Source organism: Paramormyrops kingsleyae, chromosome 13 (genome assembly GCF_048594095.1).
Source record: "Paramormyrops kingsleyae isolate MSU_618 chromosome 13, PKINGS_0.4, whole genome shotgun sequence".
Classification (NCBI taxonomy): domain Eukaryota; kingdom Metazoa; phylum Chordata; class Actinopteri; order Osteoglossiformes; family Mormyridae; genus Paramormyrops; species Paramormyrops kingsleyae.
Genome location: NC_132809.1, coordinates 9169406 through 9313584, shown reverse-complemented (window position 1 = coordinate 9313584; position 144179 = coordinate 9169406). Strand labels below are relative to the sequence as shown.

The 144179-nt window shown below is 44.8% G+C and overlaps 2 protein-coding genes across 12 annotated transcripts in view; both read left to right on the top strand.

Moving 5' to 3' along the window:
* Positions 1-19991, top strand: part of LOC111848212 (protein mono-ADP-ribosyltransferase PARP6) — a 24415-nt gene extending 4424 nt beyond the window's left edge. For 2 of the 7 annotated variants that reach the window (XM_072698133.1, XM_023820038.2), the window contains 20 exons: positions 1164-1258; positions 1580-1640; positions 2008-2098; positions 2288-2354; positions 2577-2726; positions 2941-3091; positions 3425-3556; positions 3938-4033; positions 4834-4926; positions 5636-5761; positions 5871-5936; positions 6448-6515; positions 6724-6772; positions 7627-7739; positions 8565-8637; positions 10866-10935; positions 11469-11548; positions 12112-12175; positions 13398-13482; positions 13726-15932. In XM_072698133.1, coding sequence (XP_072554234.1) covers positions 1164-1258; positions 1580-1640; positions 2008-2098; positions 2288-2354; positions 2577-2726; positions 2941-3091; positions 3425-3556; positions 3938-4033; positions 4834-4926; positions 5636-5761; positions 5871-5936; positions 6448-6515; positions 6724-6772; positions 7627-7739; positions 8565-8637; positions 10866-10935; positions 11469-11548; positions 12112-12175; positions 13398-13482; positions 13726-13828 — 1833 coding nt within the window. In that variant the 3' untranslated portion in view covers positions 13829-15932. Of the gene's footprint in view, positions 1-1163; positions 1259-1579; positions 1641-2007; positions 2099-2287; positions 2355-2576; positions 2727-2940; positions 3092-3424; positions 3557-3937; positions 4034-4833; positions 4927-5635; positions 5762-5870; positions 5937-6447; positions 6516-6723; positions 6773-7626; positions 7740-8564; positions 8638-10865; positions 10936-11468; positions 12176-13397; positions 13483-13725; positions 15933-19964 lie in introns of those variants that run through there. The other 5 variants (XM_023820041.2, XR_002839247.2, XM_023820042.2 and 2 more) reach the window with 5 other exon arrangements.
* An 11721-nt stretch (positions 19992-31712) lies between these two features.
* Positions 31713-121674, top strand: LOC111848218 (CUGBP Elav-like family member 4). Of its 5 annotated transcripts, none has more exons than XR_002839249.2 (14): positions 31713-32240; positions 38601-38683; positions 84343-84391; positions 90491-90619; positions 94389-94468; positions 99860-100003; positions 100638-100785; positions 101905-102054; positions 102254-102316; positions 102834-102914; positions 103250-103393; positions 108478-108626; positions 110596-110665; positions 113185-121674. XR_002839249.2 is itself a non-coding variant. In XM_023820049.2 (14 exons), exons 1-14 carry the CDS (start codon positions 31991-31993, stop codon positions 113187-113189), a joined length of 1596 nt encoding a protein of 531 aa, XP_023675817.1. In that variant the 5' UTR covers positions 31713-31990; the 3' UTR covers positions 113190-121674. The 5 variants fall into 5 exon arrangements, 4 of the variants coding, with proteins under 4 accessions (XP_023675817.1, XP_023675821.1, XP_023675818.1 ...); XM_023820049.2 differs by lacking the exon at positions 110596-110665 and adding an exon at positions 108048-108168; XM_023820053.2 differs by lacking the exon at positions 110596-110665 and having other exon boundaries at positions 90494-90619.
* The last annotated feature ends 22505 nt before the right edge of the window (positions 121675-144179 follow it).

The window sequence follows — 144179 nt, the reverse complement described above, 5'->3', positions numbered from 1 at the left end:
CAACATATTACATCATTACATCAGACTCTCATCTTCTCTCCTCCTGATTCCAATTAGGAATGCTTTCACTGTGAATGACATTCAGGGCAATATTTTTTAAAAATTCAGCCAGGGTCCCATCCTCAGTGTCCACTGCCTCAAGCTTTAAGCTTGCCAGAATTGACTTCACAATCACCGTGACCCTGATCTGGATGAGCGGTCGAGGGTCATGAATGACAAATGAGTACAGAGTGAAGCAGCCCTACCACGAGGGAAAAACACCATTGACTGTGGCTATGCCTTGCTTCCCGACTAGGTGCTACCTCATTTTATGGTTCTCCTTTCACATTTGATGAGACTGTGCTCTGCTTCAGCCACACACAGTAGCTGCTCTAACCATTTCTCAGCTACAACATAAATGGCTGAGCATAAAAAGCCCTATCCTGAATCATCAATCCTAACATGAATACTACTGCTAACATTAATGCTATCGCTAACATCCACATTGCTGCTAACATTAATACTATTGCTAACATCAATGCTGCTGCTAACATTAATGCTATCGCTAAACATCCATGCTGCTGCTAACATTAATGCTATCGCTAACATCCATGTTGCTGCTAACATTAATGCTATCGCTAACATCAGTGCTGCTGCTAACATTAATTCTATCGCTAACATCAATGCTGCTGCTAAAGTCAATGATACCGCTAATGGTAATGCTACCACTAATACTGTATAAATGCTGCCTCTAACACTACTACTACTGCCAGGGGTGTAGCTAGAAATTCTGTACCCCCTGACAAAATGCCACCTCGGGCCCCCTTCGTTGATTTTGCCATGTGGGGGTGGGTTGCAATGGTAGATTTTGGGGGCCAGATACACTGATGGTCCCCATGAATCTGCCGGGGTATCCATGCCACTCTGATGACCCTCGCTAACGCTAACATTAAATGCTGCTGCTAACGTTAATGCTACTGCTGACATTAATGACACTGCTAACATGAGGCACCAGTGATATCATCCTGAATATCAGCACAGCATGTCAATTATGGTTTAGTGGCCCAAGGTAGGATTTAAGGATTTATCGTCGTAAACACAGTAACCCCTGGCTGTTCTGACTGTGCTCCCTTGGCTGCCACAGTGGGGGAGTGGACTTACTTTGTGCCTGATGGTGTCCGCAGGGAAGTTGTGCTGCTGACCTGTATCGGCACCCGCAGCTGGATGCCGACATTGAGGCAGTGAAAGACATCTACACCGACGGCGCTGTTTCTGTCAGGTGTGGCCCCTTCCTATCAGATACATGCCTTCAAGAGCCCACTGCATGCATAATGTCTGTGCAAACAAGCGCAAAGGGAACGATACAAAAGGCAAAAACTGATTCCCAATCTGGTTCTCGGGGACCCACAGACTACATTTTGCTCTACCAGGCGCTAGGAGCAAAAATGTGGACTGTGTAGTTGGGAGCTGGGAGGGAGCAAAAACATGAACTGACCGTGGGTCCCCGAGGACCGGATTGGGAAACACTGCTTTAGGCAGTAAGCAAATAATCCCCAATGGACCATTATGGATGATCATCTTTCCTTTCTTGCCCTGACAGGGAATATGGCACTATTGACGATGTGGACATCGACTTGCAGATTAACATCAGTTTCTTGGATGTAAGTTCTGCTAACTCACTAATTAGCCTCTAGAACAACGCTAAATAAATTCGGATCTTGGCTTCATGGGACATCTCTGCTGCCTTTTTGATGTGATGGGGGCAGCGTGTGGCTCAGTGGGCTAACCCTGTGTGTCAGAGGTTCAAACCCAGCCTCAGCATATCTGTGGGTCCTTGAGCAAGGCCCTTAACCCCAACAGGTAGCTGCCCTTCACAGACAGCTTGCTCTACAAAGAGCAAGTTGAGGGAGGCATAAATGGAATTTCCCCATGGGGACAATAAAGGATCAATTGTTTTTATTATGTTTGATCAGCCTCCCCAGTGTCTCTGGGTGCCTTACCAATGTTTTTGCGGCTGCGGTCTTTCAGGAGGAGGTGGCGACAGCTTGGAAAGTCATCCGGACAGAGCCCATCATTCTCCGGCTGCGTTTCTCCCTCTCACAGTACCTGGATGGTCCTGGTGAGAGCCAGCACCCGTCTGCATGTGTGTGCAGACAGAATGTGTGTTCATTGACATAGACAGATGTATGTCTGCATATAGCTGTACTTGGCATATTTTGTAGAATAACTTCTGCTCCATGGAATGGCACACTGCACTTCTGGGGTTCAGAGGTCATCTACTTTAGTGCTTTATTACCTTTATCCACAGAGCCATCAGTGGATGTGTTCCAACCATCCAACAAGGACAGCTTCAGTTTGGGCTTGCAGCTGAAGAAGTGAGCATTCTTTGTTTTCTTGATTGTGGCCCAGCTTTACAAAGTTATATGGAATTCCCTGAGCTGGATAAAAATAAATATTTCTTCTTAACACAGTTTTCATGAGGTTTAGTACCAGAACGGTTGAGGTATACATCGATAACAAATAGCCAACAATCAGTCATATAATACACGCGCATAAATACGCACAACCACCTCCTACTCTCTGCCTTACTCTTCCAGGATCCTCGGCCTGTTCACGTCACAGCAGTGGAAACACCTGAGCAATGAGTTCCTGAAGGCCCAGCAGGAGAAGAGGCACAGCTGGTTCAAGGCTGGAGGCACCATTAAGAAGTTCCGAGCTGGTCTCAGCATCTTCTCCCCCATACCCAAGTATGACAGACCTCTCCTCTTACTAATTCGCCACTGTAAAAGTCCAGTTGGTTATAATTCTTTTTCATTTCCATTAAAGCATCTATATTCGTCTATTTAACACATGTGCCTGCTAGTAATGTATTTAAATATAGAACTGCTAATGCTCCGAGATTCTCCATACTGTACATAAGTGTGTAAATGAAGGCTAACTGCACCCGTGCCTCTCACCCAGATCTCCCAGCTTCCCCCTTATCCAGGACACGGTTCTGAAGGGGAAGCTAGCCGTCCCCGAGCTGCGTGTGACCCGCCTCATGAACCGGTCCATCTCCTGCACCATGAAGAATCCTAAGGGCGAGCTCTTCAGCTACCCCCCCAACAGTCAGGTCAGAGCCATTCCCTACTGCTCCCGGCCTCGCCCCCAGAAACACACCGTGGGTCAAACATTTCAACATCATACCCCCGATTAGCTAACTCCCAGTTTGCCGCTGCATGTAAGCCTGAAATTCAACACCTGGTTGAAGTAAAAAAACTTCAACACGCACAGTGCCTATTAATCAGTAGAGCTTCTTTAGATACCGAAGTGTTTATGCGTTTAATGAGAATGGAAGCGGCAGTTGTTTTTCCTGATCATTCTACTAAACCAATCACTTTCCCCCACTTTTCCATATGACTAGCACCCTTTTCCCATAATGCTTTGTCTCCACTTGACCCATCAGAGTGTGGCTGTCCCCACGTCCAGGCCACCAGCGCAGATTACCACGAAGCAGCTGATTGAATTATTTTTCTCATCCCAGGCGGGTGGCCACTGCAAGAATATCCCCACTTTGGAATATGGCTTCTTAGTTCAGGTAGGGCCCGTACTAGCTAATATCGGTCTTATTCATCACATATTCATGTGGCACAATCTTAAACATATTTTTATGTGTAACTACATTATTAATTGTAGTGCATGTTTACACCTATTTGTGAGTAATAGGAACTTCCGGGACAACGTGTGGTTTTAACACTGAACTTAAATAACACTTAATATAATTCATATAAAACATTATAATTGATGTGCTAGAACTTCCGCAGGGGAGGTTCATCATAGAGGCCTCTGAGGCCTTACCATGTCTCTTACAGCCCATGTCCGTGAATCTAAATGGCTGTGAATTTGCCCCTAATGTGTTCTTGTCCAAACCGGCGGAGCTCGAGATTGCAAGGGAAACCGTGTCCTGTTTCCCTGACAGATCATGAAGTACTCTGAGCAGCGCATTCCCACGCTGAATGAGTACTGCGTGGTGTGCGACGAGCAGCATGTCTTTCAGAATGGCTCCATGCTCAAGGTACCTGGGGAAGGGGTGGGGGTGGGGGGCGGGAGAGGATTTACAGCCTGGAGGCTAAGAAAAATGGGTCTCTGTTAAGTGAACATTTTTCCCTTTCTGCCACAGTTAGAGTTAGAATTCTATTTGTCCATGTCAATCCTTTTTTATGTATAGTACATGGCCAAAAGTATATGGGCACTCATATTAATTAGAGGGATTGGTTAATTAAGCCATACCAATTGCTGATGCAGGTGTACTGTATAACTAAGCACACAGTCACTTACAGTAATCTCCTGCAACAATCAGCAGCAGAATGGGTGGTTGTACAGGAGAGGTTAGTGACTTTCCACTTGGCACCATCATAGGAGTCCATCTTTCCAACAAGTCAATCTGCCACATTCCTGCTCTGGTAGAGCTGTCCCAGTCAGCCGCAACTGAATGATTGCATTAAAGGTCTGGGAGCAAGTTGGGTGTGAAGTGGTCGGCCACACAAGCCCACAGAAAGGGACCTTATAGCCTAACATCGATATCCAACTTGAATGGTAGTAACTCCCACCAGCAATGCTGCAACACCTTATGGGAAGCCTTCCCTGAAGGGCAGAGGCTGTAATAGCAGCAACGAGCCGACCCTCTTCATATTAATACCCTGCTAAATTTCAGAATGAGATGTTAGACAAGCTGGTGTCCGTGTGCTTTTGGCCATATAGTGTATGTGTATTCTCCCTTTTGTCCACCGTTGCGCATGAGACCGTCTGTTTGTGGGTGAGTACCTGCACACTGTAAGCGCCTGAGCCTGAGTGTGTGTCCTCCTGCCTACACAGCCGGCGGTGTGTACTAGGGAGCTGTGCGTGTTCTCCTTCTACACCCTGGGGGTGATGTCCGGAGCTGCAGAGGAGGTGGCCACGGGGGCAGAGGTGATCACATTCTCTCGCGTGTCCCGTCTAAAGAGCTACCAGCACAGATCTGCATTGATGGTAGACTTTGAGTTCCTTTATGAAGATGTGGGTCCACCTTGAAAGAAAATTACATGCTTTTCAGATCTATTTTTCTGCTTTATTTCATCTCAGAAAAATCTAATTCGGTCTGACAACTAAGTTATGTCTAAAGCAAGTTAGCAAGTGAATAAATATTCATACATAGAAAATTCTGTGTATAAAATTACTGCATACAGGAAGGCATTTTTCAGCTGCCCTGCTGAGTCAACAAAAGGGTGCTTCATTTAAAATTCAAAATTAGGTTTTATTCAGGGTTTACAGGAAGCATAAAACTTGGGTATATGATTCAGCATTATGTTTCTCATAATGTTAGTTTTGTAGGAAGACAAGTCAGTAGACATTTTCTTGACTTGATCTTAAGAACTAAAAAAGAAACAAAATAGCCACATTTATGTATTTACCAAATAAAAATAAAAATACGATGAGAAAATGAGAAAATATTCAGCGTACCATTATTTGGAGCTAAAGCTGCTATGAAGGACAGACTGGTTGCCGGACCTAATAAAAAAGTAGCATTAGCATTAACATTGTGAGCTAAGATCGCAGCTGGGAGGAGCTGAGAGCTGGATGAAGATTGTCAAGTGGACTTATCACATGGGGATCACTGACTTTCACTGATGTTCTGTAGGTTGTGGACCTGCTGGTGGCCATGTGCAGAGCAGCCTTGGAGTCTCCTCGCAAGAGCATCATCTTCGAGCCTTACCCTTCGGTAGTCGACCCAAATGACCCCAAAACTTTAGCCTTCAACCCCAAGGTGGCCATTTCTGCTAATTTCGTCTTGACCTACAGAGTAAATGCATGTCATGTGATGGCTCCATATCTGTCTAACTTGTGCTTTTCTTAACCTCCTCGTCAAACCACAGAAGAAGAATTATGAACGCTTGCAGAAAGCGCTGGATAGTGTGATGTCCATCAGGGAGATGACACAGGTACAAATGCTGGGTAGCAGGTGTAGTATCTCACTAGATATTTGCTACCCAGTATTAAATTTGCTATCTTAGAGATTGGTATGACATGGAAGTTTTCCAGCTCTCACCAAGCCGATAAGAGGCTCTGTATGTAGAGAGAAAAGCTGTTGTTATATCAAGAACTTTAACCAACGGTGACTTTTAGAAGTTATTAGTCACTCTGCTGGCCGCAGGATTTGAATCGGCAACCTTGCCAACCCTCAGAGCTGCCCTCGCTCACCCAAATATTTTTTTAAATACTTTTCCGGTTAGTGCATAATTCCATATATGTTATTTTATAGTTCTGATGTCTTTATAATTAATCTAAAGTAGTACCAATCAACCTTTCTATGGGTGGGTGTGTCCAAACGTTTGACTTGTAGTGTATGTAGTAATAATAATACTATGTAGGCTATGTGTGTTTGTATGCAGATGCTTTGACACCAGAGGATACAACCAGTCCTGGATTGACTTTAGGTTATTTCATTTTCAGGGATCATATTTGGAGATTAAGAAGCAGATGGACAGGTTAGACCCGCTGGCCCATCCTTTGCTGCAGTGGTGAGTAGTGGCCTGTCTGCACGCCACAGAAAGCCTGCTCTTCAAGCTTCTGCCTTAGGGAGGCTCCTTGCCTTCTTACCTCATCTGAGGACTTTTGCTTCTGGAAGATGCCATGTTTTGTGGTGTAGCAACATTGATACGGATATTGACTTTGGCCATGCTTCTTCCGTCTTCCGTGGATGCATAGAATACGTTTCCTGTCTTCTAGGATCATTTCAAGCAACAGGTCGCACATTGTCAAGCTGCCACTGAGTAGGGTAGGTAATCAGATCCTATACTTTTCTTATCGTATTGCTGCCATCTTAGTAGAGCCATGCTTAGTAGAGCCATGCTTAGTAGAGCCATGCTTAGTGGACCATATCTTGGACCCTTTTTCCACCTAAGGGTAACTGACCACCCATTCTCTCAGCTCCGGCACCATTCACTTCATTCAGACTAGCTTAATTAGCATAACAAAGAGGCAGCAGCTGGAAAAAGCCATCAAACAGACTGTGAGTTTAATGAAGGATCAAGGATTCTGTTGTCAGTGTGGAAGTGTGGTGACACTCGTACAATGAAACTGAGCAGCAGCTTCCCTTAATGCACACATAAAACATGTGTGGTAACGGAATTTAACACGGTACCTGAATACGAATGCAATAGTTACATTTGAGATTCTAGGAAGGCTGGAGGGAGGATATTACAGTAGATGCGCTATACAGATGGACGGCACTCAGCATGAGTAGTGTATTGCAATTGAGATGATGCAAAATGAGTAGTACTGGGCAACAAAGTACTGACTGAGGACAAAGTACTAGACAGACTACCGTGCAAGACAGAACAGACTGCTGAACAAGACAAAGTGCATGACACAAAGTACCAGACAAGATGAAAAACAGTTAGATATCGTATATAACAGCAGTGTAGAATTGCAGTGCACTGTAGTGCGACTGTGGAAATTGGTTGGGCTGTCAGTGGCTGAGGGAGGTAAGTCTCCTGGAGAACAAGCAGTTCCCGAGTCTGCTTGAGTGGGTAGGAATGGTCCTACACACATGGCTCCTTTAATTCATCTGAAGCGCAGTCGCACTGCATAACAGGGTGTAACCAGCCGTTGTTCCTCTCTTCTCCACAGCAACTGAAGTTCATGCACACATCTCACCAGTTCCTCCTGCTCAGCAGCCCTCCGGCCAAGGAGGCCCGATTCCGCACAGCCAAAAAGCTCTATGGCAGCACCTTTGCCTTCCAGTGAGTCAGACCCCCACCCCACCCCAAGAGCTGCACCACCTCCCCTGAAACGCTCTCCACCCCACCTTTCTCCCCAAAGTGCCCTGTTTACAGATCGAGTCCACCGGCAGCAGGAAGAAGGGATCATATGCCGTGCCGTCTCCCCTAAAGAGTGGTACAGATTGTCCTTAATAGCGCTTGGGGGCTCACCTACACACAGCTTTGGCATGGCATGAACAGCACGTCGTTCCTCAAAGTAATATGAAACCAGCTCATTCCTCAGAGGCTTGACTTAGAGGCGCTTAATGAATGTTACCAAGAATATTGTTCTCGCTAAGAATAATCATTCTAAAAATGGAATGCTGTAAAGGCAGCATCAATCTTACTATGACTCAAGTGATTTATATTAAGAAAATGTAAAGAGAAAATTTGTTACGCTTTGACTATTTTAAGTAGAGGGTGCATTGGCTAGACTGTTATGTGCTGGTTTTGTTTGAAGGACCTTGGATGGTCTGTTTTGTAGTGCTTCAGCTCTTCGGTGGTTTAGAATTTGACTTCAGAGAATTTCTTTGTTTAAAAGCTGCTTTCTTACGTCTGTCATCCACAAACAGGCTGGATTGTTACACTTACCCTGATATCCCAAAGAAAGTAGCAGCTTCGCCGTGGCCCGGCGGACTGGAAAAACTGGAAATGTTGACCCATCTACTGGATGTATACTGTTCTGTTTGTGCTTCATAGCTGCTGTAGAACCCTGGACAGCTCTGGTCACACATGCTACAACGTGTTGGAGGACTGGTCTGTATTCACAGCTCTCGTTGTCTCTCTCTCTCTCCGCACCTGCTCTAGTGGTTCCCATATAGAGAACTGGCACTCCATTCTGAGAAATGGACTAGTCAATGCTTCTTATACCAAACTACAGGTATGTAGCTCTCGCATTTAGCCAAGCTAAGATGCATCCTCCCTTGGACAGCGCCTGTCTTCTTGACTTAAGTCCGCTGTCCAGCTGATCCATTTTGACAGTAACGGATGCCATGTTTCTCATCATCTCAACGGGACGTTTTCTTTTCGTTGTCGTCTTTGCCTTTGTTGTTGTTTTTTTTCCGTGCTATTTTACTGGCAAGGCCCACCGGTGACAGCTGTGGCACATGCCAGGCGTCGGTCCCTTCCCGGGCTGGCAGCGGTGTACACTGCATCCCTCCCCGTCCGCCAAGGACGAAGGGAGTGGCGTCCACCGGTAGCCGGGTTACCGGTCGGCCTTGTCGACCACTAGGGTGGGACCACTGGGAGCTTCGAGCGTGTCACACTCGCCTTACACTCTCTGCTGTTACCCTCACTGGTCTCGTCACAGCCGGATTCCCACAGAGAGTGGGGCTCCGGCTGCAGCTAAACGCTAGGCTTGTCTGTCTGAGTTGCTAGGTTGCTAAAGTGTTGTTAAGAAAGCACTGTGAGTACCGGAATGCTAAGGGAAAGGTCAATAACTCTCATCACACATGCTTTTCAGTGTTTCCTTCCGTTTGTTTATTTTATTACCATGCATTTGTCATACATCATATCTGCTTGGTCACTAGCTAATGTGGGCATACAGTACATTATTTTACATTATTATCCACAAGAAAACCTGATCTTAGTAACCATTACAAAGCTAGTAGAGAGATTCCCCAACTAGGCTCCATTTTGACAGACAGGTTGTACATGGAAAGGGACGTATGTCAGAGCAAGATAATTGCACCGATTGTTAGGTGTGAGAATGAGACTGGTAGATGTGTGTGAGGCTGAGATGGACGCACTGCTGTACAGTGCCGCATTCTTCTGCGTGCTGCACAGTGCACACTAGATAGAGTAGCGCTTCAGGGCGTACGGCTGCCATAAATTTATTTTTGCATAGAATTATTTGTTTATTTATTTTTAACTTTGGTCATAGCTGTGAGTCGTCATAAGTGGCTTAGTTTGTAAGTGTGTACTGCAAATATTCAGAGGTGTAAGTCAGTGAGTCAGCTCTAGTTCAAATTTCGCCTCTTATTTCTGGCCTAAAAATAAACTGCACATTCTAAGTTGAAATATATATCTAAAATATCATGGACTCTAACCAGTATTCGCCATTATGGGTGGGCAGGCAGAATAGTCGGCTGGCTCAGAGAGCTGCGCGAGACTCATCTTTCTCCCACTCATGCCACAGCTGTCCTTCGGTCCTGGCCTCCCCTCCAGGAAAACGGGGCCCAGCTGTGACTCATTAGGCGAGTCCTCGCAGAGAATCATGCGGGGGTGACTTAGCCGTGTTTGCTAGTCAACTCCAAACGCGGCGCAACCAAATGATCCTTCATGCAGCTCATGCTGCTCGTATCGGAAGCGACTCTGACCTTTCGAGCACATTTTCAGGCAGGTGTGTCTCTCCTCAGGATACCCAGGCAGACATAATTTTGTTCAAATTCCTCACATCTTGTCCCTGGATGCCGGTTTCCCTTTATCGGCTCTTTCTGAGCCCGTTACGCGTATCAGAGGAATTTCCCTTCGCTGTTCTGTACCAGCCTTTGCAGACTGCATTTCACCCCTACACATTCGTCATTTGAGCTTGCACCTCAGCTCAGTTGTTTTGAAGCTCCTCATGCATACTCCATTGAGTTGCCTCTGTCTTTGCGGCAGGGTCATACCTCCCTGGTTCAGCCAATCATCAGGGTCATACCTCCCTGGTTCAGCCAATCATCAGGGTCATACCTCCTTGGTTCAGCCAGTCATCAGGGTCATACCTCCCTGGTTCAGCCAATCATCAGGTCCTCCCTGCCATGCTGCTTTTCTCACCTTCACCCATACCTCTGTGCTGTAAGCATTCGCTGCCTTTCACATATACCAGTTGTCTTTTTTACCCTCAGTCACCCACTTATCATTTCCTCACACTCATTCTCTGGCTGCTTTTCTAGAGAACCTTATGTCTGAGCCTTTGGTGTTGGATGCTAACAGCTTTATGGCTTGAGCAGAACAATCTTCATGCAGAGATTGGTCACAAAGCTAAGGTCTTCCTTCTGAGGAGCACTTCTTGGAGGTGTCTTGGTTACCCCCCCACCCCATCTCTGCCCCTCCCACCCCCCCACCCCCCACGCCTTTAAACCGTGTCACTCTTGGTGATTCTCAACCTACTTTTTTCAACGCAAGCTGCATGGGGCTGCGTACGGAAAGGGCATCTATCTCAGCCCCATCTCCAGCATTTCCTTTGGATACTCAGGTAGGAAGATGCTCTTTGTTCCCGGGGCAATTCTAGGTTTTTTTTTTAAGGTGGGGGACATGACAGGGGCCATCCGTATCATTAGCTAAATGATGTGTTTTGTAACAGTGAGTGACAGGGGATGGAGCCAATCAGCTTTCAGCTGGAGCCAGTGTTCCTATGGGCCCGCCCCTGTATGCACGCCTGATTTGTTCTTTCCGTACGGGGTCGGTGTGCTCTAGTCCATTGCCGTCCTGCCAATCCACTTGCAAGGAAGCCCCCAAACACTAGGCAGTCCCTATGTCTGAAGTGCTGAAGTACTAGAAGAACCACCACCCCCTCCCCCCACCCCCCCGCACTGGCTGTTTGCTCTGTTTTGAGAGGACGGTCCCATTACACCCGAATGTCTCACCCTCTGGCGGGCAGCCTGTTTCCAGTGTGAAACAGGGGGGTCTGACCCTACCTCCGCCGCTGACTCTGCCCGTCGTGCGGCTCAGTGCCGGTGCACGTCAGGCTTACGCTGTGTGTCTGTGTCGGTTGCCGCGGTGACCCAGGGATGGGGAAAGGACAGCATCGCATGCCCTCTAAAGACGAGCTGGTGCAGCGCTACAATCGCATGAACACCATACCCCAGGTACACCCTCCCTCCCTCCTGCTCCAGCCACTCCCATGCAGAAAAGTCTGCAAATGATTCCTTTTCATGGATAGATATTTATCAAATAAGCTATTGCTATTGGGACCTGCAAACACATTACCCACTGTATGGAACTTGTAACCAGTAGGTTGTACCATGGGCATAATTATGGGGGGTGGTTGTAACCCCCCCCCCCCCCAATAAACAAAGCCAGCCAATATAACCCCCTGGACCCCCTTAAATGGGTGAAGGCCTAACCCTCCCCCCAATGCTGAACCCAAAATTATGCCCTTGGGTTGTACATTTAAATCCCAACAGGTCCAGACCCTTAATGATGGTCTTTATTTCATTTTAGTAAATATTAAGCTGTATTAAGGCAATATTTTTTCTGTAGAATGTGTATTCCACCTGTTAAGCAAAAGAAAATTTTAATGTTAAAATGTTTTCACAAGTAAGCATACATATCATTACAAGTATCCATATTAAGATATGATGTCTATATATTATACCTGTACATTGTTTGCAGAAAACAAATGTTTATGTTCGACTTCCCGTTTCCCTAGAGTCGACCAATACAGTCCAGGTTTCTACAGAGTCGAAATTTAAACTGCATTGCTCTCTGTGAAGGTAAAATGTTGAAATATCATATTAAAATCAACCATGTCTAGAAGAATGAAAGACAAGAATAGTGCCATATATTTTGTATCTTAGACACATAATGTATATGATTAACGTGTCATCTAGCATCATAGACTCATGCTTTACATGTGTACAATGTCATCTGGTAATATAGACACATACAGTATATGTTTACAATGTCATACGGTATCATAGACACATCTAGTAGATGTTTATATTGTCATTTGGTATCATAGACAAATGCAGTATACACTTACAATGCCATTCGCATCAAAGAAACTTGTAATATATACTTACATTGTCTCATAGGCACATATAGTATATACTTACAATGTCATTCATATTATAGACACATACAGTATATACTTAAAATGTCATTTGGATCATAAACACATACAGTATATACTTACAATATCATTCGCATCATAGGCACATATACTATATACTTACGTCATTCGCATCATAGACACTTATGTCATCAAGCAACATAGCCACATAATTTATATTTACATACTATATGTGCATAGTATAGTATAGTATATAGTATGTGTATACAGTCGTCCCTCGTTTATTGCGGTTAATCCGTTCCAGACTCTACCTCGTTAAATGAATTTCCGCGAAGTAGGATTTTTTATTTCTTTATTATTCGGCTGCACCTGCCGTTGAAGGATTTGCGGGGGTGCTCGAATACATAGGCCTACAGTCCATACGTACAGTAATTTTAATTTGAATTGTAATACAGAGGTGTATAATTGACTCAGACAACCAAGCGCGCGCTGTATCATTTTCACTGTCTATCAACTTTTTAATGAATAAATGTATTTGAAAAAACCGCGATAGAGTGAAGCCACGAAAGTCGAAGAGCGAAATGGCAAGGGACGACTGTATGTGTTCAAATGGTATTGTTTACTTACAATGTCATTCACATTACAGAAATATAGTATATACTTGAAATGCCATTTGCATCATCGACACATATAGTATATACTTACAATGCCAATCGCATTATAGACACATATACACATTACAATGACAGTGGTATCATAGACACATATAGAATATACTTAGAATGATACTGACATCATACACTCATATGTCATTTGTTTAAAATGCAGTGTGTCATCATAGGTGCTTGCAGTATATGTTTAAGATGATCAGATACTGTAGTACCACATGAGGTAAATAGAAGGTCCTTTTGCCTGTGTTCTAGTGATAACATCCAAGGACCTTCAGAAGCATGGAAACATCTGGGTGTGCCCTGTGTCGGACCACGTCTGCACTCGCTTCTTCTTTGTGTGAGTGTGTCTGTTCTAGGCCAAAGGTTAAATGTGTTTCACGTTTTCAGCACGTACCAGTTTAAAAATACGCAACCCATGTCCAAAGGCGACACAGCAACTTTATCCTTAGCTGCACCCGCTCTTGGGACTGACTTCGTAATGAAGACCGAAGCAGCAAATTCCCAGCTGGAACCATTTTATCACCCAAGTCACTCTCTTCCGTTTTTTTCTTCCCTTTCATCCTCCCACATATTCCTTTAGGTACGAGGATGGCCAGGTGGGAGATGCCAACATCAACACCCAAGAGCCCAAGATTCAAAAAGAGATCATGCGTGTGATCGGGACTCAGATTTACTCCGGCTGAGCCGAAGACCTTGCGTGGCCTCGAGTTGGGCACTGACGGAAAACCCGGCACTACATGGGGTCATTAAACTGTGCTGCATTAACAGCTGGTTGTTAGATGCTTTCACAAAGGCTCAAGGGCCAAATGGTGGCCCGCTTTGCTCTTGTTTTTCAATTCTTATTCATTATCGGTTTGCTCTATCCATCAGTCCATCTCTCTCTGAAGCTGTTGGGAAAGGGGCGGATGGATGAGGGCCCCAGGGACATTGAGAAAGAGGATTTCCACCAGAAAGCCTTTCCATGACTCTCTGAAATGCTGCACTTGGCTCTGGCTTAGAGGGGCTCCTGGAAACCGCTCATCCTTCACGCTGCCCTGAATAAGCACTGGAGAACAACCTTGAACATGTCTATCCCCAACCTGACACAATGCCCCCCGCACACAAAGGCACCACCCCCTCCCTGAAAATACACCCCCAGCAAGCATGTACCTAGCCCCCCCAACCCTAACCCTAACCCTAACCCTAACTCACCCATCACTCTCGATTCCCTGCTTTTGAACATTGTGTCCAAATCACACCAGAAGTCTTCTTCAGCCATCTTATTTAACACTTCCTGCGGCCTGGAAATCAACTTCTGGATTATTTTTCATGATGAAATTAATGTGTGTTACATCTGTTCCTTTCTTGATATTCCTGAGTTGGTATTTTAATGTACCAGATTCAGGTGTGTGCCGCTGGCTGTTTTCAATTCACTATAGTTCCTGTTATTCATTTGAGTTCACTTAATTTCTGGAGTTAAATAAAAAGAGTACATGGTGCAATATATTTAAAATATAACCTCGAGGTTTTTGCCGGCATGGTGGCCCTCGGTAGCACTGTTGGGTTCTACATCCATGGTTGAGGGTTTGACTCTCACTCTGCGTGAGTTTTCATGTTCTGTCCGTATCGTACGAATTTCCTCCCACAGTTTAAAAACATGCAGTGAGACTAATTGGTATTTCAGAATTTCTTGTAGTTTGTGTATGTGCCCTGTGATGCACTGGCATCCCATCCAGCATATACACCTACCCTCTACTACCTGGGACAGGTTCCAAGCCCCCCCAACCTGGAAAAGTGGTTGGAAGACTAATGGACATTTTGCATTAAAAATACCTTTTAAACATGACTCATTACAGTGAACCGAATACAAAGACGATTGTGAGTGTTCAAAACCTTACTGACACTTGTGATGGAAACAAAGTCATTACCAGTTTGCAAGTATGAAAGAGAATTAAATTTTCTCAGTGCTTTTATTTCCATCTCAGCTCTCCTTCGCACTCTTGTGATCGGATTACATAGAACCCAAACCCCATTGAACATGTAACTCTCTGTGATCAGCTCTTTATGGACCTGTTTATGCGAAATGTCACAAGGTTTCTTCTTATGCACTGAATTGTGGCCTGTTGAGTCTGGAAATGAAACCTCATTCCACAGCTGCATACCAGATATTACGTGACCAGCTTCTGATGTCATTCGCACCATCGACCCTGAGGACTGAACACAACATCACTGGCTTTGAAAGTCAATTCTTTCACAGTCACTTACGCATTTGTGTGATCAACAGTTTTTATTTTTTTCCCACATCCGCCTTCCTTCTATTTGACCTGGCATTTGTTTGACGTCTGCCTGGCCATCCAAGGGGCGGAGTCACTCTCTGACATTTGCCACACTGGCCTCTGTGCTGAAACATGAGTATAATGGAGATACATAGCGGCAGTGTTAGGTACTGTGATCTTTCTCGTTCAGCTTCTGGAATGCTGCACCGCTTCCTGTCTGTGATGTCGTCACAGACGTCATGAGGTGTGTGACTTTTGGGCATGAGAGGTGAGGGGGATGCCTTGTATGGACTTCAGAGGGATTATTTCCGCAGACAATATGGACACCAGATTCTAGAACTTTCCTTCTTCCCATCCTGTCAGTTAGAAATGCCCTAGAGTCTCAGTGAAACTGTATGGTTACTTATGTATCTACAAACACCAGTTTGTCGTCCCTTTTGTTTCTGTTTAGTGCTGTCTGTGAATGAAGGATTACAACAATGAAATCCTGATAGGCAAGGTGAAAAATAAAGACTGATTTTGCACAATTTTACACAGTCTCTATGTCATTCATTGGCTTCTGCAGGGACAGAAAGAGTTCATACAAATGGCCTTTTAGATGGATAATTGTGTCTAGATTGCAAGGAGAGAACCCATGTACAATATCTATGCCTATCTGGCAGACTGGAGTACAACTCAGGCTTTTGTAACTCCTCAGAAAGCTTTTATTCTATGTAGGTTTGGTGTCACCAATATCAGGATTAGGACTATAGGGGAAAGAAAGAAGTCTGTGAATAACAGAAGCGTTACTGGAAACATTTATATAAGCCATGTCATTGTCAGTCCCTCAATAAGGAGCATGCTTGATGCTCCAGTTCATGGTCACCCAATCCAGTGCTCGGGGACCCAGAGCCGGTCCACGTTTTTGCTCCCTCTGAGCTCCCTACCAGACAGTGCATATTTTTGCTCCCTGTGAGCTGGGAGGGAGCAAAAATGCATACTGTCTGTGGGTTCTCAAAGACCAGATTGGGAACCACTGCTCTAGTTTATTAAGACAGTGTATGGTGGCCTCTCCCTGCAGCTTCCTGTAGGTGGCGCTGTTATTTGGGTATTTAAGTGTTTGCGTCAAGGCAAGAGAATAGTGTGATTCTGCACGTCTTCCCTACCTGCTGTAACATCATAAGCCAGCCTTCTTTTAAGGAGTAGTCACCACTACACCGTGCTCTTGCGTCTGTCCTTTTGTGTTCCCCGCGTGCCATTGTGCCCCCAGCCTCATCGGACCTCCCTCACCCCGTCTCCTGTCCCAGTTAAACATTCCCCTTGGGTGTCTTCCTTGTACCCGAGTGAGAGAGAGAGACAGACATACAGGTACAGAGGAATGCAGGCCGTGGCGACCATGCAGTGCTGCTGTCTGCAAGCCAGTGCTCGCCGTCTGGCAGTAGTGCCGGGCTGCTAGCGCGTGTTGCCGCTCCGTGATGAAAGTCCACTGTGGGGAGCTCTTGCACCATCGAGGCCTCACTCACTTTTAAAAACCCATAACTCTGCTTGTTTGCCTGAGCGTTCGTGAACACGGAGGCGAAGCAGTAGTCACCATTGCTGCTTCAATCCCCCCCCCCCCCCCCCCCCCCACAACACACAGGGTAAATCACTGTGACTGAATTAAACTCTGTTGTTTAATCATCCACACTTTATTTAGTTCCAATCTCTTTGCTTTCAGCCCTGGGGTGATGTGTCTGCAAGCCTGGATAATGGTGCTGACAGTGGAGGTTGCCAGTTTAACTGGGATTTTAGGGTCCTACCAAATGAGATTGGGTTCTCCTGCATCCTGTTACGCACTCCTGGGTGTCTCTGAATGCCCACAGGCTGTAATGAAATAAGGATCATTTTGGACAGGTGATCCTTCTGCAGGTTTTACTTAAAGAACATCAAGTCCCTCTCACAGCTTGGAATTATGCTAATTTGAATTTTCATCCATCCATCCATCCATCTCCTAACTGCTTATCCTGGTCCAGGTGATGGGGGCAGGAGGCAGGAACCTGTCCCAGGCAGCACAGTGTGTCAGGCTGGGGTTCACCTAGGATGGGATGCCAGCATGTAGAATTTCATATTAATTAAACAAGGCTTTTTGGGTATCAAAAAAGGCAGGTGTAACCTAAAAAGGCTTTTCAGTGGAGCCGTGTCGGGAGGCACTGCTGGGAGCCAGCTGGATGATGCGCGTCTGTCCCTGGCCACGCTCACATGCATGCACCTCCCCGGCGGTCAGCCTGCACAGTGCCGGCCGTACGCCATGGGCGGAAAGCACACGGTGCAGTGCGGCATGCTGGGAAAAGCAAAGCCTGCAGGGCGACTCCATGCTGTTTTTCAACAGCTGGGCGGGGGACGTTACTGCCGTGGAGGGTGGCGTGCGGCTCAGCGGGTTAGGCTCCGTGCCCGTGAACGGAAGGTCACCGGTTCAACTCCTGTGTTCAGCACGACAGTCAGGTTGCTGTTGGCCTTCTGAGCAAGACCCCCTCCTCCCCCACAAAATAAAAAACGCTACAGGGTGGGATTACCCATATAGCTCTGTGTATCTCTCAACAGAGAGCATGATGGGAAATGCAAAGATAAACATTCCAATGCACTTGTACAAATGGCAAATAAAGCATTATTCCATATTTTCATCTCAGTCCTGAAGCTGCCACTCTGTCGTATTACTTAAGTGATCCGCTGAATGCCATATCCCATCAGCACAAATGACTCAGCCATTTACCCCCCAAGTCTTAATTGTTGCTCACATTTCTGCTGCTGTGGCTGTTATTGTTGTCATTGCTATCTTTCCCACAGTCACATTCACTTCAAGGCACGACTCCATCCACAAGCTAAATGGTTACATTTTCGCTAATTGGTGTTTACGGCGATGATCACAATGATGCAGTTTTTTTTTTTTTTAATGATCGCTCTCTCCTTCGCTTGCTCTCTCTCTCTCGCTGTTTTTTTAGTTTATAATACATTTCAATAGAAAGTGTTTACTCGGCATAAATTTCACTCCGTGCATACTATCAAAGACAAATCTCCCTTTCTGCCAGGCCTTCTCTTCCAAGCTTGCAATCCTTTACCTTCTTTGTCCCCGGGGTTGGCGAAGTTGCCGGTATCTTGCAGGCGGCAGTGAGAGCGTCAGGCTTTATCTGTTTATTGTTTGAAGTTCTCTGAGTGTCTGAAACAACAGCGATCACACCTGGCAGCACTGATGGCATCGCCACTACTTCACTCTCCAGCCGCCGTCGGCCCTTCTTGCGTTCGTGGAGAACGATAACGTCAGCGTCGCCCCAGGCGCCCTAGCCGTCTTGCAGTGGCACCCGGGCACCGTGTCACGTGCTGCTTTCATGGACACCCACCCTAGCAACAGTATTCATTTTTCTTTGTCTGTTACACGAGGACAGCGACAAATCTCCTTTGTCTACCACAGAAATAAACTGGCTGTTCTGGAAGCCCAGACTGATGTTCTCATGAATTCCCTGAGCGCTCACGCTCGGTCACATGCTCTGGGTCCCCCCCTGAGTTGACAGCCCCCTGTACCTCCTCCCGTCTCAAAATTATTAGCCATCATTACTGGCCTCAGCTACTAATATTTCCCACTAAATTTCACCTACTGGTCACCCCTGGCATCAGTGGTCCATGAGGAGATGTAGTCATCATTAAAGCATAGGGCCATGCTGTTCTTTAAACCCAGAGACCTTCCCAATAATGACATAGTTTCCATCCCTGAAGACATTCATGTCGCATGTCAGCCTGCGCTTCCCTGGATGTCCATGTAGGTCTCGGCCTGGATAATATCTTGATTTTTTAGCTTCCTTCGGTTGCTGGGGCCACTTGGCCACTTAAAATGTAATGGGAAGGATTCTCCTTAAATACTAAGAATAAAATATAACATAACAAAATTTACATTAAAATATTCAGACACCCGTAGAATGAAAAAAGCTAAACTTCATCTTTTTGGCAACATAACACTGGTCAGAAAAAAACATGAAAACTATGCATATTTTGTTTTCCACAGAGAATATCTTCAGTTATGCTACTTAATTAGAATACTTAAAAATGTCCATTTCCTGTCTCATCTTTTGAAAGATAACTGACCAGCATGTCTTATTCTGTGTGAGTGTGCGTATGTGTGCACGTGTGTGTGTGTGTGTGCGTGTGTGGATTAGGTTTATATTACATTGTGGGGGACCAAATATTCCCCACAATGTAATATACACATGTTTTTTATGTTGTGGGGGCCATTTTTCTGATCCCCACAAAGATCTGTGAATGCAGTCAAAAAAGAAAAAATGCCAAAAGTCTCAAATTCTGTTTGGTTACTTATGGTTGAGGTTAGGGCTGGGTAGGGGTTAAGGTTGTCACGATGGGATTAGAGTTTTCCCCATAGAAATCACTGGCGAGTCCCCACAAAGATATCATTACAAACCTGTGTATGTCTGTGCAATACATACAGATTATATTTGAGGTGTAACTAATTCAGAATGCAAATGAAAATGATTATGTCTGTTTACCATTTGAAGAGGTTGTTTGGAGGGAGTTGGACACACTGTGTGTTATTTCTTGACAGAAATTCGGTTAAGGTTATCAGAGCTTTGGGTCGGGTCCATTACGGAGCAGCTTCTCGTGGTGTCTCCTCTCCATCCTTTGGACTGTGGGAGGAAACTGGAATCCTGGAGACCTGGAAGTGAGGCAGCGATGCAAACCTCTGAGCTATGCTGACACCCACATCTCTAATTTGTTTTTAAAATTTTAGGCTGTTTTATTATATAAGCCGTTTTTTAAATCAAAATTTTATAAGTGAAATCTAGCTGGGAAACCCTGAAATAAATCTGCCCTGATAGTTTATGACTCAAATGATATTAAGTTTTATATAAGCACCCCTAAAACAGGTTGTTCAGACAGGGAAGTTCGGAAGCTTCTAGAAGGGTTAAATTAATACTCCGGCTTGTTATGCGCCTACTGGAAGGTTCCGAATGGCGAGCAGGCCAGTGTAGGCAACCAAGAAACAGGCTGTCAGAGGGAATCACCATTTATGAGCCGTCACTGCTCCTGCTTCACTACTTTTGCATCCATCTTTCACCCCTCCGCCCACTGCTACAGCCCCCGACCCCCAGAGTGACCTAAGATGTGGTGACATTCAGGGGCTGGTCCCCTGCCTGCCACGCTGACATTTGTGCTTGCCTTTGATGGCACCTTTGAGCAGAGTCCTACTGGTGGCCTCGTTTAGAGTGAGATGTCTTTGTCGTGGCTCCGCCTCCACGCTTCAGAGACATCAAAGACCGCAACTCTGACCCACTGATGGCTGTGCATGGCCCCCGCCCCACCCTCACTCCCACCCTTGCTCCCAGATAGACCTTTCCTTGCTACGCTGCGCTTCTTCACACAAAGTATGTGGCAATGGGTCAAAAACAACGCCTGGTGACATAATTAATTCATTTATTCATTCATGGTCATTAACTTATTTGCAACTGGCACAGCTGTACATTTAACACATTAATTTTAATTAAACTAAGTATTTATCAACATAATTTAGGTCTAGCCCCCCACCCCTCTAAGGCACAAAAGCTACACCCTCCCTGGGATTTTACATTAGAAGTCTAGTGTTATGGCCAGAGGACCATCTTATTTTGGCTTTACAGCACCGCATGTTCCTTCGTCTGGTGCACAAATAACACTGGTGCCATAATCACCACTCTAATTGAATGCCCAGTGTTTTCTAGTAAGTAATTTAAACTGAAATAACTGAATAAATCACACTGAGTTATTTAGATTACAGCAGACCAGCAGGAGGTAATGTAAGGTTCGTATTGGATTGCGAGGAAGGGAACAAGAAACATTCCGCGTGGTACGTCCTGCGCTTGCAGCGACGGCCCGTCCGTCACCCCCGAAAAGCACAGCTTTCTGGTCATGCAGTATTCATCAGACTCAGGGAAGAGGCTCACCTGCTCGTTCAAAGGTTTTCCGAGGCCCTGGAATTGGGCTGGGTACTAGCGGCAGCGATAAACTGGTAGGTCTCCAGTGAGGCGGCCCTGGATGTCCCCAGCCCAGTCACTAAATGGCCCTCACTCTTGTGAAATATGTATTGCTGCAGGGATGGCTGGGTGGTGTGCGATCTGGGGGGGCAGGGTAGTGGCAGCCAGGGTTAATAGCCTGACACTGCAGGATGGCGCCAGCAGGTCACTGCAGCACTGCCCTCATGCCCTTTCCCTGAGCCCTGACCTCCGTGACCCCCGCAGTGGCCCGGTACCTCCGGGTCAATCCAGTGGTCCTTTCTTTCACTTCCCCTTCCTCTCTGTCGCCGAGTCGAGGCCGAGGCCTCGGGCACCAGCCGCCGTAACCCCCCGCACAAACGCAGCGTGAGAGAGGTTAATTGGATTGTGATTAGGAGCCAGGCGATTAGCTGATGGCTAACTTTCAATTTTCCTATTGTGAGCAGGACAAAGAGGATGCGGAGCCAAAGGGCCGAGGATGCGAGCAGGGAGGCTGTGGCGCTCTGCCTCCTTTGTGGGGGAGATGTATTGAGTCGCGCTGCTGTGCTGGCCTGTCCTTTTATGGGTCCTGTGCTGCTCATAATTTTGACATGGGGATCTCAGAAGACAAACAGCCCTCGCTGTCTTTAATTTTCCGGCGGGGATTGAGCGGCACATGGGCGGCGAGAGCAGAGGACTGTTGTGAAATTGCTTTTGAGGCAGTGGTGAGGTACAGTACTCACGGTACAGCCCTTCCACAACACCCATCATCCTCTCTGTCAGACTACACACGCACACACACAAACACACACGCATACACAAAATGGACATGTCTATCTCGATAATGGCATTGATATTCTGTTCATTTTTATTAAATATTATTCTAAGGCAAGAGGAAAAACAACATGAGGGCCAGAAGCTGCTAGATTAGGGCTTATATGTCTTATTGCACCTTTGAAATTATCACTCGGAGAGATGACGAGGTCAGAAATGACCAAGAATATCACAGCAATAACAGTATCCAAATCATTCACTTTTGTTTTGATTCCCTTGTTAGGATTTGGAACAGAAAAAATATTTAAAAAAAAAATAAAACTTTTGAGCCAGCAAAAATGTTTCTGCTAGCAGCGAGCTTGATCCCAATCTGTCTGGAAACCTTCACATCCTTCAGGTATTTTAATTGTACGCTTGCAGGAGCATAAAGTCTAATTGTGGCTCAGGACCCAGAGTCTGGGGCTGTCGGTGTTATTAGCAACCGGATCCGCTTGTCGATAGATTCAGCATCGCCCCAAACAAGCACTTGCAGCGAGTGAAAGGAGTTCACTTTCCCTGGGAATATACACCACTCTGCCTCCATCCCACATATCCCCGATAAGCAGCTGTTTCCTCATTCATGGCGAAAATGAGGTTTTGGAGACCGCGGCCACGCCGCCAGGGATCAAAGTGAATTTGCCTTGGCCTCAGCGCGGCCGCCGGCAGAGACGGTAGCGGGAGGAATATCCGCCGTCGAGGAGGGAGCAGCATGCCGGCCACTGGAAGGGCTGGCAGGCGTGATTCTGCGACTGCCGAAAGCCTCCCGGTGGAGTGTGTGTGTGTGTGTGTGTGTGTGGGAGAGAGAACACGTGCATATGTGTGTGTCTATGTGTGAGTATGTGTGTGTGTGTCTGCGTTTTTGCATGGGGGTGGCAAAATCCATCTGCCAGGCTTAGATAAAGACACCTGAAATATAGGATTCTGGAAAAAAACACATTGGGCTCCAAAAAGGGGAACCAATAAACTGGTGTTATTTTTCTACTCCCCCTCAATCCACCCCCCCCCCCTCCCCCGCCCATGCCCCACCTACCCCCCCTGCACTGCTCAGACCTTTGGTACATCATCTCCTTCTGCCTCTAAGGGTCAGACAGTGTTACTGGCCTCCCCTGACTGGTCCAGTGGTTCCAAAAGAGAATACGATGGGCAGGTCGCGCGGTGGATGAAGCGTCACTGTGCTGGCAGGGTGCATTTCTCGACTCTCCATCTTCAGAATCCGTACCCCGAGGCGTCACTTTGTGAAATGGCCACCAGGTGGCGACTATAGCTGTTCTTTTTCAGTGTCAAGACGACAGTTGTAGCAGGAGAGCGGAGAAGAACCAGATGGTGAGATGGGCTTTGTTCTGGCTGTCCCACACCGTGACTCCAAGCCCAGCGAATATACATGCTCCGTGTGTAACTCCTCCGTGACACCAAGTCTCAGGGTTCATGAACTACGACTGTGATGGTTCTTCGGAGGTGGAGATGGGTGAGGCGTTTTACGCGGAACCCAGATTGGATGCATAAATTGAGCAGATGTGTGCATGCAAATAGAATTGTAAAATATGCTTAGGAGCTAATTAATCGCATCTATAAGAGCAGAGGGTGGCTGTAAGCAGAGGAGGCGGGACAAAGTCAGGTGACGAGCACATTCACTTCACCCTGATGCCTGAGTCCACATATTCTAGGCCCTGTGTGGCTCAGTGGGTTAGGATCCTGTTAGCGATTTAGATCACAGGGTCGGCAGTGATTTCACCTCTTACCATTGGATGCCATTCTGAACCTAAAAAAAGCATCTACTGAATGTAACTCCAGTGTGTGTCTCACCTTCTGTTGACACCAGAATGGCTCCCTTTTGCTTCTCATTCCTCACCGCCATCTTTGTTAAACCCGTCTCCACATTTTTCCTCTTTCAACATTCAGGTACATGATCGATGAGTGAGCCTGTCAGGAAAGCCGAGCCACATCCCAGGCATCACATCCTGTACCTCACCATTATGAGCACCGGTCAGGTCTGATTCACACAAGATGCCCTGAACTGAAACTAGCTCTGTTCTTTCATTTATGATCTTTTTTCAAACTTCCACTGATAGCTACCCCCTTCACTTATGAAACATTTCATTTTCAAGCAGGTAAATGCTGTAATGATCCATATCTCACTCCCTAGATATCCCCCATTAAATACTAAGTGCCCATGTTTAATGTGTTGTTAGCAAGAGATGCTCGCGCCAGTTTGCTAGGCATTATTCAACTGGCAGAGTTCCCACAATAATAATAATAATAATAATAATACAGTACATCCATTCATTATACCCCCTTGTCTTTTGCAGGGTGGTCATTTGGAGTCTATCCCAGAAGCTATAATAATAATAATACTAATAATAATAATAATTACCTGTAATAAAAGTGCCTTGAGAGATACACCATAGGCTTGGTTACTTGAGTTCCCTCCGGATCCAATTCTAGGGAGCGGTTGTCCCGATGGGCGGAGACTGACTGGACCTCGGGAATGACATAGACGAGATGTGGGCAGGGCCTGCACTGATTTGTCAGTCTATTTAAATGCTGGACAAGAGGCAAACCCAAAGGTGCCCGCATGCCGCATGACTGCACAAAAATGCTGCTCTCTCACAAAATCTCCCCCCCCCCACATGCAGCACCCCAGAGCCCCAGAGAGAGAGAGCCATTCTCAGTGTCATTACATTAATAAGCAGCCCTGACAGGCAATTTGACCTTCTTTCTTTCTCCCCACTCGCGCAGAATGTCACTCCAGGAAGCGCCCGGCACTGTACACTCTGGGTGGCGGCCAGCCCGTCGCAGATCTCCTCCTCGTGAACCCATTCTGCTCTCCTGCCGCTGCGGGCCAACCTCCCGTGCTCACTGGAAGCTCAGCAAGAACATACTCTACCTCTATTGCTGACCAAGTACACTGTAATGGCCTACATCTCTGTGCACCCAGAGGGTGTCAGGAAAATCTATACTGCCCGAATTTTGCTGATAGTTTGTTTTAAAATAGATAAATATTTGCATACATACACATATCCATATACTCGTATATGTACACATATATAATACATATCTTCTTGAGCTACATATATGATATTTATCTTCCTGAGCTATATAACACAGCCTGGTGCTTGAAATGTGAATGTACAGCTACGGCCTGTTAAACTGAGTCCTAATACTAAAAGTGTCTCAAGGAGACTCACTCCGATGTCTTGGCTGTGTCACTAATAGCCAGACTGATGGTTCAATCCTGATTTCTTCTCTTACTGTCACTCTTCTCCCTTCTTACTTGGCGTGGAGCGTAACTGTATGCATCCCCAGGGTGCAAAGTGCCAAAGTGGATTATATTAGTCACTTTTACATAATGTAGGAGTCCAAGTGTGGGACTATCTAGCCATATATGTATAACTTGTATTTTCAGTTACTGCTAACAGTCATTAATAGTGGGATATGGGCCTTTCTTATTAGCCAGTATTTATATTTATACTCTGAAAAACACTCAGCAGCACAGAATGATGCAATATCATCCCCTGGATATTTCTTCTGTCGTGTTCCCAAAATACAATCTGCGAAGCTTCAAAAATGAATAAGGCAGATTAAAACATGATCACACGGTGCAGTGAGCGTGAGGCCCACGCTGCCTGCGGCACGAGGCTGAGATCGCGCCAGGAACGGCAGATACCGCGCGCGATTGGAAAACGCTCCTCCGTTACAATGGCATCACGTCGGTTAGCGCGACGCTTTAATCAACTTAATAATTTGTTGTGGCGTCTTATTAGCAAGTTGCTACCGTAGCTCTGTTTCAGACTCCAGAAAGCACAAACTCTTGTCTGATTGTTTCTCATCCCATTACGATATTTATGGGGGAATAAGATGTGGTGTTTGTTGTGTGCAAATTAAAATATTGTGATCCACATTTGATTTTGGTAACACTTTACTTCAATCACCCATATATAATGCATTATAGATACCTTCATAATACATTGTAATGCATTCATAAAGTATTATAAACATGGCTATAACTATTCAGAAAAAAGGCATAGCACATTATAAACATGTTTATTATGCATTATGAATGGTCTATGAAACGCTCATCTATAATGCACTATGAATACCTTCTTAATGCTTTATAATGGCTTATACAGTATCTTTAATACATTATAATGACTGCTTTAAAGTAAAGTGGTAGCTTGATTTTTTTTTGCATATTTGTGCACATTAAAAATATAACTTGTGGAAAATGCTGATTTTTTCGGAAGCTTCATGACTTTGAGCACGTCCACGCAATTACATAACGTTGTACTAACATTGCCCTTCAGTGTTAGATTTACAATCTGTACCCTCAAACTTTTTTTTTTTACTTTTTATTTTTAATTCATAATTTTTTAACTGTGAAAGTCCCCGTCTGTGCTTGTTCACATACTGTACATTTTTGATTAGTATTCCTGGCAGAGCATAGTACTGTGGATATTAGGCAAAGCTTGACACAAATACTTCACAAATGATCCCTCTCTTTAACAAATTGTCAAGCACCCTTAATGTTAGTCCTGTAATTAATATTATCATCCACAAACAATAAAAAAGCTGTCAGGGTTTAATGGACCCCAGTAAGGTTAATGCAAAGTGATTTGTCTGTTTTGGAAGACAGCGATGATTGACGTCCGTTCCTCCTTTACTCTCTCTCCCTTTCTCCATCGCATTAGTTGTGTGTCTCTGAACTGAAGATGTGTAAGAAAAGCAGCTTGCTATCTGGGCATAAAGAGCAAGAGAGAGCAAGGTTAATTAGACAGTGGGGCCAAGAGGAGGGTCTTGTTAATAGATAGGAGGCAAACTGAAACAGATGGCTCAGAATGGATTAACTTCAAGGAGAGCTCCAACAATCCAATAGACTTGACAATAGTGCCGCCCAAGAGGGTGCATCGGGGGTCTGATAACACAAGCACTGTGTGTGGAAACACAAGAAAACATTTTGAGACAAAAAAAAGTTCAGTTAAAAAGTTCTAGTGTTGGTGATGGGACATCCATATGTACAAGCCCAAAGCCAGTTTGGTGAAGAACTGCAGCTTAAGTTCTAGATGGCTGTGCTGTTAGACAGCAGTATTATTATATTATTAAGGGTGGACAAATCGGTGTCAGCTCCTGGCAGCCTTACAGACGGAATTTCTCCGGAACTTTCTGTCTTTTTTCTAGACCTTCCCAAAGGCATGTTCATACTGCTGGCAATTGAGTCCATCCATCATATTGCTGGTCTTCTACCTTGCTTACCTTCAGCTGTTCCAGGCATTATGGTCTTTTCCAATCCACTGGGTCTTCTCATAATACTCTCAAAGGAAGACAGCTTCAGCGTGGTCATTTATACAATTGAAAGGTCAGGCTTGATTCGATCAGGAATCCACCCGTTTGCTTTCCTCACAGTCCACTGCATTCTTAAAAGTTCAGTTCTTAAAAGTTGATGCCCTGCTTTTTTATCGTACTGCTTTAACATCCATAAAGAATCACAGAAAATACTGTATTCTGAACAATCTTGATCCTTCTTCTTAAAGACACGTCGGCGCTATTGAAGATTTTTCTCCCGATCTTCCATCATCAGTCTGCAAGGTATTTCTTGACACGTGGATTCTTTAATGTTCTAAAAGCTGCCTATAACCTCAATGAATTCCCCACCAGTGCTAAAGTTAGCTGCCAAACCTGTGATCAGAACCTCTGTTCTCTTTACATTTAGCCCCATTACCTCAACTCCTCACCCTCTTCTTTAGCTTTCATTATAACTGTCCTTAGACCTTCCTTTTCTGCTATAAGTTTGGTGTCACTAATTGTTGATGTTTCTTCCACTAGTCTTCATCCAAGTCAACTCAGGGCACAGATTAAATAGTAACACAAGAGGCAGCTGAAGAAAGGGTTCAACAGACGCAGACATTGTGTGACCGAGACATCCAGCCTGTGAAAATGTATCGGATTTTGACAATGACCTCCAACTTACACTTTTTTCCATATTCAAAAGTTCCATTGCCATACTGTAATCAGAAAATGCTGCAGGAGGAAATTGCTTAAAAATAATAATAAAAACCTGACAGTTCAATCCAGCACATGTCCACCAAGCTATAAAGGTTTCCTGGGTCTCTGAGGCTATTTTCGGGCTCCTGCCTCTGCACCTGAATGATGCCGTAGCCTCATTGAGCATGAGCTATAGCCCCGCGCTCAGACAGGCCTCCCTCGGCCGGCCACGGAGCTGCCATCTGTCAGAACTGACACCGGATGACACCCTGGGGGGCAGCTTGACAAAAATAAAGCCAAACCCATTTTGTTGTAAGAATAGCTCCTCTGCCATTGATGAACAATCAATGCCAGGGTTCATAAGCCCTAGGTGTGAAGAGAAACCCTTCGCCTCACGGCTACCGCCGCCCCGCTGGCTATTTGTCGTCGCTGCGGAAAGGGGCGCTATATATTTCTTCTTCCTTTATCGGCAGAGCAGGAAATTATGAAGGTCCGGCCTGATGAGGGTTACCGCTGGATGCAATCGGAGTCAAGTCATGATCTATTCATGCGCGGGGTATAGAGCATGGTAACAGCAGTGTAGCAACTACATGACCACAGATAAATAAAATCAAATGTCACTAAGATCTGGCACAGATGCCTGGATAAACTAAAGGAAATACACACAAAAAATTAAGTTCATAGATCTTCACTCTTCCATTTAGTCTGCAACTTATTTCTACTTACAGCTGAATGGAATTAGGGCAACACAGTTTCTTGAAGCATCATCACCTTTTATGGTGTGATCCTGACCTCCCCCTCCTCTCTTAGATTTTCCTCGCTAAGGGGATCGAATCCAGCTGTGACTAACAGCAGAGATATTCTCGGGCGGCAGGCAGAGGGCCTGCGAGTTCACAAGCCGGGTTAGCGAACGTCACGAGCTGCTGCAGTCTTTCTCGAAAGAGGACAACGGCAGTTGCACTGAAAATATTAACGTTCGGATAACCCAGATGATAGTCAAACAGTAAGGGTTTAATGATATAAAATGATCTCGTTATTTAGGCTGGTAGGCAGCTAATAGTATTTATCTCCCAGTATTGGTTGGTTTTGTCTCATCATGGTCAGTCTGAAACAATGTAGTGGTAGACAGCTGAACTAAGATCCTCCGTCTTTCCGTGTTGTAGTTTCTCTACAACATGTCTGTGGGATTAAGAAAAATGTCAGCCATTTCAAAACAAGACACATAAATGAACACGGGGAAAATGTCGTCTCCTCCCTTTAATTTAGATTGTGGAGATCAAAGAACAATCAAAGCTCTGCTGCTGAGGTTTTGATCTATTCCGGCTTATTGTGACTCGCACGTCGTACCCTGACCCCATGCGCTGTAACAGATTTGCCCTCCTGCCTGGCCCGAGGGAAAATCCTGAGCAGTGGTGTGTATGTTACTATGCATACGGGGGGGTAGGGGGCGGGCTTGGGGGTGGGGGGTCCTGCTGTCCTGACCCATTGAGTTCTGGGTCCCTGCCGGGAGGGACCGAGACGGCAAGCCGCAGCCCAGTGGGACATCAGCTACCCTCGGCTTACATGATTACTGACCAGCAGGGCAGAAACCATTCGCTAATCACATTACCAAATGATGTATGCCGCAGGGTGGCCGATACATGCAAAAAGAAGGATAGATAAGTTATTCACGCAACATCACAGATGCATACGCAAGAGAGGAGAAGAACAAGGAAAAGATTCAAAACAGCAGACTAACGCGCACTGTGCAAGCCTCGTGAAGTGTGTAGGTGCTGTTTATTGAGCAATTTGGGGCATTTAATAATTTTACGTCAGCTTTTTTTTTTTTCAATTTTGCATTTCTGCACTCCCATCTCTATTAATGCAAATTGACCCTATCCCCCCAATTTTCTTGTTACTCATTTGTGTTGCCGCACCAAATGGTTCACCTGGAAAAAGTAAATGCATTTCACCATCTGCATAAACAAACGATTTGCAGCGCAATAATAGAACAGTGGAGAACATGTGCAAGTTTAAATTTAAAATAGATTCTTGCCTCCACAATTATCCTCGTCGACAACTGAAATAATACACTTTCAAATCAACAGTGGGGAAGGATAAAATGTCCGAACAAGCCATGCGGCATCACGCAGCCATGTAGGACCACGCCAAAAGGTCCTGAGATCCATCAGGCAGCTACGACTCGATGGGCCATGGTGGTCTCCATGACCCGCGTTCATTCATCTCCCTCTTTCTCATTTACTCGTTGCCACAATCTCTGCCGAGGCGAAGAGCAGTGGGATGCGACTCCCACTTAGAATGCAGCGAGATCGTCACAGTGACCAGACAAAACTGGCCAGATAATAAATGACAGCCGTGACTCGGAAGCCCAACCTGAAATGAAAGGGGGGAGGCCCTGAAGCCCTTTAAGAGCACCCGTACAGAGTAAGCAATCAATCTTTATTCGGCCGATGTGAGATCTTGAGGGGCTGAGTGCTTACGGTGGATGTACTGAGGCTTTATGTCCCCTGGGCAGAGATGAAAAAGCCTAGTGGAGCCAAACACCATGATAGGAGAAGTCAGTGATTATTTAGGCAAGGACAGCTTATCCCGTCTCTGCTACTTTTGGCTCCAGTTTTCCACTGCAGGCCCTGTACCAGAAGAACCTCGTTGACCGCCGTGTCTCACCAGTGATGTACATCAGATCCACGGCCAAGAGTTCAATCCACGACATCCAATGACTTGCAACTTGCTACTTTGAATTTTAAAAACTGCAGAATCTGTCTTCTTCTATCTGTTACTGAACTTGCTGTGCCTTAGTGCAATGGAGTGTATTGAAAACATATTACTGTTAAATTAAATCGGAAAAGGAAAATAACCCCTGCATTGGAATAGCAGTTATAGATAGGTGGACAGAGAGATGGATATAGATAATGGGAATTTTTAAATGGAAGCTATAATAATAATAATAATAATAGTAATAATAATAATAATGATAATAATAATAATAATAATAAACAGTAAGATAATTTCAAATTGATATTTCAATCTATCTGATTAAATAATAAATCAGTTTAATATTTTACATGTCCCACCAGAATAAGTTAGCTTTCTTGGTTTGCCTGTTTTCCTTACGTAGATGCAAAGTCGTTAACCTCCAACTGTAAATGCATCCGGATATTTCCAGTCAGCACCACGGTCAGCAACAAGTACGTACAGCTGCTTTGCATCATTACCGTGACTTGAAATTATCTTCACAAAAAAAAAAGCTTCACGTTATTTCGTGGTTTACAATAACAGGCTGGTGTTATAAGACAGAAACAGCGGCATTTTATATACGAAGCGCGAGTCTTCATTTTTCTTTTATGCAAGCCGTGTAATAAGCGAAGACGCGCCGTATGTCCGCTTCCTTCAGCATCGTAACAGTACCATGCTGGCCCTTTACGCAAACGTTTGGATCGGCGACCCACCCTTCGGACCTCCCGTCCTAGTGGGCCCTGATTGGTCAAATCAAGCAGATTATGCAAATTGGGTTGTGGTTCTGGTTAGAAGCCCGTGAGTTGACGTCACGAGGCAGAGTGGCCGCTGACAGGAGAACAGGAAACATTGAAAACGACAGGAGAAATGAAAAGATATAAGCAGGTCGGCATAGTGAAATCAAAGCATTAGGGAAGAGGGGGGAAAGAGAAAGGAGAGAAAGGGAGCGAGCGAGAGTGAGAGAGCGGCCTCGCTGCCATATAAGAGAGAGAGAGAGACCAGGGAGTCCGCTTGAAGCTTGAGATACAGGAAGACAGGCAGAGGGGAGAGAGGGAGAGAGAGAGAGGGGGAGAGAGAGCAGCTGGTCCATTGAAGAAAGATGGCTACAGTCACTGCGAACGGAGTGCAGCAAGAGAATGGATTCAGCACCATGAACAGCGCCGGCAGGATGAACGGGCTCACCATCGGGCAGAACACTATTCCCATGAAAGACCATGACGCCATCAAGTTGTTTATAGGGCAGATACCAAGAAATCTGGAAGAGAAAGACCTGAAACCCTTGTTTGAGGAATTCGGGAAGATATACGAACTAACCGTACTGAAAGACAGGTTTACAGGAATGCATAAAGGTTGGTTGCCCTTATTGCGTTATTGTTTTTTTTTTTGCCCGACTTGCACACAGATTGCCCCACATTTGCTGGCAACTTTAGTAGAAAATCGTAGGAAGAGTCGTATTCTTCCGTGTTTACTGTGGGGGTTGGGACAAAATGTGGCTGCGAGGCAGCGCCATTTATTCGGAATGAAATTAAATTTTGGTCAGGAGCAAAAAAAGCAGAAGCACGTAAGTGAAAGGGGGCGGCGTAAGGCTGCGTTTTCCGCGTACCACGTGAACCAGATCCCTCAAAAAACTCAGCGTGCTTGCGCGACCTGTCCAGCTCAGCGTCCCAACTGAAGACTGGCCTCTCTGCAACTAGCGAAAGTAGCCCTCTAGCCTAATTATGTTTGCCGATTTGCAGCTGCATTTTGCGAAGAAATAAAATGCACCTTTCAGGTTGATTAAATTTAGAAGAAGTTGGTCTCATGTATTTGCACGTTAATCAGTGAGCATTGATAGTGGCACATGCAACTCGTAGGTATATCTCTAAAGAGAGCTAGTCAGGACTGTGCACATTTAATGCTAATCAGCAGACAAAAGGAAACCCCGTTATAGGCCTAATATGGAACATAATAATGGTACATGTCGTTTAAATGACACTGATTACCTGGGAGCCGGCTTTCTTGTGTAAATACAATCAACATGCAACGCATTATCTCCGCACGCAAGAGCATCTTTACTAAAAAGTGAAAATACCAAATAAATGTTCTCTCTCTAATACTAGACGTTTCTGACCATGGTGACATTTAGCAGTTACAATATAGATCGTTTTTTTTTTAGTACGGTTGCATATTATTCAGTTAAGACATGTTTACTTTGTTTTCAGTCGTATTCCACTGTTGTTGTTGTAAACAACTCGCGGTATACTCCCTAGAGATAGATTATTTATATACTGTAACAGAGGTCAAAAATTCAGGTGACCGCGATATCAATATATCATGTCCGAATATTTTTAGTGTTAAACATGTCGGGAGCAGCACTCTGATTTCATGAGATTGTGTGATGAGTGCGAGATTTCACATTGTTAAGGCTGTATTAGTGTTGCAAAATTAATTTATTGAGAAGAATAAACATTTTAGGACCACATGCTATAATACTACACGTGTTTTAAAAGCATTGACTGCATTTCATTGGGGGGCATATTTCCATAAAGATTATTATCAGACTAATACGACCATTTCCGCAATTATATACTTTTACGGTGGTATTAAATCTTCCCTGGTAGTTGCTTTTATTGCCGCATATTTTTCCTCCCCTGTCACTAATCGATAATTCACGAGCCCGCAATGAAAAATAAGGAACAGTTTATTCCTTATAACTTAATTGTCGGCCATATTGTATGGATTAGTCACCATTAGTTAATGGATGTACCTTTTAAAATGGTCTTTTTATTTTCATGCTAATGACTTCACGGTTGTTTCAAAAAAACGTGCGGAAAGTGGTCAGTCCACCTGTTACTCAGCAGCGAAACTGTACACCGTGTTTCTTTCAAATATAGGCCTATATAAAAAGCTAGAAAAGCAGTAATTGCAAAATGGATTCAACTCTGATGAATATACATATGCATTTTTTTAAATAAAGCTATTAGCCAGGCCCACTAGAACGTACTTCAAATGAATATATCTAAATGGCACACCAGCATCATCAGATTTAATGTGGTAAGTTATTTAAAGGTAACCATTCTTAATGCATAAAAAAGGTAGCTTAACATATTTTATTCCTTGATCTACATGTCAAGAAAGATAAGTTATTGGACTTTAAGAGAATTCAAACATTCTCTTTTGTCACCCTTTAAAATGTCCTTGTAATCAATAAGCTAGTAAAAGAAAAGAAGATATAAAGAAAGCGTACATGACATGATAAGCTTTCCTATTTATCAATTATAGCACGCAAAATCCTCCTCTCCGAGGAGCAGCCTACCACTAATCACAGATATTCAGCCCGTGGGGGCAACCCTGGGGGACTGTCGCATGGCAGAGAGTTTAAGTGGATGGTTTACATTTAATAGCTGTGGGTAATCGTGACATACCGGCAAGCTGTCGCTGCAGAGCTGCTCGGAGAGGCTCTCCCTTGAGCCGCGCCTTGGGGGTTTGCCTTCGCTTTATCGGGACCGCGCCGATTCGCAGCATACCTGCCTTATGTCACAAAGATAAAACATCGTTCTTAACGTCCTTGCCATTCTGATTTAAATGCGATCAACAATCCCAGACTGTCACCGAGGAAGTTTCCTTCCAGGTGGATATCTTATTCTGTGACTTCCGTACGATTTCTGGATTTACTGCTACGAACAGTAGCATCATATGCAATAATTTCTGAAAATCTTAAAAAATGGCATGGCTCACCCATTTAGGAGGTGGCATGGCACACCTTTAGGAAGAGTCACTTTGAGTAGTAATTTGAAATGTATATATGGATATTGAGTGAAAGTGAAATTCTATTTTATTTTCTATGTTCATTGTGGGCTCTACACAGCTCTTAAACATAGAGACATGCACACCTTAATGAAGGCACTTTTAGAAATTCATACTATACAGCATTTCTGTTTGTTATAACAGTACCTCCATTTATTTTTCAGCTAATTAGCAGGGTTACAGATGAGCCTGGAGCCTGACCCAGGCAGCACAGAGCACAAGGCTGGGGGACACCATGGATGGGATATCAGTCACACAATCATACACTATGGGCGATTTAGAGAAACGAATTAGCCTAACTTCATGTTTTTTGCACTGGGAGAGGAAACCAGTGAACCCAGAGGAAACGAATTGCACAGGCACAGAGCAGAGGTGGGATTTGAACCCCTGCCCTACATGTGTGACACACCAGGCTGTTTAACCATAAGACTCTAAGTATTAAAAAAAAAAAACTATATGTAGACTCAGCACTGTTATCAAGGATTCTAGTGAATGGAATTTTTAATATTTAATTTCAGATGCCTGCAAGTCTAATTAAATTTAACATTGACCTTACAGAGTGGGCAGCGGCTTCCGTTCTTTGTTACTTAGCTCCTTTCCCAAGACTGCCAGTGTCTTATTTATCGCTATTATATGAGTTTTCATTTGGTATATTCCACTTCCTGGGCCTGAATGTAACTCTGAAGGACTTTTGAGCTACATAGCTCGAATCTGGCAGTAGCACGGTCTAGATGTCAGGAAACTGAAAGATCAGCCGTTCGTGAGCTTGCAGTGAAAGGCACCAGACCACACCCATCTCTCAGAGTGCTTAATGTTATTTCCATCTTGCACTGAACTAAACCACTAAGTTTAAATGCAGCGTAGAAAGGAAGCCAAAGAAAGCAGCTCTGTTCCTGATTCTTGTCTGTCCTTAAATCCATTTATCTTAGCAGTGGTTGGCATCAGAGGTTGAGTTAGCGACAAGATCATGTGATTATCTATTTTTTCCGTTTTTAAAGGAGGTAATAGAGAAGCAGCTCATTGTGTCTCAGCATGTGTATTTTAGTAATCTACAGTAAGACTGTATCGGTGCATGAAGTTAAATGGCACCAAAAATCCTTACACTACAGCAGTCTGAAAGTCATACACAACACCGAATCAGGAAAATGAATGTCCACTGTGGTGTAGTTATGGAATATGTCACAAAGAAGGAACTGCAGACAAGGTTCAAATATACCTGTTCAGAGTTCATAGGCCACATATGTTGTGAAACTCCTCAATTAGCAAAGAGCCAGCAACTTCTAACAGGTATGAAATATGAGTGTGACACCAGTGTCTAGAGGGGGAGGAGCCTTAGCCAGGGTGGATGGTGGGTTTTTCCTAAATAGGCTCTAATAGGTTGATATGGAAGATATAACAGGTGAGAAAATGTATGCACTTAATGATTTTGAATGGGTTGATATAGCTAGGCCTGAGCTTCTTGGAGGTGAAACAAGTGGATACACAAACCCGTTTAGGTTGGCAGGAACAATATGGTGGAGTAGCAGTGGTAATCAGCTGATCTGCACATGGACCTTTTCCCACACTTGACCACTCCTTGCAAACCACTCGTCGACAGCTGGGATTTTGCTGACCCCATCTCCCATGGGAACCTGGAGGATGAGAAGGGGTTACTCACTGGAAAGGGGTTAAGTTTAATGATGTGTAGATGAGTCCTACTGGCTGGAGGAACAATATCGGTCTTATGTATGATCAGATTTTCTGGTTCAAGCTCTCCGTAGATTGTAGATTATAGCCGAAAGATAAACTGACATTGATGGCCAGGCACGTAGAGAACACTCTCCACACTTGATGAAAATTGAAGTCCCCAGTCCAATAGGATGTCTTCACGTATCCCCAAAAAGCTAGACGCTTGATTAAACAGGCATTGAGAAAATTTCATAGCAGTAAGCACCCCTTGGAGAGGTATCAAGTGGAACATGTTTGAGAACAGTGATAAGATCTGTAGCAATATGGGGCCATGTAAAGGTTCTAAAGTATCTATGGGTAATTATAATGGATCTTAGTTTGAGTACAAATTTTGATATTATTTGCAAGGGATGGTCACCTGATTTTCTGGGCAAGCAGTTTGATGTTACGGCTTATACCTGGGAACCCTGCACTGGGTAACGTGTGAACCCACTGCAATAGTTAGGGACGAATGCTGACTGGGACATAGGGTTTTTTTGGAGGAGTGTCTGGTGAGACTCAGGTCGGTATGGAGTGTATCTATGATCTCCCATCTTATGGGAATCACATCTCAGGAGGGATGTAGTCTCTGGCAAGAGAAGACTGCCTGGAGGGCATCTTATTTGGTATTTCCCATGCCTGCGGGATAAGTAGGCCTAACTGTGAAATTTAAATGGGTAGAGAAAAGGTCCTGTCTGTTCTGCTTCAGATTCTCAGATATACATTGTAGATTCTGATGGCCAATGAGTATTTGCTCAGAGTTGCTCCATGTCTCCATTCCCTGAGAGCGACCTTGATGACCAGCAGTGTTCTGTTTCTTCTAGAAGGAAAATAGGTTACGGGAGTGCCATGCCATTGAGAAGTAAGTTTCAGGTATATCATGCCATTGAGGTACACTGGCCCCCCACACCAACCTGTGAAGTGTCCATGACCACCAAAAATGGTGGATCAGGTTCTTTAAATGCAGGAATGGATGTAAATAGCTTCTTGAGTTTCTGAAATGCTGCATATGCCAAAATCATTCCATATAAGAGTTTTAGTGGTTTATGCATGAGACTCTTGAGTGATGCTGAGAAAGTACAGGTGAAGTCCACTATTCTTCTTCTCAACAAAGAAGACGTTGACAAGGTGATGCTAGTGGTCGCGTACTTCATAACCCGTGGGCCTCCTCAATGTATTAGCTTCATGTTTCAGGGCTGGACAATGGATAGACACAGGCAAGTGGACTTAAGCTTCTGGGTGGGTAGCACCGTTCCATGGATCATGTGGGAGATGTGCTGCTGCCTTCTTCTTGCAGAAAATTTGGAAGTGCTGGCACTCTGGAGGAATGATATCTGGCTGTGCTGGACTGGTGTACTGTATTGGGGTGGCATGACAGAGAATTGCTAAAGAGTCTGAGCAAGAGTAGTTTGCCACAAAAGTCGATCTTGTTGCTTCCAGGAGTTTATAGGACAATGAAAACAACGTCAGGGGTGTCAATCAGGGACAGAAGGAATAACTAGCAGTTGTGTCCCCTCGTGATGAAGTGCGGCAACCTGCATGTGGATGGAATCTGTTTGTTGAGTGACTCTGAGGTTGTCCATCCAGTGCAGTGACACATGGGGGTAGAGGTATCTCCTAGAGAGGAACACCGAACAACACAGAGGTTCTCACCACAGTACCTGAGTGTATCTTGTACACTTTGTGTAGACCAGTGCCACCTACTCATTTATCAGTAATCAAACCCCCAGCTTCAAACTCTGATGGAATCATATCTCTGGTTCTCTGAAATAAATGTGAAAATAACTGGGTGCTTCTTTGCTGCATTTTTATAGCTTTTTTTCTGCCTGCACAGTATGGTAAGATGTTTGATGAGCAGCAGTTTAAGCATTTCCTGAACATACATCGCCCGTTCTCACCTTAACCTACAGAACGCGGGATCTGCATTTATGTACAGGTATATGTTAAATAAAAATGTATATCTACTTCACTTTTATGTGGCATACGTCCCCCATGACTTTAAGAATCTTTATCCAACACATATCACGATTTTCGGCGCTAACACAGAATGGCGTGTCTTTCCCCGACAAAAAAGAGGATTTTCTTAAATAAGACCCGGGCTAATTTTTTTTTTGTACACATGCCCATCTGCCATATAGCATGGCTGCACCCCGGCCACCACCGTGCAGTAAATCCTCTCTCCGTCTGTGCCCTGACTGCATGCCTTCCCTCTCTAGGATGTGCCTTTCTCACGTACTGTGCCAGAGAGTCTGCGCTGAAGGCCCAGAGTGCCCTGCACGAGCAGAAGACCCTGCCGGGGGTAAGTGTCCTAATTTCTCTCCCTGCTCTCCTGTCCTGGCTGCAGCCAAACTCCAGTGCCCCTGGGTGAAGCTCACTAATCCTAGGAGAGGAAGGGAGGGAGGCAGAGAGTTATGGGGGGAAAATAAATAAATAAGGCCCCCTGTTTGTTGGTTAATCAGCTATTTGCAGCGCGCTGAATCTCCTGGGTAATTTATTGAGCACGACGCACTGATCTCACCGTGTTGTACATTCCTAAGAGACAGCTTTCCTCTCCCGTGCCTTTGCGTGCTAACCTTCATTTCACTCACTATTTTTTTTTCCCTTTAATCGGTCACGAAAAGGTTTCGTGACTCATGGAACGAACCCCTACAGGTGCTCTTGCTGTTTCGATCTGTCCAAAACATCAAGCCAAACTCTTCGGCGCCCCCGACACCACGCGCTCCGCCGGTGACATTCGGCCCGGCTTCTGACGTGTGAGATTGTCATATCGCTGTCCTGACCTATGTGCACAGGGTTAATGACGTTGCAGTCTGTGTGAGGGGGGGCTTTAATCTTTTTTTTTTTTTTTTTTTTTTTTTTTAATCAGGCAGTTTCTAGTGGATCCTTTGAAAACGGAATACCACTGCCCTGTAATGTGGCCTTGAACCTCAGCGTGACTTCAGTCAGTTAAGGCAATTACCCAGAGTGCCCTGCTGCACGCTGTCCGCCAGGTGCCTTTGAAGACAGGCCTGGTGCGGCCGTGCTCTCGGCATGCGGGCAGAGATAGCACCGTTCTGTGGGCCTCGTCTCTGTAACACCTCCCGGCGTGAAGTCGCCATCCTCAGTGCCAGTGTTCTGGGGGGGGGCGGGGGTGATGAAGTGCTTTTAGCAATTTGTTCACTTAATTCCTGGGTTTACTGGTTGCGTTGCTTCTGCGCCAAAAGCTCATTTATTGCCCGGTACACAAGTGGTCGATTTTGTCCGTTTTTTTTTTCTTTTCCCCCAGTAAATTTTTTTCTGACATCTTGGTGCGAAAATGCTAACGCGCGTAGTGGAAGCGAACGCAGTCAGGTGTTTTAATTAGTGCTAAATTCGTTCCAGGGAAAAAATGCATAACACTCTCTGAAGAAGCTCCTTTCAGAGGCTCTCTTTCTGTTCATGTAAGTGCCCTGGCATACCATGAGGTTGGCATGGGTACCCTTCAGTACAGAACCCTCCCAGCCTAGACCTCCTGAATCTGCCATGCTCATAATTCCTTCCTGATGCCCTGTGGCCTCCAAGTGTGGTGGCCTGTAGTCCTCATCTTTGAATAAAGCCTTTCCTCTATCTGCTTTTCTCCCCCTCCCTTTTGTTAGAAGCTACCATTCATTCACCAGTCAGGCCAATTAGTTCATTGGATACAGATGTAATAAGCCTGCTAATTGGCCTTGTGCAGGCCCAAAAGCCAATTAGACTGTTGACAGAAGCCAGATCTCTCTTTCCCTGTCTGCATCGCCTTATTCTCTCTGTCGCTGCCCTTTTCCGCTGCTCTGCACATGCGCTCCCCTCGTCCTCCCGTGCGGACAGCTGCGGGGAAGTGGCTCTGGCGGCGGATCCGGGGGGTGTCCGGGCATCGGAGGGAATTCTACTCCAGCAGCCCCTGACCGCTCTATTAAGGAGACAGTAATGTTTATGCAGCAGCGTGGGACAGAAACCCCCAGGTGACAGATGGACACCAGATAGAGGAAGAAAAAAATGCTTCTCTTTAAAAGGTGCTGCTGTGCCGAATGCGCTTGCTTTGGGGGGGGTTGCACAATTGGATGGACTACGGGCCAGTGTGTGGCACCCCGGGGCTCGAGTCGTGACTGGCAGCGTTTGGGGCAGCCCCAGGCTCGCCTACGCATAGACGCATAGGGGTGCCCGCAAGACGGAGTCCTATGTGTCCTTGTGCCCACTGAAGCGCAAGCGCACGTGTGCGTGAGTGCATGCGTGCCCACGGCTAGGAAATGATCACCATTGTTCTTGTTGTATGATTGGTATTATTAATAGAAATGGTGTCATTCTCATAATTAGAGCACTGGCTGAATATTGGCAATTTTATCTGTTTCCTGCATAATAATTTGTTTTGAATTGTTTGGGGGGGGGGGTGTTCTTGGAAGACTCTGGAAAAAATGACGAATAAAAAGAAAATGAGGAATGATGCATGATACAGGAGTTTCATCGTCTGAAGCTGATGGGGGACATTCACACCCTCAGAGTCCCGGCCAGCTCCTTGAAACGCCTCAGAGAGGGATCCCAACGTAGAATTAATCTTTATTATTCATTTATTCCACAAAACCCGACAGTAGCCGTTTTAGAAATACTGAATTAAGAATAAGTTTTAATAAGAATTTTAGGAACGGAGGTCGTTTATTATCGGCTCCGTCCCCCACGACAGACCCCCACCCCTCTGTCCCATTGCAATTTACTCGCTCCTCTGCCTGTAATGAAGCAGAACTGGTAAATGTGACGAGCGGATCGTTAACACAGGGCGGGTACGGGTGGCATGGCGGAGAGGAGGCTTGTCTGCCCGCCCATCAGAGGTGAGCGGCCCGGCACCCCCCACCACCAACACTCATCGTTTCCACTCTGGCCCAGCAACTAAGAGTCCTGCCTGATTCCTGCCGTACAACGATAATCAGCCGAGATGTGCAGGCGGCCCATTTGCATCATGCGCTCGCAGGAGACAAACAGCAAGGCGATGCTGACGACTCCGGCTGGGAAGTTAGCGACAGGAGAGTGCGGCTCGTCAAGGCGCCTGGCTAATCACAGGCAGACAGGTGCAAACTCTTTCCGTTCTTGGGAAAGAATGCAAGCTTCCATCTGCCTCCTAACACACGTACACACACACGCGCTCGTTCGTGCGCCAGAAGGGCCACTGTTATGTCACAGACAGTGGGCAACGAACAAGGGCTTTAAGGCAAGAAGAGGCAGAGCTGGTAATTGAGTGCGGATGTAGGGACATTATTGCACACAGATTCTCCACGGTTGTTCTGCATCGCCTGGACAGTCTGTCCTTTTACTTAGAAGGATTATGCATGCATTGAGGCATTTGTTTAAAAAAAATATTTTAAAGCTTGTTATGTAGCTTGAGATGAGGCCTTGAGGAACAGGCATGTTTTCTCTTTGGAGCTCAGAGGGCAACATTACCTTTTCTGGTACAGTATCAGCTATCACACATATTGGGAAGGAAAAATGCAACCACCCCATTGCCCACAAAACCCAACCATCCAAGTGGCCACAAAACCCAATCATCCCATTGGCTACAAAGCTCAACCACTCCACTGGCTACAAAACACAACCACCTCATTGGCTACAAAGCTCAACCACCCCACTGGCTACAAAACTCCACCACCTCATTGGCTACAAAACTCCACCACCTCATTGGCTACAAAACTCAACCACCCCACAAAGCTTAAGCTCAGAACTCTCTGCACCCCACACAGAGATATGGAATAACCACAGGTGCATTACTTATGTCATGAACTTACCTTGTAAAGCTAATTTCTTTTGAAATAAAGTTTTCAACTTTTTTGCCCCCATGTCACCTCACACACATAAACCAAATCACACTTTCACTCTTGGCGGTGTCAGTTTTGACCCCACCAGCCCAAAAACTTCCAGGACACCCCCAGTCCTGCTGTCTCAGTCCTAACAGTACCCACAGGAAATACTCCAGACTACTAGTAACTTAATTACATATAATCAATCAAGCATTTATATATTGTTTTATATCTAGGAACTGTGAGGAAGGAATTAATTCATCAAAGAATTAATTAGTTCAGTATAATTAAGTTTAACAAATGTATTAATTTTTCATGGGAAAAAGTCAGAAAATACAGAAACATCTTTGCTTTGATATTTTTATCAGTGCATACATGCATCTCTCACAAAGAATTCGGAATATATGTCCACTTATTGCAGGAATGTAATAAACAGCTTAGTTAAGAATAATTAATAAAGAGCCTGATTGAAACAGGAAATAGCCAAAGCAGGAGTCCCTCAGGACTGAGGCTGAAAAGCCCTATTACAGACTGTGCAGCCTTACCCGCCTGCAAAGGGCTGCAGGCACCTGTCAATTAGTGGTAATTAAAGGAGACATTGCTTAATACTGGTTTGGGGATTAACATCGGCACATTTCATTACTGGGACAGGAAAGAGATGCTTTCGGGTCAAATATGCATGGTAATCTTAGTGTGTCCATCCATCCTTGCATCCATCCATCCATCCAACCAACCATCTCCATTAAGCACTTATCCAGTACACCAGTGTTTCCCAATCCGGTCCTCAGGAACCCTCAGACAGTCCACATTTTTGCTCCCTACCAGGAGCTGGGAGGGAGCAAAAACATGGACCGTCTGCGGCTTCCCCAAGGACTGGTGTCTCAGGAAACACGAGACAGGAGACACTGTGAATAACACGCGTCCATCACAGCGCACATACTCACACAGGGGCAGCTTGGAGGTGCAGGTTTTTTGGCCACACAAAATGGGGAGAACATGGACACTTCATACCCCCATACAGGGGGCACGATTCTATCTTCCATCCTTGCAGGTGTGAAACCAGAGTTACTCTCCGAGCCGCCAGACCGCTAAGCCTTACTATACGAAGGACCAACAAGACTGACGCTACCTGGCATGGGTTTTGACACCCCTGGCGCCTGTTTTCGGCCAGGAGGCCGTGGCTCCGATTGCAGTAGATGAGGTGTGATGGGAAGATGTCCGTACAGGCAGCAGCAGGGACGCCTATACTCTGTGGCGGCCCACGGTGCCCCTTAGCTCCGATCAAACGAGATATAAATGCGTATTTTCCCTGCGGCCAGTGCAGACGGTCGGACTGCGAGCGGGATGGTGTCCTTGGAGGAGAAGGATGGTCTGGGGCCTGGCGTGTAAACGGTGTTGTTAAAGGTGCCAATCGGGACGACACAGGATTCAGAGCTTCGGAAACCTCGTAAAGTGACACTGTGAGGTGGAGAGAAGCACTCCGCCGGCTTTATGGGGGCCGACATCCATGCCGAGTCATTTAAACTGCTTGAAGAATTAGCTTGTGATTATTATTTTTTTGTAGGATGTGTTTGTCTTAGCGGCCCCCGGTCGCTGCTGTTTATTTAGATTCCTGTCCTTTTATCCATGCAAAATTAGCCATGCCCCCCCCCCGCACACACTAAGTTCATACATGTTCATGACAGCCTGTGTTTGGTGCCTTCGAGATTAATTAGCAGCTGCAGTAATTATGCTGTTGTTTCTCGTATGTAAACCTCATATGTTATTCTTTTAGACCTCAAGGCAACGTGTCTCATTTGTCCAATTTAATTTTGAAATAATTTATCTGTGAGTCTTCCGCGGCTAATCCCCCACCCCCCCTTAATGGGCTAATCCCCCACCCCCCCTTAATGGGCCTTGTTTATTACGGCTTTCATCTTTCATCACTTTTCTGTCTTTCATCAGTTTATTATAAAACAGCCACTCCTTCATCTTTCCCCTCTTTGATGACATCCTCTTTCGCTTCTCCCTCCTCTCATTCGCTCTTTGTTGTGAGCCAGCTCCCCCCCCCCCCCCCATCCCTTCAGAAGGGAGCAGGCATCTTGTGCTATTATGGCACACGCCAGCCCCCCCTCGGTAAATAAAAGCCTTTTTGTTCTGGTAATTGGCGTTTCTGAGATCCTAGGCTGGCTGAGCACAGTTCGCCACACAGAGGGTGAGCCGTCGGTGGAAAGCACTGCCCCCCCCCCCCCCCCCCCATCCTGGCCTTCATGTCCCTGACCAGCTTTTCCAAAGGCTGCTTTCTGTCCCCGGGGGGGGGGGGGATCCTGCTCCTAGCCTGACTTAAACCCACCTCAGTAGTGAGCCTTTAAATTCCATTATCTATAATTAGATGGCACCAGACACCGGCGGTGGCACCAGGTCTCGGGAGGCAGAGCGGGGGCTTCGGATCTCGGCGAGGGGCACCTTTCCTTGGTCGGCCCAGCCTCTGAGGGCAGCTAGTTAATGAGACTGTTGCCAGGGCTCAGCAGTCCGGTTGGGGTTTGGGTTGAACCTCACAATTAGTGTGCCGATCGTACTCCTTTTTTTGCAGTGTTGAGATTGTATGGGGAAAACTGAAAAGTCACTGCGGGGGCAGGGAGGGGCCCATTCTAATCACGAGACAGCAAGGAGTGCAAGCCTGTTGTGTCAGTATGGCATCATGGCCCCCGGTTGCTGTAGAAACAAGGGGTAATTACAGAGCACTGGCTGCAGAGGAAGTGATGTCATTCTGCTGCAGAGGAAATGATGTCAAATGGAAAAACACACAGGGGGACGCCTAAATTCCACCGTCACCATCGCTAAATCTGTCTGTGTCTCTCAACTTCTATTGAGACCTTCTATTGAGGTTCTATTCTGAACCTCATTTATTGTCTTACGGAGTTCACCCTGCAACTGAATCTGTCCGCTGGCATCTGGGGGGGGGGTTCAGGGTGTCTCACATGGTGTGCAGGGGGGCCGTAAGTGTCAGGCTACGCCCCCCACCACGTTAATGGCTGAGGAGCGGGCAGATGGCTGAAGGTGTCTGCGGGTAGCGGCGGCAGCTGACGGACGCTGACTGACAGCCATGCGAGATAAGTGGGTGAGGAAGGTGGCGTGTCGACAGAGCTGCAGCTGGCGATAAGCCACAGATGAGAGGGAGGAACGGGTGGAAGGAAAAGGAAATGCGGCGGATGGCTCCCGGGCTTATGCGTGCACGCCGGTGCATGCTGGCTGTTTATTAGAGGGGAAGCAGTTCGCATCATGATCTCTCCATCAATTTTACTGCAAGTAGCAGTACGACAAAATGAAGCACGGCGTGCCAATGAGTGTGCGCTACGTGCGTGTCGTGCGGCGCCACCGCACTTCTGCCGGCGTACGCTGCCAGCGTGCGCCCATCATGCTCTTAGCAAGGTACGGGCACTCACCATATTCTCGTGCGTCTGGGCGGACCGGCGGGCGTGCAGATGTAAACACTCCTCCTGGCTGGTGCGAGCACGTGCACATCCCGATGCACGTTGCCGGGCGGCGCCAGCAAACAAGTCTCTTGTTCTGTAGGGTTTCCACGGCAACCACGTGGCCTATTCATGCGTGGCGAGCCTGAGGGTTGCTCTCTTTTCTGTCTGAGAAATGGGGGGGTTGTGGGGGGGGGGGTGTATATTTACAGAGCCTTGGTGGAGGTGGTGATGATAAGGGCAGGAGGAGATTAGGTCGTCAGGGCTCGGATCCCTCCCCCCCTTCCATGCCAGGCCCTCACAGGCGGACCCCACAGGCACATAGGATAACCAGAGGCTAGAGGACATTATCAGCACCAGGCCCGGAGAGGACCCCCCCTCCTTCGTTGCACAGCCGGAGCTGATGCCAGTGACTCTCTCCCAACAATCTGCTTCTCACGGCAGCCAGGTTTTCCCCAAATTATCCCCCATCACAGCCGGAATCACCCGGAAGTCACAGGTCATCTGGAATAGCAGCCATGGCCGTGGTCCGGCTAGAAATGCGGGACAGTCCCTCACACGGGGGGACAAGGTGGGGCGGCTTATTCTGGAGCAGAAGGAGTTTAAGTGCATTCCCCGTGCATCCGAAACCAGCCCGCGCCTCTCTGCGCACAAGCGGTCGCCGGGAAAACAACCGTGTGCCGCAATCCCGTCCAAACCGGCCGCCGCACTCAGAAAAACAGACAACGGCGTGAATGTTTACTAAACAAATTGATCTTCATGGTGGCGACTTCTTGGGCCGTTGGGAGCATATCCGGTCGGCTCGGATGAACGTGCAGACGAAGCAGACATGCTGGCTCTGCGGCTGACGCGCCTTCCCGTGCCGGCTGCCAGAGTAAATCAGGTGTGCGTTTGCATGCGGCTGGTCTGACTTCGGCCTCCAGGTGTCATGGCGGCAAAGCAGAGACCAAAGTGGCCCCAATTTAAAGTGACCGCTGAGTTTAAAAAAAAAAAATAAATAAAATAGCAAATCTCTTTATCGCTGCCTCCGCAAGTCCAGCCCCCCCGTTCCGGTCCCTGTTTGCCGTATGGGTTAAACATTTGCCATTTGCTCTTTTTCCTTCGACTGGGGAGGGGATGACTTTCAGCACCACAGACCTCGAGGTCGCAAACGTCCGGATGGGCAATAGCAGACGAGGAGGAGCGAGATGGGGGGGTCGGGGCCACATGGGGATGAGCGGTGGCACAAAGGAGAACACAAGAAAAGACAGGGGGTGCCAGCAGGTCAGGATATGTCTGTATGCTTTATTCCATAATGTACGTTTGTAAGTATATGGTAATAAACAGTCAACATAAGTGAAAAATGCAGCAATAAATGAAGAAACAATTAAATGAACAAATGCTTTGATGTAACAATTCAGGAAAGGAGGCCACACTTTTAGATACTTTTAATACTTATAGATAAGTATTAAATCCTAGCCTGGAGCCCATGTATTTGTCTTGACTTGGGTTTTTTATTGAGTTTATTTAATGAAAAAAATTGCCTTTTTAATTAAAATGATACATATTATAGTAGCTTATGTAGGCAGTCTTATCAATTATACTCATAAAGTCGATGCACCTAATGAATGAATTGAAGTGTCACAGCATCATTACGCTGAGAGATTAAGTAAAAGATTGCATTGCGTGGAAGGGAACCGTTTCTGGGAGGCTTAGCTTCAGCTGGGACAGCAATAATAGCCACAGGAACATGGATGGGGGACAGAATTAAGTTTATCAGGACCAAACAGTGTAGACAGTCATTCCAGCTTTAAGAACAAAACAGACATCAGTTCTCGGGACATCGAGGCTGTCCATGTTCCCCTCCCTCCATCATGCAGTGATATTTATTGAAGGTATGCGACATATCCCCAGTTCTAACTCTCTGTTGGACGCCGTACTAACAATGCAGGGCCGAGCTTCCAAGTCGCCATGGCGACACTGCGTAAAACCACTGGCCTTACACAGAAGGGGAAGAAGGCCACAAGTAATTTACAGCTTACAGTCTGAGCTCTCTGGCAGAGGGGGTCATGGTAAAGAACCCCCCCCCCGCCCCCAGGTTAATGAGATGCAGTATTTATCTGAAATAGCAATCATCCCCATGCCCCCATTGCCAGCATGTGCCCCCCGTTGCCTCGTTATCTGGCCGTTACGCTCTACCCCTAAGTGCATCTCGCAGGCTGCCTGCCCTGGACCGCGGCCGCTGGGTCCACGGACTCTCCGTAAATACCGCAGTAAGCAAGTGGCCATCTGCCACAAGGGGTGTGACAGAGAGCGAAGATGGAGGGGCGTCTTCAAACCCGTGTTTAAGGGGAGCATTTAATCAGGCGTCTGGTCCAGGTGGGGTGGGGGGTTACATAGGATCAGGACTTTACGTGAGAATGGATGGGAGTGACCGCGGCACTGTGTGTGAATGCCCAACGGCGGAGCCTGTTCCTGCGACACATGCTGACACGATCCGGCGTCCGACGCCCGAGGCTGGGGGCAGGTGGGGCTGTCGCCTCTGACAGATGACAGCGACCGGAGGGGCATCGTCCGCCCAGAGGTGTCCCTCAGCCACGGGCTCACCAACTTCACAGGTGCCGATGGTGACGTGATGGGGGCAGTGGGTCAGAGGTCAGGGGTCACAGTGTGCTGCCGCAGCCGATGCACCGGTTCGACCGCTTAGCGGGGTGGCTTGCAAAACGAGCGTTTGCTTTTTGATTAAATATGTAACCGTGGCCCAGGTCAAGGTATCTCCAGGCTGCCTGCGGTCACACGGTCCAGCATGGCTCTGCTTGTTTCCCATGAGTAAAAACATGGTCAGGCAGTAGCTTGGGCATTCGGGTTTGTTGCCGGGGTCCACGTCACAGTGACCTGTCCTGGTAATTACAGCCTTCTCTGCAAGCATGAAACAATGGGTGAGCAAGTATAAGACTGGCCTCCGTACCAGGAAAACAGGCTCCGCCCCTGAACGAGCTCCCCGATCCCGATCGGTAAGGAAAGCTTCTGAGCTGTGTCCGGCCAGGGCACGGAGAATCAGGACGGCGCATCAAGCATCAACGGTTAGAGTGCACCCCCCCCCCAACCTGCCACCCACCTCCGATGCAATATTTGCCAGCTCTGCCTTTCCTTAAAAAGAACAGCTGAAAATTATCACTTTTCATCCTCCTTCAAGGCTTTGTGGGGGGAGGGAAAGAAAAAGTCTTGCTGCAGCTGGTGAGAGAAGCCGTCGCTTTTGACAGCAAGCGGGCGGCTGAAGAGGGCAGCCCCAGAGTCGAGGTCCTAGCGGCCGCGGCGTTCGGGCCTGCAGATCGCTGTCACTGCACAGCCTGTTATACCATCAGTCACCTGTGGAGCAGCAGAGCTCGCGTCTATCAGGCCTGGTGTCTGGGGTGGGGTGTGGCGGGTGGCCCGGTCCCTCGGCCTCCCCCTTCAGGAGCACGGGCTGCCAGATCAGCACACGAAAAATCGCTAATTGCTGCCCGTAGTCGGAGGCGGCTCTGTGATCCTGGCAGCGCCGGGGACAGCTGGTTTAGGAAAACATGCTCCATCCCTCACCGACACCTCAACAGAAATCCTGCCGCCTGCTCGCAATGTCTCTGTCTCCGTTTTTATTTTTTATTTTTACTGAAAATCTACCAGACACGTTAGCTGCGAGCCAGCAGAGTGCGCCCTGGGCGGTTTTTTATGTGCGCGCTGGAGAGTTGTTTTATCTTGGTCATGCTTTATGTTGCAAGCCGGGCCCTTTCTATTTTATTTTTTATTTTTTTTTTACTCAGGGACAAAAGGACATTACGCCCTGCACAGATAACACCCAGTGCACCTTCTGGTCGAAGCAAACTCTTGAACCTGGGAACACGAGGAACAGGGCGTCTTTGATATCGGCTGTCTTTCGGGGGTCGCCGGGGGTCGATGGGTTGCCGTGGGTAACAGGAACGATGCGTCACAGTGCTCCTGCCACGGCTGTAGGTAGTGTCGCTTAATTGATTAGCACCGGTCCGCATGAGTGCCTGTAATTACTGTAGCGCTGGCTGCTTCCAGTTGGGAAGTCGCACGGCAGTCTGCGGGCCTTACGGTCTGCCCCGAGGGGTCTGCGGTGCAGGGGGCGGGGGCATTGGGGGGGTGGGGGTGGGGTTTCCGCAATAGCAGGTCATGCATTAATAAAAGAGGTTTCCAGTCTGAGATCCTTAGGGATATCTACTTTATAGCGGGGAGTAAGGTGCTAAATCTGAATTATTTCTGTAAATATCCAGATATATGGGCCAGCCGTAGGATAAGGGGATATAAACACAATACATTACGGTTTAAAGCTATGATGGGGCCTGGGGGAGACGTACAGCACGATGGAATCATGAGGCAAACAGATGATGTGAACGTGATGTGTCAGGAGAATGATTCCCTACGCACACACACATGCACGCATGCCTGCACGCACACACACGCGTGTGCACGCACATTAACACGTGCACACACATGTGCGCATGCTCACACACTCACACACGCACACGCCCCTTCTCTATCAGGCCGGGGCAGCAATTTCATCGCTTCAGTGTTGACAGATGTGCAATCAGATGGTGTAAAGCTATGGCAGGTGCCCTCCGCACCATCCCCCCCCCCTGCATCGACGCCCGTGGCGTGATCACGCACTTTTGATTGGGTCGGGGACAGAGGGAGTCGCTCTCTTCCGTGAGGGGAAGAGGTGACACCTGGACACGTGTGAGTGGCAGCGAGGCGCGTGCTGAGGTGGCAGGGGGGCAGGCGCGCTGCACCGTCAGAGACCGGCCACCATGCGTGACAGACGGAGGAGTCACATTTCTCCAAAGGAGTGTCTCTTTGGCCGTGTACGGGTAGGTGTAGACATGCTAGCAACAGAGACGGCGTCGAAGGAGACGCGGGATACAAGCACAGCTTCTGTGCCTCAGTGACGCGGCCTGGCGGTTGTTCACTCACGGAGCCTTCCGGCACCAACAGGAGAGGCTCCGCCCACCATGAAACGCAGCTCGTCTGGACCCAGGGGTTCGAGGGTGTAGACACAGGCGGCGGTATGCTTATGTTGACTTACATACTTACATAGCTTTGATCACCAATTCGCAGGCAGCCCAGAAAAGGTCCGGGAGCATGCGAGGGCGGGGGGGAGATACTCTGTGGTTCCCCCAGCTGCCAGATGACACAGCGCCCCCCTGTGGCCTGTGAACCAAACTCTTTCAGGTTAACCTGCCTCTGATATAAACAGCGGCGCTACCAAACTTGCACACTCCGCATGAATCTTTTCAACAGGGTTTGATGATCCGTCCTTATTTACTTGTGGGAGAAGCTCTGCATTCCCACCCTCCGTGTTTTCCGCGAGCAGACGGCAGAGATGGGATGCCTGCTCAGGAAAGACGTCCGGAAAGTTAAATGAAATTAAACACTGCGGCAGCATTTGAGCAGCCACTCTTTTTTTTTTTCCCGTGGACAGATGGCTGGCGTGTGAGACTCACTCCTCCAGGTTCGCCGTCCACAGGAGTCCCTGTTCGCCGACGCCGCCCTATGCCTGGCAGCGTGAGATGAGCTAGGCGTGTCAGGGCCGGCGGCCGTGCGCCACGCAGAGCTTGTCACCTCGTCCTTCAAATAGATTTGGCCGGAAACTTTTACATCCCTCCTGCAGCCTCTCTACTCGGCTCCCTTACAACTCCGTCCTCAGGGCGACACCCCCTAGCCAATCCAGCCAATCACAGAGCTTCACCGCTTATCCAGTGCAGGGTCACTGTGAGCCTGGAGCCAGTCACTGACGTCCTAATCGTGGGATGCCAGCCCACCCCAGGGCACATGCTCAACACAATAAGGGCAGATTCAGAGACACCAGTTCACTTAACTACTGCGAACCCAAGTGTCCTGCACACGCTCAGACCTGCCTTTGCAGGAATCAAACTCTCCAGCCTGGAGCTGTGAGGCTGCCCACTGAGCCGCCGTTTCTCTGTGTAATCTAATCAGATTCACTTCATCTGTTTTCACTTGTCCTTTTGCATCTCTGTCAGGCTGTTTATGTGCAACATTGCCTAATGACCAGTAGGGGTCAGTGTGACAGGGAGCACCACGTCCGGTCGCTCCCAGCTAGCCAGGTTGGACATTTCCCTGTCATCCATCTCTCTACAGATTCCCGTCCAGGAGGATTAATCCAGAAAAATGCTTATAAAAGACATGAACGGCTCCCTGAGTGGCCTTTACAGCCGTAATAAAGAGGGGTCATTGTAATATTTAAAAGATGTAAAGGTCGGCGAGGTGAGCCGCCTTGCTGTACGCCGTTCTCAGCAGTCGCTCCTTTTAATGTGCGAGATTAATTCGTTGTCATGCTCTACCTGCTCCCACTGACCCCAATTCCCCCAGATATGAAGACGATCACTTTAACATTTTTTCAGAATTACATCCCCTCCCCCCTTGAGTATTTGAACGATCGGTTTGGGGACCCAGAGACACGGGTGAGGAGAATTCGGAAAGAAAACAGCGGCGTTGCGGTTTCCCTGCGTGTGGGGAAGCTCCCCTCCCCCATCCCCTCGCCGTCGGCCGGGAGTCCTATCTGCCGTTGGTTTCATTTCCGTATAATTGAATTTGGACGCGTTCCCCATCTGTGTCTATATTTGGTTGAGCCGGGAGCGACTCTTTCTCCGCCACGGCGGTGGATTCGGTGAACTCGGCTGGCTAGCCGGAGACGGGCCCCGGTGCCTGTCCTCCCCGATATCTCCTCTAATTACCGTGTTTATTGGAAATTAAAGATATGTCCGCTAATGAAACATGGCGACACTACCTCCGATGCGGCGCCATTAATTCCGCACGCTGTGTCCTGTAGGAGTGAGGGGGGAACAGGGGGAGGGAACAGGAGGGGAAGATATGAGCATTAGCATAAATATGAATTTTAGTCGGCCGGAAAGCACTTGAATGAAGAAAATAATGAAAGCGTTGTCTTTTCATTTCCTCCTGTAATTTCGGGATTGTAATGAATAAATAAGTCATGGTAGGGGGACAGAGGGGGAGGTGCCACGTGGGAGGGGCGTGTGGAACGGCGCAGCTGGATCTTGGGAGCAGCAATTCTGTCCGGGATAAGCTCCTTTGTGTGCCAGGAGGGCACAGGCTGCGTAGCTGTGAGACGTGGGATGCTAACCTGAAAGGTGTCTGATGTGCAGAAGTGGACAGTTCAGGCCCAGAGAGTAAAAATCCAGACCAAGATTTTGTTCCAAACAACCAATTGAGTACTCTGTAACTGTGACTCTTTATACTTAACTGGTTGGTTGAAACAAAACCTTGTTCTGGATTTTTACTTTATGGACCTGAACTGTTCCCCTCTGCTGGTAGGAAATACCCCAGCAAAACACCTGTGCCTTTACACTGTATAAATGGATGAAACTGTTTATGGGACAAACCACTGGCAGCACTGTATATTGCTGCAGACAGCCAAGAATTGCATTTGTCACCAAAGAGTTACAGGTTCCAGTGCCAAGATGGGAACTTCTTTTGTACCTTTAGGGAAGGTAATTAACATTAAGTCCTGGGTCAAGTGAAGTTTGCGAGCCATCAAAGCAGGGAAAGAGTGCCCCCTCACAGTGTGGCTTTGCTCTGACCAAACTGCTACTCCAGCTGCTCCTTGACTTACGATGAGGTTACGTTCTAATGAAGCCATTGTAAGTGGAAAACATCGTAAGTCGAATATGAATACGATATGATAAGTAAATACCTACTGTCACTAAATAAGTAAATAATTACTGTATTAAATATCAGTAATCGAAAAGTAAATAAATTTAAGTTTATTTGGTTAAATACAGAAAAAAACACAGTACGATACGTTGGTAAACACTGTATTAGATGTTCATACTCATGATCGCTACAGAGAGATGGAAGCGTGGCTGCGTGATGCTGCCATCGCCTGGAGAAAGTATCGTTCAGCGTATCGCTAAACAGGGAACAGATCGGAATTCAAAGCTGAGTACTGAATGTGCACCACTATCGCACAATCGTGAAGTCAAAATGTTTTAAGTCAAACCATCGTGAAGCGAGGAGCATCTGTAGTTAGCTGATTAAGTGTGGGAAAATTAGTTACTATTTAGCCAGCCGGTAGAATATTCTGCAGTATGGTTTTGTTGCGATAAAGAGATGAAAGTTTATGGTTCTGGTATCTATGATACCTACAGCACCCTAAACGTAGGAATCAGAGTGTTCCGAGGTATTGTCTGCGGCAGTGATCACCCCCACATAAAGTCAGAAATGTGATGCTGTTCCTCTGCAGCCAAGAAGCCTGGGATGATACCTACAGAGGCTTTAGGAAAGGGGTTCTCATAAGCTCCATCGCTTATCCTCTTGTGTTTAGCACCTGATCTGGAATCCCTGAAGCTTTCTGGTCTGCATAGACATTTTGGCAGGGAGCCGTGCCAAACTGGCCAGAAAACGATGGAGTCGGTGGATTTCACTCTGCCCCAGTCTCTGTGTCACCCCTTCGTGTGAAAAATCAGACTGCAGCAAAACAACTTCAGTACACCTCAGTAATGTGTCAGAGAAATTAGCCATTTTCCCCCAATTTTCCTTGCAGATTCTTATTTCCAAAGCAATTTAGTCCACAGTTTGGTCCATTTGAATATCGGGGGTTTTCATCCAAGCAGTTTTCCAAGCAGTGACTCTCGATTCCCTTTTTCGTGTCTGTCTCTTTCAGTCCTGCTGTTTTTCTAAACAGCTCAGACCCATTTTAGTGGGATGAAATCTGCTCATCGCAGAGCCCAGACTCCACATCTGTAGCTGAGTTGAGGCTGGCACTTGCACAGTTAGAATTACATTTACTTTATTTAGTAGACGCTTTTGTCAAAAGCGATGCACAAGTGAGGTAAATAATACATTACAAACATACAGCTGTCAAGGAGTCAAACAGACACAAGTGCAGCTAGACTGAGCTTCCAAGGGATGTCCAGTTACAAGTGTAAGTAATATTGGAGCAAGAGTTACACAAAGCCTTTCAAACATAGCAAGAACCTAATAAGACAGCTATTCAAATCAAAAGACAAAGTGCAACACTACGAGCATTCAGGGAACACAGTGGTGTAGGCTAATAGAGGTGTTCCCGGAACAGATGGTTCTTGAGCCGTTTCTTGACGGTTGAGAGGGAATCTGATGACTGCATGTGGTTTGGCAGCTACCCTCTGAGTGACCACACTGCCCATTTGTCACCAGCTCCAATAAGAAACTAATTTCTGGACTGATTGCCTTGTCTTGGTGGGCTTTGGGGAGAGGGGCAACGCTGATAATAATAAGACGATATCCAGTTTAATAAGTAATGATTGGATTTACTAACATCTGAGGAGAAATGTTATCCTCGATTATTTATTTAATGAATCCGCATGAAGTTGGCTGTATGTAAATGATTAACGAACTGAAGTTTGTAATAAATCTCACGACAGATTTGCTTGGAAGTGGCAAAAACCAATAAATTATTAAATTCATAGTCATTCCCATGGGGGGGTTGATTTGATGTGTTCTACTTGATAAAATTATTAACAGATTGATTGTTACAGTGTGGGGAATTTTCACAAAGAGGAGCTGGAGGCAAAGTGCTCTGTTTAAAGCATTTGGGCACGAGTCCCTGTCAGTCAGTCAACAGTTGAAAGCTGTCTATTAATCAGCGGGGGAAGGTCTTGCGTCAGGACCGATCTCCTGTCACGGGGGTCCACGACTTGCCAGTTCCTCATCCATCTCTCCCGTCTGGTTCCAGGCCTGTCGGCTCATTTGTGGGCTGGATTGACGGGGGACGTGTTTACAATATACGGACCATGACTCAGGCTTTGCTATGCTGGATCTTGCATATACTGCTTTATCAAATAGTACAAGAGCAATGCCCATCATAGACCTCAGCCTGAAAGCCATAATTACAGAAGTTATGGTACTTTGACTATGCATTAGAACACCTTTTCCGTTAGTGGTGATCATTTCTCCGACCATCACTGAAGGAGCCAGGGGACGTGCAGGTCTTTCTCTACTTCAGTCTACCTAACACCTCCTCGTTCCTTCTCACGATGGTAGTTCCTTCACGGCGGTTCACCCTGCCGTGTGTGGAAATGGTGGCACGTCGGCCCGGCTCCTTGCCCTCTCTTCCCCAGAAGGCCTTCAAACAGCTCAGGGGAATCTCCTGACATCTCATTTATTACTTCCTCCATTGTGATGCCTGCTGTTTGGATATATTCTTACAGAGGCCAGAAACTTTGGTCCAGAGGCATGTCTTTGGACTGCGCCAAGGACATGAGAACTTGGAGAGGGTGTGATGGCAAGTCAGTCATTTCCGAGTCATAGTTGATCTCCAAGGCCAGAAAAGACAAAAGGTTACTGTGTCTTTTACCTTCTTACTTGTAGTTTTTGAGGTTTAGTGATTTTAACACTGCAGCGCCCCTATTGGTATTAAATCCAGCTTTTCATTTACCACGCTAGTTTTTTACTCTTTGCTCATAAGTTTGAACCATCATTAAACTTAGACCAGGTAGCATTACGTCACCTACAAACTAATTTTAAATCCCTTCCTGAAAAACAGGAGGACGATAGCAGGATTACCACTTAATCACTCTGAAAAAGTGTATATTGCATTTTCATGTATTTATGTGGCAGATATAAGGGAGGAAAGACGATTGTAATGTGGGGCGTGTTCATTTCAGGAAGGGGGGGTTAGGTGACAGGAAGTTTTTTTGTTGATTCTGCCCTCTAATTTCTGTCCCCCAGTCACCCTCCTCAGACCTGGTATCCATCCATCCAAGATTGCGGTCTTGGATACCCACACCCAGATTAAATTTTTATCTCCTTCATTTTTTTTGCTCTTGTTGACAGGGCTTTTTTTGCACTTTCTTGTTAACCTGCCCCATCCCAGTACACCCCCCCTCTAAAATACCCATCCTTTGTCCCATCTCTGAGCTACAGTACATGGTTCTACTTGGCAAACTGACCTATGCATTCTTCACAGGTCCTTGCATCAGCTAGAACCTTCCAGAACTGGCCCAGGATTTTAACTGCCCATTTTCAGGGGGAAGTTCTTAAAACCAGGGCCAACAGCCAGTCAATCATTCAGGCAAGATGGCCGACATTCTTAAGTAGGATTGATGTTATTGGATAAACCGATAAAGTAGCCTTCATCAGACAGCCTGAGTTACACTGTGAGGGGGCACTCTTTCCCTGCTTTGATTAACCCCCAGGATAGGAGGGGTGGGGGGGCGGCTTTAGCCAGTGCTCTCCAGTCATTAAACTCCAAGCTGTGGAGCAGTGAATCTGTGGCATCTTAATGTCATAACGATCAGTGCCCGTTTATGTTAATAGGCCTTGTGCAGGGCAGAGGCGGCTAATGGCTGATTCCGCGGTGGAAGCCTGCGCGCTAATCCAGTCTGGTCCCTCACGGCCGATTCCGGCAAGCGCTGGCACCCTGGCACATAGTTAATAGCCTGTATGTATACACTGTCTCGGGCCATTGTCATCACCGACGGCCCATTTCATTGGATTCGTTGGGTCATTCAGGAAACGGCTTTTCAGAATGACCAGAATGCCACTGCTGAAGTTTGGGGGCGGAGCCACAAAGGACGCATCCGGGCATCCCGAAGGCGGATGTGGCGGATGTGGCGGCACCTGATGACCTTGCGACGGCCACGGTTTGTGTTGGTAAAGGGAGGCGAAGTGAGAAAACTCTTTCATGAAGGGGCTCGCGGTGGGAGCAAACCTGTAACCATTTCAGCTGAGTATATCTAAAGCATATGACAAGTACTAGTATCTGCTGTACATGACCTGGCTGGACAGATCGCTCCATTAAGACCCCGTGGCAGCCATTGAAGGTACCGTGTAACCCCATAATCCCCAGCCCTCATAGCACCTATTCCCTCAGCTCTCTCCCTCGTCCTTTTTTTTCGTGTGTCCACAAGACATGCTCTTAGGCTGTGACATTTCCGTTTCCCTGGAGATGGAGCATGCCTGGCAGTTGCTATGGCAACTTCCTGCTCTTTAAGGCGCACTGAGTACAGCCCCCACCTCACCTCCTCCCCTCCCGAACCAAAGTTGGGATGAGGGGTGGGGGGGGGAGGGGGTGGTGTGTGCTCACCTGCTGGCTTCCGACTAATTGGTTCTTTTTCTGATTCTTGTTCATTCCGGGTTTAACTTTCCCTGTCTCCATTCACTCTGGCCATAGTGGGCTTCGGATGGAAAAGGAAATGGCTTTAATCGGAAAAGAGGAAACTCGGAAATGTTCTTTTAATTATACGACACCTATTTCATTTCGTTTTTAATTTTACATGCAGGCTCCGACTCTAACATAGAACCACAGCTGGCTTTATTGCGTCTTTATAAGTCAACAGTGTCCAGTAGATAGAGAGTCTGCTCAATTGCTCAGTTATGTCTATGAAAGGTATAGCTACAATGTTGCATGTGTGTAATGCTTCATTAAAAGGACAGTACAAATCAACGAATCATTATGCTTTGCATAATGTATGCTTCCATGTGTCTCAGTGTGCCTCACTGTGCTCCAGTGCCTAAATGTGCCTTGCTGTGCTCCAGTGTGCCAGTGTGTTCCAGAGTGTGCTAGCATGTTCTGGTGTGCTCCAGTACACCTCAGCATGTTCCAACGTGTTCCAGCGTGTTCCGGTGTGCTCTGCTGCACCTCAGTGTATTTCATTGCATTCCCACGTATTCTGGCGTGCTCCACTGCACATCAGTGTGTTCCCACATTTTCCGGTGTGCTACCACTGCACCTGAGTATGTTCCAGTGTGTTCCCGTGTATTCCGGTGTGCTCCACTGCACCTCAGCATGTTCCAGTGTATTTCTGCATATTCCAGTGTGCTCCACTGCACCTCAACATGTTCCAGGTTTCAGCATCTATTTCCCACTTTGCCCCAGTGTGTCACTAAGGTTCATGCAGCTAGAGAGAAAGGGCAGGTTGACTAGTGTCTGGGGTACGTCGACCCGCCCTCCCTCGGCCCGCTGCTGAACTTGAGGTAATTGTTCTGGCTGACTTTGTCAGGCTGTTCCCGGATTAAGATGCTGGGGCTGCGCTGGCTGGAGGCTGCGGCGGAGGTCTTTTCAGAGACCGGTCTGACATGCCTCGCGCCATGGGAGCCGCTCCGCTTACCCACTCTCTTTGAAGCTCTCTCTCCTGAGAAGCTGCCGGCCTTTTTCCCCCACGCCAGCACTATTTCCATGTCACATAAGAGGATGGGCAATAATCTGTGGTGAGCAGGTGCAAAACTAATTTCATATTAAACTCGAAAAACCCGAATGAATTTTTTTCTTGGGGCAAAAGTTGAAGACTTTGACCCGTTTTGTAGTGCAAATGCTATGTTGTAGCTAAAGCCCTAAAATTCATCGTAGGCAGAACTAAGATTCTGAAATGAATCCTATGTGGCGGCCCGATAAATCTCAGCCGAATCTTCTTATAGAGATACGGTGACAGACTCCGTCTGAGTTTCTGGGAGCATGGTGTTGGAGAGTGGAGGCTTAGAACGTGACGGCTGTCGGTTGAGGCCCCTGGGATTCTTGTTATACTGTTAGACAAGAGCTCAATCTAAAACGCCCCAAAGCATTATGAAAAGTAAACAGAGCTCCTCACAGTTGTCTGCTACGTTACCGCTAGTTCACTAATGTTAGCTAACTTACCCCGTGACATTGTACCGCTACTTCACTAAGGCTAGCTCTCTTATCCTGTGATGTCGCACTGCGAGATTACTAATGCTAGCCGTCTCACCTTGCGATGTTATACCGCTAGTTTGCTAGTGCTAGCACTCACCCACCGTGACGTGGTGAAGCTACTTCGCTAATGCTAGCTCTCACCCCCTCTTGAGTTTGCACTGCCAGGTCTCTAAGGCTAGCTCTCTTACCCTGTGACGTTGCACTGCTAGTGCTAGCTGTCTCACCTTGTGACATTTTAACGCTAGTGCATGAATGCTAGCTCTCACCTACCATCAGGCTGCATCTCCTGCCCACTGCGCATAGTGACGTCGGAATGACATCTTTAATATGTCGTTTTTGGACGTCCAATTTTGGTCCACTGAAGGGGTTGTTTTGTAACGCCAGGCGACGTCTTTTTTTGACGTCTAATGAACGTCTAGTATTGACGGCCGTGGGACCTCCATGTATGGGCTATTTATAGTCCAAACGTGGTCGTTGTGGACGTCTTATAATACCAAAAGCAGACTAATTTTGGACATTGTGTATGTCGTGTCTCGACTAAATTCATATATAAATGAACAATTTCACTATGCTTTCAATTAAAACTTACATTTAAATAACGTATTGCTGCGACGGGCACATGGAGATATCGCGAGCAGAGAAACACGAAGACTACTCTGTCGGGGAACATCCACTCAGTTAATAATCCGTACAAGGATTACATTAGGCACCCAAAGAGCACCAAACATACAGTATGTCAGAAACACAAAGTTGTCAGACAACGAACTGTAAGACGCATCCATGGTGGGACATTTATGTAAGCTAATTACACACGAGGATCAGACCGGGTACACACAAGACACATGTGAACACATGCGCAACAATAAGGAATTACCTATTAATTAACAATAACAGCAACAACACAACAATGGTTATTTACAACTGCACGCGGGGCATGCTGGGACATGAGCCCCGCCGGTGCTACGGTGTATACAACAGAACAGTACAGAGCTAAAGTATCATGAAAAGTAAAAAACATAATTTAGCATGAACCTGGTTTAGCAAGCTGGATGTTAATTTGTTCGACCGGGCATCAAGCTGCTGCCAGATTTTGAAATCCCGCGTTCTGCACGTGCACAAAAGTGTCCGCGAGGTACTTGGATAAAACTGTTACAGCTGCTCTGCACTACTCAGTTTTCACATGGCTTTCAGAACGAACATAAAAAACAATGCACGATATAATTTATTGTCATATCAGCGCAAATGCACATAAAATACGTACGCATTGGCATAATAAATCATGTTTGTTTCGAAATAATCATCTGTATTCACATTTATTATGTTGATAACAACAATGTTGATATTTCTAAATAAAACTATATTTCCTGCACCTGTCATAGTCGTCCAAATAACGTCAAAAAAATTACGTTCAAATGTTGAATGTCATATTGACGTGCAAGTTGGGTCATGGATGGACGTTCAAATTGTGGACCTAGTTTGGACGTTGTATAAATGTCCAGAATTGGTCATGGACTGACGGACCTAATATAGACATGATCTGCACGCCTATCCGACGTCCAATGTTTAGTGGGTGGTGTCGGACGCAACGCTAACAGATGTGGATGGCCAGCCCCGTAAGCACTGGCTCTTCCCGCTGGAACCCTTCTGCAGTCTGTTTATATGCTGATATTCTGATTTGGGCTCCTCAATGGAAATGGCTTTTCCAAGGGAGGCAAAGATGCATAAATAAAGACGAGCAGAACAGCACAAACTGTCCTTCCACAGGTGCCGGATTTAGTCACACCTCTCTGGCCGTCTGTGTGTGACGCCGTGACAGGAGCATCACTGCGGCCCGTGGGGCCCTGCGGCAGTCACACCTCACCCACTTTTTACCTCTTCAGCCCCCCCCATGATTCTTCTGTCAGCCGTGCAGATGCCACACACCTACAGCCTCCCCGGTGCTTCCTTTATCTCCCTCTGTCTCCCCCACTCCCTCTCTCTCGCTCCATCTTCTCGCCGGGGCCCGCACTTCTGCCCTCCCCCCTGCACCATCTCGCAGGCGGTGTGACGGATCAAACAGACGGCCTTACCGCAGAGACGATGGCTCACATGTTCCGTGGGGGAGCAGACACGTGGGAATGTATGACGGCTACAGCGGCTTCCTTTACCTCCCGCCGAGAACGGCCTGTCTGCTCAGGGAGCGCCATCCACACCCCTTACCTATGTGACGTGCGCAGGCGCTGCACCACATGCAGCTCACCCCCACGACCCCCGAGCCCTTCCCGTGCGCCCCCTACTGGAATACCCGCAACACAGTTCCACGCTGCCACCTTCCTCAGATCACCTTCGGATTTGATGCCTAATTAGGCGTGCCGTGACACAGACGGGGCGTCGGCGGAGCCGTTTAATTTTGTGCGCGGTGCATTTGTGCTCATCTCACCCAGCAGACAGCGGCGGGCTGAGATTGCCGGCTGCTCCCTCGCTCCTGTGTCAGGGACACGCCGTGTACGGGACGCTCCTGCCTGACAGCCGGTATCAAACGCGGCGCAGTCGGCGACAAGCCATCGGAATCCTTTCACGGACTGCCGTTTCTGCCCCCGCCCCCCCCCCCCGCGACAAATTTGTCATGTCACAGCCCTCCAGCACCCCCGCCAAACATACGGCCGCGCGACACATACAAACGGCTAAATTGTGGAAAGTGAAAAAAATAAAACGAGAAAAAGAGAGCGGTGCAGAGTCAGGAATGGCTCCTTAACTGTGACCATTGGTGAGGTCCCAGAACCCAGCACTGATTTATCTATCTGTGGGCTTCTATATTGACAATAATAACAGTCATCAATTACTGTAATGTATCTGGCAGCCTCCAGAGCTGGGCATGGGGCGGGTGCGGTCCTGGGGGGGGGGGAATCACTCCTCCTGTTATTCGTCAGTGTGTTGCCTGGGTCACCCCCCACCCCACCCCCAGATGCTGGAGTGGAGGTGTCACCTGCCTAATGGCTTGCATCCCCATTGGCATCAATACGAAAGGATCGTAACAGCGCTGGCAAATTATCTGCCGCCCCCCCTCCCCAAACCCCAGGCAGATACGACAGGGAGGTGCCTCGATCAGTGTAGCTGAGCGCGGAGAGGGATTCGAGCGATGGAAGCCTGTGGATGCAGACCCTGGAGCCATCGTCTTTTGATACGGATGAATGGTGCTGATGTCACAGGGTGTGGCATCAGCTCTTGGGAGTTGTACTTACGCAAAAATGTTCTGAGGGCAGAAGGCACAATGATTGGTTCAGAGTGATATCCAATCAAATTGTAGAGGAGGTGTGTCAAAGCAACTAGAGGAGGTGCGGCCAAGACATCTGATTGGTTGGTCCCACTTACTCTAGTTGTTGGACCCACCTCCTCTACAATTTGATTGGTTATCTCTCTAAAGGAATAATTGTTCCTTCTGCCCTAAGAACATTTTTGTGTAAGTAAAACTCCCCTGTGCGTGGCATCGCCTTGCCACCCTAAGCTGCAGCGAAATGGCAGCACCCAGCGGCACCGCTCCTTACAGACTCCCCTCCCGCCCCCCCATGTACTGCGGTTTCTCTAAGGAAATGCCAGAGCAGGACCGTGTTTGCTCACGGTTTGCCGTAACCACGGTGACGAGCACAAGTAATGGCAGGTGTGCGGAGATTGCCAGTGCCGTCAGTTGCATATGCTGAGCTTTCATTTTTGTACTGTAGCTGTTCTCACACAGCCTTGGGGTTGCAAACGAGAGGCCAGGATGGTGAGATGAGGGGCAGAGCTGGGCATTTTTAACAAAACCTAGAGGAGGGTCCTATATTTTTATGCTGGGTAAAAGTTTATTTATCGTGACCCGTCCCGAATAGGCAGCACCGTAAAAAACCACGGCTACGAGTGTCAGAGAGAATCACGACGCGTCGATAAATATCTTTCAGAAACAGACACGGTCTCCGAGCAAACCTCAGATCCCTGCCTCACGCGTTTACGGGCCCCGGGCGTCTTCCATGAATCACGGCACGCCCGCCCCAGCACGTCCGCGGTCAGATCGCACGCTGCGTTCTCCTGCCGCGCTGAGCCACCCCACCCCGCCATTTTCCCTCCTGCCGCCGAGCCCTTACGTATGCGCAGACCCAGCACTGCTCGCTCGCCCGCTCGCTCTCTCTGCCATGTCTGATGCAAGACTGTGCAACAGTGCCCACGGCCCGGCAATGCTGTTCACGCTCACACTGCTTTTTTTTTTTTAATTCATCCCCAAGCAACTGCGCTAAAACGTTACACAGGACTTAGCGGGCTCCCTGACGCAATCGGCGAGGTTTCATTGTTCGTTCCTCTTCCCCGTTTTTATCTGCAGAAAATGTTAATTTCAAAATGTGATCAGCTTTTTATGACCTCCTTAAAAAAGATGCTCCTCCATTGATTAACTGGAAATATCTGACTGTCTGTCCCAAATAAGCCCTGGAGATAGCAAGCATGTTAATGGGTCAGTGGGTATCAGTGGAATGGGAAGCTGCCCTCATCAGTATCAAACACTCTGACATTAACGTGGAAGCCCCAATACTAAGACTCCCGCCGCTCTTATTGCAGCGTGGGGCATTTATCTGCTTCTCCACATTCCCTTCCTAGTCCCGTATTTTAAATTGCTTTTTTTCCCCCAAAATCCCGGGAACGCTTCCTTCGGGAGCCCAGGAGCACCGGCCCCAGGTGGGAGTCGGAGTCGGGAGCAGGGAGATTTGTTCCGCGACGTGACTCATTCGTAATCCGTGAGAACTGACACCGAGCCGTGCTCATCCCTTGGGACTGAGGGGGCAGGCAACACCGGTTTTAAGTTCCAGCAAGTAGAGTGGGCCTTTTAGCTGCTCCCCAGGGCCTTGGAAACTTCCCTTTATTAAGGGAGCCAGAGCCAGGACATTCAGGGCTTAGAATGAAAAGCTCTGACCTTTTGTCATGGTGTTGGAGACCCGATATCCCATAATGCACTGCAGGTCCTACAATATTAAAATTGTATTATAACAGTCCAGATGTTTGTATGGGAAAGGAGGCATATTTGCACACAGACACAAGCATGCATGCACACACACTCATGCACTGACATGCTCACATGCATGCCCATCTTGCAGTCCCCTTTCTGCCTCCCCCAGGCCACAGCTGGGCTGCTGTTTTGAGGCACACGCCTGTCCAGGAGAGGAGCAGGGCTACAAGGCGGCTCTGCTCTCTCTCTCTCTCTCTCTCTCGCCTTGTTGCGTTTGTCTGATCCCATCTCCTTCAAACCCTCCCCTGCCTCTGCTCACTCTGCCCGGGGAGTAATTAAATCAGCACATGCTTCTCCAGAGCACTGGAGAATACACACACACACACACACTCGGCCACCCAGCATGTTCCCTATTGCAGCCCATCCCAGGAAACAACTGCACCAAAGCGGCACAAACTCATTTTTGACCTGAATAGATTAAACCATCTGAGCATCGATGAAGTCTGCTGGGACCACAGGACAAATTTTCAGTCTTAAAAACTTAAATATCAAAAGAATCATGGGAGTGAGTAACCTTGTCTTCTCTGGTTACACCGATACTCTGGGCCTGATTAAAGAGTACCAGCCCCTCCAGAGACAATGGCCAATGGATGTGAACCAGCAAGACATTAAGCTCCGTGTCTGAGCAACAGTGACACGTGTGCTACAAAAAAAAAATGGCTGAAATGTCACGGATTTCAGCTTCTTCAGGTGTTAACTTGACAGCACATTTAATTAGTGAGTTCAGCAAAGACAGTTCTGGCTCCTTGACTGACATTTCTAGTGTTTGAAGATGGGGGAGTTCATTGTCTTCCCCGTGGGGGCCCTGGGGGGGGACTGACGGCTGGCCGTACTGATCCGCAGGGGGTTAAGGGCACCGTACCAGTTCAAGGCCCACAGCAGATGTCTGTCAGTGTGGCAGCCAGTCTCTCACATCCGCCCGGAGCTGAGCCTAATGTCTACAGATTCTTGGGAAACTGAATACCAAGCTGCACGGTCGACTGATGCAAGAGCTAGACAGGGCTGTCTTGTGAGCAGAGGTGGAGAGCAGGGAGCCTCCCAGTGTGTTCCTACCAGGACACTGAATCTGCTTTTCCACCCCCTTTGGTTCTTTACTGCCGATCCAACTCAGTTCACCATCGCGTGCCCTATATCTGCCAGTGCTTTGGATAATCTTAAAAGACACGAGGTGGGGTAGGGAGGCACAGTGAGATGAGATTTTGCCGCAGGAATACTACTTACAGATGTTGCGGAAGTTTTCTGTGATTGTTGGTGTTTTTGTGTGTGTGTGTGTGTGTGTGTGTGTGTGCGAGCGAACAGGTTTACCTACCCTTATGGGGACATAATGTCCCCATAACGTGATAAATATCCGTTTTTTTTTAAACTCTATTTTATAAAAATCGGTGACTGCTATGAAAAAACTAAAAATGCAAAAACTCTTGTATTTTGTTAGGTTACTTATGGTTATGGTTAGGGCAGGGTAGGGGTTAAGGTTGTCATAGTTAGCGTTAGCATTTTTCCCATTGAAATGAATGAGCGGTCCCCATAAGGATATGTTTACCCTACATGTGCGGGTGCGTGTGTGTGTGTGTGTGTGCCTCATATGGTGCTTACCTCTAATCTGTGTCAGGCCATAGCTTGGACATACAGCTCTACTTCAGTTCTACTGAACTTTCTTTACAGTGCTTGGTCCCTGCATGGGTTCTTCAACGAAGCACTTTTCAAGGCTTATAGTGCTATCTTGAAATATAGAGCCTTTGCTGAAGGAGGCAGCAGCAGTATTGGGACTGAAACAGCCACTCTGTAGGAAGCAGCCGCCTAGAGCCTAGAATAGGAACTGCGGTAGTTTGCCTGACAAGACTTAGCTGAAAACAGCTACTCTGACTTATAGAAACTAGAATCTATTTTAATTTTTGAAGGGCTTTGCGATGGGTTGGCATCCTGTGCAGAGTGGACCCTGTCTTATGCCTGGTCCTTCCCAGAATCAACAAATATTCCATGTGATTTGTGGCACGAATGACTGTTTTTCAAAACCCACACCTATGCTACCTGAGTAAAACACATGGCTCTCTGAAGAGGAGTGTTTTTTCCCCCCTCTCAAAGTTTACGCACCAAATCTGAGTAATGGCCGTTGTATATCGAAAATGACGTCACCCATTTTTTATTACCTAAACTTAATGTTATTGTACAGGAAAATAATTTGGTCCTTGATCTTTACTTAATTAAATTGGGTAGATCTGGTTATGAATCACAGTGTTACTCATAAGAACTCCCCCCAGAGCGACAGGCTGTATAAACATCCATCAGCCTAAGCAGAGTAACGCGATTTATTCAGAAATTGAATAATCTGTTATTGGGTCCGCGCTAAATTGTTGAAGATTTGTCGACAGTGGCTTTCTGCGAGGTTCGCTTTAATAGATCGCTTCATTTTCCATCCGTTAATGTTATGCTAAGGCACGCAATTCTTCCACGAGCATTTCCTCATTAATACTTAAAACTTCATAAGAGATCAACGGCGATGGGAGAAAGTTGCTAGTTTAGCAATATAAGTAAGATAAAATGTACGAAATTTCCCCTTTTTCTCGGCCGTGGACCCTTGGGATCTGGCACAATTGAAGCACTTCCGTCTTTGATCGTCAGCAGACTCCGTGACCATGTGCAGCCAGCACAATAATGGTAATAAAAGTGGGTATTCCAGGCTGGCAAACCGGGCCCAGGAAGCCGCAGCCTTCCGCACGACGCCTATAGAATTCCCGAGACGAGCCGTCTTATGTGCTCATTCCATCGACTTGTATGACTCCGATAATGATCATCCCATATTGAAGCCTCTCACTTTTTATTTTCTCTCTGTCATCAGTATCAGCCAAAATCAATTTTCAGGAGCGTGAAAAAGATATGCAAAATCTTCTTATTTCCCAGTTGTGTGCTACCATTTATATAACTGCAAGCTTTTTTTTCCGTTTCGATCCGGAGTGCTTTCGTCTGCATCTAAAATATGCGGCGTACCACCGACGTCGACTCTGCTCATTTAAAAAACAAAGGCGTCGAGCCCCACAGTCGCCCCCCACCCCACTGGCACACAGGCATGATTTATCGCTGGCTTTGTTACCAGGAAGCTGTGACCCTGTTGTGTTTGCTGGGGAGACGCTTAATTCCAGTGGACAGCGGATGTGGGAACTCATCTACGCGGCATATGAGGGGCTGGAGGGGACGGCAGAGGAAGCATCCGGAGATGGGGGTGGACGCTGCAGCCAGCTGTATGGACCCTGCTGCATTTCATGGGGGTTTGTTTTATAGGGTGGGACACATTTGTTTGGGCGAGGTCAGGGAGATGGAGGCTAAAGGTGACTACCCTAACTTTGCTCCAGAGCGAGTCAATGAAAGGAGAGATGAGGAGAGTTTATTGCCTGAGATGAAGCATCGGCGGTGGCTGGGGGCAAGGAGGAAGCTGGCCGGTGTGGTTCTTTCGGATGCGGTGACCCCGCCGTACGAAGCCCGCGGCTGCCGCTTAATCCCGGCCTAATGCCGGCCTCGCCCCAAGGCGCGCTCCTCCGCTTTGACAGGATTACGGCGCTGGCCGCATCCCCGCGGGCTGCCTGCTTCTCGCTGCTTGCTGAGCTGGTGTGACAACACCGAGGGCCCAGGCTTCCTAATGGATCTGAACCTCATCACCCACGGGAAAGGACAGCCACACCGCCGGGCGACTTCGCTCCCGAAACCCATGGCGGCCCAGAAGCTTGTGCATGTGCTTCTTTTCTAAACCTAATCAAACCCAGCTTGCTGGCTTCCCCACACACATTTGCCTTTTTCCTACTTATTTTTTCACAAAATCGAACGTATATGGAATCAATTTCAATTCCAGTCAATAAACAGACAGAGATCCCCGCATATTTGGGGAGTTTAGTTCCTTTACATTTCCCCCCCTTTTTTATGATTAGTTATGAGAGCACATTTTATTTTTATTGGCAAGATAAATCAATTAAATCTCAGAGCGATCTTGTGGAGTGAGACTTCCCCCAGGCATTAAGAAAAACAGAGACAGCTAAAATCACACGGCTGTATGTACTGTAATGTCAGAGAGGGATCTAGGGTTTGCTTTAAAAAAGCAAACAGCCACAGAGAGGAAGCAGGAAAACACCAGAATTCCATCCCAGGGGGATGACAGGGAAGTTCCCGGGATGCAATTTTAGTCAAAAGTCATGTCACCATTGCATAAATCCAATTACGCTTTGTAAGCAATATCATTAATAGAACAATATTGTTTATACATGTGCTTAAATTTAAAGTAGGTACTGAAATATGCACTTAAAGACTGAATTACGTGAAGTGGATGCTGGGGACGACCACTGCTGCTGCGGCCCCCTACGTTATTCATTCTGGCTGCATCAGCGCTGAATGCCTTTGGAGTGCAGATGTCGGCGCGATTAGCTTTTATAAGCTTACACTGGATTCACAACTTGTTGGTGGTGGCAGGGGGAGAGGAGGCAGCCCCTCACTCTAGACCCTCCCCAGTCTTTTAGGTTCATTCCTCACCTTTACAGGAAGCAGCCAATGCGACGGAGGTTTTAAGCAAACACTTCGTGTTTCTGGACCTGTTGCTCGCAATGTGCTGTGATGCTGCCATGGTTCTTGGTGTAGGACTAATCTTCTCGGAACCACAGCTGGGCCACGCAGACAGCGGCTGGTAAATCGTGACGGGTAACTGTAAATAACCTCCAGAAGATTGTCTCCAGCCTTCCTCTCGTTTAAGGCGAAATCCACAAACCTCCACAAAAAAATCAACAAATGAACGACCAGGAAAGTTGATTAAATTTTTTTTTAAATTTGTTCCGCCAAGCCGACACTTAATGTGCTTCCAGTATTTTTTATGCTCGGGGATTTAAAACACTAATGGATATCCAGTCAGACACAGATAAATAACTAATCACAGCGATATGCTGTTTATTATCTATCGATTCTTATTTACCTTGTTTCCCTGGGGGGTGCAGGCCTCTTAAGTAGCACTCGGAAGGAATTTCCCCCATGCACTCGCCACCCCACTCACCTTAACTGAAAGCATTTATTCTGCAGCCAGCATAACAATTTATCCAGTGAGGGGTCCCCACTACATCACCTGACAGTACCATGAGAAGTACAGTGTGACGTTGGACAGGGTTCACAAGGCCCAGCGGGGATGGTGGTCGGCCCCCCAGGATCAGCCCGCTTTGCACGCTCTCCCACTGGCTACATTTGCGCACTTAGGCAACGAAGGGCAGCTCCTATGCTAATCAGCAGAGCAAGCAGGAAATATTTTCCTCCCACTCCACCTCTCGTGGGGGGGGGGGACTGACACTGCATGCGCCAACTCTGACCAAAACGGTCTACTTTTGTTTGTGGCTCTTTCTATTTAAAATATAGACTATTTTGTAAGATAAGTAAATATACCTTTGCTGTGCTTCAGAATGATCGAAATGAATAGATCAGTGTAGTTAATATATGTTTTTTATTTGACTACTTTAAAAACATGTCATGGATAAGGGCAGTAATAAATTAGTGGATGGATAGATTAAAATTTATAAAAATGAAATATAAAGGTTTGAAGTCACCACAGTCGGTGTTAATAAACAGAGATATTGACAGATAAGATTCTGGGGGCTCTTTTCCGTGCAAATGACCTTTAAAAGGGGCTGACCGGCTGCCATGTGACTCGCGGGAAGGCAGGCCAGTGGACGGCGGCGAGGCAGGCTGCCCGCCGCGCAGCAGCGCATGCTGACGCGCTCGCATATCGCATTCCGTTTCAAGCCGAACAAAATCTCGCGCAATAATATTGCATCGCATGTATAATTCATAACGCCCGTGATGACAGAAAGATACAAAACACACAGCGTTTCAAAGGGCCTGCCTTTGGACTGTTGGGGGGGGGCTTCTGCCCCCTGGTGTGAGGGTGGTGCATTTCAGAGCAGGCCAACTCACCTTGGGGGGGCAGTGTTGGCAAGTCAGTTTAAATAAACATGTATTTTTATCCCTAAACGAGAAGGCAGCAGGTCCCCAGATGTCCCAGACAAAGGGATTTTTCGGCACCCCCTCTCTGCTCTCTGTTAAATGGGCTTTCTGTAAAAGATTGCCAGGAAAGCCATTTCCCTGCCTGCTCACCACAGGGTGCTCAGCGGACCCAGGGTGTAATTGTCACACTGCATCCTGCTTCAGCAAGGGAAGACAACACATTCGAGTCGCCGGAGGGGAGCAGGGCGAGGAAGGCCGGCCAGATGAAACGTCAGAATTACTTAAGCCATTATGCCGAGTCCAGGTACGTCGGGCAGGGAAGGAGATCGAACCGAATTTTCATTTGAATTAGTTGCAGGAGAAAGCGCCTTTTCTGTCGCAAGAAAATTCACCATAATAGCAATAGATTAGCGAACAAGGGCCTGCCTTATTGTATGAGGGGGAAACATCTGTTGAATGCGGAGATTATTTTTCCCGCATCCCCTGCACAGCACGGACAACGGAGTCACGGCCGTTCGGGAGATAAATAGGAGAATGTCATCATGCTTCCGGACGACATCAGGGAGCCGCTCCGAGGTCCCATTTCACCTTCAGAATAAATATCCAAAACGAGAGTAATAAATATATTGCCATATTATATATTTTAAAAGGATAAAGTATATTGAATATATAATATATTATAGAACAGCAGTCGTAATACATTTATAATACGACGCGAGATAAGATGGCATCTTAAAAAAAAATCGCATACAGATTCCTCCTTGGCAGGGAGCATGAAGGACACGGGCATTTTTTTCCTGCGTTTGCCACCTTAAGTGATGAGAAGCTCTGACCTGAATCGGCCCGCTGTCAGTGCATTAATGAGCCCGGGCCTGCAGGAGAGACCAGGGGCCTGCTGGAGAGACTGGGGGCCTGTAGGAGAGACTGGGGTCCTGCAGGAGAGACTGGGGGCCTGTAGGAGAGACTGGGGGCCTGCAGGAGAGACTGGGGGCCTGTAGGAGAGACTGGGGTCCTGTAGGAGAGACTGGGGGCCTGCAGGAGAGACTGGTGGCCTGTAGGAGAGACTGGGGGCCTGTAGGAGAGACTGGGGTCCTGCAGGAGAGACTGGGGGCCTGTAGGAGAGACTGGGGGCCTGTAGGAGAGACCGGGGGCCTGCAGGAGAGACCGGGGGCCTGTAGGAGAGACCGGGGGCCTGCAGGAGAGACCGGGGGCCTGCCGGAGAGACCGGAGGCTTGCAGGAGAGACCGGGGCCTGCAGGTGAGACTGGGGGCCTGCAGGTGAGACCGGGGGCCTGCCGGAGAGACTGGGGTCCTGCAGGAGAGACTGGGGGCCTGTAGGAGAGACTGGGGTCCTGCAGGAGAGACCGGTGGCTTGCAGGAGAGACCGGGGGCCTGCCGGAGAGACCGGAGGCTTGCAGGAGAGACCGGAGGCTTGCAGGAGAGACTGGGGGCCTGTAGGAGAGACTGGGGGCCTGTAGGAGAGACTGGGGTCCTGCAGGAGAGACCAGTGGCTTGCAGGAGAGACCGGGGGCCTGCCGGAGAGACCGGAGGCTTGCAGGAGAGACTGGGGGCCTGTAGGAGAGACTGGGGGCCTGCAGGAGAGACTGGGGGCCTGTAGGAGAGACTGGGGGCCTGTAGGAGAGCCCAGGGGCCTGACCGGGGGCTTGCCAGAAAGACCGGGGGCCTGGTGGAGAAGCTGGCGTCTGCAGCACACCAAGGAAGCACCCTGGGCACTCCGGGTAATAAGATGCGGTCAGTGTTAACATCAGGCTGTCTGACGGCCTCTCTCTGGGCTGGCTGATGTTCCGGAGGTGTCGTCGGGGTGTCCCGCGCTTTCCAGCTGCGCCCTATAGATGCCTCACTGTGCGTCGAGAGTCGCATGTCCCTGGGTGTCCCGAAGCGTCCAGAAGTTATAATTATAATAACCACAGAAACAAACAAAAAAAAAAAACATTATCTTTGATAAAATCTTGTGAGTCTATTGAAAGGTGTTTTATAATTATGTAACGTTCAAGGTTTAAAGATTGATTGTCATTCATAATACGATGAAATTCTTGCATGCTTCTTAGAGACCAGAATGCCAAATAAATAGAAACAAATAAATATGAGATTAAAAGTACGCCAGCTGTCGGTACATGACAATAAATAACAAAAACAGAAAATAGCACCACTGAAGACAGATAACTGGAGACAAATTTTTTTAATATTTTATATATATCTTACGGGACCTTTGACGTAACTGAATGCTTCATGATCCATCAGCAAACTGCAACCCAAATTCAGGTGTGCATGAGCATCTCATGGCTGGAATGCTAAGGACCAGCTGGATCGGTTACCGCAGTTTTACAGTGGAAGAAAATGGAGGCATTGAACCAACATTTAATATTGTGAAATATTTCCTGCCACTTCCAGTGGTCATACTAGTAAATGGGAGACTGGCAAATCAGTGTCTTGCTGTCTTTTGACCCGTAGCGGAAAGTAGCAGTATGAGTTTTCATGCATTTCCCAAATTTCATACTGACCATGGTTAATCTACATGAAAGTTTGTAAGAATGTGTCATTGACCAAAACCCCGTTCTCCTCATGATTAATTAGTGTTGACCCCCTCTGAGGAATGGAAATGAATCTTTAATCTGAATACCTCAGAGGACATTAGTGTTACAAAAACACTCATTAGCCAATATTACTCCAGTTGACCTGTAACAGGGGAAAAACTGTTGATCATTAATCATATGTGTGTTGTAAACCCTCACGTTCACATGCATAATGCAATGCACATTAGGGTGTCCCTCCTGTGGCTCTTTCTGCAAGCTCCTGCACACGTGTGGGCACTGAGAAAAGTGAGAGGGTGGCGAAGCAAAACCAGTCAGAGACCCCCCCCCACAGCCAATGGGCTGCCCCATAACAGGCAACCAAACTCCAGCTGCCAATCAAAACAGCCTCAGGCCCTGCTACTGATTCGCGTGCATAAATTAGCATACATTTGCATAAGCAGCTGCTGATTTAGTCAGCACCCACGGCCCCCCAGACATTGTGACATTTTCTTTTTCCGTCTGTCCCCACTCTTATCACTGATAAGGGGTGGAATAAAGTTGCGGAGTGACTTCTCGCTATGTCTGCATCCAGTCTCACTGCTGAAGAATTGCTTGTTTATGCTATACAAAATCTGTTGGATGGACAGTAAGGGACAGCTGAATTGTGAAGGAATAAAGGTTTCAGTTTGTAACGGTGAATTCTGAGAATTTTTTCTTAACTTTCTGCCGTTTGCAAACTAAAAAATGCTCAACTTTAAATAAGATTAAGTTATTGAGTATACTGAATGCATCTGAATTAAAATATTGCGAACATTCCCCGGGCTGTGTATTAATATCAACAAATCCAAGGGTACGGCAGGGCCAATACTAGCACAAGACCATTCCCAGCGAACTCTTGCTGCAATAAAAACTGATTTTGCAATAAAAAGATCAAATTTTAACTATAAGCAAGTTTCATCGAAATCATTTATTCAGCAGTGCTCTCTTCTTTGCTCCACTGAGTGCCAGTTGGCCATTTAAGGACAATGACCCTTGATCGGCAATAAATAACGGCAAGAAAAGGATTATATGTGATGCATCTTTGTCCTCTGAAAGTGAACAATATGATTATGGAGAAACACTGCTGTATGGTTACTTCACAATAAGAATAGAAGCCTTATAAATCATTGCACGCACTCATATAATCGCTCCGCAGTGACAAGGAGGGCGGCCAGAAGCAGAGCGTAGCCGCAAAATTAAGCGCAATCAAATCTCATGCCATGCACCTAGTACAATAAGCTGAGTAAAGTCCATTTGGAGCCTGTCGGCCTGGTTGGACCCTTAAAGAATGAAAGGGGACGTTCTAGAACGAGACGGCTGGTACAGAGGACATAATGCAGAAATCGGTCATATATTGTGGGGCAGGGAACACAAATAAAAAGGTGAAAAAATACATCAACACAGCTCACAGTTCATTTATTTATCTACTGGAAAATCCTCAGGGTGAAGAGGGACGTAGTAGGAATTTAAATTCTGGCTCTGCCGTCTTAGGGAGAAAATTTCCTCAAATGGAAGATTCACACACCAACAGAGTGAGTCTGTTAAACAAAGACACACCTGAGCTCAAAGCCTTAATCTGTGCACAGCTGCTGGTAATTAATACCCATTTCTTCAAAAGTTAGCTCCAGGTAGAACTAACACTAGGTAAAGCCATTGTCTAGCTCAGTGTTCCCCAGTCCAGTCCACGGAGACTCACAGTTGACCCATGTTTTTGCTCCCTCTGAGCTCCCTGCCAGACAGTTCACATTTTTGCTTCCTCCCACCTCCCAGAGCAAAAACTTGGACCAACTGTGGGTCCCCACGGACCAGATTGGGAAATACTTGTCTAGCTGAAAACATGTTGAACTTAAATGAAAATGAACATAGAGCTAGTTATTCTCATAGTAGAATTAAAGGAGTACAGTAGTTGGTCCTTCTCTCTCTGTGAACATTTTACAGACTAGTAGCAGACAGATACCCACATGATTACTGCGTTGCCCTTCTGAATGAGTTCTTTAAGTCTGGAAAACCAATACACAATTTAGCACAGTTCATTTGGCAAGGGGTTGATCATTTATAAAAGATACAAAAGGGACAGTGTTATGTTACAGGATTCTAAGAGTGGTCCAGCCAATGCAATGCCACAATTAAAGGAACAGAAGCAGCAATTCTGATGTGCAGTTTGAAGTTTTTTCTGATATGCTGGCATAAATGCACAGAGGACAAAAGGTTCTAGAACCTGCTCTGAAATAAAATAAAATACATTATAAATGTAGAGGTCTTTTCAACAATCGAGGAACTGATGGTCTGCTGTGGCAACCTTCCAGAATTGCTTGACTGATTCAGGGGAAAACATCTCTTCAGACATCAAAGCAGACCTTTGATCCTTAAAACAAGTAAAATTTTTCATAATCTGATGCTCACAGATCACAGGCAGATTCTACATCCCTGGGATTCCACTCACAAGGAATTTCACTGGGTTGAAACAAAATGTTGGTAACCAATGGCAACAGTCCCAGTCACATCATTGGTCTTTATGTGCAACACTCAGAGTAATAACACATTGACAAAGCATGGTTTTTATTGTTCAGTTTATTTCAGAATAAAATAAGGGGTCCCCAGAACATGACTTTTTTTCTGTGAATGTTTTTTCTTTCTGTGAAGTACACTGTGTACTATACCCCTTCTGGACACACTTCAATATTCACCAGGCATAAAATAGACAACGTAATTTGAAAAAATACCTCCGGTCACGCTTAAAGTTTTAATAAGAGACGGAGCGTGACAGAAAGAGAAGATTAATACCACTGTTGCATGTGCTTGTCTTCTGTCGTTTACCTATTTTTCTGTTGTCGCAATTCCCCTCCTGCCCTACTGTGAGCTCTCAGTGCGTCTCCTTCTGAATCCTTTCAACAGTGTAGCAGATGATCGCTTCAACCATACTTGTTGTCAAAAAGTAACCTGAAAATGTCATACTTAAAAATACTGTACAACATCAAATACCATAACCTACAATGTCAGAGCCTTCTATAGCACACAAAGATTTTTTGTTACAAGTATACAGTCTGTGCGGTGGGACAGGTATAAACTGCATCCTTTTCTTTGAGTTAATGTTTCATATCACGTTGGTTAAGGACTGTCAAAAAATCAGTTCCTAAGATGGGGGCTATTTTAGGGCAGGGGTAGGGCAGACTATGAATTTTTCAGGGCAGCATGTAAGGAAATCAGACAAAGGAATGGAAGGACCCCTCACCCCTGCATTGGTTTCTGGAGGAATTAATTGGCTGGCCTCTGGTCTTTATACCGAGCCTGAGGCATTCCTTTTCCTTAACTTACACTTCCTGACTTCTTTGATTGTCTTTTCTTATTGTTTTCACATGTTCTTGAAGTGGTGTGTGGTAAATAATTGAGGAGACACTCCTGAACCGGAGGCAGGCTTTGTTTACTGATGAGTTCTTGGCTGGTTATGATATCCCACAGTCAGCACACAGGTAGCAGCACTACAGTGACTAATAGGCCTGAATGACCGCAGAGGCTGTTGCAGCTTCTGCCTCTGAATTCTCTGTCTGAGGGTGTAGATGTTGTCATGTTCTCCCCTTGCAGCCATAGTCTGAAGGAACTACCTGTCATCCACAGTTTGTACTGAGTAGAGAAGCTCTTGCTCTTTCCTGTTAAAAACTTTTTGAGGGAGATGCTGGGTGTTTGAGACAAAGGTGAGCCAGCTTTCTATTTGCAATTGTCATGAGTTCTGTGCTCTCTCTTCAAGAGATTTCTGAATAGCTCTATGCTGCCCCCGGAGAGGATGTGCGGTACTACGCCATATAGCACCTTATCGGTGGCTCACAGTAGTTAGCTGTCCCCTGCCAGCACTAATTAACTGTCACTCTAGGTTTGGCTCACCAAACAACCTTTTCAATTACACCTTCCATCTAGCGCCGGTGCCTTCAGGGTACAGGCCCTGTCTCGCGGACCTCCCGCAACGTTGGCTGAAAGCACAAGGGTGAGTGTGAATTGGGACTGCAGGTACGAGCCAAGCCCGATGAAGACTAAAAACTATTCAAAATGGCACTTTAATATTTTCTTTATACTCAGTGAAGACAGAGAGGGCGGCCTACAGAAAGGGGCAGGTATGGCCCCAGCGCCACCCACCCCTAATAAACCAAAGTCTGTCCACATAAGTCGCCTGTGGTGGGGGGGGGGTGTCCAAAGGGGTGGAGGTCAAGCACAGTGTCCCGACAACATTTGTTGATTCTGTGTTTGCCTCCCCTCCATGTCAAAGCGAAAACACAAAGAATCCTGCATTTCTCCCGAGTGCATTGCTTGTTCCTGCAGCTCCACAGAGCGTCACGCAAGTGTGTCAAATGCATTTTCATTCTGAGAGCAGACAAGACATTACTTTTCCTTCCCAGTTAAAAAAATTATATCACGCACTAAAAGCCCCTTTAAGGTTCTTCTTGAATGCGGGAGATTTTGTTTACTTTCGAGCACAAATTTCTACCTCTGGCTGAATTTTGCGATTTTGCTTTGATTACATTTTCCTTGCTTTTCCTTGACAGAAAGCAAAATAAAAACAGATCTCTGCAGCTTTGGAATATTGAACTCCAATCCAGATCCACAAGTAAATTCACCCATTCGTCTTCTGAGTAATAGTGGCACTTTGAGTATTTGTTAATCAGATTGATGTGGCCCTTTTAAAAAATTAACAGAATCGTTAACAATGGTAATAACAACACACTCTTCACATTGACAGTTTTAGACCAGTTTTACAGCTGATGTATAGCTGCCGACAGATGTGATCTACTGCATTTTGTTCCCCTGACGATCCAAAGCCAATGTTTCACCATATAGCTGTGGTCCTTACGCTTCACATGCCTGCAGGCCTGTGTGTCTATCCCTCATCCTCACAAGGTCAAGAGCTCTTCAGCGGAGGCCCTTCGTTTCCTCGCTACACAATCACTTACCCCATCTGCAGGGTCCTGGCTGTAAAGAGGAGACAGGAGCCCTTTCAGTCAGAGGGTGCAACACGGTGCTCTGATTAAAACCAATGCGACAAAGCCTTGAATGTGTCATCCATTTTAGCTCACCTCCCTATCAAGTCCACTATTTATATATGAGAGTGAAGACTGATTTTAACATGCTGCAACTTTTGGCTCATTTCTATCATATAATGCTATACATCTTTTATGTCTGCAGTTGGGTCAAATTTGTAATTATTGGATGCTGTTAAGTCAAATGTCAGCTTCTGGTGACTATACAGAAGTCATTCCTCCAGAACATCGTCTTCTCTCTGGTTTTCCTGAATTTGTAATGGATTGTTCATTGTTCTGATGATAAGAGTCCATCTTCCTCTCCTCCCCTTTAGTCTTCAAACATCCTGGTTGTTTACAATGCACTGGGTCTTCTCATAATATTCCCAACATAAGACAGCTTTAGTCTTGTCATTTGTACTACAAATGAAAATTCAGGCTAGATTTGATCAAGAATCCGCTCATTTGTTTTCCTTACAGTTCATGGTATTCTTAAAAGCCTTCACCAGCACGCAGGTTCAGTGATATTAATACTTTTCCTGTCCTCATTCTTCATTGTCCTGCTTTCACGTCCACAGAAAATACCACATTCTGAAATATCCTGATCTTTGTTCTTAGAGAAACGTCAGCACTATTGAAGATTTTTTTCTCTCTCAACCCTACATCAGCTGTCTGTGAGGTGTTCCTTGACACAAGGATTCTTTAATGTTGATGAATGTTCCAAGACAAAAGCTGTCTATAACCTTTATGTATTCACCACCAGCAATAAAGTTAGCTGCCAATCCTGTGATCATAACCTTTGTTTTATTCACATTTACCAGTAGTCTCTCTGTTCTTTAACTTATCAGGTCTTCTACAACTTCTGCTATAAGTGTGGTGTCATCAGCATTTTGAATGTTGCTGTTTTTCCCACCAATTTTGAGTCCACTTCTCCCGGAAGTTTTCAGTTACACCTTCCATCGAGTGCCGGTTTCTTTGGGGTCTTAAGCATCCATGCATCTATTTTTCTACCCGCTTGTCCTATGTAGGGTTGGGGGGGCCCACAGCCTACCCCAGAATCTATGGGCACAAGGCAGGGAATAACCAAGGATGTGACGCAAACCCATCGCAGTCTTAAGCAGATCCAGGAATTATGTTTAAGTTATGCTAATGTTGGTGTAACTGTTTTTTTTGCCTGTAGAAATATGCTAGGATAGCAATATCAGAATTTCTCCTCTTTGTTAAACTCATCAATTAGTGCATCATATTTGAGTAATTAATTCTTTCATTAAGTTAATCCACAAATTAAATCAATTCATGAAATGAGCGGTCAAATTTAACAAATACGTGAACGGGCTTGGCTTTGGAGACCAAAGGTATACTCATTTAGCGATTCAGCAAGGCATCAGTAACATTTTGGAGAACAAACAACATTGTTATTAATTGATTTGTATACATTCTAATGTTAAAATGTGTTACTTCTGAGCAAATGTACATTGACTGCACAGGCAAATAGTTAAAAATATCATTTACTTTGGCAGCCTAAGACAGTACTATCTGTTCCAAGTACCAGTTGGATAGCTATTGTGACAGTGTGCAACCTTGTATAAGTCCCATACCAATTTGTAACTAATCAGAAAGACAATGAGACAATCTGGGACACCAGTTTTTCCAAGAGCATACCATAGTTTGAAATGGTCAACACAACTGTCCTCATTCTGGTATTCTTAGTTTTTTTCCAATTATCCATCATGAGTCAGCAATTATATCTTTTTTTTTTTGGCATTTCCTGCTTCCAACTTGTACATTTAGCAATTCACTTTCTATGTATGATACTAATCCACACCGAATGATCTCGACCAAAATCTTACCAGCATCTGATATGAGAGAGATTGTACAATAGGTCCCTTTCTTTGGTATTGGAATCTAAATTGATCTCTTCCAAGTTGTTGGCCATTGATTCTTTTTCAGCTGCTTATAATATTACTTGTTGGATGTCACGGCTTTTCTTTTCGGTGGTGATCTCAGCTCATCTGACCTCCTCTTCAGTTACCAAAGGGTTTTCCATATATCTGACCTCATTAACTCTATATTGGTTACTGATGTCTTTCATAGAGTTTTTCTGTGTATTTCTTCCATCTTTGCCCGATCTTGGCTCTGCTAGTTATCATTTGTCCATTGATGTCTCTCAACATGTACTCAAGCTTAGAAGTTTTTAATCTCATGGATGTTCTGAAAAACAACCCTTGTTTTCCCATATTTCTTTCTTCAAAGATTTTCCAACTGTTTTACTTTTAAGAGATATTTAAGCTTCTCTTCTCTTCCTCTTTGATTTTTTTTTCAGATTCCTTTTGAATTACTTCTTTGAATTTTGTCCACAGCTCTTCTGGCTCTCCATCAAATAGGTCCCGCATCTCAAAACGGTCTCTGATGTCTTCCTTTATGGGAATGGATGCATTCAGCAGGTTATTTCTTGGAAGTCACATGATCTTGTTCCTTCTCAGCTTCACTTGAAGTTTGGAGGTGGCTTATCATTGCCTTCTCCCACACAATTTGAAAAATTGTCAATACCGTTGTCAGCACTGCGATCATACACTGACTAACACAGATTTATATTATTGGTACCAAATCTAGCTGGCAGATTTTGTCCGGCATTTCTGGTAGGACCTAAAATTCAATAACTCAGGCAACAAAGACTCTAGCCCTCCCCCGACTCCCAACAAGACACCATACTGTTAGGAGGGCTAGACCATTGTCTGTTTATATATAAACGCTCTACCAAGTTGTCAGCAAAGATTAATGTCTGTATGAGGCAGACCTAATAGTGTTTTCCTTACATGCACTCGCTTTACACAGGGTGTAGGAGTAAATGTGTGACGCAGGTGTGTGCTGCCATCACAGCAGTTACCGGGATGGGGACGCATATCTGTTCAACCGGTATGTGAGAGAGGGGCTATAAACCCAGTGGGTGTGTGTCTGGATTATCTCTTATCACTTTACTCTCACTGCAGGTTTTATTTTCCCCATTTCCATCCTCAGTCATCAGCTGAACTTCATGACTATATTAAGGATGAGTATAAATCGGTGACCAAGTAAACAATAACAGCCAGAGCCTCCTTTGAAAGAAAAATTTGTGAGGAACAAGAAACGGAGATTCTGCTGCGGCATCCGCATGCAGTAGCCTGGCCGTTCCCCCTCTGCTGCGCTGTCCTGCTGTTGTAGAGCGGTAAAGAGCAGCACCACTCGGGCCACGTCCGGGTCCTCTTACCGTGGGTGAGAAGCAGCCATAAAGGCAGTGTTGTGTGGATTCCGCTCAGCGGGAATCTGCGTCGCCGCGCGTTCCCTGCTGGGAAGAACGGCGAATTTATGAAACCGAATATAAATGGCCAGCCAGCTCTCTCCTTCGTCCTTGACGTCCGGATTATCCCGGTATCTGACTCCCACTAACCCAGCTCAGATGTGGAGTTACTGTAGGAAGAGATTAGGAAAACACATTCCCAATGGTCCTGTAGGAGGTCAGAGCTGGGTAATGGGCCCGGAGCACATTATCGATTGCCTTTAAAAAGGGACCACAACACTGCAAATGTGAATATACATGAATATATGTTTATAGATGTTTAAACGTCAATAAATGTGACTTATCGAAAATGATGCACGGAGAATCGGTGGCAGGATAATTGGAAAGTGAGGGACAGCATTCCCAGAGCAACAATTGAAGAATTCAGGTGCTAAATCCTGTATGTTCCTATTTATCTTGTTCTTTTACAAAAAGAAAAACAAAAACAGCCCTTGAAAAAAGCAGATGGCAGCTTCTGTCCTGCTAGGCTTTTGGGGCCTGTTCAGCCTTGTCCACCATGGACTCTCTGAATACCCAGTCCAAGAGTCCAGCCCCAGCTGTCCCGCTGGGAGATTCTTTGGGCCCCTTTCCTCAACACGGACCACAAACATTCCCCGATCTGCTCCCTCGCAGTTCCTTCCTTTTCTTCATCGGGTATAGTTTTGTCCGTCCCGCTCTCTCTCAGCATCCCACGTACTCCGGTATATTTAGTGAAGGTCTCCTACGGCGTGTTTGGCAGAGTCCTCCGGTTGATTTGCTCCTGTTCGCGTAGCGCCTATTTCAGGTAGCTCCCCGCAGCAGCCGAGGCAAACTCTGCAGTGTCTCGCTGCTGTTTCGTCTCGTCTCGGTCTTCGTATGTCTCATAAAAAGGATAAAAAGCAAGGACATTCCCCCTAGCAGGGAAAGAGAAAAAAATGCAGAGAATGAATCATGTATAGCAGTAGATATGGGGGGGGGGGGGGGGCAAGGCCAGAGTATACATCCTAGACAGAGATGCTTCAATTGCTAATTAAACAGCCAGTGCAGTTGTAGCGTGGCCCAAGGAGATGCAAAGAGTTATAGTATTAGAAAAAAGTAAAGTCACATTCATCCTGGGCTTCTACGCAGGCTAAATGGAGTAAGGCGTACACATACACAGAGCTTGCATGGCCATAAGAGGTCTTTCCGAAGCACCCTGCAAGCATGCCTGCATGGTCAGCCCAACACGCTTCTCTAGAGATGACGTAAGGCATGGCAGACTGCTCTTACTGAGCGCGCTCGCAGCCCGGCATGTGTTTATATGTGCGACCGCCACAGCCACCTGTGTTTGGAAATGTCAGTCTGCCTGGCCTGCCTCCCTGCATCCACCCCTCCTGCCCCCCCCCCTCCCCACCAGTGCTGACTCTCAAGGACTCAGATAAATTAGAGATAATTAACTTTGCCTTGATCTGCCGGCTAATCTTACACTCAATAATAAAGGATTCAGCTGTCACTTTGGCCATCTGCTGCTCAGTGCAGATCCGCCGCTCTATGTGTGTGCGTGAAGGTATGTTGACAGTCGCCATTAAATTAAAAATTACCTGGGATTATTAATGTACTGTAGCTGAGTTAATTGCAAATTTTTACCATTATCTCTCTTTTGTCTGCTTTTCATCTACATTTCTGCCTTGGCTTTGGCTTGGCTGCCCAGCTGTTGGAGTGAGAAAGGAGCTCTTCTCAGTGAGGAAGATGGGTGGCCCGTCCTTATGTCAATGCATGGATGAAGGTCGACTGTGGAGCAGAGATGGGCCGCTCATGCTGAGCCTCAGGGTCATATACACAGGACCCACATTTGACCAGAGCATGAGATGGGTCACTAGCCTTTGAGCATGGGGTCCCTTCTGCTTGAAGATTGCCTGTTAGGAAAGTGGGTCTGATGACTAGCAAAGAGTTGGCAGCTTCAGCCCCATGACCAGTCGCTGGCGGTCACACTGCCACACCGTCATGTGCTGATCCAAAAGTCCCCAACTCTTAAATCGCCACCTTAAAAATGAACAAAGCAGGACATGGCACTTATATATCTATAAAGGAATGTCTGGGTTTCTGATGTATACTGAATGAAAATGGTTCTAAGCTACAGCCCTTCGTTTGTCTAGGAAGAAGATTGTCAAAAAGACAAACCCATGCTATTGCCATGAAGGGACAGAGAAATGAAGCGTCACTGAGGAGACTGGGTCTTTGGAAAGGAGAACATGATTCAGCTTCTCTCACCACTGAATCTGTAGATGCTTTCATGTGATGGAAAAAAATTGCAGTAGTTTTTATTTTCTGGGAAATACATATTATTAGATTAATAAATTATATGTATATCCCTTAACAGTACAAGCAGTGTGAAAATTGGATGGATGGATGGATGGATGGATAGTTTTGAACCTTGGGTGATTTCTTCACTGGTATTAATATTCATGTATGGCAGTGTTGTTGATAAGAGATGGTTAACTTTGTTCTGCAGGTCCAGAACAGACTTGCGATCTTTCCATGTCACTCCAGTGAGTGTCCGGTGAGTCCGGTGACTTATGACAGACCCAGACATGACTGTCTCAAACGTTTTAGGAAAGAACTTCAAAGACCAACTTGATCTTCAGATATTTGAAGGATCAAGAGTGCAAAAGGTTCACTGTGACTTTAATGTTCCAGGTTAATTAGCAGTAACTCATAAAACACCAAACTCATGAAGTCCACAGTTCTCTATTGCACCCAGGGTCCCTTCTTCTTCTGTACAATCTGGCAACTGAAAACCCTTGTTACAAAACAATTATCACTTGTCACAGAACTGCTAGTGTGAATCTGGGCTCAGACACCAGTTCTGTGTCCATCTGCTCATGCTATTTCCTCGCACACATCCTCCGCACAACCTGGCAACCACGGTCTGTTGTTTCCAAACAAAGGGAGATCTCTCTTTGCTCCCTGACTCTTGTTACATACCACATCGAAGTTGGCTGTCACAGGACTGCAAGTGTGAATCCAGGTTCAGTTCTGTTTCATTTGTCCAGGGCAGCCAAGATGTGCATTTCCTCCATCCAATTGTTTCCACTGACTCATTACGCCATTCAAAATCTAGTCCTCTAACCGGACTGCAGTTGTGATGCTTGTTCCAGACGCTGCCCAGTGCAACCAAGTTATTTTGCTGACCTCCCTTTTCTACGCGTACTAACTTGGACATTCTTCCTCCTCTCTTTTTTCAGATGAATCGGCCGATTCAGGTAAAGCCAGCGGACAGTGAAGGACGGGGAGGTAATTGACCATCTTCTCAGCGCACGTCAAAACCGGAATGTTTGTCCAGTTGTGTGTGGGTGTTTTTTGTTGTTGTTGTTGTTTTATTTTGTTTTTTACATTCTGTGATCAGGGATCATTCTCTGCCATTTTTAGTATTAGCTTTTTATGCCTGAGTTACTGAATTACTGCACATGGCGAAAGGCTTACTCGAGAAACAAGTCATTCTGCTGGATACGATTTGTCAGTATACACTCATTCATAAGCTGCTTAAGTATATATATATATATATATATATATATATATATATATATATATATATATATATATATATATATATATATATATATATATAAATTGTGCAGAATAAGTCCAGCACAGCGGCGTAACATGGTTAGGGGACGCCATCAGGATTTCTTACACCGTAACGAACTTGTCCCGTTTGCATTCTGTCTCCCTGTAGTAGAGCTCGTTGGCGATTTACACTGCCAGGTTAGGATCCTGCTGCCCATTTCCTCACCACACAAATCCCATTTAAATCCTATTTTTGTCACAGCGCCACTTTAATTAATGGCCATCTAAAAACAGGCAAAGTCTGACCGACAAGGCTTGGGCGGGAGCCAGTCTGCATTTTACGGAGATGAATTGGACAGGGGGGCCTGAGAGAGAAGGATGGATAGGCCCCGCTATCAATTACCGCTCCCTCTCTGCCAGGGAGAGGGATAGGGGGAGGAAAAATGCACGCCAGTGAGTGAAATACAGACCGCCCTTCGTCCAAATCGCATCCCTGCAGGTCTACCGTGGAAACTTTCGGTCTCAGACGGAATAAAGCACCTGAGTCGAACAGATTCTCGGCATCCGGAAATTATATACTAGCATCCAAGGGAATCGGTTCGCTAAACGATTCATGTGAAAAAAGCCCAGTTATGGCAGAATCGCCAGAGCTCTGAGACTGCACGACTCAGCTCCACAGGGCCAAAGACGACGGGGGGGTTTGAGGAATCAGAGGCCGTCGATGGCCAACAGGTACGAATGCCAGGGAGACCATGTTCTGTGGGCCAGACCGCCTGGAAGCAGAGGATATATTTCTAGCCTGCGCCGGGCCAGGCTCTACATGAGGTAACATCGATCAGGCGCGTGACATCAGCCATTATCCGTCACCGGGGGTTGTGGCAGCATCTGGTTCTAATGCTTTTGCAGGCATTACTGCCTATTAGCGGATACTGCCATTCACTCAGCCTCCCCCCCCCAAGCCTCGCTGCAGAGGGATGTCTCCTCACAATAAATAGACACATGCAGCTTCCTCTGCGGGGCCTTGATCCTGGGGGGGGACTTCCTGATCGGTTGCTCCCCTCCTCTATCCACCCCAAGCACTCGATCGAGACTCAGCAGCTGTGAGAATGGTTTCCATACGGATCCTTGCATGCTTCCATGATCCAAGTTAAGAACGGACTAGAGCACATCTTCAACAGAACCCAAAAACAATGGAAGGATGAAGTCCGCAAGCTTAATTCTACACTCCAATACTATAATGTGACAATTTGCTTAGATAACAATTTGATTTAAAACATGCCTATATCAGGGTATTAATTTCATAAATAAGTCAGGAATCCCATACCTAACTGATAGAGCTGGCGGCTACATTCCTCTGCTTCTTAACAGTCTGGATGCTATCTGGATAATCTGTGCCGAGCTGTAGCTTACACCCAACATTTTTGGTAATCCAAATCTTCTTAAGCAGTCCGCCTTCGGTTACATTCCCAGCCCGGCCTGCCTGTCAAGAAGAGAAAAAGAGAGGAAGAAAAGCGGTGTGAGAGAGTTAGCGGAGGGAGACAAGAGTCTACCCATCATGCTCCACTCTCCCCGTTGGGGATCTCGTACCCCTGACCTTGTCGGCTGGTGTTTCACTGAAGAAAATATCAAGCCAGATAATCTGTGATTGGAGATGGCCGTTATCTAAACACAATCTGTTTGTTTGCTCCATCCTGCTCCTCCCGCCGGAACCTTGGAAAAACAGGGAACACATCCAATTACTGGGGAGATGAGAAGAGACGGCAGGCAGGTCGCAAACCTCATTCGCTTTCATTAAGTGTGATAACAAAGCGTCCCTCCTTTTCCATCAGGGCATAGATCAGTCGCGGCTTTTTCTATGCAACCTTTAAGGGAGGAACTTTATCCCTTTTTCGTTCTTTTTTGCTTCTCCACCGAGTTTGCCCTTGCAGTCCCTTGGAGGCACGGTAGGCGGAGTCCCCAGGAAGATCTCACCCCGCCCCTGGTTTTGTCCGCCATGTGCACGGGAAACACAGGTGCTGGTTGGCTGAAAGAGGAGCGGGATCTATCAGTACCGGAGCTTTGCGCGTAGAAATTTAACCGGCACTGTGATGCACCGCAAAAAATCGAGCCATTTGTCAGATGTGAGAAAACCATACCTCTGGGTTTTTTTAAGATTAATATGCTTTGAAACGGTGGAGGAAACTAAGAGTGCGATACATTTCTATAAAATGTATAAGCATGGGGTGTCCTGATAAAATGTGCATGCATTTGCTTAGGAATACAAAGAGCACGTTTACCATTTTCCACACTGCCTGACGGTAAATATGCGATACATTCCTCTGTAAGCAAATCAGCATAAATAACTGATATGCAGCTTGTCAGCATCCTTAATAAAGCGCCACATTTGCAAGTCCACCGTTTTTCAGGTTTTATTTTTAGCACCAAAAAAACACAGACATGGCAGCTTTTAAAGGGGAATTCATTGCCAGAAGTTAGTGGTCTCATTAAATTTGGATGCATAATACCATTATATAGTCTTGTTTTTATCTTTTTGGCAGTAATGATCCATGGAAAAATAAAGAGTATGAACTGGAAAATGATAAGAGAGACGATGCCCACCATATACATCATTAAAAGCTGAACACACTAATTGATAGAGGACAATCGTCAATAATAAAGCATATTTATTTTGCCCTCAACCCTGACCAGGATACATACTTAGAAGATGGATGGCTGGATGGGCAGATATTTATTTTAGTTTATACAGACTGCCAATGCAAACTTGGATCATGAACATTTCCTGGTGACATCAGTGGTTGGACCATAGGTTATAGAAAGTCAGCTTTGATGAGCAAAATAGACTTTATGTAACTTCCAGATGGAATTCCCAATGAATATAAATTAAAGATATCCATCTATCAGAGCACATAGGGCATAGAGCAGTCTGTCACAGGGTATACATACTCACTCACCATGGACAACTTAGACGAAGCACATTTTTATCGCTGCAGGAGGGAATCCATGCAGAGAGAACATGTAGACACCACACACCAAAAAAATCAGGTGGTAAGAGCTGAAACCCCCCCCCACCCCCAACCCGGAGGTGTAGGGCTGCAGCGTTACCTGCTCAGGCACCACGTCACGCAAAAGATGCTTTAAAAAACCTGGGCTGCATTCACCAACGACATATGCTGATGCAACTCCCCCAAAAAAGGCTGTTTTTGTAAGGCATTTTTTTATTATTTTTTTTTTGGTAAGACTTTTCAAGGGAACCTGAAATAGCCACGAACAGCTGTGTGTGTGTTTGGAGAAGCACCAGGTGAGAGCAGAGTCCGCAGGTGACGTGGGCCTGCCTCTCATTTCATCATTACTCCGGGGGCACCAGGGTTCCTTACACAAATATCGGCTTAAAGAAAAAAAAAAAAAAAACCAGTACATCTTATAGACCTCGATGGCTAAAGCACCCCTCCCCGATTGGGCAATAGCATCGCATCAAGCACCTTGTCTCAGGAAGACAAATGAATACATCGTCACAAAGGACATCGCCGAGGTGCTGTCACGAGGCACGTTCTTCAGGAAGCTGACCTATACAGATGCTAAGCGCAACAGACATTTCCTTCCTTCTACAAGCCAGCATGCTGACGTTAAAAACAGAATAAAAAAAGCAACAACGACCACAACAAGAAGACATGGCCTACAGACAAGCACTATCACCTTCCATAAGGGGAAGTGGCAGTACTCACTGCCGTGTCAGGACCACTTTAGCCTAATATGTTGTGTAGTGAACACCTTTGTCAAACGTCAGCTGTGGTTTTTCAAACGTGGTCTCCTTTCTATTAACAACGGCAGCCACTCGCAGCCCCCTTCAGACCGGAGATGGCCGTGAGCTGACACGCCCCCGCAGTCACCTGAGGTCACAAGTAGCGAATTCTGTCAAAGCAACAGGGACGGAAGACAAGAAACACGGGAGAGCAGTGTGCAGCGGACACGATGCTTTGTAAAATACACACTAAGTTTTCTTAGGGGTTGCATGCCTCAAGAGGCTAGAGAATGGGAACAGAGGACCAGAGTCGCCCCTAAAAATGGCTATTTGATGAGACGAGCAGAGCTTCGATTTTTATGACATAACAACGGCCAGATGAATGTAGCTAACTGGGGAAAGTCGATCCATCACGGTGCCGCGACCACGACGACCCACCCGGCACACCCTCCTAATCAGACCCCAGGGCCTCCATGTTAATGAACTAAATGAGAAATTGGCTAATTTGCATCTCAGCGGAGCGACTTAACAACATGTGGGCTGTAGGAGAAGCCGCCCGGTCTGGAAGCGCGGGTCCCGCCCCCCCCCCCCCCAACCCCCGCAGCCCGGAGTCTCGTTGCGTGGAGAGGCTGCAGTCTTCCGATCGCATTTATTTTTCTTTAACTTTTTAGAAGTGGAGCAGGACGGGACTCTACGTGTCAAGGAGGCTCCCTGGTTTTTATTTTTAGCACACAACAGGCGACAGGCAGCTGCATCTAATGGGGGTCTGGCAGGTACAGGAGACGTCACATCTGTCAGGACCCAGGTGACGGTCCCGCTCCCCCTCGCCCGCGGCTCACAGACAAATGACTCACAGGAAAGATCAACAGTGTCGCTTCCAATAAACCCCCCTCCCTCGTCACGGCACTTCGGATGAGTCCCGGCGACGGGCACGGCTGCGGCATGAAGTCAATTTATTCCGCAACTGTAAGGAATAAGAAATAAACTATGCAAGAGAAAAGACGGCAGGCAAGCGTCTAATTCGCAAAGAGACAGGGAGATGGATGAAGGGGTTTCCGTTCGCCTGAGCCGCTCAGATTTGTTGTTTAATAGCAGAAGACAGATACAGTAACATCCCTGCAGTCCAGTTAAGGTTCTCAGAATCCACCCTCTTCACCAACGCCTCACTCTATGGCGTGTCTTAATCACACAGGATACAGAAAGGGATGCAAGTTTAAGGGCTCTGGTTTTTAAATAGTAAGGGGACTTAAATGTTGTAAGCATTGATCAGAGGAGCTGACCAGCTGCATAAAATCAGAATCTTTATTGGCACACAACCACGATGGAAACTTTTGTTGGCTCAGTTGCTAGTTTTGGAAACACCATGACAATTGACAACTAACAATTAGGGCATAACACAGGCAGAGAATAAATACTAACAGCAAGTTGCATAACAGAGGAAGAAAGTTTGAGGTATGTAATTAATACTGTAGTTATTCAAGTAGTGCAATGCAGAAAGTCATAGGACTGCCAAATCCCATGCAACTGGCATGACACTCACGCTTTCAGACTCTCATTCAGGAAGGAGATCTTATGGTAAATCTATATTATTCCATTACAAACCTATAATTAGCTACATTGAATGTGTCAGGGCAGTTTGTTTCCCTACAGACTGTTTTCAAGGTAATAAAACTGTTACATATATGTAAATGCATGCACAGACTTGTTTCACATTGAAAATGTCACTCCAGACAGCTGACCAAGATTGGTAACCCTGCATGCATATATCTTTATTGGTAGAATTTTGAAGGTTTTTTAATGTAGCAAAATAATGTAGCAGCAACAGAACTACAATGAGAGCTAATCACATTAACCTGTATTTTCTCAATGTTGTTTAATATCCATAGCAATGACTCATCACTACCAAAGCCATCTGCAACCATGAAGTTGACACAGTAATTGTATAGACAACATACATCTGTACATGTAATACATAACATAGATCACATGCGGTGTGCAATTATAATATGCAAACAGATGCAAAAATGTGAAACGGGGCATCTAGCTGATGAGGAAGTGATGTCGGCCTTCTCTCCATTTCCTTCCAGAAGACAGGAAGCTGTTTGTGGGCATGCTGGGAAAGCAGCAGGGCGAGGAGGACGTGCGGCGGCTCTTCGAGACCTTCGGCCAGATCGAGGAGTGCACCATCCTCCGAGGTCCTGATGGGGCCAGTAAGGGTCAGCGGTGACACTCCAGCCGTCATCTCCCTGTCCCACCGTGACCCCCCTCGCACTCGCACAGCAATCCCCCCCACCTCCTCCCAGCCTATGCTTAGCCACAGGAAGCACAAAACACCAGCGAAAAGCATGTGTATATATGGCAGAAGGGATGGGGATGGGGCAAAAGAGGCTTCAGAATCAAGCTTACCGCTCAGATATTGTCTACCCGTCCCTGTTTAATTATTCATATAGCACCAAACGAATGCGTGGCTCTTCTGTATATGGATTCTGTGATGGGAAAAAAAATCTAAATTCGACCTCAACAGTAGTCATTTGGGGTCCATAGTTTTGCACCACCATCCGCTTCAAGGTACAGCTCGCTTCCTCAAGCAGAGTCAGGGTTTTTCCCTCGACCATCTATTCTGTCCCTTTTTGTTTGCATCTTTCTGTCTTTGAATAAGTGCACGAGTGTTCCAGCACAGGATGTGGGGAGTAGTTAGTTGTGTAATATTCATGGGCACTGCGGCCGAGGAATGGGAACAGGAAAAGCGTCCAGCAGGATGTGGAATCCGCCCGGCGACGCACGGCCAGTGCATTTCCTATTCATTCCAAGCCAGTTCCCCAGCATCGCCTGTATAACCACCAGGCTTTCTGTCCACTGCCGTCGTCTGACAGATGATAAAACGCGATGAGCCGCAGGCTGCATCACCCCCTCCCACCCCCACGAACGAGGCGTGCACTCACTGCCCTCCCCATAGTGTACGCCCATTCATCCCTTCGCTCTGTCCATCGGCACACACGACTCATACGGGAACTCTGACGTCAGGTAGCCCAGTCCCGTCATCACTCACTACTCCACATGTTGACAAGACAGAAAAACTACGTCAAAGCCTTCAGTTTATGTTTGCTAAATTTAGTAGACATTACATTTTATTTATTGAGCAGATGCAAAGTGATGTGCACTGTGAAAACTGGCTTAGACACAAGCAAATGGGGCATAAGGGTCCTGCTTGAGGGACCAATGGTGAATCACTTAGCTGAACATAGGATTTGAACCTACATCCTACTGGACACTGGCTAAACCATGTAACCCACTGAGCCGCACTCCACACCCACGTTAGCAGACATGTTCATATACACGGTCATTTCACTAGTGCTCTCTGCTGGTCCAGCCTAGATCCTGATTATAATATAAACCTGCCATCAGCAATCTGACAATTACAGCTGAGTACAGCTGTGGGGAAACATTCACACAACACAACTGGAACTGACGCTGCAAATCGTACCTCATCAGCAAGCTGTCAGAGGTGGTTTTCAACTGTAGAGCACTACACACTCCTCTTGCTCCGCTTATCTAATAAAAATGTGTACGAATTTAATTCCTCGGGTCCAAACGCAATGTTTGCCATCCGAGATGAACAGGGCGACGACCCGTGAGAAAAAAGCGTGTTTTAAAGGCGTCACCCGTAGGGGCAGAGCCACACATGTTTTGTGGGTTCAAAGGGATTTTAGAAGACAGAAGGAAGTAAGCCTGTGATTTCTTTAAGCGCTGCTCTGACACGCCTGTGCCGTGTGCGACTGCTGCCCCTCCCCTTGAACCCACGTGTCACGCGTCACACGTGCTCTGGCTCTCCTCTCTCCGCTCCCAGCACATTGCCGTGCTTCCCGAGGTTTGGGCGGGCATTTATTTTTCACTCGCCGCTGCTTTCAGAGACTGCTTAGCCAGATTAATTGCGTCCTTTAGCAAATATACAGCTGTTCGAATCGGTAATCGTTTTTTTTTTTAAAAAAAAAAACAAATGCTCAGTCAAGTTAATTTAAATAAATGTGTCTGCTGAGCAACGAAATAATACAAAGAATGTCAGCATGCAAATAAAGTGAGATCCCTATAGCCACTGGTAATTAAAAGATCGCATTCTTCATGTGTGTAAATAAGTAATGAGATTTTATGTGTCCAAAACGTTACACTGTAATTCACGGTATTTGCAGAATTAAAGCTACCCCCTTTTTAAATCTACACTCGAACTATGTTTAAGGCTTCCCGCGATCTGTGGAAGTCTGTTTAATGCTTATTAGCTCAACCGACTAGAGTTCATAGAGTGGCAGGTTTTGGGTGTCCGAGCCTGTTAATGATACGGACGTCCGCGGCGTTTCCAGTCCAGTGCGGGTTCAGCAGGCAGTTCGCTGGCTACACGGCCACAGGTCACTCTCTTCTCCTTGAATCAGTAAAACTATCTAAATGCCAATCACAGAATACACCTTTAGATTATTGATTTTCATTGTTAAGATGCTTAATTCTGAGGCAGACACCTTTATACAAGCTTTTGCTCCCAGCTGTCCTGTTTTTTACATGCTCTGAGAAGAATAAGATTATATTGTCCCATGTCTTCCACCGTGATTTAAAGTCCACTACATTCCATCTAGTACCTGACAGGACAGAACACATACAGAAACATCCTCTCTTCTTTAGTCATGTGTGTCCAATTAGAACTGACACCACCACCACCACCACCCCCCCCCCACCCCCCCCCCCCCCCCTCCTCGGGGTATCAAAGGAGGAGCTGTTAGCGAAGACACACGAAGAAGCGGTCAGATTCGGTGATGTGCCATATGCCTGTTCGGTTTTTTTTTTTAACGTTTCGCTGGAAATTTTGCCACAGATGTTATCGGTTTACGTCTCAGAACAGCAGCACAGAACAGCGACAACAACGACATTTTTCGGACATCCTGCACAACTGCATAGATCGTCCATCATACACTGCAAAACACTGCACATGTACTCATATACAGTTACACTGTTGAGTTGCACATATATTTCATTTTATTTATTTAACTTAGTTTTTCCACGTTTAAAGGTAATAAAATTCAATGCTATATATATAGGCCTATATTACAGATAATTAAGTGCACAACTATGGATTGAAATATCACCCAGCATGTACATAGATCTCAGAGAGATGATTATGCTGAGATTTTATACATTGCATTTGGAACGGAGTACAAGGTTTCCCCTTCAAGTCATGAACAATACGATATATTCTAGTCTTTATTTTGTAAGCTCTGTTGGTATCCGACGTAGTGAAAGAGCCAATGTGAGTCTGCAGGATTTAACAATAAATCATATAAAGGGAATTGTATTATAAAATACACATGCTATAGCTGTTTTTTTAATGGTCTTTTCTGGTATGAAAACCTAAATGGAGGGACTCCAGGTGTGTACTGCTATAACAGAATGGTCTGTACGTGCATTTTGGTTTATTGTTCTTATACCTCATTCGATGTTTTTTACGATGGTAAGATTCTGTGCATATATGCCATGTATTAAAATGCATTATTGAAATGCAAAAAAAAAAATCAATTTATTTTGAAAAATATTGCTTAAGCCGTGCATTTATCTTATTTTAATTGAGTTGGGTTCTCTGTATTTGGATTATCATAACAGATTGCTTTACTATTGTTGTTTTAACCTCTTGCGAAGCCACCACTGTGTGTAAATATTAAACAGATTAATAATCACAGGCAAACTTCTGTTTTAATTACTTTGGAAAGATTCACAAATGAACGAAGGGGAGTATGTATTGTGCGGTTAATACATTCATGGGTGTCTGGGGAATTTGCTCATAGGTTACGCATGACTACACTGTGAGTAGCTATTCAGATGGAAATCCATCTCATTTGGAATATTTTAAAAATTATTTAAAGGTAATAAACATGTTTATCTTGTTTTAGGTCAGACAGGCGATCGGTGACCCTCACTCACCTTCCCCGACTGTCTGTTTGTGTGCAGGCTGTGCCTTTGTTAAGTTCTCGAGCCACGCGGAAGCGCAGGCAGCCATCAACACCCTGCACGGTGGACAGACCATGCCGGTGAGTGCCGACGTCACCAGTTCCGCTGGCTAGAAAACACCAAGAGAAACAGAGAACTGAGGGCTTTTTATGATGCTTTGTTGGCCCTCTTTTAGGCAAAGGTCAGCAGACTTAATTGACCGAGCCCTGACTGAGGGACACTGACAGATTCTGTTAGCTGATTTTGTTTGGTAAGAGGGCAGAACTGGAATGATTTAAGTGAAAGCTGAAGTCAAGCTGGCCAAATGAATGCAGTCCATATCTGACACCACAAAACGACTGTCAGAGAATCTGAAAGCCACGCAAAGGTCTGCTGGTAAACGATGCTCTTTGAAATCCAGGGCTGCTATTAGACAAGTTGGCTACGGATAATTATATAACAAGCGTTTTAATATTATCAATGGCCAGGCTACTTTGGACAACACCGCAGGCACATCAATGAGCCGGGAGATGGGTGTTCTGTGCTTGACGGCATCCCTGGGGAAGGCTAATGTTCATTTTCCTCCTGCAGAGCAGCAGAGTGTCACCATACAGGCATACATGTAAATAACACCGATTAGAACTTCAGTCCAAATACCAGAAATGAAAAATGAAAAGAGCACAAAAAAAGGAAAAGGCAAATTAGTTACCTGATGCATTGAGAGACACCGTCCATCGATAATGAGATTTTGTCAATGCATTTCATATATTGGCCCAGTTTCATCGTTCTGTATGAAGCCTACAATCTGGCCAGGCAGTGTGTCATTAGGCAAACACTTTGCTAACAGAATGGAGACCCAGCGATTCTGGCCGCAGTTGGGTGGAGGGCACAGTGGTTAGCATGTGGTGGCTGGCGATTTGAATCTCACCTCTGCTTCGTGTGTGCAGAGTTTGCTCTGCCTGTGTCACATGGTTTCCTCCAGTAGTCAGTTAGCACATGTGTGTGCCCAGCGATGGACTGGCATCTCATCCTGGGTGCACCCCAGCCTGGTGACCAATGCTGCCTGGGATAGGTTCCAGCTCCCAACCTCCCCCCCCCATGACCCTGACCAGAATAGGTGGCTGGAAAACGGATGGATGGATGGATGGATGGATGATGCATTCTGGGCATCGTATCCATCCGTCATAGCGGATCAGCGGTAAAAGAGATTCCTATTGTTATGTCGTGTACCATAAAATTGTGCACCCCCCTCCCCAGCTCTTAGTAGCAAGATTGCGGCTGCGACAGAGTGGCAGTGGTTTCCCAGCTCTCCTTACATAGCCAGTACCGTAATGAAAGGGGAAACAAGACTAACGAGCAAGAAAATCTTCCAAACTTTGGATTTAGCGTTGTTGACAGGGCAGACCATTCTTTGGACCTCTACCACAACCTCACACAGCTCTGTGTCGTCCCCCTGGAGGGTCCTGTCTGGGGGCGGGGGGGGGACACAGCCGCCATGCTCCCAGGGGAATTATTGATAAAGAGATCATCCATAAGTGGACAGTGAGTGCTTCCTCGTGGTGTGTGTGTCGGCTGATTTACTCTGCATGCATGTGTTTGTATGTTGGGCTGGAATGGAAAGTCAACACCCCGCACTCGAGGGATTAAGCGCACACCCGGCAATAGGAGACAGCTGTGATAATGAGCCATTTTTCTCCCCTGGGGGCCCCCACACTGGGAGGATAGGGGCAATGCTCCCATACTGTACCAATGGCCTTATGTGCCCCTGAAAAATTCATGTTTAGCAGTGCCAGAGAAAACTACACATTTATTTTCTTATGCTAAATAGAACACATGGCCAAAATATTGTTAAAGGTATAATCTCTTGGATTAATTTTAGTTATATATTGTTGGTTATTTTAATGAAGCATTTTTTAATACATCACCACCTGGTTCCTTCCTGGTTAACGGGTAAATATTACCCACAGAAACGTAAAGATGGTGCTCATCAATACTTTAGCTTCTGCAGTTGCCAAATCTGCATGTTTTTTTTTATTATTTTTTCTCTTGGCCATGGAGACAGCAGTGTTTGCCATTTGTTTAGACCAAATTCATGTTTGAATTCATGTCGAAGCTGGAGCCTTCAGAGATTCAGCTGCATTTACTTATTTATTTATTCTCCTCACAGTGCACTTAAGAAAACTTTCTGCCTCTTTTTAACATAACCTTGTGCATTTTATTTCTCATTGGCTGATTGTTTCTTTTTGCAAATGAGGCACAGTGGGACAAAGAGGCTCGAAAAATGCATGTCGACTTTGACTTTCTTTGACTGACAGCTTAAAACAAATTTTTTCGCTTCTCCATGTAAGTATGTTTTGTAACACGTCCTCTTTATTAATTGAAAAGGTCTGTAACATCTTGGAATTGGACCGGTCTTGAGGCCACAGATATATTGATAACAAGCTGCAGGAATAAAGAGGAGACCCTCAAATGACATTGTACATACAGAGAGTGCATCTCGCCTGAGGGTCAGCAGTGGGATTAGGGTCAATAAGGTGCATAACCAAATATTCACCCAGGGCCATCAGCCTTGGCTGTGTTTTAATTTTTTTTTGTGTGTCATGTTCTCAGTTGCGCAGTCAGGTTTGCGGATCTGTCCAGCTAATATATTCCTCTGAATGATAAATAAGTAAAATTAAACAGAAACCGAATGTGATGTAAATGCCAGGTATTCTGGGATGCCACTGCTGGAGGAAGCTGTTTGCTCAGCAAACGCCTCATTAAAAGTAGCCGCCCGCTTCTTCTGCTGACCCTGGGAAGCTGATGGGGGAGAGGAGCAGGGAAAGGTCGGGCGTTTGGAAAGAATAAAATAACAAAAGGACAAAACAAGAAAAAAAAAATAGCTACTTTAAGACGGCTTGGGAGTATTGATTCAGCTAATTAAAGGTAGACCTTGGCAAAGGCCTGAGGTCACGAAGGCTCCGCAGACCTGAATAAATATGGAGCCCATTCTCCACCACGCTGGCTGTGAAGTTCAGCTGATGACACTGTCAGGAGGGAGGGTGGCTACAGGAGAGCGTTTTAAACGAGCCATCCGGGCTCCGATGGCTTAGCCTGACCGCCGCACCACATTTAAATTCATAAAGCGCAGAGAAATCTGTCCCGCGCACTTCAGACCTGAAAAAAAGAGCAGATGTGTGCTGTCGGTCCGTACAGTACACATCTGTCGCTTCCCTCGGAGCTGCCGTGAAAATAAGACATTCCTATGAAAATAATGGTATTGATTACTTAAATACATGTTAAAAACACAAAGGAAAATTGCGTGTTATCCTTGTGTCAGTTGTTTAAAATGAGCTGTTACCAGTTTTTTTTTTTTAAAGAATAAAATTGTTAATTGTATCACATGTAGCACATATATTTATATAGAATAAATGTAAAAGTAAATTTAACTGTTCAGTGTCATTAGAATCCCCTTCCTGCCGAATTTCAATGTCACATTATTTTATTCATTATTAACATTATTATTAGCATGACAGACCGAACGGGCTGCAGTGCTTTGTGTCGCGGGAGGGAGAAGCACATGAGCAGAAATGCCAGACACCTGTAGAAAAGTGATTCCCGTGACAGAGATTCTTGTCAAAAGTGACGCGCCGGCGGGGAAGCTGGGACCGGCCGTCACACTGTATGTACGTGACGCGCCTCTGTCATCAGCCCTCACGACTGACATCTGTTTGCGCCTCTCCTGCTATTTACTTGTTGAAACAACCGCAGATAGAATCATTATTTAAAGCAGTATGGGGGAGGTGTACCTGATGTTAACAAATTATTTGTTATTGAAGCGAAGGCCTGCCGCGTTGCTGCGATTTAATTTTATAGGTACGCAAGTGAAGGTGTTCATTTGAATTTTTATACTTGACTGTACGCATTATTTTCTCCATGCATCGCACGCTGACAACCACAGGCCCTCTCTAAAATGCTTCATATTTTATTCAGAACCTTTGGACGGCTTGATGCCAGCAGATCATAAATTGTGAGGTTAATAGTAAGTGTAGCAAAACGCCCGAACATAAAGGCAATGGTGAGTCAAAACTTTATAGATGTTATAGCAAAGAGGTAAGAATGGAGATAAAACTGTTTAGATACAAAAGCTGAATGTTTTTTTTTTTTTTGCAGAGTTTTGCGTTTCTTTATTCGGAAACAATTCCGAAGGCTTAAAAGTGAAGGTTTACTGACCATCTCCTGGCACAGACACTACAAATTGCAGAGTACCGTTTTTAATTCCGCTTACGGTGTATTTCAGTATCCTGTTTGCATTGGAATTTAAAAAGTTTTGCCATCTTTGTTTTTAATCTTGAGCTGTACGTGCTTAAGGGAGTGGCTGTTCCTCTTTGTGTTGTTCTGTCGCCAATAGAAATTCCGCTCTAACATTGTATAGGGCTACAGAAGAGCATCCAGTGGAGTGTAAAAGTCTCTCTGAGGAAAACCGGTCACACGGGCACCACTGCTTGTGTTGACCTTAGAATTCAGCACAAAATCATATTGGGAAGGATTAATCTGTGGTTAGTTGTCATTATTTCTGCAGACATCCATAGTTTTGCTTTACTTTGTATATTAGTCTCTGTTCTTGCTTTGTTCGGTCAATGATTCAATTACATGGCGTTTTAGGAGCACAGAATCAATACAATACAATATGAGAACAATATCAATAGACCATATCACACACGAGGTGGCAAGCCATTTGTCAATGTGGCGCAGTAGAGAAAAAGCAAACATTTTTGGTGGAAAAAAAATGATGGTCTTTTGTATTCTACAGAACGTCAGAAGGAAGCAAGAGGATTCTAGTATGATCTGAGGTGCACAGGGCTTTGCATTGTAACCAACAGGTGGAGTGCAGCATCTGATAAAAAGTACAGAGATAGATGCTTTATTTAGTTCATTTACTGTACCAGTCAAAAGTCTGGACACACCTATTGAAAATCATTTGTTTTTGAACAAGATAACAACCCTCGAGGTTGTGTACTGTATTGTGGAAACTCCTTCAGGACTGTTGGAGAAGCATTCCAGGTGTCTGCTGGACACTGGTTGAAGGAATGCCAAGAGTCTGTGATGCTGTCATTGTAGCAGAAGGAGGCTGTTTTGAAGGGTCTCAAATTTGAGAAAATTTTGAGATGTTGAGCACTTCCCTTGGTCATTTCAGAATTTGATATGCATTACTTCACTGCCTCAAGGTCTTTCACTATAAGGTGAGCAACACAGCTAAAATAGAGACAAATGCATTAACAGCAAGTGTGTCCATTTCTGTCATGTGACTTTTTACCTATTTACTTCACTTATTCTGGCCATTAATAACCACAGTTAGTGAACATACGTGCATCAGCTTCAGTTTCTGTGACCTTACATATGTGTCGTTTCAGTGCTAGAGGTCCACTGCCACCATAGGATGATGGCTCTTCTCCACTCTTCTTGATGTGTGCAGACTCATCGGTCACCATGCTGTGTGTGTCTCCCTCCAGGGGGCCTCATCCAGCCTGGTCGTTAAGTTCGCGGACACGGATAAGGAGCGAACTCTGCGCAGGATGCACCAGATGGCCGGTCAGCTTGGCATCTTCAGCCCCATGACTGTGCAGTTTGGAGCTTACGGGGCCTACACTCATGCTGTAAGTCAGGGGTGGGCAGGTCTGGTCCTGGAGCTCTCCGCGTCTGTTGGCCTTAAGCATCGACCAAATGAACAGACGTTATACGAATATTGGAGGATGGGACTCTTGTTATAAATGTCTCCTATGAAGCACATGTAGACTTAATATCATGGTGGGTTTGCGTATTAAAAGATGAAGAGAATCATATCTTTCAGTTCTAGACAAACTTGCTTTTCAAAGAAGGTTTTCTTTGTATGTCAGCTTGCTAATCAGCCTGGCAGTAATGAGCAGAATCCTAAAAAGAAAGGGAATTAGTGCAGGAACACAAAGTTATCTTAACAAACTCTTGGCATCTTGTTCACATTGGGTGTCTTTGACATCCTTCTACAAATCCAAAGATTGAAGGGGATGCTCCTCACGTACTGATGGGGTCTCCTCAGCTTTGTAAGCCATGTTTCCATTAGTGTACACGTCCGACATGCCGAACTTGAGGAACTTGGATTGGGCTATACTAGGCACACGTCTGAATGAGCCTAAATTAGCAGGGGAGTGTTTCTGGGTATTCCGGACTGTTCCGATGCCTTTGTGATTTCACTGGAGGTATTACATGAGCCATGTTGTCACACTTATGATGCACTTCTTCTGGATCTTGCAGCAGATGATGCAGCAGCAGGCGGCTCTCATGGCGGCCGCCCAGGGAACCTACATGAACCCCATGGCCGCCATCGCCGCCGCGCAGATGCAGCAAATGGCGACTTTCAACGTTAACGGCCTCGTGGCTGCCCCCATGACGCCTTCTTCAGGTACGCCATGTCTGTCCCGCCCCTCCGACAGTTTAACCCTGTATTTCAGCGCTGCTTCTGGAAAGTGCCGTGGAAAACGGGACAAAGCCACAGTGGCTCGGATGTCAGAGAAGTAGGATGGGGGCTTTTGGGTGGTCAGGGAGTTTCCTCACGGTGGGAGAGCGACAGACAGTAGCTGAGAAACCCACTAATTGCCACTGGCGGCCCAGTTCACTGATGACGCCGGTGCTGTCGCGTCTGTCTCGTTTGTCACGCCAGCCCAGGTAAAAGGTCACAGAGTGCCAAATATGGAGGAAATAAACAAGGCCGGAGACAAGCCTCGCTTTCGGGACCGAGGAGTGATGAGACCTTTGTCCTGCTATTTTGCCCCCAAGAATGGTCAGACAGAAAATGAGCCCCCGAGGGTCAACGTCTCGCTTCTGTACACCAAGACAGTCAAAGCACTCATGAAGATAGGATTGTTGACTGTGTTTTCCTGCTGTGAGGTCCACAGTAAGAACAGACGTTGATTGCACAGGAACTTGGCTTGAACATTTTTAGGAGATCTTTCCTCGCTACGTCACACAGCCCAAACTGTTGATTCGGTGTTCAGTGGACCTGAAGCCAATCTGTTGACCTTGAGGGAGAATGTCATCATCTTTCCAAGAATGGCGCAGGATTTTGTTAAAGATGGACCCCGGCCTCCTCCTTGCCTGCTGCCTGGCCTCCATCGCTGTGATAAGTGGCTGTCGATCTGTCGGGGCACTAACTGCTTCAGGACACATTCATTAAATGAAATGTCTCCACCAGTCTGTGAATGGTACATTTTATATCCATATAATGTTGGCATTTTAAAGTAATGAATGTACAATTTACAACTTAAATACCCTTCACAGCGGGGAAAAATTCATATTGCTTATCAAGGTACGGCGTTGGTGGGGTTACAAACCTTACGATTTAATGGCGTGGCGAACAACAGAATGTGACCCCTGTCTTCAATTGCAGTGTTTCTCATCCCGGTCATCAGAGACCCCCAGAAAGTGTTTTGGCTCCCAGCTAACTCCCTGCCAGACAGTCCACATTTTTGCTTGCTACCAAACTCCCCTCTTGGCATTAATGATACAACCCTTTCTTTTTTAGGCACCAGCACCCCACCAGGCATCAACGCCACAGCCGTGCCTAGCATAGCCACTCCCATCGGGGTCAACGGCTTCAGCGCCCTGCCGCCGCAGACCAATGGCCAGCCGGCATCAGAGCCCATATTCAGTAACGGGATCCACCCCTACCCTGGTGAGGCAGCTACATTTTGCTTTACCTCCTGTAGAGATGTAATTCCAGGATCGTGCTAGGCACTTGCAACGATCGCAGTCCTTTATTAAGGATGTTCTTGTGCCTTTCATAAAACCTTGATCCACACTAAGATTATAAGCAGGTCTTGTTCTTTTTAATCTCCTCTCTTTTGCCCCTGCTTCCTGTGCACTTTCCACAGCACAAAGTCCTACAGTGGCTGACCCCCTCCAGCAGGCCTATGCAGGAGTACAGCATTACGCAGGTCTCGAAATCCGCTCAGTTGCATTGTGTAGCCCATTGCACTTCACACATATGTAAAGCCTGATAAACACCAGGCAAGTCAGCTCACCTGGTATTAGCTCCTCACCGCAAAAGTAAATCTGAGACACTACATGTGACCGAGTCATAATGATACTCCTGAATCCACCCAGCATCCTTAAGCCTTCTCAGATAGGAGGGTGGGCTTTCTAATTGCGATTGGAGCGATATAGCTCAAGTAAGAAATCGAACAAAGTGTTCTTTTAAGGCCCATCAACATCAATTGAATTCAGCTCAATCCATATTAATGTTAGTAAATCATCGCGGTAACCGAATTTTTATTTCTTGCGTTGTGAAAAAATGGCTAACAAGACAAGACATGTTTCGGTTACACTGTACGGCTTTTTTTTTTGCTAGCTTGAGTAAGGAAAACATAAGGTTGAGTTTTTTGTGAACCTGGGAAAGTGTGAAATAGGGAAGGGTAAATTTAAGCTTCTCTTTTCACTTTTTCCTTGCAACAGCAGCCTACCCCGCTGCCTATGCACCAATCAGCCAAGCGTTCCCGCAGCAACCAGCCATCATCCCCCAGCAGCAGAGGGAAGGTAAGTTCCCTGCCTCTCTAAACAAAAAGGTGATAATTGCAATGTTCCTGTCTTATGTAATGTGTAATCTAGTTGGCAGGAAGGACAACAACCAGTTTAAAGCACGACAATGTACAACTTATGCAGAAATTAAGAGTTACATATAATAAAGCAATAAAATAAGGTTGTGTTGCACTTCGCTAATCAATTTCCTCCTGTGCAGTGGTGTGGACCTTGATGATTTTATTTCAGGGCAGTCATACACCCCAAGATACTGGCACTGTTGTCTTGTCCACATGGAAACTTTGCGTGTGCTTGGTTGTTCACCCAATAAAAGCCCCTTTTCCCTGTTCCAGGGCCAGAAGGCTGCAACCTGTTTATTTACCATCTGCCCCAGGAGTTCGGAGATGCCGAGCTCACGCAGATGTTCCTGCCGTTCGGCAGTGTCATCTCTGCCAAAGTCTTTGTAGACCGGGCCACCAATCAGAGCAAATGTTTTGGTAAGACGGCAGAAAAGTCAAGACTTGTCATCAAGTGACAATGCCTATTTCAAATGTTTTCATTTGACAAAGAATTCAACTTACCTCCTGTCTCGGAGGGGAATGTTTTTTTTTTTTTTTTAAATTTAATTTAATTTCCTATTTTAAACACTGAAAAGGATAGTACCTAGTCCATTTTTAAATATTACTTTGATTTTAATTTTAACATCCATTCATCCATCCATCCACATCCATTCATATTCCAAATGCTTATTTTGGGGTCCTGGAGCCTTTCCCAGGCAACATAAAGCAGGAAGGCTAGGATGCTTGTCCATCACAAGGCACATTCTCTCAGACACACACTGATTAGGTGTCGGACTCTTCATTCATTTCTATGGGTACTACCCTAATCCCAGCTATGACAACCTTAACCCCTACCCAGCCTTAGCCTTAAACATAGGTAACTAAACAAACTACAAGACTTTTGACATTTTTAGTTTTTAATTTCACGCATTTCTATAAAAATGACTTTCCCCTTGTGGAGAGCAAGAAAAATGTCCCCACAAAGTAAAAACAACAGGTTTTTATCGCATTGTGGGGAAATCTGCTCCCCATAATGGAATATAAATGGCCACACGCAAACAGTCATAATCTACAGGCAAATCAGAGACACCAGTTAACCTAAGTCACCAACCCCACATATACAGGGCAAAGTGGGATTTGAACCTAAACCCTGGAGGTGAGAGACAACAGTGCTATTTGCTGAGATGCAAACCATAATAAGCTTAAACCACATTTTAGCTGAAAGTCCATGTACATGTTTTTGCAAATTGTTCCTCAGACTCAGTGGAAACAATTAATTTGGTGCATAATTTTCTTTCAAATGCCAATAAACACTGTATTTTACTTTAGTTGATATTTTGGTTAAAGAGGTGTAAGGAATACATATGAATAACTGCTAATGCATTTCCTTACCAGCAAATTAAACCGATAGCATCTGCACTTTCATGTTATCTGGGCAACACTTGGGAGTCCGTGATGATTAGCAAGGATTAACGTAGCAGAAGTGGTCGCGTGGGAGCTGGGGACGAGTGACATTCCTTATCTGATGGATGTTTCTAGAAGCTTAAAAAACTCCTCTTGGAGGAAAGGTTTACTTTCTAAAGTCACTGCTTTTCCAAATGTTAGTTTAACCGCTGCTTTGAAGGGAAAGTATGCAGCAGGGAAAAAAAAACATCTCCGAAGATTAGGAAACACTCAAAACCATAAATGATTTAGTCACATAGAAGATATGGCATTTTAGCAGCATACATTGGGTTAATTTGGGTTATCAAAATATTTTTATTTTCCGAAATATATTTTATACTGACATTAGAAATTTATCATAACAAGTGGAGTTAAATGAAACAAAAAACATTATTGTTTACAATCAATAGCACATGGTCTCTTCTGTGGGACTCTCTAGGATGTGTCCCCTTCTGTGGGACTCTAGGATGTATTCTCTTCTTTGGGACTCTCTAGGATGTGTCCTCTTCTGTGGGACTGTCTAGGATGTGTCCTCTTCTGTGGGACTGTCTAGGATGTGTCCTCTTCTGTGGGACTCTCTAGGATGTGTCCCCTTCTGTGGGACTGTCTAGGATGTGTCCTCTTCTGTGGTACTCTCTAGGATGTGTCCTCTTCTGTGGTACTCTCTAGGATGTGTTCTCTTCTGTCGGACTCTAGGATGTGTCCTCTTTTGCAGGACTCTCTAGGATGTGTTCTCTTCTTTGGGACTCTAGGATGTGTTCCCTTCTGTGGGACTCTCTAGGATGTGTTCTCTTCTGTGGGACTCTCTGGGATGTGCCCTCTTCTGTGGTACTCTCTAGGATGTGTCCTCTTCTGTGGTACTCTCTAGGATGTGTTCTCTTCTGTCGGACTCTAGGATGTGTCCTCTTTTGCAGGACTCTCTAGGATGTGTTCTCTTCTTTGGGACTCTAGGATGTGTTCCCTTCTGTGGGACTCTCTAGGATGTGTTCTCTTCTGTGGGACTCTCTGGGATGTGTCCTCTTCTGTGGGACTCTCTAGGATGTGTCCTCTTCTGGGACTCTCTAGGATGTGTCCTATTCTGTAGGACTCTCTAGGATGTGTCCTCTTCTGTGGGACTCTCTAGGATGTGTTCTCTTCTGTGGGACTCTCTAGGATGTGTTCTCTTCTGTGGGACTCTCTAGGATGTGTTCTCTTCTTTGGGACTCTAGGATGTGTTCTCTTCTGTGGGACTCTCTAGGATGTGTCCTCTTCTGTGGTACTCTCTAGGATGTGTTCTCTTCTGTCGGACTCTAGGATATGTCCTCTTTTGTGGGACTCTCTAGGATGTGTTCTCTTCTGTGGGACTCACTAGGATGTGTTCTCTTTTGTGGGACTCTCTAGGATGTGTCCTCTTCTGTGGGACTCACTAGGATGTGTTCTCTTCTTTGGGACTCTAGGATGTGTTCTCTTCTGTGGGACTCTCTAGGATGTGTCCTCTTCTGCGGGACTCTCTAGGATGTGTTCTCTTTCACGTCGCTTGTTTCCTCCATTAATAAATCATCACTGTAACAGTGGAAGCAGCTCCGCTCCAGTTCAGTATCTTGACATCTATCAGCTTGTTCTTGTCACCGTGGTGGAATGAGTCGGCTTGGAATGAGAAACAGCCTAACTTTTATGTCATAATGACTCCAAATTGTCAACCTGAATGTAAGGTGTTAGCACTGTGCAGGACTGTAATGTACAGATCGGGACTCATGTGACTGATAAAATAATCCAGCTCAGTCTTCCTTGCAATGAGTGTGTAAATATATAAAAGTTACTGTTATTAAGAGTGTTACAGAAGCATGGAGTGCATGGAGTGTTACAGTCTAGCATGGAAACTGTAACAGAAAATTTACATTTTACCAGCTTAACACCTTGCATAGTTGTTTACAGTCTAAGAAATAAAATATGGTTCTTATGGAAACGTGCTTGAAAAATAAATACATTTTATTAGAACCACATTTTGAAGAACACAAAAAATCAATTACCAATGACTAAACAGCTCGAGAGCAGTTTCAAGACATAATGAAGATGCAGGTTCAAATATATTATGGGTCGCAAATAATGAACACGGCCATCAAACAGGCGATTAAAAAAAACATTTTCAAATACATAATTTATATACTTGTACGTATTTTATGAAAATGGTTGTTATATTTGTAAGCATCGGCATTAGTCATAATTTAGAAGTAGGCTGGCGTAAGGAGATGAAAAAGAAATGTCATGTTAAACTAATTTTCCTGCTCAGTGAAGATAGGAGGGCTGTAGTACTACTGAAATACATCTGATCATTGGTTACTGTTAACGACTTTCGTTAGCCTTCAGCGTGTTTCCGTATCATTGCGTGTCACTGTGTAATTCGGTTGTTTAAATTGTAAAAATAAAAAATAGGGGCAGTATTAAAGTAACAAACATACAATAATGCAGGCATCACAATTATGATTTCTCTCTTTTCAAAAATATCTCTCTTGTCTGAGAGAAATTTCACTTTCCATATAAGTTCTTGCCCTTGTGCCAGGCTATTGTTAAATATAATTAATGATGACCCCGAATGGTCTTGTAGTATGAATAAAAACAAAAAGAGATTCACGGGAATTTGTATTGTTGAATTATACGTTAAATGCCTCAGCTCTGACGTTTAATTTTCATATATAATTATATTATAATTGCATAAGGTTTGCTTGCTTGGGTTTGGGGGTATGGATTGTCAGTTCTACGGCCCCAAGGGGTGTCTTTTGTTCTTCTGGACCAATTTGTGAGCTTTGTCTGTTCTACCCAATTTGCTTTCCCACATTTGCATTGAAAAATGTGTGATACTGTTTTTAAATTTATTTTAATGCTACAGTACCATTAATTGTTTTATCTACTAGCTAACGCTGTTACAACATTTTTATAATTTTAGTAATCTGGGACTAACATAATGGGAAGAGCAGTGTGTGGAAAAATACTTAAATACAAAACAGTTTATAAAGTAATTTTTAAATCTATTTTTAAACATCTGTTAGCTGGGCAGCATAAAGCAGCTTGTGCTGAATTTAGTAGCCTTAAGTGCTGTAAATAATGATGCAAAATATTTTTTGAAATCCTTATTATGTACTGTTTTTTAGAGAGTAATTGATGTGAAACTTATACAAATATTAAAGGTCATATTTTAATTAATCCAGAAGCAAATTTAATTAATGAGTGTGTAATACATAATGAATTAGTATATAATACATAGATATTTTGTTTCAACAAAGGCAGATTGAGACCCTTGCTGTTGTAGAACCATGCACTGGAAGGTCTTTAAGTCCAAACGGAATTCCATTGAATCCATAGAAAAATAACTATTTCATCCGCATTGACTGTTATATATGGCAGAGGACCTTGTATCAACTTTTAGTGACATGATAGAGGCTGCTTCCTTTTCTTCTATTCCCTACTTTCCCTTATTCCCCTATGATATGGTTTTGGAAGCCAATGTAAATGAAAAGGCTAGATTTATTAAAGCCCCATCTGAAGGGAATTGGTGCTGTTAGACAGGTTCCCAACTGCCGGTTTTGTTTAAAGGGTTTGTAAAAGCATGAGCCTTATCTCTCTGGAGCTGACAAAAGCCTGCCCTCTCCCCCAAATTAAATTGGACCCATAGAGGCACGATCAAATCAGCTGGCAAGTGGAAAATTCAAGCCGTCAATCACGGAGGTGTCAGATAAGAGCAGCCAGGAGTCGCAGGGAGGAAAGCTTTGGGCTCATTCCACCCTGACACGCAGGTAATAACTCACGATGTATGGGGCATGGTGCCCAGGAACCCCGACTCATAGAACACGGCACGGCCTAACTGGAACTGTGACCTCCCCTGTCTTTACATCCGCATATACACAAGCATATATTGTCAGCTATCTACTTTTGGTTCATTTCATCCACTTTTATCCATTTATAGATATATGTTTTAATTTCGTTACATTCATTTTCATACGATGAAATATCGATTCAGAGGACAATGAACCGCTTCCGTGATGCCGACACAGTCATCGCTGAGTGCCAGCTGATCTCACTCCCTGCTGGCCTCGCCCGCCCAGGTTTTGTCAGCTTCGACAACCCGTCCAGCGCTCAGGCTGCCATCCAGGCCATGAACGGCTTCCAGATAGGCATGAAGAGGCTGAAGGTGCAGCTGAAGCGGCCGAAAGACGCCAACAGACCTTACTGACTGCTCTGCCGTCACCACCAGGTACCATGTGCTGATATCACTGAGCGCTAGCTGGCACACAGATTCACGTTCGCTGGGGCGGTCGGGAAAAATGGACCCCAGACTCTTCTTGGGCAGTGGGACTGCGTGACACTTGAGAATCTCAAAAATGTACCCATCTATACCAATTTCCCTGTGTATCTCAATGTCTCAGCCTCAGCAGCCATATTCTTTGGTGTGTTCATTAATGAAGAGGTCAGGAAAAAAATATGACCAAAGGACAAGCACTGTGAAAGATTGTTACTGAGCTTCAACATCCTTCACACCAGAAGTAACAGGTTTTTGACTAATTAAAACTGTGTCGTTATTTATTGTCTGATTTATCTGGCAGCAAAACAGGTATGCCATTATCAGGGTATAAATGTTAATATGCGGAGGGAACAAAAGGAATGATTGTAGCCTCGTTGTGAATGCATCTTAGGGCTATCAAGTGGTAATGGCAAGGCAGACAAAAGATCAATACAGCTATGATTATCTGGCGAGATATCGCTATATTCCCAATTGAAAGACCATCGGCAGAATGTCTCATTTGGAATTTATAAAATGGTCCGGACAGTTTGATTTGCTTGTTTTAACAAGGGACAAATTGAGAATGTGCTGAAAACCGTCGAAGATGGCATATCGTTACTCAGAATGCTGCTGGCATTTCAAACTCAAATATTACTCTTTCAGCCAGATGGACAGCTGTGACAGAACAAGTCCCCTTGATAACATTGTCCAGGTTTGCTAAAGATCAAAAAAAATGCAAATAGCGTAGGCTATTGTTTTAGGATTTCAGAAAGAACAAGAGGAGGAAAGAGGAAATTCAAACTTTGCTAGAGAGAAACTGCAGAGTAACAGGATAAAATGCGCCTAAATATAGATTTGCTATTTTATAACAGTTACATAAAAATGATATTAGTATTTGTTGTAGCCATGGGGGCTCCGCTGTATAGTTTTTAAAATAATGTTTGCTGGACTATGAAGATCACTCTTTCCATAAGCAAAATCTATAGGTCTTCCTTTGCAGGACATTCGTGTCTGTTGTTTCCAAGTGTCTTTTTTAACGTTGCATAACATTTAGCAAAAATTAAGCTATCAAGGTTATTAAATTGTGAATAATTTGCAGGAGATAAAACTCGACTAATGAAATACTTGCAAATACTATGGAATATTAAAACAGACACGTTGCAAGGAGAAAATGTTTTTAAACAAAAAAAAAAACATGCGTTATTTTAAAGAAAGTCTTGATGTAAGTCTTACATTTCGTATCACGGCTCTTGGATCTCACAACGGTCACATGACTTTTCTAGTGCATCTATATGGATTGAGGTTAGGAATGAGGCCTTGGAAATGGATGGAGTTGCAGGTTATCAACGGTCGGAGGTGTAGGGTGATGTGTTTAGTAGCTGATCATGACTATTTACAGGTCTCTCAAGGCATGGCCTTTTCATCCTGGGTCGTCCGTGCTCTTTGGTCCTCATCTCTATATTCTTACAGTGTGATAGGACCATCTGCTAACTCCAGCTATTTTAATAAACATGTATTATTGAAAAATTAACAACTGTCACGGAAGACAGTAGAAAGGAAGCGAGTGTTGTTTCAGCAGAAAAGCCGTCTGAAAAAGGAATTACAAGCTACCTACCTTTTTAATTTATTCATTTTTTCGTCCATTACTGCCATCTGTTCAATTTATAAATATAATTCATAATGATTCTTAAAATACTACCGCAAGAGCAGACCTGTAAATATTCAATAGCACTTACTCCCTGTATCTTCTAATCATTTCTTTACTTAACAGTTAAACGGTTATAACCAGCACATATTTGTCAGCCGAACTTTTAGACAAATGGGAGCTGATGGGGACCGAGGACAGACGGCGGGTGGGGTCAACTCTATTTCCAACATAAGGAAAAGAAATTCCACCACATCTTTTCTTCTCTTGCACCCAACCAACCTGCAAACCACGCAGGTCCAATCATAGGTCAAGATGGCCTCCCTGTTGTGTAGCCACCTGTCATGGGGGACAAACTCCCAGACCTGTAAGTTGAACCCATGGTGTCATTTTGTTTTGGATGACGTCATGTGGCAGGACTGTGACTGCGTTGCATGACGTGACGTCGTTTCTATATATATTTATTAGACATTTCTATGATTTTGGCAACCTGTTAAGTGCAGTTGATTGGCGGTTGATAGTCTTTTGATAGATGATAGCTGTTGTAAATGAATCTGAAGTGATGATTGATTGGTGAACCATGGTCAGACGTGAACTTCGACCCCTATTTTGCTGTTGTAATGTGACCTTGTGTGTTTTTATTTTTGTGAAATTCAATGTGTATGAATATTTTGTACTCTGTATTTCTCAATTTCTGTAAGCTCTGTTATTTTCTCTTTGTTATGATTTTACTAATGTTATTGTTCATGTAAGGAGCTGATTCCCGCTTTTGTTATCTTGAGAGTATTATTATTTGCAAAAAAGGACCTTTTTAAAAACATCTGTCACGGACAAACCTGAAGATGATCCTGGACATTTGGGGACAAGCCCTGAAATATAGTTCGAGGCAATAGATTTAGAGCTTGCACATCATTGCATCATTTTTCTTTACTCACTTATTATAATTACAGTGTGATTATTTTCTGTAAGAATCTGTAAACCTCCAATTCAATAGATCTACGGTAAACATAATAAAACCTATACCGAACAAACAGTCAGGACTCCACTGTACCTCTAGGCAGTGATTGTCTCTTTAAAACATTTCTCATGTCTTTGACCTGTAAATGGTGGCTTTGTGGGTAGATTTACAAGTGGTGTGAAGGCTTAATGAAAAACGACTCCAATCACTCTCTGCCGATACCCCAATAAAATACACTTCCTGTTAATGGTACTCCTACATAAGAATATATTGACCTTTGGTAGGATTTATACTCTTTCTTGTCAACTTCTCAGTGTAGGCGTTTGGATAACATTACACCAGAGCATCCAAAAAGATGCCCCCTTTTTGCCTCCTTGATTGGTTCCTGCCATCTAATAAAAGGTCCTTTTCATGCAAGTTACATTCTTTTTATTTTTTCCTTCTCCTGCGGACCAACCCTGATAAGACTGCGTGATTCCTATTGAGCTTTCCTTGAACTCTGCCTGCATTCTCCAAAAACCCCTCCAAAGCCAGTCCCTGCTGCTGTGGGTGCGGCCAGGGAGGTGATTGGCCGGCTTGTAGGGGAGTGGTCTATTGGGGTTCGCCTGCTTCTTGTTGCTCTCTTTATTGGTTCCTCTCATAGATCCACTTCAGGTGTGTGCCGTTAACGTGCTGGAATAGTTGCACTGAGCATGCTCCTTCTACACCAATCAGCATGCGCCAATGGAAATTCTGTCTCTGCCCATATGAAATGAACATATATGTGCTTGGAGTATATATCCTACTTTCAACATAATATTCAATGTGGAAAAATAATATTTTTCTTTGTGGTTTATTTTGGTTGCCTTACTTCCAAAACTTTATGCTTAAATTCATTTTGCAAATTTTGAGAGGATCTACTTTAAAGCGACTGTGTTTTTAGATCATTTTCAAATGGTATACACCTTTTTAAAAATAATCAGATGTCTGTGGACTCTGCTTTGACAATTTGAGAAAGTGCCCAGTCAAGCCCCAGGTACTATTACCTTAATGCCTGCCTTTTTTTTCTTGGACTTTATAAATGAATGTCACCCTTTCCTGGGTTAAATGAATGTGCAATTAAGAGTAGTAACTAAAAGATGGAACAGTGTGTGCTCTCATTAGGATCTCAGGCCCTCCTGCGTCTGTATGTTTAAAATAGGTCAGCCATGAATTAGTAATTTTATATGCCCTGTACCTCAGCTTGACTTTCGAAAAAAAAAAAACAGATGTGACACATCTCCTATATGTCACCATTGTCTCATTAGACACAAATGGATCCAGAGAAATCCCGTCCAGTGCCTGTAACTGGTCGCATGTTCAGAGGTTTAAAAGTCAATTTTGGACATGAACAATTGAGAAAGACACTTTCTGATTTTAATTTCACGTTGACGTTAATACATCTTGCAAAATTACTTTTAGGAAGACATATTCACGTTATGAATAATAGTGCATATGTACTCATATAACATTATTTGCTAAATTATTGATATTATTATTTTTCATTATTTTTAATCCACCTTCTTCACCTTTGTTTGGTGTCAGTCATCGTGCCCCATGTTACCGGAGTCATTTTGCGTAGCGAGACAGGGAAGGCAGTAAGACCTTTAATGTCAGTACCCTAAATCACAGGAATACAATACAGTCGCTTTAAATGACAGCTGTTCCAATCTGTAGTCACAGTGCATTTTTGGATTTTTTTATCCATACATGTCTGTTCCATATGGTAAAGCCAAACCACAGTACATCCTTTTTGCTGGATTTGATTTATGTGCTTAAATATTTTTTATTGTTTTTTTTTATTTTCTGCTTTTATTTTGTTTCTGGGGGTTCTGTCTGTGAGCTTACAGGCAGCAAAGCACTCAGCTGTGATTGCCGTGATCTCATTCTCGCTGCTCTCTGTCTTTCAGGGTGAAGGGTCTCCAAATGTTATTTCCACAAGTGCAGTATAAGTACAAAGACTTCTCGCTCTGCCACATATCCTGAAAGAAGAACGGTCCCTTGATTATTTGGGAAAGAAATCGAACGACTGAAAAAGGATCCAGGAAGTTTTTTTCCCTAACCCAGTTTTTTTTTCTTTTTTTCCCCCCTCCATCTTTTTTTGGCAATTTTTCATTCGCAGTTGATGGAAGCCAATTTTATTGTGACCAAGTTGCTGCAGCTGTTCTCCGAAGCAGGAGTGAGAACCTTTACAGACTCATAGCGCTCCAAGCATGCTTTACCAGGAAAAACACAGAGACTTTCAAGCACACCAAAAACAGCACACACACTCACACATGCACAGCTGTACACACGCACACAGACAAGGAGACACACCAGCTTGCTGGCTTTTTGGTTTTTGTGCACACAGGTATATTTATCCCTGATAGGGCTGCCAGGACAAGCGATGGATGAACTGGAGAGGGAAGAGGAGAATCCAAGATTATTTACAAGCATCATTCCTTAGGATATAGGGACCAAAAGACCAAATGCTTTTTAAAGGACGTATATATGTATATATATATTCATATATATACAGTATATATAACTCTTACCTTGTAGCTGCAAGTATTTACAATTCAATATTAGGGGAAAGAGAGACATTCAATCATTATCCAGTGGCTTAAGTATGACTTAAAAAAACCAATTATGGAAAAAAAGCATTTAAAAAATAGAAGAGGAGTTTAAAATGATTTGTTCCTGTAGCTATTTGCTGTATCAGGTAGTTTTAGAAAAGTATATTAGATTAGCAGAGTTGTAAGAGCAAATTTCTGGTGTTTTTGTGTTTTTTTTTTAAGAATACCTGCTTTTGATAATGAAGGAGGAAAAATGCTTCTCTTGGGACGGTTCTGGTGAAAGCGTTCGATCTCTCTGTGGGACTTTGGTTTGCCACTGGATATCTTCCTCATCATGCTGTACATTTCACTGCGAGTTTCTAACAACTGCAAGATGAACCGGCTGGACAAAAAAAAAAAAAACGGCACCGGGAGTGTGTGCAGGCAGGCTGGCCTTCATGATCAAACGACAATCTACTGAAATGACCAAGCGAAACTGAAAAGTGGCGTGCTTTCGTTCAGCTGTTTTTTAAAAGTATTTTATTACGTTTTTTTTTTACTGCATCAGGGATTCACTAGCATAGGTCACTAACAAAAGAAGTATGGAACAGATTTCACAAAGAGCTGTTAATTGAAGTAAAGGAGAAGAGTGTGAATGGATGCTGGCCAGGTCCTGGGGGAGAACTCAGAAGACCCTGCGATGATTACCAGAGCATTTGTGAAATCCCTAAACAGACAAGGCAAAAGCAGGAAGTTACAACAGGAAGTGGGCGTGGTCTTTTGGGGTCAGGATACCTGCCGTGTGATAATAGAAAAGCTGATCAACGTGCACTTCCTAGGAGACAATTCAAGATTGAGGTATAAAGGCAAATATGTTTTAAGTTGTAGAATGGAAGCAAAAACATCCTCTTGTCAATTAGAAACCTAATTACAAGTCAAGCATTACTTGTTGATGACAGAGTGACAACTGGAAGCTTTTATAAGTCATTTAGTATTGTCATTAGAGTATGTAAATAGAAATGTGAGCGAATTCCCTGACCTGCTTTCCTCTATCTTACATTTTATATGAGCCTTTGAGATCTCAACGCGATGCAAATTTAATTGTAGCCTCTCTAAATATAGGCCATTCCAAAGCTTAATGTTAGGAAATGCTCTACTTTATTTTCTATTGCAAAGAGCATGCATCCATTTCAGATCATAAATGTTGGTTGAACCTAAGTGTTGAAGATTTTGTCATTAACTGGGAATGGCTTTGGGCTCTCTCAGGTACCAAATTTGCATTTTGTTTGCATACTTGTATTTAATTTCTTTTATTCCAAAAAGCTCTCTCGGTCTGGATAGCTTCCAGAGACGCTTTGCAAATCTTAATGTGACCACTTAAAAGGGAAGGGGATTTGGGTAAAGAACGAGCTGGGCTGATTTTTAAGTCCATCCTCAGCCCCCTCCAAAGACAGGTGTAAGTCCAGACTTTGGTTGGCCCCACTCCTTAGGACCAAACAAAAGCTACGGGATCCCAGGACCGGTTTTTAGATCCCTATCTGGGCCCAATTTAGTAGAAAGCACTGCAGTCTTGATGAGTCTCAATTGGTTTGTCCGACACCTTTTGCCTTCTGCCAAATCTGTTGTTTACTTCCAGTAAACCAATTAATTGAACAGATACATTCCAAGTCTCTCAGACACTTTACAGTGCCCAGACATAACCCGTTCAGCTATAGCTCTGCTGCACTGCTGTCACCAGATGCTGGCCCCCTACTTTTTTTTACTGGCTAAAGTTCTTTTCAGTTCAGTAATCAAGTTTATAATTGGTTATTTTGCATTAAATATATCTCGTCAAGAGTTTTAGAGCAGTTCCTGTGTATTTGTTCCGATATTTGTGCAGTGCACCAACATCTCCAAGATCACAGGCAAAAAATATGTGTTTCCGGACAGAAAATTTCCAGTAGTCCAGAGTTACACTGTGCCTCTGAGTGTGGTCTGTTTTGGTGCAGAAAATATCTTTGTGTGGTCATGGTAAAGACTTTAAAAAAAAAAATCAACAAGACAACTGTCAAAAGCACAGCGCAACCCAGGGTATCGTACAGTGTCACTGGAAGAAGAAGAGTTTGCAAAGCACAGCAACTACTTTGACTCAAAGTTATGAGCATTGAGTGTAATACAGATATTACAAAATATTAGCTTTATTTTGCCTTCGGACACTATGGAGTTTCTCTAACTGCTCTAACAGTCTTGTGAACATGTTTGTTTTTTGGGGAATGCTAGTTAGGAGCCTGTTGTCCTTTTACTTGGAGTAGAGTACGACCAGAAAGAAAGTTCAAAGGAAGGAGCAGGTCTCCCATTGTCTGCTTATGTAATGCTTACCTTTCGGAAATAGCCCCCTTCCAGGGGCAGCAAGGAAGGCTGCATCATCCCCAACGCTAACCGAGAGAGACACTTAAGTGTAGGCGGCCATGTTGGTCTTACACTCATGAGACGACTTTATTAGTCCAGCATGTAGCGCTGCAGAAATCAGACTGCAAGAACGAAACCTGTGTAGCTAGTACGTGAAACATTTAATCATTTTTATTTTTTAATCGCTTATAAACTGTCAAAAGCCTATGGTACCTGCACCCACACCAACGTTTCGTGTTTATCCAATCGTTTAGGTTAGCGCTAAACATCGAACAGCCCAAAATAATAAACCGGAAAACCGACTCTGGCCATTATTGTTATGATTATTAGTAGTGGTGATAACAGTAGTAGCAGTGCATAATAATGAATTAATTGTATACCTATAGACTCAGTAACATGTGACATTCCTGTGAACCTCCTGGACGCAGGACTGAGAAGTGGCAGTACGTAATACAGGAAGCCATGCCGTATGACGTATCGCGTGGGAAAACCGTCTGGCAGGTCTGGTTCCGCAGTTTCTCAGGTGTGCGGCAGACACGACCGGCACTCACAGTGTAGTTAGCCTGCCATGTGGGGGTCATTTCTTACAGATGCCCTGAAGAGGAGAGTTATTTTTTCGTACCATTGATTTTACAGAGGATTAGTGGACAAACATTCAGCTGAAATGATAGAAATGAGTCTGTACACTTTAACCAAGTGCTTTACTTAAATTGTTACTTTAAATATTTAAATGTGGGCATTTATTCCTAATAAACTACCATTGCAGTGCTCCTTCAGTTGTTAATCTCAATTAATTTAAAACAAAAGTGTTAGAATCTTTTTATGTTTTTCTTTTTGTTTGCTTTTTATTTTTTTTAATCTTTGTATCAAAGTTGTTTATATGATGCTTTTACCATCACTTAAGACATCTGTATTTAATTCTGCGGGGGTACACCTTGATGGGTATTACAGCAGTTGTAAGTATGCCCTTAAGCACTAATCTGCCTAACCCAACATGTGAAAAATCCTTGGCATTCCTTATTTATAAGCCAAAATTCCTAAAAATCATGATAGGTGATCTATTTACGCATGACAATATTTGAAAGGTGTATGTACAAATATGACATAAAGGGAAATTTGGATTTTCACTGGAGGGCACCTTAAAATCTGAAATGGCCAGATGTGGAAATTGCTATGTATTACAATGACAGTATAGACCTATGTAAGATGAAATCTTTTAATTACACTTTTATGTATTCAGCGTTTTAAATATAGGTGACAGGAGCCGAAGGAATGAGCTTCTGATTGGTATTACAGAATGAATATGTGTTACTGAAAATGGAAAGGAAGTTGCTTTGTGTTGTGCGTGGAATAGAGAAATGTGCTCCATCATGACAGCATGTAAAAGGTACAACTGAACATTTCACTTCTGCCTGCAGCTGGTTGGCGTGAGGCAGCCGGGCTCTTAGCACCGTGTTGCGGGATCTAATATGTGTCTCCGTGTTCAGCTTTAAATTACTGCCAGAAGTGTCTTGCACAGCAATGTGACCCTAACCATGACATCAGAGGGGCATCCCGAGGCACTGCTGGATTTGTTTGCTATTAAGTCAACAAGGAGGACAGTCTTTTTACCTAAACGGTCTTTTTTTTTTTTTTTAATTAAGTCAAGGCAAGCAGCAGAATGACATAGATATGAAGACGTGATGCATTTTTAATATGCTTCTCAAAGTGTTTCAGAATTCAGCATGAAAAGGCTGAGCTTCAACGTAGTCGCTATCCAATAATAAAATAACCCCTTTTGTCATCAGAGCAGTGCATAATCTTCTCGTAATGCATTTCTGCCAGTGGCCAATGGAAAACTCAGGCTAATCTATCAATTTCATGCCCTGGTTGTTCTTAGGTGTTTTTTTCTGTGTGAGTTTCAGGCTCAGAGATAAGAAATTGTATTGATAGAGTCCTTTCCTGCTTTGGACCGTCCCCCAGGGCCTTACGTTTTTGTAGAATGGAAAACATGCATCTTAAAATAGGACGGTTGTTCCACTGGTGGCAGCCTGTGGCGAGATACTGAGTCAGCCTCCCCGTCCCTAAGTGCACTAGAACATGGTGCGACAACAGAAAAGCTAAAATCGCAGCCCTGTCATGGTAACGGCTGGAAGAGAGCCAGGTTTGACAGAACAGCGCGAGCGATAAGGAACATGGAGCTTCTCGTATCATCATACCACCCTTCTTTTAGAAATGAACTGTTTTAGTATTTCCTATGAACAACAGTGTATAGAAATTTGCCTGCCTGCAATGTCCAGTCGGAAAGCTAATAGGATCCAGATTAGGATAGTATGACTGGATTAAAGAAATTCAGAATTATAGATAAGCGTCTGGACATCGGAGCTTTACCCACTGACCATGCAGGTCCTGATGGGGGGTGTGGCTTCGACTGTAAAAGACTGTAAGACATTGGCTTCAGGTGCTTGGAATTCTGTGGGTGTCCAAGGGTGGCATTCTGCTGTTTTTACAGCACTGGTTATGCTGGTTAGACTAAGGTCTTGTTCATATCATATTCCAGTGTGAATAAATGCAGAAGGAGAAAGTGGTATTGGTGCACGGGGTTAATAGTGTTCATTTTCTAAAGCCTGGTGATAATAACCAAGATTATTTCATTTTTTTTATGATATATGAAACAAATTGCAAGCATTTGCCAGGAAATTGTCCTTATATAATAATTATATCAAAATGTTAAAAATGATATTTTTAATTGTGGATATTTGTTTAGTAACGCTATATTTAGGGCCATTTTTAGTAATTTATATACACATTCATAATGTAGTATAATGCATTCATAAAGCATTATAAACATGGCATTAAATATGTATCAAAAGGCGTAACACATTATAGCCATGTTTATTATGCATTATGACTGCTTATGAAGCTCTCATCTATAATGCACTATAGATACCTTCATAATGCAGTACCAAGCATCCTTAATGCTTATTATGACCTTTATAATGCATTATAATGGTATTTATAGTGCATTTTAGATGAGTTTCATAAGCAGTCATAATAAATAATGCACACGCCTATATTTTGTTCTGGCTTTTGATAAATATTTACAGCTATGTTTATAATGCTTTATGAATGCATTATTATTTGTTACCAGTATGTTTATAAATTACTAAAAACATGGCCTTAAGTAAAGTGTTACTCAAAGTTCTTTTTTTAATTTATAAAAAGGATTTTTTTAGTCATTGTCAGTTTGGGAGCCTTAACCCATGTCCGATACAGTATGAACAACATCGCTCAGCTGGAGATACGAACACTCATATCAAGAACGCATTGTAGGTGAAGAGCGGGAAAAACTCATTAATCTGGGCTGCTTTTTGAATGAGCGTAGTGTGTCTGAGAGCTGAAACCTACATATTTGAGTAGATGTGAGCAGATAAGTAACAAATCAAAGCTCGGAGTCATTCCTCTGTAGGTAACTTAAATTAAGCTGTTTTGATGGGAATAAAAATATTTTCTGCTCCACAGTATATCCCCCATTTTCTGATTTTCATCTCCTGCAATCTTCCTTGTTATATATACCTGATATGCTGCAGGAGTATTCTAATGTGAACTGACAAAAGGGAGATCTCTTTGCCATCAACACAGGGAAAACCTGTGAGCGAAACTCATCAACGTTAGCATGCTACCATGCTACAAACACAGCCTGTGTCCGGCCTGCCTCTGCTTTCCAGGATATTCTACAGTAGTTTTGTATATACTATATAACTTATTTTTAAAGTCTGGTATCAACCTTCTTTGTAGACAGCAAAATAAAAAACATCTTTAAAAAATATATTTCACTGAGTTTAAAAGAAAAAAAAACTATTAAATAATTTATCAGAAAACATTAAAAGAAAAATATTTTATTTCTTGTACAATGATGCTTTAATGTGTAAATTATTTTATATTTATGGTGAATGTTCTTTGTTTTTTCTGTCTCACTTTTGGTTATTTTCGTTCTTAATTATCAAAACTGGAATGGACGCGGTTGTTCAAAGTGTTTATTACAACGTTGTACACAGTGCTGCCGATTAGAGGAACTTTTGTTGTGCAATGCTGTTTTCAAACAAAATGACGACGACAACAAAAATCATCATAATTTTATATGGGGAAGAAAAGGCTTCCGTGTTCCAGTATTTAGGTGCGAGCTCTTGTGTTTGAAATACTAAATGGAAAGAAGATTCAGCAAAAATCAATCTGCGGGGGAGAAAAGCATAACAGGGAGACATATAACGATGCATCCATTATACGATTCCATTCAATTAAGATGCCAAAATCTGGTGGAAGTGATAATGAGTTCAAACAGAGGTTTCCGTTGGTGTTTTTATTAAAAGAGAGAGAAATGAAAATAACTGGAACTTAAATGCACGTTTTCATTCCAGCATTGTGCTTTGAAGTCCCATGTAGTTTTTCCACCGTGATCGTTGTCTTCAAAACGCGCTTTGTGCTTTTTGCTGGATCCGTTTCCATTGTTCATCCCGAATTCTACCTAAAATGCAGCTTGGTCGTATTTGTCAAAAGCTCATCGTTTTTAGAACTAAGTTTTGCTTTCATTCCATCTTGATCTCCTGTAATTCCCGTACATGGTTCGCTCGTCTCGGTCGTGGCGTACCATGTACCTGCCTTGGAGGACAACGAATTGAGTGCCAATTAGAGTGCCAATAAAGCAGAAACGTGCTTCACTGGCACCAGCTGTCACATCTGCCTGTGGTCCAGGTGCTGAACAGCACATGTTGCGGGACATCAGCCTTAAACAGACCATTCACTCTGATAGCACCACATCTACTATTGCGCAATGTCTTATCTTAAAATAGCAAGCAACTATTTCTTTGCTGGTGTCTGGGCTCCTTGGTGAACATCTTTGAGCACTATTAACCAGCTGTCGATCCAGAATGTTGTGCGGCCTTCAAATTCAATTCCACCTCTTATACCAGTCAGTATTAGAGGTCATTGTCCCATTTCAAATTGTATAAGGACCAAATTTTAGCACAGTTTCTGCTTTGTTGTACTGATAGATTGAGTTGTAGGCTTCAGGTGTAATTTAGACGCAAAGAACCGCCTCAAAAGACCACAGAACACCTGAACTAAATAAACTGTAAGGGACAACATATTTACAGCTTTGCACTAATATTTCTCTTCATTTTTTCATAGTTTTTCCTTTTACCACATCCAAAAATAACTGTCGATTTTCTTTGGAATTGTTTACCTTTGGATGTATTGATTTGTTAACTTTTTATGTTAAACTCTGTAGATATGTACCTTTTTAAATCCTTATTTCTTGAAGAAACAAAATTTTTATGTTTATTTTCCTGAAACAGAGCTGTAATTTGAAATACCGTTGATAAGGGGTCTGTTTTCCCTGATTTGGAGGGGTTTCTGCTGCAGTGCTCCTGAACTGTAGTTCTCTAGTTCATTATATTCTGCTTAGACTAAAATAAAGCACAGTCCTGTAGAACAATAAAAGCGTGTGCTCCTTTGTTTGCCCCTGTGTCTCTCTGTCATGAAGAAACCAACTTTGGTGTGCCTGCTGTGAGCCTACGGTTCGTGGTAATTTAGGCTTCATTAGACCAGAGGTTCCCATATTTGGGGGATGGGGGGCTGATAACGATAACTTTGATGAAAAATATTCATCAACAAAGATTTTTTATTGACGAAAACAAGACAGTAATGAAATACAAATTAATGCATGATGCCAAGACTATGACAACTTGTGCTGGCACTTTTGTCAACACATAAAAACAAAACGTAAATGTCAAGAGACGACGAATTAGAAACTTACCCGGAAGTAGTATCTAGCCAACTTCAAGCACGTATACCATGCATGATTCTGACAAGTACACTGTTATAAAAAAGTACAAATTGGTACCTGAGGGTACAATTACTTGTTACTGGGATTGTACCTTCAATGGTCTGCCTACTGTACCCTAGCCGTCGGTAAATGTACCTTTTAAGGTACAGAAATGGATTCTCAAGAACATTCTTGTACTATTACAGGTACATTAATGTTTTTTGTACCTTAGGGAACAAAATTGTACCAGGGCTGAACCCTTTTTCTGACAGAGAAAGCATTCCGCTTTGTTTGTGAGGTCCGTCTGTAAACTGTTTAGCTATTTTGTCTGACTTTCAGTGGGGAAAAATGGTTCAACATAAGGGTTAGTTTCACATTTGATATGAAAGAAAACAATCGTCAGTACAAACCTTATAGAGCGCCAGTAACAGGTAAAAACACCAAAAACTGCAATGTTCTTTTCTGGAATTGATAGAAACAAATAGTTGCTTTACTTTCAATGTGTTTCAAATGATCGCTGGCTAAATTAGGTGTAGAAATACGCACAAACCAGCTGGCTTTACCTAGTCTGGTACTTGTTTCTTGTTTTTCAGAGAGGACACTCGAGTTTTCTTTACGTTTCTGTTCTCTGCACTGGTGTTTTTTTTTCTTTTAATACAAATGAAGATGCATCACATGCAAGTCTTTTGTTTGAGACTAAATTTTGGTTTTATTTATATTTTAGTTAATGTTAAATAAAGATGTGTGAGAGTGTGCTCTGTAATGGGTCGGCAACCTGTACTGGGTTGTTCCCTGCCTTGAACCCATAGCCTCCAGGATAGGCTCCGGACCCCCCACGAGCCTGAATGGGATAAGCAGTTTCAAAAAATGGATGGATGGATGGATGGATAAAGTTCATTTAAAGCCATTTTATTCATATTGCAACCTACGTCGTACAATAGTGAAATCTATGTCCTTAAAGACCATATGTTCAAACCTAATGCAATAATAACAGGTGTTTCCTTCAGGAATCTAGAGAGAATAGAGGGAGACTAGTCTGTGTGTGTGTGTGTGTGGGCTGGGGGTGTGGATATGTTACATTGTGGGAACCTAATGTCCCCGCAATGTGATAAAACTTATTTTGATTGTGTGTGGACCCCTTTTTTCAATTTTATAAAAATCTGTGACTGTAAACAAAAACCTAAAAATGCCAAAAGTCTTGTATTTTGTTTGGTTACTTATAGTTAAGGTTAGGGCTGGGTAGGGGTTAGGGTGACATTGTTGGGATTAGGGTTATGCCCATAGAAGTTAATGGACGGTCCCCACAAAGATATGAGTAAAAAAAATGTGCCTATAAGCAGGTTTTCAATCTCAAAAACAGAAGTTAAAAATAGGAACCACAAATTTTTGTTGCTACTCATTTTTATTTCATTCCAGTTTGCCACCTCAGTTTAGTATTTGTGTGTCACTTTTAGTTTTTTTTAAATTTTGATTAACATGCTTTTGTTATCATTAGTTTTGTTATCATTTTAGTTCCAGTATTAGCTAACAATAATAACCTTGATTCATAGCATGGCAAATAGTAATATTTATTTTTTATAATAAGCTCAGCTTTGACCCTACTAGCTGTTAGCTGTAAGGGAAAAATAACACATGATGTGTTATCGGTTAGACATGCGTCTCCATCTTGTCATTTCCGCGTCCGCTAAGAGAGGACAGCTAACTGATGTACTGGCTGAGCCGGTCGCCAGCCCTTAATCGGGAGTCTGCAGGACGTGGGCATCTCATCAGCAGTCGCAAAAACACGCATAAGCCTTCAGCGCGGTGATTTTACCGCTGCCGCGGGGCTGCACCCAACCGGAGGACGGGCACGTAAAGGAAAGGTTGCTGAATGAAAGTCCATTTAAATGTTGCGAGGCTGAAACGTCGCACGTGGACCAGCACCTGCCATCAAGTATATTTTCTAACAGAGCTCTTCACTAGTAAATGACTATTAATGGGCATAATGAAGCATTGTTTCCTCTACAATTCTTATCAAATAATCTCATGCATTAATAAATTCATTACGCAATATGGGATATATCAACAAGTCACCCTTGTTTTTTTTCTTGTCATTTCATGCATGGCAAAATTTAGGGGGTGGGGGTAAGATCACTGTTGGGGCCTGACCTACAGCATAAAATGCTGCCGTAGCAACCAGCAACTCTGGACCCTGGGCTACATTGCAGGTAAGCCCGTGCATAAGTCCGGCCTTGATCTGGCGTCTCGATTTCGCCTTCGTAATTTCCACTATAGTGTCTGCAGTCGGGGACCGCAGAGCTTTTAGGGCGTGAGGGAGAGGCTCACACTCGCATTCAGGTGCCAGAAACGGTGAAGCTTCTCCACGGTGCAATAACAAGCCTCTGAGCAGTGCAGGGGTAGCAGGGATTTGCTTTCCCGGCTCTCCGGCACGCCTGAAATAAGCCGTGCTGAAGGCAGCCTGGAGATGCGGAAGCCTAAATGCCGAATGTAATGATTCCTGGAGCAGATGTTAAACTCCGATACAAAAGGCACTGTCAGTGGCTTTTTACGTGGCGTTATCATGGGATTGACCTGCGATAACCCCGTCAGTCAGGGATTATATGCGCGTCCCACATCCTGCAGCTCTCCTGCCGTCAGCACCTTCTTTTTTTATTTCCGATGTCAGTGGGAACTCGCGAGTCCGTGGCTGAGCTTCTGGAAGCATGCTCTCCAAATGGGCTTCCAGCTCAACTTCAGGTGCTGCTCCCCCAGCGTGGGCAGAGGTGCGTGATGGCATGAGGGCCTGTTTCCAGAAGAAGCCTGGGCCATTTCCATAAAGCTCATTATGACATCCCTGGAAGGGTGTGGGTGTCCTACAACGGCCGGCCAACTGGTCAACTTTGTCAGGTCCCTGGTGGCTGGTCAAAGGGGTTTCTATGCAGTCTCATCTGTGGTGCCTGGAAATGACTTGAAATGAAATTCTCACTATTGTGGAAAAGCTTGTGCTTTCATCTAAAACGCTGTTTATTCTTCCCTGCTAAGAACTTAAAAGGAGAAGAGATCATGGGCGTCTCTTTAGAGATACCTGAGTGCTTCCGTGCTCCAAATTACCCAGTGGCACCTCCTTACAGATCACTGGATGCCCCAGCCAATGGAGCAGAAGGCAGCCTTCCAAGTCCATTCCTGGCCAGCATTTGCAGTGCTATTCTATCTGGACAAAGCTCTCTGAAATATCAATAGCAGCCGCTTGCCCTACCTGCCGAAATCCCCTTTGATTTGGCCCAGAAATTCTTAATTTCTCATAAGAGTGCAGTATTATTGTGGTCAACCGCCCATCTTTGCATGAGACCATCTGCTGTTTCCATCAGCCAGGAGAGAATTAATCAACTTTGCTCATGTCTTCAGTGTATGAAAAGGCAGAGGGGCCCTATTTCCTTATTTGGCCCTTGTCAGCCTCATCTCTCCCAGAATGCAGCAAATCACAGAGTAAACGGCAATCTTAATCTGACCCAGGTGAGCAAATTTGCTTTTGCTCCTATTTTATATTACAAAAATGTAATCGATATGTAATCAGAAGTGAAATAGAGCACACCATGTCCAACAGAGTGTTTTGTTGTTGAAAATTTTCGTGGCAACGGCGTGGGGGCTGAGAGTGCGGGCGGGGGCTCTTATCGACCTGAATTATGGAGTATTGATTAAACCTGGGGATGTAGGGAGCGGGAGGGAACAGACAAGGGAAGCAAGGTGCAAAGTGAGCCCACAGATTGGGCCTGTAAATCAAGGTGGGATCTAGGAGGTGGAGATGTATTTTTTCATCTCTCTTGTTGCGCTCTAAAAGAAATATGCGAATTTTAGATGGGAGTACATCACACAGGCCGTTTGAAGTGCGAGCTGCAAAAAAAACATCGTAATCGGTTTGAAACGGAGGAGTGCTGCAAGAATCCACTCCTCCCCCCCCCCCCCCCCCCCCGCATTAGCAGATCTCATTTTTCTATACCTGCATGTTACTCCCAGTGAAGTAGATTCATTTTAGTTGAAGGCAAAACCTTTCTTCTCCAGCCCCAAACGTGGCATGTATCTAAGCAACTTCGACGGCGAAAGAGGAAGATCAGAGAAGCTGCTCATTAACCTGTTGCTATGACTACGGCGGAAGGCAAAAACGAAAGTCAAATGAAGTGGCGGACCCTCGTGAACCACATCACTGGGAAGACCAGCATCCTTTAAACAGATGCGCAAAGGCCAAATGGAAGGCGAGGCGCGTGCCGTGTCTCAGCGCTGTCTCCGTCTGAAAGGCGCCAGCGTCAAACGTTCACAAATGCAAAGTGACACTTTACTCATTCCATTTTAGGAGCTTCGAATGAAACATGAGCGGCCCAGGGATAAATGCTTTGTATGGTTAATTTTTCAAGATTTTTAGAAAGCATACGATAAATATGCATAAGTGTGCCACACTCCGGGTCAATTTGTCACAGATTTCACCGTGGCGAACAGATGGTTTATGCCTTTAAGAAAAAAAAAAGAAGAAAAGAGCGGCTTTATGGAGACGAATGCTTTGCGCGTACGATGTGGAGCGTGAGCGCAAGATGATTGAAATTGACATTACTCCTGCAAAATCAATGCATTTTTTAACAGGCGCAATTGCGCCCGACGCATCCATTCGTCATGCAATTTGCATGGGGTAATTGTGGCAGCACCAGCTACTGATGCATTTTAATTGCATTTCAATTTGAAATTGAGACCAATTAGGGAAGTCATTCTATCCTGCCCAAAAGGGGCCCCCTGTCTGCTCGGTTTCCGTGACAATACAGTAGAAGAACCCTTCTTCCATACAATAATTCTTCTGTTAAGGAAAAGGTGAAGAAAGCCATTAAATATTGTTCATAGCTTTAGTAAAATAACCTGTTAACCAAAAGAGCAGCCATCATGGTTCGTTTTTACGTGTGTGATTCTGCTCTGACCACCATCGTGACGACATTTCACACATCTGGATTCCCGGCATCATATGGTACTAATCTCACGAAACACAGCACAGGTCTGATATCAAGCTGGTAACCGGGCTTTCTGCAGTGACATCTGGACTATTTGTCAGAAATCGTGTCAGGTGAGCGCAGACCTCGACCCAGCATCACAGTGTGGTGTTCTGCTCGAGCAGAAAGACTGCTGTGAATACTAGAGAAGCTGCACCCACATCTAGCTTTGAGGCTTCGTTACCAGTGTCTTCCCAGTTCTCCCAATAGCAATCATATCCAGTGGCCGTCATCTTAAATCTAGATTGCTATGTTTGTATTCCTCTGAAATTTGCTTAAATCTCTCACATCCGACGTATAAACCTCTCCAAAAGATAATGATATATGTTACGGACATTCACAGTAAGATTGCCTTGAAATGGGTGGGTATCATCTAGGTTTTTTAGTCAGTTCAGTAGAAAACCATGGCTTATATTAACTGATGCAACACGAAGACACATACTTGACCCTCCCGTCCGACGCCGTTGTGACTGTGTGATTCACTTATCACACATCCAGACTGCGAGGTACAAGACGAAAACATCCTGGACCCATTCTACAGCCAGCCCTTCCTTGACATCATTCTGAGGTCATGCTGTGACCATCTGTTGGGTGTAGGATTGAGGAATGAACGTTCCACAGCGACAGGGTCCAGGAAGTCACCCTTGTTACATGGGCGGGAATCGGTATCCCAGCATCCCGGTGTCCAGCGGCTGGCATCCGGGTGCCTCTCGCAGCTGTCGAGGCAGCAGCATGCAGTGCTTGGTATTATCTGCTGTATTTTTAGCCCGGCTCTGTGCTTCAAGGGCACAGGGCGAACAAAAGACACGTGCAAAGAAAAATTACAAAAGCAAAGATGCTTTAACTCTTTAGAACATACATTTTTTTTCAGGCACTTAATGCTATTCCGCTTTGGATATAGCCTAGCACAATGTTTAGCTGGCTAACTAGTTAAGGGGGTCTTTCAGTTAACATTTCAAATTTGGTTAATGGAGCAATGAGTGAACTCATTGTCATGTTCAAGAAACCAATTTGAAATGATTCGAGCTTTGTGACATGGTGCATTATCCTGCTGGAAGTAGCCATCAGAGGATGGGTACATGGTGGTCATAAAGGGATGGACATGGTCAGAAACAATGCTCAGGTAGGCCGTGGCATTTAAACAATGCCCAATTGGCACTAAGGGGCCTAAAGTGTGCCAAGAAAACATCCCCCACACCATTACACCACCACCACCAGCCTGCACAGTGGTAACAAGGCATGATGGATCCATGTTCTCATTCTGTTTACTCCAAATTCTGACTCTACCATTTGAATGTCTCAACAGAAATCGAGACTCATCAGACCAGGCAACATTTTTCCAGTCTTCAACTGTCCAATTTTTGTGAGCTCGTGCAAATTGTAGCCTCTTTTTCCTATTTGTAGTGGAGATGAGTGGTACCCGGTGGGGTCTTCTGCTGTTGTAGGCCATCCGCCTCAAGGTTGTGCGTGTTGTGGCTTCACAAATGCTTTGCTGCATACCTCGGTTGTAACGAGTGGTTATTTCAGTCAAAGTTGCTCTTCTATCAGCTTGAATCAGTCGGCCCATTCTCCTCTGACCTCTAGCATCAACAAGGCATTTTCGCTCACAGGACTGCCGCATACTGGATGTTTTTCCCTTTGCACACCATTCTTTGTAAACCCTAGAAATGGTTGTGCATGAAAATCCCAGTAACTGAGCAGATTGTGAAATACTCAGACCGGCCCGTCTGGCGCCAACAACCATGCCACGCTCAAAATTGCTTAAATCACCTTTCTTTCCCATTCTGACATCCAGTTTGGAGTTCAGGAGATTGTCTTGACCAGGACCACACCCCTAAATGCATTGAAGCAACTGCCATGTGATTGGTTGATTAGATAATTGCATTAATGAGAAATTGAACAGGTGTTCCTAATAATCCTTTATATGAGTGTATATGTATGAATATATAATCATTCGGTAGCTGCCTATGGAGAGAATATACTTCTTTCTAGTGTTACTTTCACATATGTATATGCATATATGCGCCCTATGCTTTCAGTCTGAGGACTTACCTCCTATGGCCTATGAACAAAAGGATAACCTAACTTAATATTTAATTTAAGGACTATTAAATGTATTCCTGTTTTTGCACTTATATTATTGTTATTATTATATGCCTTTTTAAAACCCCATAGCTCTATGCCTTCAAGAAGGACCCTCTAGCTTCCCACGTAGCAGCACTCAAAAACAGGATCTGTATCTTGGCAACACAACCTAGCAACCCTTCTCGTAACCATGGATTATAACCTGTTGCCAAGGGAGACACAGAGAGGGAAAATTGATTTTCAGAATAAAATAAATAAATGCATAAAACATGTCTCAGGCTGCAATAATTATATGTGGACTAAATAATCAATTCAACATTATTTCATTTGAAGATTATCGTTATCTCTTGCATGCTGTCATGACAATATTCAACGCATTCATGCTGCTTTGCCTCGTATTGAAGTATTGACGTCTCCAACGGGTTTTTTGAATAATGCGTCATTGTATCATTTTGAAGTTGTGCATATATTTGACATGTCTTTCTGAAACAGGGCAATATGTAGTTTAAATAAATTCTACTCAGTTTAAAAATATTTTTACTTTTCATCTTTCCAGCTCCGCAGGTATAGTAGCGTTCTTTTAAGGGCGCCGAGTGCGGTTATATACTGAGAAATGGGAACAAAATTTATTCCGAACGGAAACATGCTTATTCAGAACAACTTGCAAGGCTGACATGGCAAAGTGAGAGTAGCATTCTGTAACATTTCGATTTTGCTTACACACACTCTCCTAAAAATTCCACTTCTTCCTGTCATCCAGATTTGCACTACGCAATAGGCAACCTGTTATAAACATCGCCCCTCAAAGATTTATCTCCACTTGTAAGCATTTAATTTTAAGACTAAAGCTAAACTATTTTACATTTGTTTAAATAAATTTATAATTAGCGATTTCTACAATTTAAATAAAACTTCGAACAGGAACAAACAATGTTTATACTGGTACGCCCCCTTGTGGGAATTTTGCATATGAATTATAGTGTATCATTGTATCCTACTTAAATTCAACTACTTAAGTGAGATCGAAATAAAGAATAAGCAAGCGCAGGATTTTATGCCTATTATAGTTTGATATAAGTAAAATAATTAAAACATAAGAACACTCATGGGGTAGTTGTGTTACTTCATTGGATGTTTAAATCCCCCTCTGCTCTGTTCGTGTGTGAAGTTTGCATTCTCTCGCCGTGTCATGTAGATTTCCTCCTATTGTCCAAAGATAGTTACAGGCTAACTGGCATCTCTTAATTGCCCATAGTGTACATGGAAATACGACATAGGGCGTACTATAGCTTTGCGTACTAGGATAAGCTCCAGGTCACCTGTGAGGTGCTAGAAGATGGATGGATAAAACATTTTTTAAAAAATACTGATATAAATATGACTCCGTTCTGAAGTATTTAGAAATTTGGAATCCGTTTTAAGGTTTAAAATAAAAATCATATATTTTTGTAACAGCGGAACCATAAAGGAAAAATTTCCACCAGAGGGCAGTACAGACTGCATTTAGAAAAAAAATTATACCGATTTATTTTCGAGAAATTTTCCAGAAATGTTCAGCACACTTCATTGTTAATAACTAACATTTCCCCTCAAAATAACATTTAAAATAATGGATCCTCCATGCACTTTAATTTAAATTATCGTGGCTATTAAATAGCTATTAGAGAAAGGACGTGATATTGATTCAGAATCCTCAGAGTAAGAGCACATAATCAACTAAGAGCAGAACAATCAATGATGTCAGTAAAACCGAATGTAACTGTCTAAGGAAGTGTTAGTATCTTGTTCCCAAGGACAGATGATACACACAAAGATCATTTTGAGGACAGATGGGTTTTTTTAACAAAATATCATACTATATTATTATTTGGCCTGGAATTATGTTAAATAAAACATAAAAAAACCCATCTCTCTGCTTAATTCCCCTGCATTTGTATGTAAGGTCTCTCTTTCTCTTTAAATCCAACTTAAAGCTCTTAAGATGTTGCTTTCTTATTGCAATGGCAGCAGCTTATTTGTAAAGGAGGCTTTTTCCCATTTTACTTCCATTATGTTATTAGTTGGAGACCTTGCTGCACGTTTGGGAGGCACAGAGGTTTCAGCACACATGTAATGTGTCAAGTTGTCAACAAATGAGACAACGTCTTCAAACTGTTTCAGTACTGAACCAGATTGCGCTCACTGGAGTTTTACAGTACTTACACAAAAATGTTCTGATAGCTTAACAAAATACTATTGGTTCAGAGACATAAGCAGTTGGACTGTAGATGAGAGGGGTCCAAGCAACTAAAGGAGGCGGGACCAACCACTTAGATGTCTTGGTCCAGCCTCCACTAGATGCTTGGGCCCACCGCCACTACAATCTGATTGGTTATCCCTCTGAGCCAATCATTTTTCGTTCTGCCCTCAGAATATTTTTTTGTAAAACTCCCACAAGCCCAGACTGCCTTCATAACTCTTTGAATCTGCATAACTCACCTAAATACATATACATGTACAGCAAGGATAGGGGAAATATTGTAGAATTTTCATCTTAGCTAATCATATATGCTTATTTGGACTGCCTCCATCTTCTACAGCCAATCAGAAAACAGCAAAGGTGTTTAAGATACTTAATGAGCACCCTGGCAAAAAGCGTATTCTACTGCAAGAAAAAAGTGAATCCTGTTTTGATGGTTAAAAATAAGAGATGGTATTTCAAATAATTTGGGATGATCAGTGTATGCCGTCCTTATACTGAGAAGTGACTGATTACATTCTACACAACTCCCTCACCTCCAGTGTTGTCACTGGCATACTGAAATGCCAAACGACATGTTTTATAAGTCAGCCATTCGTAGTTCTGTGTGATTTCCGTGGGCTTTCATGTTCACCGGCGTGTAAAACCGTGTGCATTCATCCATGTGTGTTTGTTTGCACGTTCGCCTGTTTGTGCATGCGCATCTGTGCAAGCTCATTTTTAACCTTGTTTCCAAAATGCCATTTCTCTGTCGAAATTAAGTGGAAGCGTGCTATTTCACATTGAAATCAATCTTGGCTCTGCTCGAGTCCGGGAACATTAAAAGATTCCCGTTGGCATCACAGGGAGCCGGCCAATCGGCGTAGCTTTTCCCAGAATGCTACCTCTTGTTGCCACATCAACACAGCTGCGGAGTGTTGGCTGCTCACGGGATCCCCCTGCGCTATAATAATCGCATTAGGTGTGTAGGACGCGGGGCGGCCCTGAGCGACAGTAAGTGTGAATGGTCGTGACGGGATTCTGGAGCCGCTTCCCTAGCAGCTGCTGTGGTGCCCTCACAGCTACAGCTTCACGGTGGTGGCTGCAGTCAACAGATGTGATGGCAGAGCATCTGAGGCATTGGCCTTGCATTCACTCACCTCCCGCGGATCGTACCATTCGCGAGTGTCATTTAGCGACTGGAATGATCCAAGCCGCAATTCACGTGTCCGATAGCCATACTAGCTACTCACCACACAAACGACGGCAAGGCGAGCTACTAATCACCGCTAAAGTGCGTTAGTAGACATACAGCCTCACGGCACCTCTCAATGGCCATGGAGCTGCCATTTAGCCCCAGTGACAGAGAAAAGGGGAATTTTTACTTTCTTTGCAATGTCAAACCCTTGGACCCTTGACTTACGAACTCAATTCGTTTGCGAGGGTTGGTCAACGCTAAAGTTGGTATTGAGTCAAGACAATTCATCCTATAAGAAATAATGGAAATACCCATATTGTGTTCCGAACCTCCCAAAGCACCACTTACTTAACCTTTTCATAATTAAAAGTATAATGTGCATAATTTACCATAAACACAAATAATTTTCCTAATGTATATTCACTCGCCTTTCATTTATCCACACTAATAATAGCATTTCTACCTCATCAAACTTTGCTGATCATGACTTACTAATTTAAGTAACACCTTTAGCAAAACTAGGTTCCTTATACAAATGTTTTCTTTGTAAGATTGTCGAGTGGATTTCGGCATCAATGAATCAATCCCCTTCGTCCCTTGTGGGACATAAGGCTTCAGCGATCTCTCTCCATCACATGTGGTCCTTTGCAGCATGTTGTTCTTCTCCGCATGACAGGTTCATCTTTTGAAGCTCCTGTGCCACAGTTCTACGACAGGTGTTTTTGGGTCTTCCACATTTTTGTTTTTCCAGGTGGTGTCCATCTTAAGGCAACTCTTGGGATGCAGTTTTCCTCCATCCTTAACACATGTCCAAGCCATCTTAAGTGTCTTAATGTAACGTCCTTGGTGATGCTTTGACTGCTTGTTTTCTTGTATAGTTGTTGGTTGGATATTTTCTTGGGCCAAAAGATCTGGCAGATTCGTCTGAGGCACCTGTTGTGGAAGACCTCAAGTCTCCTCATGTCTGTACTGACCACACGCCAACATTTTGAACCATACCGGAGGACAGACTTTACGTTGCTGTTGTACAGGAGCATCTTTGTTTTTAGGCTGTATTGTTTAGACCTCCAGATGGAACGGAGGTGGGAAAAGGCACCGTGAGCCTTTCCCAGCCTTCCTCTAATGTCTTTTCGACATGCTGTACATATTAGCGAGATCGGTCACACGAACGCCACTGTCATATTTCTGCACAATTTCCATGTTCTTTTCGATTGTGATTGCTTTCTATACGTTCTCTTCCTTCCTTAGCTTCTTTTCTAGCTTTTTGAGGCCATTTTGATAGCAATTAGTGAAATTAATTATATTAAGCACTGCACTGACCAAAGTTACATCCACAAATAGGCATATCTGGGCTCAAACTGACGCTTATGAATGCCTCTGAGGCATCTCGGGTCTTTGTTTACAACCACACAAGTGGATACACGTTTTGGCCCTGACCGGCATTCAGGTCGTAACTCAAGACTTTGATTGTAAGTAAAAACTAAAATTTTGGTCGTAACCCAAGTTGTTTGTATGTCAGGTCGGTCGTAACTCGAGGGTCCACTGTATATATTCATATACATTCAATTATTTGCTCATTTACTATCTATCTATCTATCCATCTATCCATCCATCCATCCATATTTTTTTAGATTCTATAAGAATCTATGAACACATTTATAACACACTATAATACATTCATAAATCATGGCTATAAATATTTATCAAAAGTCATAACACATTATAGCCACGTTTATTATGCATCATGAAAGTCTTATGAAGCTCTCATTTATAATGCACTATAGATACTGTAGCGCTGAAGGTACCATCGGGCAGCGCGACAGCTTTGAGAATAGTTTGCTGTAGTCATCATACGTGTAACGTCATTGTGCTGTATTGTGCTGTCATGTGTATTGTGCTGTCAATGTTAGTCGTACATAGCATAGTGTGTGTGTGTGTGTGTGCCCATTGTGGATCTTACGAGTAAGCGGGCAATCAGCACAATGGGCCGTGAATGTGTTGTGAATATGATTGGCTCAGATGTAATAAACGCCACCTCGTGGTTGAATCTGACACACCTCATTAATATAAGTAGCATGATTCGGCGAACAGCTTTTACAATATCTTCAAAATGGAGTACAAAGCATCATTAATTCTTATACTGACCATTATAATGCATTATGGAGGTATTTATAGTACATTATAGATGAGAGCTTCATTGGAGCTTATGTAGTATTATAATCAACACAATAATGCCTTTCTTAAGTTTTTCATTTGGATGGTCAGTTATTCTCATCAAAGGATCCCCCCAACACACAAATGCCCATGCATGGAAGACAGCGCTGTAATCCCTGTAGGATCTGACAGTAGGGCTAAGAGAGGGAAAGGCTGCCCTCCTTCCGTAATCAGAAGCTCTGTCCACTTTGTGTCCGCACTGTTATTTTTACCCAAGGTGCCCTGCCCCCTGTGCAAAGCCGTAGCGAACAGTAAATGCTGGACAAGCACCGCCAAGTCCCCTCTGCTATTTTTAAATCAAAACAACCAGTCCACTGTATGCTTTTACACTGAATGTAGCCGTTTGTTTGGCACTTAAATAATTTTGAACAATGAGTGTCCTCAGTTAATAGCATAACAATAAGACCCCAACCGTTCCCAGAATGGAACATTAACAACAAGGAGTTGCCTTGTGTACAACTGGGGCTTCTATTGCACTAATACATCCAACGTGGCTCTATAAACATATGTCACTTGGGGCAAATACTTCTACTGAGCATCAGAGACATAAGGAGCTGTTTTTCCCTCTTGTTTGCTGATTTTTTTTATTCACAGCGTGCTCATGTAGCAGTTAAAAGCCTGGAGCAGATCTGTTAGGTAAAATATAAAGAGTGGTGTATGAAATAGAAGCTGAATTTGTTTAGCAAGGTTTGAGAGCAGCTTGTAAACCATGTGAGTTACAATAGTCCTATGCCCTTGAAGTCAGATCTAAAATATAAAAAAAAACTACATTCTCCCTTACACGATCATATTAGGAACCGCATTTCTGGGTATTGCTATTTCACATCTATTTTCTGTCCATCCAAAACATCCCACCTCTCCCAGATGTAGCAGGAGTCTCCCTTAAATTGACAAGCAGCCCTCTGATACCCAGGAATGATGTGCAATGTCCCGGAAATCTCTCCACTGGGAATAAAAAATGAGGCAACATCATTCCTCGGTTCAGTGGGGGGTAGAATTTTCCAGCAGGATGCCGACCCCCCCCCTCCACCCCTTCCAGGTCAGCGCATTTTACAGCCAGCACCCCCCCCCCCCAACCCAACCAACAAATTTCACATCCCTCATCCACTTTAAATAACCGGTTACCCAACCAGCGCTACAGACTCCATAGTTCTTAACATCATTATTTGATTGTTTCAGCCATGTGCTCTCTTTCCCAAAGCAGTTTGGTTTATAATTAATGTGATTTTACCAAAGCAGTTTTATTGTGGTGCCTTGCTCCAGGAAATCTCAGCGTTTGCTTTGTGATACTTCACTCAGAAACCCACCAAAAAAGCCCTCACGCTTAATCGCTACTGCTGCATCCCCAAGTCACCCAGCCACAGGCGCTCGGCAGGTGAACTGAAGGCTTTGTCAGTGTGGGCAGCTTTTGGAAAAACCCGCCACAAGCTAATCTCTCAGCACTGTCCCCGGCCTCGGCAATTTTCATTCATTGCGGGAACTTTTGACTACAGCTCTGGTTTTCAAAGGCACTGAGAGTGCAATTACTTTGAATGGGGAATATATTTAAGCTTTAATATTAGGCCATAAATCCATATTGAGGAGACATCCAGACCTTTTAGCTGTTCTCTGAGAAAATGCTGCTTTTTTTTGAAGGGGAAGGAGGCACTGTTTGAAATCTAAACACGTTCTGACGTTATCACTTTAAGATATTGGATGTCGGGATGGCTTGCAGACGGTGATAAGGTGAGAAGTTCCTTCAGGCCATGTCTGACTCAATAACAAAGGAGACCCAACAAACAGGTTTTAATGCCTGTCTTTTGGTCTTTAATCATGCCAGTCCAAAACTGTCAAATATACCCAGGGGACCCAACAGAGAGCTAGTCTTCAATTTATGACCCTTCTCCCTGATGCCGAGCCAACTTGAGTTTATGGACCAAATGTTAAAAACCGTTTAATTTGGCTGCATTCTGGATGCAATTTGAACCGTTATGGCAGCTTGTGATAAGCGGGGGTTTATTTTGTACGCCAACCACCCCTCATCTGAGAGTGCATGCACATCTTAATGTATTCCGTGAAGAAAGTGTCCTCTGCTGGAGCTCAGAACCGTCCACCAAGGTCCTGAGGCTGATAGCTGTGTGAAAGTGCACTTCACTTTGTGTTACAGGTGAGTCATAGATCCTTTAAAACCAAGACCTTTTGTGCAGGATGTTATTGATTAACTGGGTGAAGTTATCTGATCATCTCAGGGTCTATAAATAGGGATGTTTCCGTGGCTCTAAATGTTCACATACAAATAGTGTCTCCTGGGGAAAAGGGCCATTTTCCTGGCACGCTTGAATAAATACATGTCTTGCAGAGGATTGGCTTGGACTGGGAGAGACACTTTGGTTTATATGAAAATACATTTTCATACATCTCGTGTTTTCACCAGGAAGTGACAGAACGAAGAGACCGAGAGGGAGGATTAAGGTGGTATGAAAGCTGTGATCATGTGACTTATCCGTGGTAGACAGGCTACAGGGGACTCCACACGGACCATGCTAGCACTCACCTGGAAGATCAGTTATAACACCATCTAAAAACATCATTCTCTGCTGCCTGGATTAGACGCTCTCACTGAGAGACGCTCAGCTGTCCTTCTCCCACAGCGCACTGGGGTTCCACTTCACCCATAATCAAACTGCATTCACTGCCAAAACATTGTAATCAATGACACACCTAGCTAAGGTCTGTAGGAGTAAAGGCACCTTGATTAACTCATCCTGCCCATCCTGAAGCTCCAGGTATCTGCGATATTTTCACTGGTACTTGCTGTATTTGCCTGTCATGTTTGTGCTTTCGTCAATCTCATTAGCGTTACTGTAACGATGCAACCACCCCAAACGATCCTTAGGCTGCCCGCTACTGTTTGTTACACTCGATATAAAACAGGTCATGTGGAGGCAGCCATTTTCCTGGAGTCACACACCTGGAGTAATTTAACATTTTAAGTAGCAATGGGAGAACCAAGGCGTTGATACCTACAGTGGGAGGGATTACTGCCTGCTTGGCTTGGTTTAGACCAATAGGAAGAGGGGTAAACCTTTCAGTGATAGGACAGTACACCATGATCCCACCCACCATGTGTTTCCAAGCTTACTGGTTACTGGTTCAGTGGCAGTTTTGACTGGAACAGAGGCTGGAAGCACCTGCAGCAGTTCTGAATGACAGCTGCTTACCTTGCAGAAGAAAACAGCACTTTGCAGAAATGCATGTTTTTAACAAACAACAACAGGCCTAGGCTGAGCGTTAGGCTTCAGTTTGCAAAATGCTGCCTGCTCTGACGAGTCAGAGAGGGAGGGAAGGAGAGCATTCACTTGCGCTCTTTATTTTTAGCACTTAATCGCACACGGCCATGCTTGGCCGGACAGCCCGTCACGGGAATGAAGAGAGTGACGAAAAGGCGAAGGCCCAGCAGCCTGCAGCGATGTGCCTAAGCAAACCAACCGCAGGAAAATGGGAAATAATCCCCCCCCCACCAATGGAGAGAGAGATCCAGACCCGACACGCCTCACTGTGGCGGCAATGAAGTGGCAGATCCTGCGCCCTCCCAGGCTCTCAAACTAACCCCCCCCCCCCCCCATTTACCCATCCCACTGCAGGAGACATCATGTCTCTGTAACAAGTGCCGTGTCAAACCCCCCCCTCAACCCTGCCAGGCCTGTGCAGTGATGCTCTATGTGCAGCAGCATCCTGTAGGTGGTGCAGCCCCCGTCAGGGATTAAATCAGCGTGTTTATTACACCCTAATCCCACACAACAGCCAGGTTACCTGCCAAGCTTCCACAGGCCCACTCTCAGCGTCAGGGTGCACAGTCAAGAAGAAGATACCCTTTTTAAGGTCTTTGTGTTGCACACCTACATCTGGTTTGATTTGCCCATGATGGAAAGGGCAATGTCAGGGCTACCTTACTGGGCCATCTCAGAATGGGAATGAGGGTGATACTGGTATGTTTTTCTGAAACTTTAGCCTGAGAGGAAGTGAAAGCACTATGGTTTTTCCACAATTTCCATGAGGGAATGTTAACAGAGATATTCATACTAAACTAGGGTAGAATGTGCACAATTAAATTCTGGATTTGTTCTGCTTTTACCTACTGTATGAATATTCTCACCTCAATCTTTTACACGGCTCCCTGCCTCCGCATTCCTCTCCGTGGTGTCAGTAGCCCCCATGCTATCACAAGCTATTTCCCCCAGGCTCTATTTAAACTACCACTTTGTTTATTGAAATCCCCCAAACGGCTTTTGATTCCATCAGCTAAACCAACTGAAGGAACAGCAATGTCACATTGTGGAAGACAAGAGGATACTCTCGCAGTCCACACTTAAGCCATTTGCTGAGATCACCGGCACTTCCCTAACACTCCAATGACCAAAATTCATACAGGTATTATTTTGCTCATAAATCCTCCTGGCCTTAATCATAAAGCTTAGTGTGTAGACTTCAAATGAATGTCATTTAATCTTCTGCCAGTGCCAAGACTCAGAATAGGCAACAAAGACGATTAGCAGTCAGCATAATCAGACACTGGCATGGTCAAGCAGAAGATCAGAGTACATTGCACATCTTATGTATTAAATACAGGATATATATATAGTTACTTAGTGTCACTCTCGTACTCCGTACTAAAATCACATTTTTGACAGGCATTAAGCAGCGCAAGATGTGGTATGCCATACCGGGGGGGGGGGGGTTGTTTTCTGTTTTTATCACTGTTTAATTAAAAATCACCAATAAGTCAATTAGCGGCCTTCTAATAGAGTTTTTATTGATTTTTTACGTTCTGATAAGTCGTAATTTATCGATAGCTACTTCTGCGATAGACGTAAACGACTTCAAATAACCATGCAGTTTCGAATGGCCATTGCAATAGCGAGAATAGGCGGTCAGAGGGTGAACAATCTTAATAACCTGCACATTTTATTCTCCAAAAACGCTAAGGAACAATTGTCCCCGCTGTTTATTCTTATCTCTGTTCTTCATAAGCTGCCGTTGCAATTTAGAAGTTTTCCCGAAAATGAGACACAACCAAACAGAAAAATGTGATAAACAGTCAACAACTACAGTGATAATAACATTATTTAAAATTATAAATGCTATCTTTTTCTCCAGACTGCTGGTGAATGTCTTATTTTTGTTATCATCATTGTGCTGTCTTTAGTTTATATACTCAAATTTGTTGTTCCAATTGATGCTGTAGGACACAAACTTTTCACATTGACGGTCCTGACATTAGAGTGAAGCAGCGATTAGCAGGGCAGCCGAGCCACATCTGCATTATGATAATTGCTGGTACAACAGCGACACTTCATTTTTCCTGGCCCTAAATGCTGTGCTCTTCAGTCCTGGCGGACGCAGGGAACAGAACATTCGCAGGCAATTAAATTGCTGCAATTACGGGTCGTGCGTAATGCGCCTGGGGGGGGGAGGGGTGTGCGGTACGACGCAATTAAGCACCTTGGGTATTTGTTCTGGGACTATAAACAAGTAAACATGGCGAGGGCATGCACACAGGAAATCGGCCTGTAGGGGGCGACACAACACATACACACGCACGCACATAAACACACAAGAGAGGATTTTGATTTCTCTGACCTTGTAACGCTGCAATCTGGGGAAGCACTGACCCAGGGTGGATGGGCCCAGATGGACTGTGAAGGGTTTTCGAGAGACAGCCAGCTGTTCACGCGTTATGCCCTACGATGTAATGCACTTACAGCTGAAGATGCGCAGGGCTGCCTGACTTTTTTGTTGTTCTTGACGCGCAGGCATGGGGGGTGGCTTCTTCCATTGATCAAGTTTGCCTGTTTCTTCCCCATGCGATCCTCCACCCGAACGCCATGCCAAGGGTACCAGTAGGGGGCGCCTTGCTTGTTTACACAGCCAGTGACACATTGCTTCCCTCTACCCTGGCATTAACTTAAATGTTTTTTTAAAATCATCTCAACCCGGCCTTCTTTGAGCTTTCAATTTTCCATTAATTTCCCCTGGGTGGTTTTCATTCAATGTGTTGCATTAATTTTACCAAAAGAGTTCATCTCTTTTCATTTAATTAAAAAAAAAAAAACGCCCAGAAAAATCCATTACGTTGTGCCTGCAGCACAGTTTCCGACAAGAATTGGTGAATAGAAGTGGTTTTTGTATGTAATTAAAATTAAACTTGTAATCAGAATGAGCCATTGTGCCATCGAGGTACGCATCCCTTGCCGGATATGAACAGCAGCATGACTTTTCATTTCCACAAAATAACCTCTCGAGTTGGCAGCACGGTGTCTCAGACAGTAGTGCCCTGGTTTGCACCACCAGGGTTGTGGGTTTGATTCCTGTCCCTGGCTGTGTGTGTGTGTGTGTGGGTTTGCTGCATAGATCACATTTTGATCTATGCGAGCGGGTTTACCTATCCTTATGGGGACATAATGTCCCCATAACGTGATAAATATCCATTTTTTTCCCTTATGGGGACCGGTTTCCTGGTCCCCATAAGGGAAAACTCTATTTTATAAAAATCGGTGACTGCTATAAAAAACTAAAAATACAAAAACTCTTGTATTTTGTTAGGTTAATTATGGTTATGGTTAGGGCAGGGTAGGGTAGGGGTTAAGGTTGTCATAGTTAGCATTAGCATTTTTCCCATTGAAATGAATGAGTGGTCCCCATAAGGATATGTATACCCTACATGTGCGTGTGTGTGTGTGTGTGTGTGTGTGTGGGTTTGCTGCATAGATCACATTTTGGGACCAAATTGTCCCCAAAGTGTAGTAAAACCTAAAATTTCCCTACTTTTGGGGACATCTTTTGAGGTCCCCATTTGGATAACCTCAGTTTCATAAACATCTGTGAATGCAAACAAAAAAGTAAAAATCCCAAAAGTCTTGTATTTGGGTTGGTTACTTATGGTTATGGTTAGGGATGGGTAGAGGTTAAGGGTGTCATGAATGAGATTAGGGTTTTTCCCATAGAAATGAATGGACGGTCCCCATTTAGATAGGTAGACCAACTTGGGTGTGTGTGTGTGTGTGTGTGTGTGTGTGTTTACATACCTGCCTGAGCTTCCTCCCACAGCCCAAAGACATGGTTCAGGTAGCAGTGCTGTACACAGCACATTCCGTGTGACGGGCTGACGTGCCACCCAAGGTGTGTCCTGGTTTAGTCCCCAGGTTCTGTATGTTTAAACAGTGATTTTGGAAAACATAAATATGGAAGCCATCTTCAGTCAAGAAAAAAAAACAGTACACAACAATACACTGGCTTTACATTGTTTTTATTATTTTAATTTACTTTTTTTTAATCTCGCCCACCCTTATTGTGACGCTTGGAAGAATCTCAATTTCGTTTCATGTGTGTGCAATGACAATAAAGTGACTTATCAATGCAGGGGAAGGACTGACAGTGTCTTTGTCTGTCAGCATCTGGGGCATCTGAATGGCCACGATAAGCTTGTGTGAGTTTTCTGTGTTCCCTACAGGTTCAGTCTATCTCTTTATGCACTCTTCCCAAACTCAAATTCAGAATGATTTCTTTGCCTGACATTGTTGACTTTTCCTGTCTGTTATAAATAAACAGTGCACACAATAATACACAACAAACATATACAACATCGCCTCCCCTCATTACAGATGTAGCGCTTTACGCTAGAATACATGCTAATGGTTATTTTGGCTGCTGTTTCTGCTGTGGCAGCGTTAAACAAACTGAACCACTACCTCCGTAATTATAGCATTTTTCTGTCATTATTAGACACTTTCTCCCTTCCGCTCTCTGTCTGTCTACATTTATTTTGGCCTGGTCCCTTTCTGTCCGTCCTTTCCCTGCAGACTGGATCGAAGTGTTCTGTAATCCCACGATACATCTGCATTGCAGCGTGAAGAGGCCACAAGCCTCTGTAAGAGGGGGCGTCACGAGGGGGGTTGGGGCGGGGGGAGAGAGAACCGCATCCTCTTTCCCCAGACCAACACCCCTCCTTTCTCTGTTGGCTAATGGTGCCATTTTGTCACCCTGGAAGAAAGTGTGACAAGAAAAACTAAAGCCAAAAAAGAACTGGTACTGGTGCCCGCTGGCTCCTGCAAAATTATAGACTGTGCTGTACACAGCCATCGGAACGATGGAGAGAGAAGCATCGCGGCCGAACTCTGGCCTTTCCTTTAATCTTTTTTCTGTCGCACACTCCAGTTCACTTACACTTCTGCACCCCGTTACATCCCGTTCTGCCGTGGCTCAGAAACAGCCTGCACGGACAGATTTCACATCTTGTAGCTTCTGCTGTTTCCTGCAAGAGCAGGTTGCAGGTTTGTGGAGCAGAACCACAGAGCCACGGGCAGCAGGGTGGCCCCAAGGAAAGCTTGGTGGACGATTACACACCACTCTGCCAGCTCTGTGTGTTACCCCTGTCCTACTTTAGACAGGTCGGTTGCTTGGAAAGGCAGCAGAGTAGAGCTGTTTTCTATAGTGATAAGAATCTAATGGTTACATACTGTACCAGTTAAAGGTTTGGACAGAGCTACCCACAGAAATGTTATTCATACTTTCTACAATTTAGAATAATTACGAATATCACGTGAATCATGAAAGCAATAAAATAACATACGGAATTATGCACTGATCAGAAAAGTACTAAACAAAAAAATTTACTTTGTTGGGTGGGGGGGCAGATTTGTGGTTTGGGACTCAGAAGGTTGCCGGTTCAAATCCAGTGGTCAGCAGAGTGACGCCTCTATTGGGCCCTTAATCCCAATCACTCCATTGACTAGCTGACCTTACATTCCCCTCTACTCCAGTTCCATGAGGTGGCCTCCTGGGATGCTCTTTCAGCTCTCCTGAAGGAGGTCCCACATATCTTGAGCTCTCATTGGCGGCTTTTCCTTCACTCTCTGGTCAAACTCCTCCAAAACCATTTCTATTCAGTTTAGGTCAGGTGGCCAAGTCTTGTGATGTGACACTATCGCTGTAGTCTTGGCGTGTCCAAACTTTTGACTGGCACTTTATATGCTGGTGCCAGGATGATTACTGAAATGTGTCACCTCCCGTATCTAAGCATGTCAGAAATGTAGGTTGATATTTTGAACCTTTATTTTATATTGTGAAATTTACTAATGTTTTTTTTTTGTCAGTGTGAAGCTGTTTCTTTGTTTTTTGAAAAACAAAATTTCCATCCACCTGCTTACCACTTATCCTAGTCTGGGTCATCTAGAGTCTATCGCAGGCAAGCTAGGGCACAAAGCCAGGAAGCGACCTAGACGTGATACACAAAGACCAAACCTTATGCGAAGCAGCAGAAATACCTGACAAAATTTTAGATGATTCAAAGATTAAATAAAAGGCCCAGAAATCATTATCGGAGGCTAAATCTGGAGTCTGCCAGAAGCTCGATCGCCGGGCAGGGATGCTCAGTGATGGCCGTATCTTTCTGTGATGCTCTCGCATCCTCGTTTTCTCTAT

Excerpts from the sequence above, each read along its gene's own strand:
- LOC111848218 (XM_023820049.2), top strand. The coding sequence starts at position 31,991 with ATGGCTACAGTCACTGCGAACGGAGTGCAGCAAGAGAATGGATTCAGC. Across the intron at positions 102,055-102,253 it reads CGGGATCCACCCCTACCCTG|CACAAAGTCCTACAGTGGCT; the intron begins GTGAGGCAGCTA and ends CACTTTCCACAG. Across the intron at positions 102,317-102,833 it reads AGGAGTACAGCATTACGCAG|CAGCCTACCCCGCTGCCTAT; the intron begins GTCTCGAAATCC and ends TCCTTGCAACAG.